General features: G+C 39.6%; 4 protein-coding genes and 1 long non-coding RNA gene across 12 annotated transcripts in view; 1 reads left to right on the top strand and 4 right to left on the bottom strand.

Moving 5' to 3' along the window:
- Window positions 1-12,690: 12,690 nt before the first annotated feature.
- On the bottom strand, window positions 12,691-54,201 carry MGAT4D (MGAT4 family member D). The gene is made up of 10 exons (XM_086346614.1): window positions 53,826-54,201; window positions 43,062-43,220; window positions 39,264-39,401; window positions 32,735-32,868; window positions 30,100-30,146; window positions 21,224-21,337; window positions 19,353-19,428; window positions 17,930-18,044; window positions 15,021-15,151; window positions 12,691-12,891 (listed from the first exon to the last, which is right to left on the bottom strand). Exons 1-10 carry the CDS (start codon window positions 53,917-53,919, stop codon window positions 12,739-12,741), a joined length of 1,161 nt encoding a protein of 386 aa, XP_086202740.1. The 5' UTR covers window positions 53,920-54,201; the 3' UTR covers window positions 12,691-12,738.
- A 2,942-nt stretch (window positions 54,202-57,143) lies between these two features.
- On the bottom strand, window positions 57,144-65,055 carry LOC147355070 (uncharacterized). Its single transcript, XR_015144188.1, has 2 exons — window positions 64,799-65,055; window positions 57,144-57,421 (listed from the first exon to the last, which is right to left on the bottom strand). It is a non-coding gene; the product is annotated as an uncharacterized LOC147355070 (long non-coding RNA).
- ELMOD2 (ELMO domain containing 2) lies at window positions 64,994-94,417 on the top strand. Of its 4 annotated transcripts, XM_086346613.1 has the most exons (10): window positions 65,044-65,178; window positions 66,300-66,450; window positions 67,723-67,751; window positions 74,019-74,116; window positions 75,945-76,074; window positions 77,688-77,762; window positions 78,483-78,616; window positions 80,697-80,765; window positions 81,602-81,735; window positions 90,855-94,417. In XM_086346613.1, exons 7-10 carry the CDS (start codon window positions 78,498-78,500, stop codon window positions 90,998-91,000), a joined length of 468 nt encoding a protein of 155 aa, XP_086202739.1. In that variant the 5' UTR covers window positions 65,044-65,178; window positions 66,300-66,450; window positions 67,723-67,751; window positions 74,019-74,116; window positions 75,945-76,074; window positions 77,688-77,762; window positions 78,483-78,497; the 3' UTR covers window positions 91,001-94,417. The 4 variants fall into 4 exon arrangements, 3 of the variants coding, with proteins under 3 accessions (XP_086202735.1, XP_086202739.1, XP_086202738.1); XR_015144187.1 differs by lacking the exon at window positions 77,688-77,762 and having other exon boundaries at window positions 64,994-65,178; window positions 81,619-81,735; XM_086346609.1 differs by lacking the exon at window positions 77,688-77,762 and having other exon boundaries at window positions 65,008-65,178.
- Window positions 94,418-96,704: 2,287 nt separating this feature from the next.
- On the bottom strand, window positions 96,705-103,373 carry UCP1 (uncoupling protein 1). Of its 2 annotated transcripts, XM_086345910.1 has the most exons (6): window positions 103,002-103,373; window positions 102,060-102,258; window positions 99,930-100,124; window positions 99,728-99,829; window positions 98,622-98,802; window positions 96,705-97,277 (listed from the first exon to the last, which is right to left on the bottom strand). In XM_086345910.1, the coding sequence occupies exons 1-6, from the start codon at window positions 103,125-103,127 to the stop codon at window positions 97,163-97,165; spliced, it is 918 nt and encodes a 305-aa protein (XP_086202036.1). In that variant the 5' UTR covers window positions 103,128-103,373; the 3' UTR covers window positions 96,705-97,162. The 2 variants fall into 2 exon arrangements, with proteins under 2 accessions (XP_086202036.1, XP_086202037.1); XM_086345911.1 differs by lacking the exon at window positions 96,705-97,277 and having other exon boundaries at window positions 98,618-98,802; window positions 103,002-103,269.
- A 22,646-nt stretch (window positions 103,374-126,019) lies between these two features.
- The window catches only part of TBC1D9 (TBC1 domain family member 9), a 129,650-nt gene continuing 122,001 nt past the window's right edge, over window positions 126,020-133,668 (bottom strand). For 2 of the 4 annotated variants that reach the window (XR_015144185.1, XM_086346607.1), the window contains 5 exons: window positions 132,764-132,829; window positions 131,882-131,968; window positions 130,362-130,436; window positions 130,164-130,267; window positions 126,020-128,126 (listed from right to left, as the gene is read on the bottom strand). Coding sequence is in view for 2 of the 4 variants with exons in the window: in XM_086346607.1 (XP_086202733.1) it covers window positions 127,401-128,126; window positions 130,164-130,267; window positions 130,362-130,436; window positions 131,882-131,968; window positions 132,764-132,829 (1,058 nt within the window). In the remaining 2 variants the exon portion in view is untranslated. The remainder of the gene's footprint in view (window positions 128,127-130,163; window positions 130,268-130,361; window positions 130,437-131,881; window positions 131,969-132,763; window positions 132,830-133,668) is intronic. The other 2 variants (XR_015144186.1, XM_086346608.1) reach the window with 1 other exon arrangement.

Below are 133,668 nucleotides of genomic sequence, written 5' to 3'. Positions count from 1 at the left end.
ATACAAAAATAAACTCAAAATGGATTAAAGATCTCAACGTAAGACCAGAAACTATAAAACTCCTAGAGGAGAACATAGGCAAAACACTCTCTGACATACATCACAGCAGGATCCTCTAAGACCCACCTCCCAGAATATTGGAAATAAAAGCAAAAATAAACAAATGGGACCTAATTAAACTTAAAAGCTTCTGCACATCAAAGGAAACTATTAGCAAGGTGAAAAGTCAGCCTTCAGAATGGGAGAAAATAATAGCAAATGAAGCAACCGACAAACAACTAATCTCAAAAATATACAAGCAACTCCTCCAGCTCAACTCCAGAAAAATAAATGACCCAATCAAAAAATGGGCCAAAGATCTAAATAGACATTTCTCCAAAGAAGACATACAGGTGGCTAACAAACACATGAAAAGATGCTCAACATCACTCATTATCAGAGAAATGCAAATCAAAACCACTATGAGATACCATTTCACACCAGTCAGAATGGCTGCGATCCAAAAGTCTACAAGCAATAAATGCTGGAGAGGGTGTGGAGAAAAGGGAACCCTCTTACACTGTTGGTGGGAATGCAAACTAGTACAGCCACTATGGAGAACAGTGTGGAGATTCCTTAAAAAACTGGAAATAGAACTGCCTTATGATCCAGCAATCCCACTGCTGGGCATACACACTGAGGAAACCAGAAGGGAAAGAGACACGTGTACCCCAATGTTCATCGCAGCACTGTTTATAATAGCCAGGACATGGAAGCAACCTAGATGTCCATCAGCAGACAAATGGATAAGAAAGCTGTGGTACATATACACAATGGAGTATTACTCAGCCATTAAAAAGAATACATTTGAATCAGTTCTAATGAGGTGGATGAAACTGGAGCCTATTATACAGAGTGAAGTAAGCCAGAAGGACAAACACCAATACAGTATACTAACGCATATATATGGAATTTAGAAAGATGGTAACGATAACCCTGTATACGAGACAGCAAAAGAGACACTGATGTATAGAACAGGCTTATGGACTCTGTGGGAGAGGGAGAGGGAGAGGGTGGCAAGATTTGGGAGAATGGCATTGAAACATGTGAAATGTCATGTATGAAACGAGATGCCAGTCCAGGTTCAATGCACGATGTTGGACGCTTGGGACTGGTGCACTGGGACGACCCAGAGGGATGGTATGGGGAGGGAGGAGGGAGGAGGGTTCAGGATGGATTTTTTTTTTTTTAATTTAGAAAAAAATAAAAATAAAAAATAAAAAAAAAAAGAAAAAGGAAAAAAAAGAAAAAAAAAATACTGTTCCAGTTTATTGTATCAACCCTTCAGGTATTTTGTGCCAATCTTGGATGGTGAACTGAGAAGTCCTAGTGGGTACCTTTACAAGGAATTGTGCCTTCTTTTTGAGAAATGCTCTACCTGGAATTAGTTGTAATTTTTCATATTAACCTGGAATATGATCTGGTAGATTTAATTTTAAAAGCTCAAAACTGAAGTCAAATTTTAAAAATGCATGTCTTTTATTCTTATTTTTCTTCCCAACTTTATTGAGATAATAGTTGACATATAGCTCCTTTCTTTAAAAAAGAAAGTGAAATGGTGCATATGAACAGTTCATCATTCATATTCACTTTGGTATGTGACACGGTTCATATTGATGTAAATGTGTGAAGTTTTTTAGTCAAGGATAATACAGCAGTTTGAATTAAGATTTTCACATTTTATGAAGCATAAGAAAGAAGTAATATCTCATTATTTCTCAAAATAAAGTAAAACTCAATAGAATAACAAGAGGAAAAATAGATTTTAATAGATTCCTATAAGAAACTGATGAATTAATAAAGATTTAAAAGCATTTAACAAATAAATTAAAAAGCCTGATATAAGAGAAACCAGCACCCATTGAATAGGAATATTTAAAGAAGACATTTATAAAGCACAAAACTAACATTTATAAAAACAAATGAAAAAAGGAAATCAACTATACCTCAATAAAAATGCAAATGAGTAATGCATATTTTAAAGGGAGTATGTAAAGACTATACATTCTTCCGTAATTCATATGAAATATAAGAATTCATAACTCTCAAAGTTTATCACACAAAGTTCTCTAACAACAAGGTAATTAAATTTATAAATCAACAATAAGAGATGGCAAAACCAAGATATTAAAAAAACACTCCCAAATAACCCAAGAGTTAAGAATGCAATAAGAAGAGAAAATATGAAATCTTTAGAAACTGAATGACTGTCAGAATACATATACATCAAGATGTTTGTTAATCAGCTCAAATGGCACTTGGAAGTTTTAGTTTTAAACGCATGTGTTAAAAAGACAGGAAGATACTGTGGCGCCGCCAGCCTCAGAGTTGCTCGGCCTTGTGCTTTCTATTTTTGGTGTCTTAACACAATAGATAACAGCATGTACTGGTTCACACAGGATGATAGCAAGTTTCTGAAATGTTAGCTACTTAGCTAAAATGTTTAGCTACTTAGATAGCTACTTAACTATCTAATTCAACAAAAGATATTTCTTTATTTTTAAAAACTTCCCTGTCTTATTTTTATAAAAATTTGTAATAAATAGCAAGGATACAAGTTTCATAAACAAATATGCAAATTTTTCTTGACATAGAGGCAGTTAAATATTTCCAAATCTACTAGCTTGTTCATTATTCCTTCCTCTTGTATATAATCATTTGTTTTGAATATTACAATTTCTGAAAGATGCCATTAGAAATCATGGTGATCGAAGATTAAAGTATTACAGAGCTGCTTCTTGTTGGGCTTCATTTTTCATATTTCCTGTAATAAAAATAAGAAATCTGTTAACATCTAGAAATAGTATATTATTCATTCATAAGGATGTAATTATTTTCATGACAGTTTCTTGACAGTACTCTTTCCTTATTCTGTTCTTTTGCTACCACCTCCGTCTGCTCTATCTTTACATAAAAGAGACACATAAAACTTTACATAACAATTTTGAAGAAAATACAAACATGCTGCATGTCATTATTCAACAGTTAATGTATTTTGATGGGAACTATTCTTCTATGCCTTCTTCCATCACCTCCAACCAGGACTAACACAAAACAAATGGGTCATACACACACAAAAAGCCATTGTTTAACTGACATTCAAAGTTATTTGGGCATCCTGTATTTAATCTGGCAACCCTGCCTGCAACACATGGAAACACTCTGCCCTGAGCCCAGTGCACTGCAGTAAAAGGAAGATGACCTTTCGTGTAGGACGAAGCACTAGCAAATTATCAAACACGCTGTTCTCTGGCTTATCAAATAACAGAGACTCGAAGTACTTTGAGTTTTCAGAAGTTATTAGTACTGAGACATTTTGGTTGAAATTCTTTATGTTTATTATAGATGTAGAACATGAAATGACAAAGGACATTTAAATTGAAGACATAGGTAAAATTTTAAAATTTGTCAAACTAAAATTCATCACGAAGGTGAATTTTTATCTTACTAATTATTTTTGAACTATAAGCTAGATGAATAGAGATAACCTAAATTATTTTTCTGCTTAATAAACTATATATAATTTATCTTATAAAAACAATTATATGAGAAGTACAACAAATAACTGGTTAAGGAAAAAATTTTACAATAAGGTTTTTAAAGGATGTAAAAGGAGTAAATATTAAGGAAAACACAGCAATGAAAGTGTTGCTATGGTGGTCTTGATTAAAGAAAAGACAGAGACTTTTACTTCTCTGCGGACACGTATGTAAATCTTATTTTACTTAACAAAACCAAAAGTTGAAAAAAATTGAAATGAAATATCCCACGTCTCTGTTTAAGGTATGGAGAGCTAGACTCCCCTGGAATGAGCGAGCATAAATGAACAGAAAAGGCATTCATACACTCTACAACATTGTTTGCAAACCAACAGATTCTTCCAAATGTACCAAAAACTTCCAGGAAGCCTCATCCTTTTCAGTTTTATAAAGGAATATGAAGATAAATGCAGGGTCAGCCTGAGGGTGAGGGAAAGGAAATAAAATTTATCTATATTGCCACCAGGCAACCAAGAATCACCAAATACTTGAGAAAGTGTGCAACAAGACAGAAAAAGATCAAAATAAACAGGCAGATAGTTTGATTTTATTATAGAAAAAAACCCAGCTCATTCAGAATGCAGAAGAGAACTTCAAAATTGTTTACTGAAAAGATCTAATACTCAGAAATTTGAGGAAAACTGTATCCTCAAAACAAGAAGATGCTAGGAAAAAACAGAAGAACATTTTTAAAAACTTCAATAGAAAAGTTAGTCAAGGAACCCCCCAAGTACATAGGAAAACAAGTACAGGAAATAGTAGATAAAAGCTATGACATATAGAGGATTGGCTAACTAAGTTTAATGTCTGATTATTAAGACTTTCAGAAATGAAAATTAGGAAAAAAAGAGGCAAAATAATCAAAGTAATAATATGCCTTGGACTAAATATCTGTGTCATCCTTTCTTAAATTCGTATGTTTGAAGTGTAAATCCCCAGTGTATTTGAAAGTGAGCTCTTTGGGAGATAATTAGGTCATGAGGGTGGAATACTCATGAATGAAATCAGTGCCTTTATAGTAATAGTGAAGTTGCTCAGTCGTGTCTGACGCTTTGCGACCCCATGGACTGTAGCCTATCAGACTTCTCCGTCCATGGGATTTTTCAGGCAAGAGTACTGGAGTGGGTTGCCCTTTCCTTCTCCAGGGGATCTTCCCAACCCAGGGATAGAACCCAGGTCTCCTGCATTGTAGGCAGATGCTTTACCCTCTGAGCCAGGAAATCAGAGCTTTCTCTGCTCTTGGCCATGTGATGATATAACCAGAAGACAGCTATCTGCAAACCAGAAAGAGGACCCTGACCATAACGTGCCATGTTGCCACCCTGGTCCTGGACTTACCAGCCTCCAAAACTGTCAGAAATAAATTGCTGCTATTTAAGCCACTCCATCAGTGGTACTTTTGGGCATAGCAGCCCAAACTAAGGTGTAATAAAAATGAATAAGAATCTGAGTTAATATTAATCTATCCTGCAGGAAAAATAATTGTGTGGAAAAATAAAAATTAGCAGCACAGGTATATTATTTAGCTGTAGAAAGATAACTACGAGGATTCAAAGTAGTAATGATTAAATGTTGCCTCTGGAAGGCAATGGCACCCCACTCCAGTATTCTTGCCTGGAGAATCCCATGGATGGAGGAGCCTGGTAGGCTACAGTCCATGGGGTCGCTAAGAGTCGGACACGACTGAGCGTCTTCACTTTCACTTTTCACTTTCATGCATTGGAGAAGGAAATGGCAACCCACTCCAGTGTTCTTGCCTGGAGAATCCCAGGGACGGCGGAGCCTGGTGAGCTGCCGTCTATGTGGTCGCACAGAGCTGGACACGACTGAAGTGACTTAGCAGCAGCAGCAGCTGGTGAGTCAGATAGAGCAGGGGAAGTGGAGACAGGGGACTGATGCCTTTTATTATGTTCTTGTTATTAACTTTTAACTATATGTGTGTATATTACTTGATAAATAGAAACAAAGCTATGAATCTTAAATATAATTGAATTTTATTCCATTTTGAAATGCCGTGTTTGGAAAATGGAAGGGATAATCCATTCTGCAACCTTTCTTCAGTTTGGAAACATCTATTCTTAGGTATTTAAACGTCCTAGGAAATTAACAGTCCATCATTTCCCTGAAGTTGATTTAAAGGATGCTGAAAGCACTTCAGATTCCTAAACTGGGAGGGAAAAAGGAGTGGTGGTGGTCTGCTTGTTGTTCTTGTATGAAAGAAGGGAAACATTCAGAAAGGAGCTGTGAAAGGAGACAGACCTTGACTGATGTGATAATGGATAAAGGTGCCCGGGAAATTCAATACCTGAGCTATTGATACTTTATTTCCACAAAGCAGCTGGGGATCTACCATATTTAGAGCCATAGTATGTTTGGGTATCTTTGAACATTACAATGTTGAAAACTCCACATATGCTTTACCATATCTCATCTTTGCTTCAAGCTTTTCCTGATCTCAGTCCCACTTAAAAGTGAAAAAAAAAAAAACACCTTTCATCATGATGCAAGTCTAACTGAAAGTCATCAGTGCAGAGTTATACTCATGGAAATGTACCCACATTAAAGTGGTGGTCTGTAGATAAATAAAGCATACTTTTGGTTGTATAATATATAAAGCAAGGAACAGAAAGCCACTTTGAGGAGCTCTGGAAGTGCACGAGTCACGAGGAAGCCATGGAGGATGATCAGAGCAGTAGCAGGCCACGTGGGGAGGAACCCTGGAGGCCAAAGGCCCCAGTGATCTCACTGCCTGGCACCAAGCATGACCTCAATTCCTGATCCTCCACAGGTGACCGCCACCTTCTCAGCTGTCTTCCTTGTCTATGGGAGTATCTCTGCTCTCAGAATCTAACGTGGAACTTTCTGGATGAAGACCTTCTGTGAGCTGTACTTCTCGGTTTTTCCCGAGAACAGAAGAGAATGGAGAGAGGGTGGTGATGATGCAGGATTAATGACAGATGTGAAGTAAAGGAAGCAGGTGAAATAATGAATTACATTTATACTAAGGTACTAATTTGAAGTGTAATTAATTTTCTCGGAGAGATAGGATACTTGTATACATAAAAAGGGAAGCCTGGTGTGCTGCAGTTCACGGCGTTGCCGAGTCTGACACAACTGAGCGACTGAACAACAAACAACAATACATAAAAAGAATGAACTGGAAGTCCTGGAAATTAAAATTTAGTTTTCTGAAGCTTAAAAACAAATGAAGAGACAGAAAAGTAAAAGCTGCAAGAATGAACTAGGAGTCTGCCTAATAAAATGGTGAATCAGACACAGGTACTTTCATTCTTTCTTGAACTCACACTTAAAACGACATTGAAGGCCATTTAGAAAATGCATGATCTTACAGAATGAGAGAGAAGACAAAGGTAACAAAATGAACGATGTCTAAGAAAGCTGTATCTCAAACCTCTGGCAGGAAATGGACAAGCATTCTGCAGGGCAGAACCCGCCATGTACTGCTAGAATAGGAGGTGAAAGTGGGGCAAAACCATGGGGGTGGCTGGCAAGTCTGTCTGAGAGGTGGTTAAAGCTCTAGAGACCATCTCTGGCCACTTGATTTCAGATGACTATCTTTTCTCCACTCTTGAAGGATAATTCTCTAAAAAGGAAAACAGGGTACCTAGACTCAAACCAGCGTAGGGGCAATAATGAAAAACAGGGTAAATAAATGAATTCTGACAAAGTGAACACTGAAAACTCCATCTGTCTTTGCCCACATGGCTCTCATATTCTCTAGCAATTTAAGCAAGACCTAAAGATACTAACATAGGGAGACTTCCCAAAAGAAGGACCTATCCACTCCTTTCAAAGTGAAAGGGACAAATCCAGCCATGTGCTACATCCTCCAATCAGCGCTCTCTGCATTTGAACACACAACCTACCTACTATCACTGGATATATGAGAAAACCCTTTAACGTGAAAACAGGGACTTACTTTAAAAAAAACTGGAGGAAAGAGAAACTATACAGGAAGTACAAAAAAGATTTTATACAAAAAAAAAGATATTATAAAAATTTTTTTAAAAGAAATCTTTTTAAAACTATTAAAATTCTCAGATAGTTGATAGTCACTCAGTGGGGTCCAACTCTTTGCGGCCCATGGACCTTTCCAGGAAAAAATACTAGAGTGGGTTGCCATTCCCTTCTCCACGGGATCTTTATGACCCAGGGATCAAACCTGGGTCTTCTGCATTGCAGGAAGGTTCTTTACTGTCTGAACCACCAGGGAAGCCTCAAGGCTGCCAGGCTCCTCTGTCTGTGGAATTCTTCAGGCAAGAATACTGGAGTTAGTTGCCATTCCCTTCTCCAGGTGGATCTTTCGGACACAGGGATTGAATCCCAGTCTCCTGCATTGCAGGCAGATTCTTTACCACCTGGGTCACCAGGGAAGCCCTCAGAGGATTAGGTTGAACTACTAAAATTTCAATCACAAAATAACAACCAAATGTTATAAAAAGAGGCAGTGACATTAGGAGAATAAAAGGGGTTCTTAGAGATTAAAAGTGTATTAGCAAAACAAACAAAAAAACCAACCAAATCAACCAGCCAATTAAAACTGCCCTCCCCTGCAAAAAAATAAAAGACGCTCTAATACAAAGAATGAAAAATAAAATTTAGAAACATTCCCAGAAATAAATGCAAATAGAGAGAAAATAGGAAACACGTTCCTTAAAAAGATCATGGAAAGGGGAAAATTCATAAACAGAGTAATCTGTGAATATTTTCCAAGAATCAAAGCCTGAGTTTTCAGATTAAAAAGCCCAACCAGATTTAAATACAAGAACATTTTTAAAGGTTTAGAGATGGGGAAATTGACCTTATATAAAGAAACAGAAATTAAAATGGCTTTAATCACTTTTCAATAGCTATACCCTTGAACACCTTCAAAAATGGGGGGAATCATTTCCAACTCAGAATTTGTTTGCCCAGCTAATTTAACATCTAAGTTTAACAGACTGAAGTCATTTAAAGATATTTTATTTCTCCAAGACTTTACATCTCACACAATCTTTTTCAAGAAATTACTGGTGGGTATGCTTCAATGGCACCCCACTCCAGTACTGTTGCCTGGAAAATCCCATGGATGGAGAAGCCTGGTGGGCTGCAGTCCATGGAGTCTCTAAGAGTCAGATACGACTGAGCGACTTCCCTTTCACTTTTCACTTTCATGCACTGGAGAAGGAAATGGCAACCCACTCCAGTGTTCTTGCCTGGAGAATCCCAGGGACGGGGGAGCCTGATGGGCTGCGGTCTGTGGGGTCACACAGAGTCAGACACGACTGAAGCCGCTTAGCAGCAGCCACAGCATGCTTCACAAAAGCAAATAAGTAAATGAAGAATGATGTAGATCAGAATCCAGAAAATAGGGGAATCAACTCAAGAGACAAAGAGGAGGATCCTGAGATAACTTCCAGAGCCGGTCAGAAGGCCCCAGGAGAGAAAATCTGTCAAGTGAAAGTGACATAAATGCAGAAAAGCATTTGGCAATATTCAACACTCATTCATGATTTTTTGAAATGTTCAAATATATCAAGAAAAGATTTAGATAATTCACAGAGAATCTGAGGTTTATAAGTACACTGAAATAAAGCAAACTTAAAACCCCAAAGAAAAAAAGTTGTGTATAAAGGATGAGTAGAAAGATTACACAATGTAGTTTTAGTGTAAATAACATACATATCTTCATAATTATAAAATCATTGAATACTGAGCTAACGAATGATACAACTATACTGAGAGAGTAAAGGTTTGAATGGAGAGAATTCTATCAAAATTAAAATTATTCCTTGAGAGCTACTGTATACATGGAGCACAGGGAACTCAATGTTGTGTCCAGCCTGGATGGGAGAGGAGTCAGGGGGAGAGTGGATACATGTATACTTATGGCTGTGTCCCTTCACTGTTCACCTGAAACTATCACATCACTGTGAACTGGCTATACCATAATATAAATAAAGAGTTAACAAAAATTGTTCCTTGAAATTTTGTTCACTGAAAGACGCTGTTAAGAAAATGAGAGAACAAAGCAAAGCTGAGACTTGTGGTCAGACTATAAAGAGAATTATTACAATTCACAACTAGAAAGACAAACAACCAAATTTTTTAAATGGGCAAATATTTGAATAGATTTTTTATAAAATACATATAATGAAATATACTTAGGATATATCCTAAGTATATTTCATTATACATAATTATATGTATCTAAATATATACAATTACATAAAGCACATGAAAAGATGCTCAACATCACTGGTCATTAAAGATATATAAATTAAAATCATAATGAGATAGCTGGGTTTGCTTGCTTTAGAATTTTATATAAATAGAATCCTACAATATGTAGTCTTCTGCACCTGGCTTTTTTCAGTTAGTATAGTATTTTAGTGATTTATCCATATTGGTGCATCTACTGAAAAGAATGTGGTTTCAAACTCAGATCTATTTTCTCAAAATTCATTGTACATCCACAGTACATGATAAAAAGGGAAGAGGAAATTCCTCTTTTACAGTACATGATATTATATTCCCTTTTACAGTACATGATAAAAAGGGAAAGGAAATTGATCCTTCTGAAACAAAGTATTAGTGAATGTTAGAAAATTACATGCATAAAATTTAAAAACATTCCAAACATAAGGATATAAAATAACACATTGATGACTGACAATTTTCTATATATTTATATCAATTTTTATACTTACCCTTATTATTGATGGTTTAACTTTCTGTAATATGATGTAATCTCTTACCCACTATGAAGAAAGTTGAGAAATAGTCTAATCCTTGTTATGCCATTTTTTCCAAACAATGATTCTGATCATTTTTAAAGAAGGTGTTAAATTTTGAAATTCCTAATAATAGATATCCTGTTGGAAATTTTTTAAATAATTTAATACAATCGTATTTTACACATCATTAAATTGCTATTTCTTTCTGTTTTATGCAGTATGAAGAATAAAAAAAAAGCTAAGATTATAACATCAAACTATGAGTGATTAGATGTACATTCTCCTTAATCTGTCACGAATTTATAAAGATAGGGTAAAATATCTTATCTTGTAAAATAGATATACAAAGGAAAAAAAGAATCCCTTTATAATAGCATCAACAAGTAAAAAGGCATAGACTAATTTCTGTCTGCATCACCTGTGACTATGTTTTATGTATTTTGATGATATTACTTTCTGTATAAAGATTCATAAAAGTTTTCACTATTCCAGACACTTGTTTACCAAACCCTTTAAATCTTGAATTCCACCTTGCCTGATGGCTAACAGCTAATGTATACTGAGTTCACACTCTAAGGTACTGTTTCAAAGGGTACAGTACAATAAATACACGGACCACAGCCTTGTCTAACTCAGTGAAACTAAGCCACGCTGTGTGGGGCCACCCAAGACAGACGGGTCATGGTGGAGAGGTCTGACGGAATGTGGTCCACTGGAGAAGGGAATGGCAAACCACTTCAGTATTCCTGCCTTGAGAACCCCATGAACAGTATGAACAGGCAAAATGATAGAAAAGGTGGAAAGAGGGCAGACGAATAATGAATGAAATGATGAGAGGGTGTACATGTGCATTTGTCTCATTTCAACTGAGAGTATTAAAGCAATCATTAGCTTTGTTGTGTGAGGAAGCTAAGAAGGATAGCAATGTCAACAGCATTGCAGAGGTGAAAGAAATCTTAAGGCTCATTCATGTCAACCTCATTCTCTAGACAAAGAAAGCTCAGAAGAGTGGTAGGGCTTGCCCAGTCTCAGGTACACAGGTCAGTTAAGTTCAGTTCAGTCGCTCAGTCGTGTCCGACTCTTTGAGACCCCATGAATCGCAGCACGCCAGGCCTCCCTGTCCATCACCAACTCCTGGAGTTCACTCAGACTCACGTCCATCGAGTCAGTGATGCCATCCAGCCATCTCATCCTCTGTCATCCCCTTCTCCTCCTGCCCCCAATCCCTCCCAGCATCAGAGGCTTTTCCAATGAGTCAACTCTTCGCATGAGGTGGCCAAAGTACTGGAGTTTCAGCTTTAGCATCATTCCTTCCAAAGAAATCCCAGGGCTGGTCTCCTTCAGAATGGACTGGTTGGATCTCCTTGCAGTCCAAGGGACTCTCAAGAGTCTTCTCCAACACCACAGTTCAAAAGCATCAATTCTTCAGCGCTCAGCCTTCTTCACAGTCCAACTCTCACATCCATACATGACCACAGGAAAAACCATAGCCTTGACTAGACGGACCTTTGTTGGCAAAGTAATGTCTCTGCTTTTGAATATGCTATCTAGGTTGGTCATAACTTTCCTTCCAAGGAGTAAGCGTCTTTTAATTTCATGGCTGCAGTCACCATCTGCAGTGATTTTGGAGCCCAGAAAAATAAAGTCTGACACTGTTTCCACTGTTTCCCCATCTATTTCCCATGAAGTGATGGGACTAGATGCCATGATCTTCGTTTTCTGAATGTTGAGCTTTAAGCCAACTTTTTCACTCTCGACTTTCACTTTCATCAAGAGGCTTTTTAGATCCTCTTCACTTTCTGCCATAAGGGTGATGTCATCTGCACATCTGAGGTTATTGATATTTCTCCCAGCAATCTTGATTCCAGCTTGTGCTTCTTCCAGTCCAGCGTTTCTCATGATGTACTCTGCATATAAGTTAAGTCATCACAACTAAAAATTGATTGTTTTGACTCTGAAGTCTTTGCTCTTTCTACCCCACCAAGATGCGAAGTCAATTATAAATAACATTGTTTTTGAAAATGATGAAAAACTTAGGAATGATTAAAAATCAAATGATGCTAAAGATTTGTTCATTTGGTAAACAGTGATCTGAAAAAGAATGCTGCTACATTTAAATTCAATAATAGAGGCATTTTATTTTTGAAATATTCTTTTATAATTCTGAATATTAAACTAAAATACTGAATTTTACTATAATTTTCAAAACACCTTTTTAAGTTTCATTATTTAAATTATACAGCTGAGCAGAGTAAGGCATAGGAGTTTACATAGGCTGGATTTTTCTAACCATGATAGATAACCTGGATCTTGTAAAGTTGATTGCTGTTCATAACAAATACTTCTGTCATAAGATGAATTGTGTTTAGACAATTTTGATAGCCTCTCATGTTCTCATCATTCCTTTTCTAAATAATATAAGCTCATGAAGCCTTGTGTATTACACAACTACATTTCAAAACACTTACTTTGGAATATTGTTCTCTTCCAGGGTATGATGACTGTATACCCACATGCTGGAAAAGAGAAGGTTTATATCGAATACGAATATGCTTATTTCGTTCTATACATTTTTCCTGTAAGAGAAACAACAATCTTGTGTAAAAATCCAAATACTCATTTTTATTGCATTTACTGGTGGCAGAACCTTTTATTAGTTTTTGCCTGGATTCTATATTACTATTTTAAAATTTAAACAAAACATTTAAATTCTTAGCTTTTTCTTTGTAAGAATAATGGAACAAAGAAATCGAGATACAAAAGCATGTATTTTCTTTCATGAACTCTATTAGTTCACTAGAAAATCAGGCTTGCTTGCTCATTCTTGTCCAACTCTTTGTGATCCCGCAGACTATAGCCTGCCAGGCTCCTCTGTCCATGAAATTTTCCAGGCAAGAATAGTGGAGTGGATTGCCATTTCCTACTCCAGGGGATCTCCCCAACCCAGGAATGGAACCAAAGTCTCCTGTGCGTCGCCTACGTTATAGGCAGATTCTTTACCACTGAGTCATCTGGAAAGCTCAGAAAATCAGGGTTCTATTGTGCGAACTATAATTTTCCTCTCCTCTCTATTCCAGTAATATAAACTTTCCAATATTTTCCCATTTATCCATTTCTCTTGGTCTACATTATTCTCTCCCCGTTTTTTAATTTCAAAACTAAATTACTCCCTTTTCAATTTCTCCTTAAAATGTATATGATTAAAAAAAACAGTATTACACTTCATGGAAAAAGATTTGGATAATCTTCTCAAAAATAAAAATAAGAAAGATGGCCTGTGACATTATCACCCCTATTAAAAACAAGCATTTGAGAAGATGTGGTACATATATACGATGGAATATGACTCAGGCATAAAAAATGAAATAAAGCCATTTGCAACAACATGGATGGACCTAGAGATTATCACACCAAGGAAGAAAGTCAGACAGAGAAAGAAGAACGTCATATGCGATTACTTATATCTGGAATCTAAAATATGCCACAAATGAACGTATCTACAAACAGAAACAAACTCAGTAGACATGGATAACAGACCTGTGGTTGCCAAGAGGGAGACGGGGTGGGGAAGGGATGCGCTGGGAGTTTGGGGTTAGCAGATGCAAACTATTATATATTTAATGGATAAGCAACAAGGTCCCACTGTATATAGTACATGGAACTATATTCAACATCCTTTAAGAAACCATAATGAAAAAAGAATATGAAAAAGAATGTATATATATATATATGTATAACTGAATCATTCTGCTGTACAGTAGAAATTAACACAGCATTGTAAATCAACTATACATCAATAAAATAGTTTAAAAATTATTATGATTGCTATCATTATTTATGTAATGTATACATATAAAATTCATTAAAATACATCTCAAATTTATGTGCATAATAATGTTAAACAGCAGGCTTAAATTCATTTCTACTGATGTTAACATGTAGGAAAATACTGTATTAAAATTGTTTTTAAAACTGTAAAGTCATTAAATAATGTACAGTTAATTTGAAACTAAAGTTCAGATAAAGTTAGTTGAGGGCTTAAAATATAGGAAATATAGTAATACCTTTAATCTATTAATAAAAGTTTCAGTAGGATGGTATTATCAAATTCTTGCTTGCCCAAAATAACCACTCAAATAACTTGTTGATGAAGCAAAGCTGAGTTCATTGCTTACTGCAGTAAGGGAGAAAATACCTTGATAAGAGTCCGTTCAAGTCTTGTGCCTATTTTTCAACTGGATTATTTTCCTGTTGTTGAGTTTTGAAAATTCTCTATATAGTCTGAATACAAGTCTTTGTTAGATATGGAATTTACAAATATCTTTTCCTATCCTGTGGTGCCTTCTCTTAACAGTAAATTTTGCAACACAAAAGGTTTTAATTTTAACGAAGTCCAATTTATCAACTTTTAAAAATGGATCAAGCATTCTATGTCATGTCTAAGAATTCTTCACCTAATCCTGGGTCCTAAAGATTTTTTTCCCATGTTTTCTTCTAAAAATTTTGTAGTCTTATCTTTTATACTTAGGTGATATACTTTGACATAATATTTGTAACAGGTATATGTTTACGTCAATTCTTTTTTAAAATATATATAAATATCCAGTTAAAAAAAATCGATGCACTAAAATTTGTAAACAAAATTTAGGTAATTACATCAGGGAGATAGTATTTTCCTAAAAATACAAAGTAAAGAAATACTCACAAGAGCTTCTCCTGGGGTACACATCTTTACCAGAAAAATGTCCCCCAAGAGCAAATCTATGGGTTTATCTTTGTAGAACATTAAAAAAAAACGTACAAAGTCAGTTAAATCTTCAGATTTAAATAGCTTTCCTATGGAGAAAAAATAAACAAAGCCCAATAACTCTTCAGTGTTTATACCACATATCAAAACATAACCCTTATATATAGTTATTCATTCCATTAACATGGGAAAGAGTACAAAAATATTAAAAATTAAATACATCTATTCCTTGCAAAGCTTAAAGCATTAATGAAGTTGGAGGATGATGAAGCAAAATCATACATCTGCTTCAGTATTAAGAATTACCACTTTTGGTGGGACAAGTAAGAAGCAAGTTTAGAATCGTGAATACTCTCAGGAAATTAACTTTGATAACTAAGGAGGCTCAACTGTTTAAACCACTTGCAAGATATATAAATAAAATGGAAAGTTTAGGACCTGTAACATTTCACTTAGTTTTTCAGATATATAGAACTTTATCAACATACTACATTTTTTACTTTTGGTGCTTAATTTTGAATAAAATAGAGTATTATTTCAATATTTGAACATTATTTTATAAGACTGTTATTTTTTTTTGTATTTATGATTTTTAAAGATTTACTGTATTTTAAAGTATGATTTCACTACATCTAATTATATATTTCTAACATATTGCATCTTTAACTTGAAAATAAAGCTGAAGGTATAAGATTCAGGTAAATTTTGACCTTAAACAGTATAAAACACATCTAGCCACCTAATAAATATGATAGTAGGATGTAGGCATTTCACTTTTCACTAGGACTTGAGTCTATATGGGTCATTTGATCAAGTATATGGTTGTATTTGAATTTTAGGCACCTATGTATATAGTAATCAAAACAAGTGATTTAATGATAGAAATAGTTGATTTAATATGTTTTCTTTATCTGCTGCCAGATTCTGAAAATTCTATTTAGCAAGCTCATATTTTTAGAAAATACTGAAAAACAGAATTGTTATTATGATAAAGAAAATGAAGCCTTTATAGATTTAAGCTTAAATAAGAATTCAGTACCATATATACAGTGTTTCTTGCTCAATGTGTTCTTGTGAATACTCTCTATCCTTCTACTACCTGACTTTTCTGAGAAAAGCAAAAAGAATTTAAAATCCTCAAAGTAATAACCAACAAAATTCTCTCTTCAAGCTTTCAGTGGGTATTACTGTCACCTACAATTTTTCTTTTTATTGTAACCAAAGCTGAGGAAAAAAACAAACTTTCAGAGTTTTAAAACTGGATTCCACACCACTTTACAGAAAGTTTGGGTCAGTATATGAAGTGGTATATAAGGAAGGATAGATGGATTTTACTAGCAATCAGAGAAATGCTTTATTCTCCTCCCGATGGCAAACACAAATTTTGATGGATAAAATCAAATGTTATCAAGTATATGGGGAAGCAGGAACTCAGATGCACTGCATATGAGAGTATATTCTACACAGTCAACCTGCAGAGCAATCTGGCAGTACTTGTGAGACCTGGCTATGTTTACCCCAGTGATCCCATCCCAGGGTGCATATGTATCACTCCATTTCTTTGTGGCAGCAGACAGCTGGGGCAGTCAAGGTCCACCACTCTGGGAATGGACAAGTCAAATAGATTATTATGCAACAGTAAAGAAAATGAACATAAAGCAACATACTGCTGCTGCTGCTGCTAAGTCGCTTCAGTCGTGTCCGACTTTGTGCGACCCCATAGACGGCAGCCCACCAGGCTCCCTCGTCCCTGGGATTCTCCAGGCAAGAACACTGGAGTGGGTTGCCATTTCCTTCTCCAATGCATGAAAGTGAAACGTGAAAGTGAAGTCGCTCAGTCGTGTCCAACTCTTAGCAACCCCATGGACTGCAGCCCACCAGGCTCCTCCATCCATGGGATTTTCCAGGCAAGAGTACTGGAGTGGGGTGCCATTGAAGCATACCCACCAGTAATTGCCTTCTCCAAAAGCAACATATAGACAGCTATAAAATCTAGTTTTGTCGACAAAAACATAAGGAACAGAAATATGTTTATCAAATCACCATTTATGTAAATTTTAAACAAGTACGAACACAATGAACACCAAATCTTGCATGGTATCTGGTATTTATATGCATAATCTGACTGAAATATATTGAGTGCAAACCTATCATGAGAGTGGGTAGAAGTAGGGGGGTGGGTTTTAAACAAAAGAATAAAAAAGGGCTCCTGCTTGTAAACAAAGATGATATGCAATATGAAGCGAGTTAGGTAACTTGGCCTTCTGCAGTGAAGGTTAAATAAAAGAAAACAGGATAGAAGGATGGAAGGAAAAAATGGAAGGAAGCAAAAGGAAGGTCTATAAAAGAATTATAAAAACGATACATCATGGGCACAATTTTAGGAACTTTTCTGTGCTAGGTATAATTCATATGTTTTTACATTTTTTAAGCATGTTAGCTTCAGCATACTAGAAATTGAAAGGACTTCAGAGTACAATAGTCCTGTTAAAATTCCTTCCTCTATAACTTTAATTTTTTGAGTTTCAATATTTTTCTATGTAAAACAGAAGTACATCTTAGTCACTGTGCTAATATGTGTCAGACTCAGAGCTAGCATTAATAAGTAGTAGCTGCCTTATGTTTTTATAACATGTGAATATATGTCAATCTGCTTATTTATACTGTTTATCTACAAAAAATTTGGCTTAAAAACACATTTTCTGAAATTCGGATCTTTGATCTAATTTTTCTGCTAAACTAATAGTATCTTTACAGAAATTATTCCATTCCTTTTCATTGAGTAACAATCTCTTTGATAAGTTCTTAAAAACTTTTAAGATTATTATGTACTAAATTGACCCCACAAAAATAGATCCACTGCTTACCTATAAATCCAAGAACTGAAAACTCAATATAAAGCCAATTATTTGAAGTGATGTTATGTACAAAATCTGTGATTTTTGTAAGGTACATCTTGTTAGCTAAGATATCATCTTCCAGCTTAAAAAAAAAAACAGGCGTTAGTAACCTTTGATGCTTCCCTGGAACAAATTAGCTTGAAAATTGAAAATACAATAGAATACACTGAAAAAAATTTTTTTATGATGTAGTAGATTGATTTTTAGCTCAATTCATGTTGAGGTTATTTCCTGTTAGTCAATTTTCATTTTCTAATTCTGAGACCAGAGATAATCAGTTTCTTTCCTAAATACTAGTAAGTAACATTCGATCTAAATCCTCTTCAGAAGAGGCTATTCATCTGGGTTCATTTTCACTCTCACAACTAATTAGTTTCTTGGTTAAGACTAACTGGTTTTATGCTTAGTTGATAAGTGCCCTGTTCTAGTGCCAAATACTGTGTTTGGCAAAGCAGTGACAAAAGGGAGGGGGCACTCTTGGCCCCACTAGCTGGTTAGAAGTATGGTGCCAATAAGCATAGATCTCCATGAGGGGGTGGGGCGGAAAGGAACTTAGAATTTCCTTTTTAAGTTTAATGTGTATTATGTGGAATCTATAGATGAAGAGGGGTTCCTAAATGATTTGGGAAGATGCGCAAGTCCTCAGGCACAACACCAGGACACACAATAGAATCGTGCTCTTCCAAAAGGGGATGAGTACATTGGCTGCATCTCATGTCTCTATTACATTGCCTCTAACTAGGAATCGAAAGGGATTTTGGTTTTTTACAGTAAAAAGAGAAGATCTGGCTTCAGGCCTTTTTCAAATTCCCTCTCCATTCTCCAGTGATAGTCTGCAAACTCCTGTCGCAACTGTGCACCCTCTCATGTGTGGTATATGCTTACTGTTGGGAAATGTGATATTATTATTTAACACCATGCAGGAATTTAGGAGGTACAGATTATATATAGTTGATTTATTTCACAAACACATAAGGCACTGTAGAGCTGTGTTACTCATAAAATGGGGCAACAAAGAATAGCAATGATAAGTGTGTGTATATATATATATATATATAATGTCTAACATAAGTGCCCAAAATATGTGTGCTTAATCTTATATACTTGTGAGTAGAAAAAATGTAAGTCATATAATTTATTTTTTTGCTAATTTGAGATTTTTTTCAGTTTGTTTCATGTAATTATAATTTCCTCTGTTAACAGTGACCCAGAAAGAAGACTGACACAGAATCAATGTTAAGCTTCCTTCTGGCATTTTAATATAATGGATATTTTCCACTTTTAAAGTACAGAGTCAAGTGGAAGGCTACAATGAGGAAGGAAGTAACTGAAGGAGAGAAGCAGGATATAATACTTCCACTTTCAATTATGTATCTAAATAAGGTCTTACCTGTAAATAATACATAGCTTTGGGCTGGGCATACAGCATCAAAAAACAAAAATCTAATACTTGTTTGATTCTCCAACTAGAGATAAATAATAAAATTTGTTAACATTTTTCAATTTAATTTTTATTTATAAGCATATCTCAGTAATTAAAAACAAACTTTTTTTTACACTTTACTCACAGAAAATACTATCTACGTTAAGTAAAACTGAATATCTTGTACTAAAGTTATACTAAAAGGTTTCCCAACTTTATTCAGGGGACAGTGTCTGCCATTGCTAAGCCAGGATAAGCATAATCTACTTATTTTATGTTTTGGTTAGTCAAATTACCATCTCTATAATAAAGTTAATATTCTTCCTGATCTTAGGTCTTGTTTAAATAGAAGTATGAAGAACCATTATACTAATTTAATACTAAACCACATACTAGCTGGGCTTCCCTAGTCGCTCAGCAGTAAAGAATCTGCCTGCGAGTGCAGGAGATGCAGGTTCAATCCTTGGGCTGAGAAGATCCCCTTGGAGGAGGAAATGACAAAACACTCTGATATTCCTGCCAGAAAAATCCCAGGAACAGAGGACCCTCATGGGCTACAGTCCATGGGGTCGCAGAGTCGGACATGACTTAGCGACTAAACAACAGATACTAGGCCAGGTCCTGAAGCTCCGGAGAGCAATACACAGCGTGGTTCTTGCCCTTCTGGGTCTCATAATCTAGCATGAAAGATAGAAAAATCATAAACCGAGAGCCATTAGACAAGTACTACATAAAGATATTGACAATGATGACTTATAATAAGATGGGTGGGCAGAGCAGCAGGAAGTAGAACATTCACTGTGGAGGAGCAGTCCTGCAAAGGCATGGATTGTGAAGGAGCATGCCGCCTCTGAGAACACTGTGAGCTGATGGAAAGGAAGTGGAGGATAGTGAGATCAGCGAGGACCTGCTCATGAAGGGTCTTTCATGACATGCAGGAAACTTTATATATCTTGTATGAAAAAGGATTCTTCTGGCTACAATATGGAGAATGAACTGGAGGCAAGGCTAGGCTAGGATTAGTGAAGTGAAGTTGCTCAGTCGTGTCCGACTTTTTGCCACCCAATGGACTGTAGCCTAACAGGCTCCTCTGTCCATGGGATTTTCCAGGCTAGGATTAAGGGAAGCCAATAGATCTCCAGTGGTCTGAACTAAGCCCAAGGCAGAGGACTGGGGATGAGAGGGATAATGTAGAGAGAGAATCTAAAAATGAAATGATGATGGAGTCACAAAGGGCAGAAGGAAAACAAGGATCTAGAATGTCTCCCAGTTTTAAGACTCTAAGAACTGAGTAAAATGTGGGTCATTAAAAGCAAAACAAAATCCTTAAAAGATACCTAGATTTGGACATACCATTTATTACTTAAAAAAAGAACCCAGTGACAATAAGCTTCCTGGATAAGACCTTTTTCTGAATCTTAATGTCTTTTGCTCTACTGAGTTTTGAGGAACCAAATTATTATACTTCTTGTAAAACATACCACATTTATAATTGAACAGTAGCAAACCTTTGTATGTGTATAGAGCTTTTTATTTTTTTAGAATTCTTTCATAAACACGACTATTTTATTTTCACAATGACTTTCCCATATACATAATGTGGATTTTATTATACATACTAGAAAGTTGAGGAAGTTAAGGAAAAAAGGCTAAATTACCTGCCTTGGATAATCAGCAAATAGAAAAGCTGGGGGTATTAATAGAATCTAGGTGCCAGCCAACAGAAGCTGGCTCCAGCATACCGCTGGAGCATCAAATACTAACTACTATATGCTAAGTCTAACATTTTATCAGATGAAGCCAGTTATTTAAGGATACTACTTTTCAATATATCATACCTCTCTAATTTTTCTGAGTCGTCAGTTGATCGGGCAGCATGTGATATGTTTGGATAAAAATAAGCAGGTATTGAAATGACTTCTAAGGATCCAGATGTCACCTGCCTTTTGAATCTATAAACAGAAGTGGAGGAGTATAATTGAATTTGATTTACCAAAATCACACAATTAAAAATAAGTTCCTTATGTATATCCATATAGTATTTTGATCTTAATTACTTCATGATATACCTTATAGTGACATCATAAAATGAATACTTTTTTAAGCCAAAATATTTCTTTTCTAAGTCAATGACACATGTAAAAAATTACAATGTACAATGTAAAATTAATTTCCTCTTATAAAAATTATAAGTATGTTGAATTTTTCAAGTTTTCAATCAGATATGCACTCTAACAGATGCAAGTTAATTGACTAGTTAGCACAGTATAGTAACTGAAAAATAGCAAAAACGTTAGAAGATTTAAATTCATAATTTTAGTTTAATAAGGGTCCTACCAAATAGCAATGTGGCTCCTGAAATCAGACTGTCATAGAAAGGATTCAGTGTGACTCTTGTCCACAATTCTTTGGAGGAGTATTTTTTAGACTCTTTATTTTTAAAAGTTAATATTTATAGACCAACAAGGACATCATTAAAATGCATAAAATACTGCTCCAAAAGCTGTACTATAAATCTTGTACCATCAAGGTAAATAATGAGAGACCAGGTAGAGCATTTTAAATGGTTTTCCATAAGAGAAAAATTATGTGACTTTAAATGAGATTTAAATCTAGGCATGACATTATTTATTAAAATGGAAGCAGGACAGAGTTTATATGCATGATTTGAATTCAGTGCAAAATAGGCAGTCCTTGCTTTGAATTTCAGTTACTACATTTTAATTAAATAATGTACATTTTCCCCAACACTTTTCAAATGTGAGTCTTCATGGAATATTAGCTGAATATAGTATAAAGTAGAAACTTCACTTCCCGACTCCTCAGTTCATAAATCACTACATAAATAAGAGATGCACGTCATCTCGTCACTTCTTTCCAAGTCTGCCGGTGACTGGTCACCATGCATCTGTTTTTCAGGTAACTGATAGCCAGCAAAACATGCGATTGTGTTGCTTCCTTGTCTCCCAGTAATAAACAAACCCACGTGACACTGAAGAAAATAACCAAAAGAGGGGACTGGCTAATAGATGAAAGTGCAGACAGTGATAACGCTGGAACTTTCTCTGGATGCAACTAAAAGACCACAGACACTGGGAATGTTGACACCTTCGCTCTCCAGAGACACCTGGGATGTGTTCCCACAACTGCTTAGTGAAGGTGAACTTGCCTGACATAAATAAGGAAAATGCTTGTAGCAGAAAGGATATCCTGTAGGATATGATGCTGGCAAAAAACTTCACATTAAAGGAACCCTCAGAGATGGTTCATGACATTGAAAATGTAAGTGATAAAATGTAGGTGCCTGATCCAAACTCAGAAGTATGACAATTTGTCAGGGCATAAAAAAATGTTCACTCTGAATTTTAAGTTATAGGACAGGAAAAAGGCAAACAATGCTTAAACTACTTTTAATAAATTTTCTAAATGAAATACTTTATTCTCAATGATTGCCATGTTTTATTTATTTTTTAATTGAAGTACAGTTGGTTTACAATATTATATTAGTTTCTGGTGTACAACACAGTGATTCAACATTTTTATAGATTATAGTCCATTTAAAATTATTACAAAATAATGGCTATATTTCCCTGTGCTGTACAGCATTTCCTTGTTGCTTATTTATTTTATACACAGCTGTTTGTGGCTCCATCTCCCTCCTCCCCTGTCTTTCCCCCAGTGTATCTGTGCATCTGTTTTGTTATGTGTGTGTTTATTTTTTAGATTCCACATGTAAGTGGTGGTAACAGGATATTGTCTTTCTCTGACTTATTTCATTAAGTGTAATACTCTCTAATCCATCCATATTGTTGCAAATGGCAGAATTTCATTCTTTTTTATGGCTGAGTAATATTCCATTTGTTGTGTTGTGTGCTCAGCCTTGTCCAACTCTTTGTGACCCCACGGACTGTAGCTCAACCAGCCTCCTCTGTCTATGGGATTTTCCAGGCAAGAATACTGGAGTGGGTTGCCATTTCCCACTCCAGAGAGATCTTCTCGACCCAGGGATCAAACCTGCATCTCCTGCATTGGCAGGCAGATTCTTTATCCCTGAGCCACCTGGGAAGCCCGGTATTCCATTATATACATGTATCTCCCATCTTCTTCATCCATTCATCTCTTGATGGGCACATAGGCTGCTTTCATATCTTGGCTTTTACAAACAAAGCTATGAACACTGGGATGCATGTTTCTCTTCGAATTAGTGTTACCATTTTCTTCAGATATATACCCAGCAGTGGAACTGCTGGATCATACAGCAGTTCTACTTTTAGTTTTGGGGGGACTTTCCATAGTTAGTGGCTGCATGAATTTACATTCCCACCAACAGTGCACAAGCATTCCCTTTTCTCTACATCCTTCAAAAATATTATCTGTAGACTTTTTGATGATAGCCATTTTGACAGTCATGAGGTGATATTTCATTGTGATTTTGATTTGCATTTCTCTGATATTAGTGATGTTTAGCATTTTTCATGTCTCCACGTTTTAAATTACAGTGTACTAGATGAATATTAGCTTTACTATATTTTTCATTTTTCTATACATTTATAGCTATCAGAAAGTATTAAACATTTTGACCAATGTTTAAAGGTCATGAAACAATTGCTTGCGACTATGTAGTCATATCCACAGGAAATGTTTGTAAACCTGTGTATTCTTTCTAGCTGATTCTGTTAAGAATCGCTTATGAGGATATCAAACTAGCATGGATTAACGTCATTTTAGGATAACGTGTTTTCTCCGAACAGTGGTTTATTATTCAGAATAAAGCAACTGAGAGGATAGCATGGGATATGAGGACATTTTACGGATTTGAGTATAACTCAACATTCTCCTGGGAAATCTTCTTTGGGGAAAACTAGACATCCATGGTGTTTTATTTAATCTTGCTCAACTCTGTCTCCTTTTACACACATCAGCTCTTTCAAGCCTTCCATACTGTTCTCAAGTTTATATGCTGCCAGTTAACTCCTCATTCTCAACGTATGATCTTTACCTCTCTCATAGAGAAATGACAGACCTACCTTTAAGGAGGGGACTGTTTCACTTCACCTTCCCTGTCCAAACTAGTTTTGTCTTACTCTTTCACCCATTCTGACCTTTTTTTACTTAGTCCTGCCTATATCTCCATGTGTGCCTTGCACGAATCCCCTGCAGTGCTTGCTCTATCAGCTTCCTCCCTCTTCACCTGAGCACACAGAAAAACACTCAAGTTGCTCCCGTCTCAAAACTCCCCAAACATGTCTCCCTCGAGCTAGTTTTAACTTTTCTCCCCATCAGTTAAGCTCATTTAGAAGAAACTAATTTTTGACAATTTTATTATGAAAATTACCCAAAATATGCAAATCCCAAATCACCTAATTTCAACAACCATTAATTTTTTAACTTGTTCATCTATGCAGTCCACATTCTTTGCTTAAGAATTTTAAAACAAATCATAGATATCATATTTTACCCTTAAATTCTTCAGTGTAAAATTGTAAAAGGACATTTATTTATTTATTTTTTTAAGCGTAAGTCTTTCTATTTTAATCAAATACCTTTATAGTGCAAATATAATATATTCACATGCATTTGTAGTTTTACATACTCGTAACAAGATAATGACATAGACTAAAGCTGCACCAGTTTTTCAAGTGAATCTTTAGTTTAACCAAACATACAAAGCGTTTATTGAAATTAACATTTCTAGCAAAGCCACAGGCTTGAATCAAGCAGCGTCAATGCTGTAGTATAAAAAATAAAAAGGAAATTAAAAAAAAGGACATTTATTTATGTAATGACATGACAGTATCACATCTCACAAAACTAAGAGTAATTACTTAACATCACATAATACTCGGTGGATATTCACAAATCCCTAGCAGTTTAAGTACAGGGTCTAAAGGTGGGGGGTGGGGATGAGATCCTCTCATTATAATTGGTTATCTGATTATATTCTTTGCAGCCAAAGATGGAGAAGCTCTATACAGTCAACAAAAACAAGACCAGGAGCTGACTGTGGCTCAGATCATGAACTCCTCATTGCCAAATTCAGACTTAAATTGAAGAAAGTAGGGAAAACCACTAGACCATTCAGGTATGACCTAAATCAAATCCCTTACGATTATACAGTGGAAGTGACAAATAGATTTAAGGGCCTAGATCTGATAGATAGAGTGCCTGATGAACTATGGAATGAGGTTGGTCACATTGTACAGGAGACAGGGATCAAGACCATCCCCATGGAAAAGAAATTCAAAAAAGCAAAACGGCTGTCTGGGGAGGCCTTACAAATAGCTGTGAAAAGAAGAGAAGTGAAAACCAAAGGAGAAAAGGAAAGATATAAGCATCTGAATGCAGAGTTCCAAAGAATAGCAAGAAGAGATAAGAAAGCCTTCGTCAGCGATCAATGCAAAGAAATAGAGGAAAACAACAGAGTGGGAAAGACTAGAGATCTCTTCAAGAAAATTAGAGATACCAAAGCAACATTTCATGCAAAGATGGGCTCGATAAAGGACAGAAATGGTATGGACCTAACAGAAGCAGAAGATATTAAGAAGAGGTGGCAAGAATACACAGAAGAACTGTACAAAAAAGAGCTTCACGACCCAGATAATCATGATGGTGTGATCACTCACCTAGAGCCAGACATCCTGGAATGTGAAGTCAAGTGGGCCTTAGAAAGCATCACTATGAAGAAAGCTAGTGGAGATGATGGAATTCCAGTTGAGCTATTTCAAATCCTGAAAGACGATACTGTGAAAGTGCTGCACACAGTATGCCAGCAAATTTGGAAAACTCAGCAGTGGCCACAGAACTGGAAAAGGTCCATTTTCATTCCAATCCCAAAGAAAGGCAATGCCAAAGAATGCTCAAACTACCACACAATTGCACTCATCTCACACACTAGTAAAGTAATGCTCAAAATTCTCCAAGCCAGGCTTCAGCAATATGTGAACCGTGAACTTCCTGATGTTCAAGCTGGTTTCAGAAAAGGCAGAGGAACCAGAGATCAAATTGCCAACATCCGCTGGATCATGGAAAAAGCAAGAGAGTTCCAGAAAAACATCTATTTCTGCTTTATTGACTATGCCAAAGCCTTTGACTGTGTGGCTCACAATAAACTGTGGAAAATTCTGAAAGAGATGGGAATACCAGACCACCTGACCTGCCTCGTGAGAAATCTGTATGCAGGTCAAGAAGCAACAGTTAGAACTGGACATGGAACAATAGACTGGTTCCAAATAGGAAAAGGAGCATGTCAAGGCTGTATATTGTCACCCTGCTTATTTAACTTATATTCAGAGTACATCATGAGAAACACTGGGCTGGAAGAAACACAAGCTGGAGTCAAGGTTGCTGGGAGAAATATCAATCACCTCAGATATGCAGATGACACCACGCTTATGGCAGAAAGTGAAGAGGAACTAAAAAGCCTCTTGATGAAAGTGAAAGTGGAGAGTGAAAAAGTTGGCTTAAAGCTCAACATTCAGAAATGAAGATCATGGTATCTGGTCCCACCACTTCATGGGAAATAGATGGGGAAACAGTGGAAACAGTGTCACACTTTATTTTTTTGGGCTCCAAAATCACTGCAGATGGTGACTGCAGCCATGAAATTAAAAGATGCTTACTCCTTGGAAGGAAAGTTATGACCAACCTAGATAGCATATTCAAAAGCAGAGACATTACTTTGCCAACAAAGGTCCGTCTAGTCAAGGCTATGGTTTTTCCTGTGGTCGTGTATGGATGTTAGAGTTGAACTGTGAAGAAGGCTGAGCGCTGAAGAATTGATGCTTTTGAACTGTGGTGTTGGAGAAGCTCTTGAGAGTCCCTTGGACTGCAAGGAGATCCAACCAGTCCATTCTGAAGGAGATCAGCCCTGGGATTTCTTTGGAAGGAATGATGTTGAAGCTGAAACTCCAGTACTTTGGCCACCTCATGCGAAGAGTTGACTCATTGGAAAAGACTCTGATGCTGGGAGGATTGGGGGCAGGAGGAGAAGGGGATGACAGAGGATGATATGGCTGGATGGCATCACCGACTCAATGGACATGAGTTTGAGTTGGTGATGGACAGGGAGGCCTGGCATGCTGCGATTCATGGGGTCGCAAAGAGTCGGACACGAATGAGCAACTGAACTGAACTGAACTATTTCTTTTTTAAGCTTATTACCTAGACCAGTCACTTTAGTTTTTCTTTCTTTCTTTTCCCCCAGGCAACTGTCATTTTGAAGGAAATGGGTCAGCTGTCCTAAAGAAGGTCCCACATCCTGAGGGTTTGCTCCAGATTACTTTCACCTCTCACTGTGTATACTCTAAACTGGAGCTTAGCTCCATAGGCTTGATTAAATTTGATGAGATAAAATTTATATTTTAAGGCAGGACAAGAAAATTTAAGCATAAAATTCTTTGTCCCAACCCTCTCCCCGAGTGCACCACGTGCCTCTGCATTCCGTACACATTAACCAGACTGCCTCAAAGATGGGAGTGCCAGCTAATCCATAAAGATCCATTTTTCCTCCCTTTCTTCTGGCGTAAATTTCTTAGAAGATTAGTATCCTTTCTCAACTCTGTAAGGGTTTGTAGTGACTTACTGCTCACTTTGTATGTGCTTACCTGGACTACGTATCTTTGGGGAACTTTAGGTAGATCATCACTCTGTCATTTTGATGTATGATCCTCTGTCTCAAAAATGTAACTGACTGTGCTTTTGACTTCTACCAGGGGGAAGAAACAGTCCTCAGAGCTTCTGAGAGTCTGTCTCCAGGGTTTTAATCCTAATTTGGCTCTACTAAAATTATCTTTTTCCTTAACTTGTTAATTGAATTTTCATTGACAGATTCAAGGTCATTTTGTTTTGTTTTGAGGTTGGTGACCAAGTACACCCTACAGTTATTTCTTGGCGCATTTCCTTTGCATCATAACAGAAGGCAAAATTGTCTGACTCTGTACCTTGCAGTGACACTGCCGCCAATTAGAGGGTCAGGGAGGGGAACTTGAGCCCTTCCTGCTATTGATAATTATTCCTCTGTTCTCAGCCCCCATTTCCCCACTCCCACTGTGCCAGATATTGTAGGGTGGGGGTCTGCAAGCCACCATTCCAACACCCCTTGCCTGCTCTTTCCAGGTAGTCCTACGGGAGGCAGTAAGGAAAGAGATTCTCCATATGACTGGTTTCTGGAGAAGTCTCCAGCAGCAGCCTGGAGCGCAGGGCCATGGCAGCGCTGGCAGGAGCAACAGAGCTGCGTCCCAGCGTTGAGCACAGCACAGCAGCCCGCGCACACAACTGCAGACCTCGGGGTGCAACCCCATCTTCCTTTACGTTTCTCCTGCCTCCTTCCTTCTTCTTTTTCTTCTCTCAGCTCTTGTAAACCTTTTTGGCTAATTTTATGATTTTATTTTTTATATTTATTAATTTGGCTGCACTGGGTCTTAGTCCCATCAGGGCATGTAGGATCTATTAACAGTTCCCTGAACAGGGATTGAACCTGGACCCCCTGCATTGGGAGCAAGGAGTCTTAGCCACTGGACCACCAGGGGAGTCCCTTGGCCAATTTTTTTGTATTAAATTGTCTCTATTTCCTCTCTCTGAACCACCAAGAGTTTCCCATTTGGCTGCTGACTGATACATCTTCCTTGAAAGCTTCCCCTCCACCTGTCACTTCATGATATGCCTGAATTGCTTACGTTTCAAAATGGTGAGCTGCTAATTCTATTCATTCCCCAGTCACTGGCTGGAATTCTTTTAACTAGAATAAGTTGGCTTCATCCGCTAGAGCTATTTGGTGAGGGAAAAACAAAACAGAGCAAAGCGCTGCTGGCTGAAACAAACATGTCTGTTAGCCAGATTCAGCCTGAAGGCAACCCTAGCTTGTCACGCAAACAGCACACAGCCATAGCACCGATCATAAGGCTTTTCATGATCTCATTACGACCTGCCTCATCTCCATCAATCTTTCCTCCTTAATTCCAAACATCTACTACATTCAGGAGATATCGGTACTTACAGTCCTTCCCCCACATGTATCATGCTCCCTCTTTGGCCCTTCTGCCTTCCCAAGCAATTCTATTTGCCAGGCATTCTCTTCTCCTTCTGTCTGCCCAAAACATGTCTGATTACACTTGGACTCAGTCCAGTTATTAAGTTCTCCAGGAAGTCCTTCTTGGTACCTGAACTTAGAGTTAAATCCTTCCTACCTGGTGTGCTCTCACATTGCCCTTCCCATTCCACTAGCTTCCTTGCTGGGACTTGCTTTTTTTTTTCCTCACCAGTTGTACGGCCCACTTAAGCATAAGGATTTGGAAGGCTGGGTCCATTCCACAGCACCTTGCTTGATAACAAATTTCATATTGGTTCATAGCATGTGCTTGCATCTCCTGGGGTGCACGCAGCAGGAGATTCTAAGCAGAAGCTGTGAAAGTAACCTCATACAGTAAGGAACACAAGAACGCTTTAAAAATAATCCAGCAGGCTTCTCTCAGAGGCCATGGATTTCATGACGAATAGATACTATAAAAATAATATCATGACAAATATGGACTTTAATGGGTAGATGATGTACAGAATTGGGGGGAAATTATAAGCTACATTTCATCACAGCATTGATAGAACTACACGTTTTTTCTGCACAGTTACACTCACTGAATAGAATAAGACACTAATAAAAACATGTAATTGGACAGAAAAACGAAAGAAGTTATTTTTAAATTTATCACATAGTACTTACTTTTTTGTAATCATGTCAACCACAGATTTTACATAATTTTCGTTACTCTAAAAATGAGAGAAATATTTTACTGAAATGAAGAAGCATGCCTCATAGTTCTACTAATGCATGTAAATCTAGTTTATGTGTGGAATGTTACTATGTCTTAATATTTCTAGTGTTTTTACTTTCTATGAAAGAATTAAAATATTCATGCATCTAAAAGATCGGACTGGAATACTGAAGACACTTTATTCTCCCTTTGTCATAATATGAAATATCACTATACACCAATCACAATTAGAAATTAGTACACAAAAACTTATGTATCTAAAACAGCTTTGTCCTAAAAATGGGATGGCTTATTTCAAAGAACTGCCTTTTTTTGAAAGTGTCTTCATTTTATCAGTATTGCACTACAAGAAGCTTACTTCAAAATCACACCACATTTTTCTAGATGGTATTTGTTGGCTTGATTCCCAAATTTTCTTCCATCAGCAAACTGTATCTACTCTGCTATGTTAGGTGACAGATTCATTTGTAAGTAGCTTTTGATGGCTTATACTTTCAGGTAATTTTTTTAAACATAACCTATGGCATTTATAAGATGTAGCCTCAGGGCCCACAAGCATTCCCAACACAAAATTGTGAGAATATTTGAATACTTATAGTTCTACTACTGTCAAATCTGAGTAGTCTGAAAGGCAACTTTGTATACAGTTAAACTGCTTGTTTAAAAATATCAGCCGTGATACAGACCACTCTATTATAGTACTTCGGTTTCTTAAGATAGCCAAAAATATAATCACCAGCTATTTCTTACCCACTGAAACATATGTTAAATGTACTACTAAAGTTATACCTCTTAAGCATTCTATAGTCCATTTTAAAATTTGTTCCCTGATATTTTATTATTGGTCTAAACATTTTAGGCAGATGTGCCAACAGTAAAGAAATAAAGATTGTAATATGTAACACATGGTAATGTGATAAAACATTTTGAAGATTATATAAATGCTTCCAATATTAAAAAATTAATCTTTTATTTCTATGTTCCTATTAATTCTTCTGCTTGTTTTGCGTTTTTCTGCACCACAATGAGAGAGTAGCCCCTATCTCTGAAACTAGAGAAAAGCCCGAGCAGCAATGACTAAGACATGTTTTTCATAGAAAATTCAAACAACAGAAAAAAAAACTTAAAGGACAGCAGAGATCCTTTTAACTCCCAATATCCAGAGATAACCATTATTAATATTTTGAAGATCATCATTCCGAGGTTTGTTCATTGTCTTTTTTTATGTATTCTATCATTTTATGTATTCTATCTATTTTTCCTTTCTTTCCTTGATTCCTCTATCACAGTTTCCATAGATAATATAATGTTAAACGCAATACTTTACAACTTTTTTCAGTCAACAATATGATATGGACATCTTCTATATCACTGAATATGGATATTCATTCTTTCAATGGTTACAAATTATTGCAATGTAGACAAAAGTACTTACCCTCTCACTGATACCTATTTTGGCTGTATCTAATATGCTATCATAAAACAACAGTGCACTGAAAATCTTTGAAATTGCCACTTACTGAACACTTGCTACGTGACATACATCACTGTAAGTACTCCCCATATATTAGCTAATTTAATGGCCAAAACATCCATATACTACAGGCAATATCATCACTGTTTCACAAAGAAAGAAAGTGAAGCATGGAGAAGTTAAGTAACTTGTTCAAGTTCACGAGGCAGGAAGTGGAGGAGCTGGCATTGGAACCTTGGCAATCTAGATCCAGAGTCTGTTCTCAATCACATTGGCACATTTTGCACTATATTATGTACTACAAACATATCATCACTGTCTACTGTCACATTTTGATTATTTTGAAATTCTTGCTTGATTATCTCTTTAGGATAACTCCAAAGACTTGAGATTTCTGATTCAAAGGATAGACACATTTAAAATCTGATATCTTCTGCCAAATTCTTCTCTGAAACACCTTTTATGGTGTTAATATTTATACCACACTTTACAATTTTACATGGCATCAGAGGCAAGACAGAAAACTTTGGGCTGCTAGACAGATGCAGATTTGAATCTGCTCTATTAAGTGCTGGGAAAACTATTTACTTTCTTTAAGACCCAGGTTTTTCATCTGGATACCTACTTTACAGGGTTATATGCAGGTTATAAATAATGTATATAAAAATTGTCCACAATCCTTCAGACATAGAAAGGAGTCCCTCAATTAATAATAGTTACTGTGACTTAATATAAATTATCTCTTGATTCATATACTAACCTTTTCTTGGTCTGGGCAGGTTTTGTTACTATAGCATCCATTTACATGTCCTGTTTTTAAATATAATTTCTGTACCATATAGTATACAGGGTTCCTGATAGCATATTTAACAATATAATCATATTTCTCCACACAGAACTGTTTCATTTCCCTTAAACTGATGGTGGCATCAAACAAGTATTAAATACATTGTTATTCAAAAAAGGCATCTAGGAGATGCTTTTTAAAATTTAAGATAAAATTCAAAATGATGCAGTGATAACCACAGAGGAAATTACCACTGTGATTACCACAGTGTTTAGAGACTACGGGTCAGGAGTGAGGCGACCTGTTTATTTTTCATACATACATCTGCGATAGAGACGATCACCACAGAGTCCTTCTCTTCTGGAAGAGTCATCCTGGAGAGGATAGAGGTCAGTGTTTGCTTCAGGTAACTATAATTTCCTCTGTTGACAGTGGAAATACCCAGTGCAAAGGTAACTGCAGGCACAGGAATATGGTATCATTTCAAAGCACAGAGAAAAACGTAATTTAGCACGAATATGTATGCTCATTACTATGTTTGGGTTAGTTGTGCCGTCATCAAAAAAGTATTTGCAACTCTATTGCAAAAATAATCCAAACTGCTGTTAAGTTTTATCACATATTTTCTTTTTGAGGAAATTCCGATTTGCAGGGAATTGTTAGCAAACGCATTAAATAGACTCTATGATGCTCTCATGTGAAGAGTTTCAATGTACTGAAAAATAAAACTAGCCATTCTCCATTTATTACAGCTGTCATCTAACTGGGTACAAAACATCATACACTGGCTGATTTTCTATTCTTCTTCCCAAGGAGATGCTGGAACCTAAAATAGGAAAAATACTTTGAAATATTTTCACCTGTGAAAAAATTGTATGAAGTAATTTCTAAATGACTGATGGAATCTATCAGGCATGGATCCATGACTTTAAGTGACTTTTATTGCATGTTAATGACTGAAGCACTAGGAGAAGAGACCCCATTTCCAATAGATGTTAAGATACTATCAGCGAAGTCTACCCAAACTCAATCTTTGCTGTACCAGTGCTCAGCTATTTGAGTTGGGTCAAGATATACAGTCAGTCAGTTCAGTCGCTCAGTTATGTCTGACTCTTTGTGACCCCATGGACTGCAGCATGCCAGGCCTCCCTGTCCATCACCAACTTCCGGAGCCTATTCAAACTCATGTCCATCGTGTTGGTGATGCCATCCAATCACCTCATCCTCTGTTGTCCCCTTCTCCTCCCACCTTCAATCTTTCCCAGCATCAGGGTCTTTCCCAATGAGTCAGTTCTTTGCATCAGGTGGCCAAAGCACTGGAGTTTCAGCTTCAGCATCAATCCTTCCAATGAATATTCAGGACTGATTTCCTTTAGGATGGACTTGTTGAATTTCCTTGCAGTACACCACAGTTAAAAAGCATCAATTCATCCACGCTTAGCTTTCTTTATAGTCCAACTCTCACACCCATACATGACTACTGGAAAAACCATAGCTTTGACTAGATGAACCTTTGTTGGCAAGGTAATGTCTCTGCTTTTTAATATGCTGTCTAGGTTGGTTATAGCTTTTCTTCCAAGGAGAAAGTGTCTTCTAATTTCATGGCTGCGGTTACCATCTGTAGTGATTTTGGAGTCCAAAAAAATAAAGTCAGCCACTGTTGCCCCATCTATTTGACATGAAGTGATGGGACCGGATGCCATGATCTTAGTTTTCTGAATGTTGAGTTTTAAGCCAACTTTTCCATTCTCCTCTTTCACTTTCATCAAGAGGCTCTTTAGTTCTTCTTTACTTTCTGCCATAAGCGTGGTGTCACCTGCATATCTGAGGTTATTGATATTTCTCCCGGCAATCTTGATTCCAGCTTGTGCTTCAGCCAGCCCACCGTTTCTCATGATGTACTCTGCATATAAGTTAAATAAGCAGGGTGACAATATACAGCTTTGACATACTCCTTTCCCAATTTGGAACCAGTCTGTTGTTCCATGTCCAGTTCTAACTGTTGCTTCTTGACCTGCATACAGATTTCTCAGGAAGCAGGTCAGGTGGTTTGGTATTCCCATCTCTTGAAGAATTTTCCACAGTTTATTGTGATCCACACAGTCAAAGGCTTTGGCATAGTCAATAAAGCAAAAGTAGATGTTTTTCTGTCCTGTCCTGCCTTAATTTCCACACCTTTATAATGGAGATAAGTACTTCGAGAATGGCTCAGTGAGGAACTCAGAAAAATCCTCTCCCTAAAAAGCAATAATCAAGCTGTAAAACAAAGTTGTCAAAACCATCAGAGCCCTGGTATACAAAACACTGAGAGGTGTTTACTTAAGAAAAATTATTGAACTTCAGTGACAGCAGTAAGAATCAGTATTTCCCTGATTACTATTGTGTTTGAGCATATTTTCATATGTTTGTTGACCTTTGGATATTCTTTTGTGAAGTCCCTGTTCAAGATTTGTCCATTTCTCTATTAAGCTGTCTGTATTTTCCTTACTGATTTACTGATGCTCTTCATAGATTCTGAATATGAACCCTTTGTCAGTTATGTGTATTATAAATATCATCTTCCATCACGGGTTTCCTTTTCAATGTTTTACCTCTTAAAATTAAGAAAAGATGCTCTTAACTTTAGCACTGTGCAATTTATCAATCATTTCCTTTATGGCCAGTGCTTTGTGATTCCTGCTGAGAAATGTTTGCTTATCTTCAAGTCCATAAAGATGTTTTCCAGATCATCTTCTAGCTGATTTATTATCTGCCTGTTATATTTAGATCTACAATCCACCTGGAATTGATTTTTATGAATGGTGTGAAGCAGGAGTCAAGTTTCAAATTTTGGGATCTACTCTCGAAAGGAATTTCTTGAACAGCTTCCCATGTCTTAGGATATGGAATACATTTACAAAAATCTGCAAGACCCTTAGTGACCCAGTCCCAACCTACATCTTCTGTTTCAAATACCCTCTCTCAAAACCAGTCTTCCTTGGTGTCTTTCAGCTTCCCAGACTGATCATTCAGTCCTTGTTCCTCTCCAGGCATCTGCATGCACCATTCCTTGGTGCCCAGAACACTCTTTTTCGGGCGCCTGTGCTAGTTCTACTCACTCTTTCTAAATGGATTCTGACCTCGTCTCTCATACAACTTGTCCTTTTTGTTGCTACCCATTTGTCTTCCTACCTAGACTGCACACTGAGTGAGGGTTGACTCTGCTTCTCTTGTTCACTGTTATTATGAATCCAGCATTACCATAATGACTGCCACATAACAATGTCCAAAAATCTGGGATGGATAAACACATGGCCAAACTCCTCTATTATTTGGCCTCTGCCTCATATTTTACTGCCGACAGACACCAGCCCCAGTTGTGCACACAAACCACATCTTTTTTTCCAAGTCCTCTTGCTGTTAGACCTTTCACATTCTTTCTTCTCCTTTTCTGCTATCCACCATCTGTCTTTTCTCTACTTGCATGCATGCATGTGTGCTGAATTGTTTCAGTTGTGTCCAACTCTTTGCGACTCTATGGACTATAGCCCACCAGGCTCCTCTGTCCATGGGATTCTCCAGGCAAGAATATTAGAGTGGGTTGCCATGCCCTCCTCCAGGGGTTCTTCCTACCCCATGAATCAAACCCATGCAGGAGAACCTGCATCTCCTGCATTGGCAGGCAGGTTCTTTATCACTAGCACCACCTGGGAAGCCCTTTTCCTTACTCATCCCATTGCAATTCTTTTTATTCTTTATGTCTCACTTTAGATGTCACCTCCTCCAGGAAGCCTTCCCTAATTCCCCAAGTACAGATTCAGTTCAGTTCAGTTCAGTCGCTCAATCATGTGGGACTCTTTGCGACCCCATGAATCGCAGCACGCCAGGCCTCCCTGTCCATCACCAACTCCCGGAGTTCACCCAAACTCATGTGCATCGAGTCGGTGATGCCATCCAGCCATCTCATCCTCTGTCATCCCCTTCTCCTCCTGTCCCTAATCCCTCCCAGCATCAGGGTGTTTTCAAATGAGTCAGCTCTTCCCATGAGGTGGCCAAAGTACTGGAGTTTCAGCTTTAGCATCAGTCCTTCCAATGAACACCCAGGACTGGTCTCCTTTAGGATGGACTGGTTGGATCTCCTTTCAGTCCAAGGGACTCTCAAGAGTCTTCTCCAACACCACAGTTCAAAAGCATCAATTCTTCGGCGCTCAGATTTCTTCATAGTCCAACTCTCACATCCATACATGACCACTGGAAAAACCATAGCCTTGACTAGATGGACCTTTGTTGGCAAAGTAATGTCTCTGCTTTTTAATATGCTATCTGGGTTGGTCACAAAGATTGGCCTTCCCTAAATCCCCAAGTAGATTTGGCTCTACCCTTGCATATCCTTGTCAGAGCACTGATTAATTTCTATTGTAATTGTTTCCTCATTTGTCTCTAAGAGGATAAGTTCCGAGTCTGTTCATCACTATCTCACTAGAGCCTAGTAAGTGTTTGGTGCTGGGCAGAAGCTTGTTAAAGCAGGAAACGTGGAAGACTTCACAAAGAAGTTGTCAGTTAAGCTGAAAAGTCATATTGGATAAGAGATATGACAAGTTAGTTGTGTGTTGACAGGAGGTGATATGTTCCTTATAGGCAATTATCAACTGATAATTATCAACTTGTAGGAAATGTCTAGGGTTGCTGCAAAAAAAGGAAGTGGCAGAAAATGAGATTTGAAAGATATAGCCTTTAAAAGACTTTGAAAGATACAGACTACTGTGCACATACCCAGGACTTCCCTTGTGGCTCAGACGGTAAAGTGTCTGCCTACAATGCAGGAGACCCGGGTTCGATCCCTGGGTCAGGAAGATCCTCTGAAGAAGGAAATGGCAACCCACTCCAGTACTCTTGCCTGGAAAATCCCATGGATGGAGGAGCATGGTAGGCTACAGTCCATGGGGTCGCAAAGAGTTGGACACGACTGAGCGACTTCACTTGGTCTTGGTGCATATACCATATCAGGGAGTTAATGTCATTCTATACGCACTGAGCATCTACTGAAGGATTTTAAGGAACAGTTGTGCATGATGAGTTATGCACTTAAGTATGTCTCTCTGAGGAAAGTATTAGGAATGAATTGACTTTGACAATACTAAAGCCAAGAGAAAAATGACAAGTCTATTTCAATAGACCAGGCAAGAAAAGAAGGCTGAATGAAAAATAGTTACAGAGGGGCTATAGAGAGTAGAAATTATCTGAGATATATCAGAATAGAGAGGATACAAGCCTGATGACAGGTTCCCCAGGAGGCCATGCTACAGACTTCAGTACTCTTGCAAATGTTTTATGTCATCTTTAAGGTAGCTAAAATCTCCCTTTAAATTACTTCTGAGGATGAAGGTTTATATGCAAGCCTCTCCTTCCAAGGAAGGAGGAAATCCACAAAAGGAGTCTCAAAAGAAGGATGAATATATTCAGCAATGGTTGTAAAGAAGGAAACAGTTGGGGGATTAGACAATTATTCAGGATTTAATGCAGCACTGATAACCGGTTTATTTCAACACCCCGAGCTCCCACGCAAGGAATTCCATTGCTCTTCCCAGTTACCAACCTCTCTCTCTCTCCTTCCTTTCACTCTATATCATGGGCTTTAGTTTATCTTTTCTGATGCTTATCAAGGCTGGGCTTCTCCTTGGTATCCAGTATCTTAGAGTTACTGGGTACTGATTTTACCTTCGCTGTGTCTTTCAACTCCTCCTCTTTCTGTAAGATGTAGTTTTGTCTGGTGTGTACTCTCTCATACATTCACGCATGTGTATGTGCATATTTATAGGCCACGATTAAAATACTTCTAGGAAGGAATATGATGCAAGTGAAGACCTTTACAAGTGTGATCTCAGACAGTTCCATCATCTCTCTAGGCCTCAGGTAAGAAATAAAGATAATCACAGGCCCTCCTGCATTGGATTGTGAGAATGAAATGAGATAATGAAAGAAAACATCTAACTTGGTATATGGGACACAGAATTCGGGAGATGGAAAACAATGTCACCTGGCTCCTCCATCCCAACACAACAGGTTTCTTAGAGGCATGTGACACAGACCAACGCTGTTTATTCCCAAGGAACTGCCAAGAGCAGAGGTCAGCTCACTTTTTCTATTGAAGGGCCAGACAGTACAATTTTCAGCTCTTGGGCCATATCATCTCTGCTGACGCTACTTATCTCTGCTGCTGAAGCACAAAAGCAGTCGTAGACAATAAGTGAACAACGAGCATGACTATGGTCCAATAAAGCTTCTTAAAGACAGGCAAATCTGGCCTGCAGGCGCTGGTTTGCTGACCTCTGACCTGGAATGACTCGCTCATTGGAATGAACAAGGTTGGTGGCAATGGCAGGTGTTCTGAGATTTAACCTAATATCCTTGCTTCCAATGCAAATACTTTTTCTCTTCTCCTATACGTGGTGAAATTGAACTTATTCTTCAAGGCTTAACTCAAGCATTATCTCTTCTGTAAGGCTTTTATTGACTTTGCTCCCCAGAAAGATGAGGAAATAGGAAGACAACCAGATAAGAAATAGATTTATCAAAACCAAAGGAGAAAAGAGTTGCCAAGCATGTAACAGATGCTTAATGATGTCTGGCTTATATTGACTTATTTTCAAAGCATGTTCATTAAACTTGGATTTAAATTCAAGTCTCCAAATATTTATTGAACAATTTTTTTCTGAAAGACAATACACTGATTTCCAGTAATACAAATGAATGCCAGATAGGCTTGGGGTCTGTCTGAATATCATATGAGTTGATTACATTTTAAAATTTAAAAGGATGTTTCCAAACATCAAAATGTCTGTATTTGATCTTCCAATGCTAAGTTTTCTTACCGCCTGTTTTCTCTCTGCCCATGATTACATCAGGGTAAAGTCTATCTACTTTCCTTAGATGAGGGAAAAAGAACTTTAAGACTTCAAATGCATCAGATACTGTTTCATTTGTATCCGAGGCATTCACTTTCTTCTCAACTGAAAAAGAGAAAAGATAGGGTTTTTGAGTTCACAACTATAGGGATTCTTCTCTTTCCAGTACAATTTTTTAACATAGTAGTTAATAAGTTAATTCACGATTAATTAAGTATTCAATATATAGGATACACACTATTAACTGTGAATTAACAACATCGTAAGGCTATAAAATACAGCTCAAAGATTATTGATTCATGTTTATTTTAAAGTGAAAGTGTTAGTCACTCAGTCATGTCTGACTCTTTGTGACCCCATGGACTGTAGCTCACCAGGCTCCTCTATCCATGGAATTCTCCAGGCAAGAATACTGGAGTGGGTTGCCATCCCCTTCTCCAGGGGATCTTCCCAACCCAGAAATCAAACCCAGTCTCCTGCATTACAGGAGGATTCTTTACCATCTGAGCCACCAGGGAAGCCCATTTATTTTCAAGGTATTTAATGAAAATCTAACACTATGAGTGACACAACCAGAGGCTAACAGAACAGACGGTTCCAAACGAAGGAAGTAGAACTGAAACATGCTCTAACTGGCCTGCTCTACCACTTTAACATCACATCATCAAAGCCTGTATTTTTATAACTTTATTTTCAAGCCTCTCAACATTTAATGACTCCACTCATTCAAATTTGCCCCATCATTCTGAAAAAGAAGAACAAAGTTGAAGGACGTACAGTACCCAATTTAATTCATAATACATACTACAGTAATCAAGGCAGTGGAGTACTACAGAACAAACAGATACACAGACCTATGGAACAACAGAGATACAGACATAGATCCACACAAATATGGCCAACTGATTTTTGAAGAAGATGTACAGGTAATTGCAGAAAGAAAAACCTTTTTGATATATGATTCTAAAACACTTAGACATTCACATGAAAAAGACTGAACCTTGCATTTCTCTAATAATTAGTGATGTTGAGCATCTTTTCATGTGCTTCTTGGACATGTACATCTCCTTTGGAGAGATGTCTATTTGGTCTTCCACCCATGTGTAAAATAGATACCTAGGGGGAGGCTGCGGTATAGCACAGGAAGCTCAGCTCGGTGCTCCGTGATGACCTCAGTGGGTGGGAGGAGGGGAGGGAGAGAGGTCCAAGGGGAAGGGGATACATGTATACATATAGCTGATACATTTCATTATACAACTGAAACGAACACAACTTTGTAAAGCAATTATACTCTAATAATAAAAACTGTGGTGTTTGAATGTGGTGTTGGAGAAGACTCTTAAGAGTCCCTTGGGCTGCAAGGAGATCCAACCAGTCTATCCGAAAAGAAATCAGTCCTGAATATTTATTGGAAGGACTGACGTTGAAGCTGGAACTCCAATACTTTGGCCACCTGATGCGAAGAGCTGACTCATTTGAAAAGACCCTGATGCTGGGAAAGATTGAAGGCAGGAGGAGAAGGGGACAACAGAGGATGAGATGGTTGGATGGCATCACCAACTCAAGGGACATGAATTTGAATAAACTCCAGGAGTTGGTGATGGACAGGGAGGCCTGGTGTGTTGCATTCCGTGGAGTCGCAAAGAGTCGGAAACGACTGAGCGAATGAACTGAACTGACTAAAAACTGAAACTTTACCTATACTTCATGCCATTTATAGAAATAAACTCAAAACTTTCATAGACCTAAATGTAAAATCTAAAATGATAAATTAAAAAAAAAAGAAAATCTTTATGACCCTGAGTTAGATAAAGAGTTCTTAGATACAACATCAAAGGCATAATACATAAAAAGGAAAACTCAACTTTATCAAAATTAAAAATGTTTGCTTTCTGAAGGACACCACAAAGAAAATAAGACAAATCACAGCCTGGGAGAAAATATTTCCAAATCACACATTCATGAGATATGTATCCAGGATATCTACAACTCTCAGAACTCAACAGTTCAGTTCAGTCACTCAGTTGTGTCCTATTCTTTGTGACCCCATGAACTGCAGCACGCCAGGCTTCCCTGTCCATCACCAACTCCCAGAGCTTGCTCAAACTCATGTTCATCAAGTGGGTGATGCCATCCAACCACCTCATTCTCTGTCATCCCCTTCTCCTCCTGACTTCAATCTCTCCCAGCATCAGGGTCTTTTCCAACGAGTCAGTTCTTTGCATCAGGTGGCCAAAGTTTCGGAGCTTCAGCTTCAACATCAGTCCTTACAATGAATATTCAGGACTGATTTCCTCTAGGATTGACTGTTTTGATCTTCTTGCTGTCCAAGGGACTCTCAAGAGTCTTCTCCAACACCACACAGTTCAAAATATCAACTTTCTTGATGCTTTCTTTGTAGTCCAACTCTCACATCCATACATAACTACTGGAAAAACCATAGCTTTGACTATATGGACCTTTATTGGCAAAGTAACGTTTCTGCTTTTTAATATGCTTTTTAATATTCAAAACTCAACAACAAGAAAAAACTACTCAATTAGAAATGTGTAAAAATCTGAATAGGAATCTCATCAAAGAAGATACATGGAGGGCCAAGGAGCACATAAAAAAGTTCAACATCATTAGTCACCAGAGAAATACACCTTAAAACTATGAGAGGCCATGACACCAGAAAGGCTATAATTAACTGGAGTGACTGTGACTCTCATACATTGATCCAAAATGACACAACCACTCTGATAAACATCTTGGCAGTTTCTTATAATGTTAAACATCCACCTATCATATGCCCATCAATCCTAGATATTTATCTTAAAGAAAGGAAAATTATCTTCATACAAAAAAATCTGTACACAAATGCTTATGACAACAGGTAGTTGCAATCACCAAAAAACAAAGAAACGTGAAAAACAATCCAAATGTCTCTTAATTGGTGAAACAAACTCTCCACTGCACATCCATACAGTGGAATATTACTAAGTAACTAAAAGGCAACAAACAATCGGTCGCATAACAACTTGGATGAATCTATGCTAAGTCAAAGAGTCCATAAAGGTTATACACTGTGTGATTCCATTTGTATGGCATTCTGGAAAATGGAAAACTATGAAGAATTGATCAGCGGCTGCCAGGGGCTGAGTTCAGGGGAGGTACTGGATTACAGAAGGGGAAGCAGGAGGCAGAACTTTTCATCCTGAAGAAATGGAGAGCCAAGGAAAGTTGATTTGCAGGACAGTGTAGCCTTCACTTTGGCTAACGTGAGCATAAACAGGTGGGGACAAGAATGGAGAGAGAAAAGGGGAAAAAAGATGTTAGCAGTCATTCAGATGAAGCATGAAAGGAGCCTGATTCGGGTAGTAGAGATGGTGACAGAAAAATGTGGATAGATTTGTGAGATATACAGGATTATGAATCAATAGGACTGCTCACTGACAGTCATGGGAGAAGTATGCTAGAGGAAGAGGAAGGATTCAGAGAGGATGTGCAGGTTTCTGGCTGCTTCTGCAGATGGATCACGGATGGCGGCACCGTTCACAGAGACAGAAACTAGAAGAGGACCATTTTCGAGGTACAGGTGAGAGGAAATTTATCAGTGATGTCTCTTACCGTACTTTTGCATATTTCATAGTAAAAGAATGAGTACTGATTTAGTTATATCTACTGGAAACATATGCCCTAAAATCAGAAAGCATAAAATCTAAATTTCCAAACACAAAACATTACACAACAAACCACCATACACAAAACAAAAACAATGCAAACCTGCATTTTGTGCATCACGTTCTTTCTCTGAAATGTCAAGTTTCATTTCCTTGAAGGCATTAAGCAACTCTTGGCGATTTCTTTCTGTTTTGTTTTTTAAGCGTAGTATACTTTCCTTAAACTCCGAAATATGGTTTCTACAATTAGTTAATTGATTACCTACAAAGAAAACATGTAGATATTTATACATGTAGCAATATCATATAATTTTCTATAATATATGGGCTTCCTAGGAGGTGCCAGTGGTAAAGAACCCACCTGCCAACGCAGGAGACATAAGAGACGCAGTTTCGATCCTAGGCAATATCATACAATTTTCTATAACAAAATGTAAAGTATATACTTCGATACAGTTATATATAACACTACATTTATATGTATGTGTGTATGTATATAGTCCCTGGAGAAAGAAATGACAACCCACCCCAGTGTTCTTGTCTGGAGAACTCATGGACAGAGGAGCCTGGCAGGCTTCATGGAATCACAAAAGAGCCAAACACGACTTAACTACTGAACAGTAACAACATATATAGTGCTGTGCTGTGCTTAGTCGCTCAATCGTGTCTGACTCTTGTGACCCCATGAACTGTAGCCCGCCAGGCTCCTCTGTCCATGGGGTTCTCCAGACAAGAATACTAAAGTGGCTTGCCATGCCCTCCTGCAGGGGATCTTCCCAACCCAGGGATCAAACCCAGGTCTCCTGCAATGCAGGCGGATTCTTTACCAGCTGAGTTACCAGAGAAGCTCATATAGTGCTATATACATATAATATGTATGTACATGTATACATAAAAAGAATGAAGTGTTAAAAATGGTAATATCTAGAAGGGGAGATTATCAATAGTTTTTGCTTTATTATTTTGTGCTTTTCTGTATTTTCCAAATTTTCCATTTTGTGCATGTAATAGATTTGAACTTAGAGGGAAAAGCAAGTAAAGGCAAAAAATTCACTTCTAGGAATTTTTCTGAAGAAAATGACCAGAAATATGTACACAGATTTGGCTCTAAGGATATTCAACATAAGCAGCATTATTTATCACCGTGAGAAAACTGAAAACAACCATAATGCCCAGGGATGGAAGTATCCTAAATAAATTACAGAATACCTTTTAAGAGTTCTGGTGGCTCTCATGGCCCAATATTTGTGTGACACTGGGCAAGCTACTTAATTTCTGTTAGCCTTTGTTCCTTCAGGTGCAAATGATTATTTCCGTTTAGCAAAGAAAGTACATTAATATAGTAAAAAAAAGTGTACAAGTTTATATTTTGTTAATATACAACCTTTGGTTTGTTGAATCACTTTTTATTTCTTATTTTTACAAAATTTTTTGTTCCTAAAATCATTTTCATTATGTCTATAACCACACAAAAAAATTAAGAAATAAAAAATTAAGCACCTTTTATTTGTCAAGTACTCCTTGTCCATGGAAATATAAAATAGAGATGGTCAGTTCTGGCTTTCAGGAAGTTTATAGGCTGATTGATAGAACTAAATTAGTGAGTGAAATTTCTGATATTATAGACTCTCTTCTCCTTAGGTTTTAACTAACTAAGCACACACGTTGATAATATCAGTTCCAAACAGGGACTGTGAGCTTTATTCGCGGCTCTGACAATGGGATACTGCACAATGCGCTGGGATGTCCTATTTGCCCACCCAAGTTACCCCTGCTCTCGCCTCACTCCTGAAACAGGAGGTGGACAACAGTCAGGCCACATCCACAGAGCGGATGACTTGCCACGTGTGCCTACTACTCAGGAGCAAAGAGTAGACAGGAAGCCCATTCCTTCTTTCAGACAGTTACTATAAGAGGACAAGCCAGAGATGGCCCAAGTTGGCTTTTTAAGGAAGCAATTCTGCCACGTTGTTAATCTGGCCCACTGATGCTAGGTCTGAACAATCTCACTATTCAGGAGAATCCTCAGTATTCTGAGAAATGTAATGAGCTGCTGGGTGAAGTTCCAAGGGTTCCCTTTCAAATGCCCTCTCTAGGAGGGTGAAATGAAAGATACCCCCTTAAGGAAATATGGGCGGAGAACAAGTCCAACCCCTGGCATGCAATGCCAATAGTATGCACAGAGAGCAGTGAGACGGTTAGGGATGGGAGGGGAGAGCAGGCTGGGGAAGGATTCTGAAGGATGAGATCGCTCACTGACTCTTGAAGGAGCTCGAGTTATTAGACAGTCAAGGAAATAGGGAAAGGTACTCTGTTGGAAAGCAGTGTGAAAAGGCAACGAGGCATTCAAAAATACAGTCTCTACAAACCCAGAAGCTGTTCATTATTTCAGGACAACACAGGGAAAATTCATAGTGAAGGTAAAAAAGGATCTCATTATACTGGTCTTTTTGACAAGCTATGATAAGGAGCTTGAACTTTTTCATATGAACCAGTGTTTCTCAAACCTTTCTTCTATAAAACCTCTAGAGGACTTCCCTGGTGGTCCAGTGGTTAAGACTCCAAACTTCTAATACAAGGGGCATGGGTTTGATCCCCAGTAGAGAACTAAGATCCCACATGCCATGCAACTTAGCCAAAAAATATATATTAAAAAAAAATAAAACACCTCTAATGGCAGTGAATTTGAAGAAAAGGGACACAGGGGGAGGTATAACTTGAAATGCCCACAACGTTCATGGAATTTCTGTAACATTTCTTTAAAATGTGGGCAAATTTTGTAGCCCATTCCACAGCATATATTTATTTTAATATAAAGATAATGGAATCACTCGTTTTTCTTTGGGTAACTTTATACATCTTAGAACACCACTACAGACTATCATGGGAACAACTATCTCAATTGTGAAGCATCACTGAAGACTATTAGGTAATCACTACCTAATAGTTTTAGAAAGATCATTCTGATGACCCCATTGAAGATTGTTTCAGGAAAGCAAAACTAATGCCAGAGAAACTATCAGTTAGGAACCTATAGTGATATTAGTTTCAAGTGAGAGATGATAAAGAATAAACCAGGGCACAAAGGGAGAAGGCGATGGTAACCCACTCCAGTACTCTTGCCTGGAAAATCCCATGGACAGAGGAGCCTGGTAGGCTGCAGTCCATGGGGTCGCTAAGAGTCGGGCACGACTGAGCGACTTCACTTTCACTTTTCACTTTCATGCATTGGAGAAGGAAATGGCAACCCACTCCAGTGTTCTTGCCTGGAGAATCCCAGGGACGGGGGAGCTTGGTGGGCTGCCGTCTATGGGGTCGCACAGAGTCGGACACGACTGAAGTGACTTAGCAGCAGCAGCAGCAAAGCACAAAGGATTAGGAAGTAGGAGATGGATATGATAAATATCTGAGAACTTTTATTGCAAAGACTTAACTGATAGAGGGGCTTCCCTGATAGCTCAGTTGGTAAAGAATCCGCCTGCAATACAGGAGACCCTGGTTCAATTTCTGGATCAGGAAGATCCATTGGAAAAGGGAAAGGCTATCCATTCCAGTATTCTTGGGCTTCCCTTGTGGCTCAGCTGGTAAAGAATCTGCCCGCAATTTGGAAGACCTGGGTTTGATCCCTGAGTTGGGAAGATCCCCTGGAGAAGGGAAAGGCTACTCACTCCAGTTTTCTGGCCTAGAGAATTCCATGGACTGTACAGTCCATGGGGTTGCCATGAGTGGGACATGACTGAGCACCTTTCACTTTCACTTTCAACTGATAGAGAAGAGAATGCTACTGTTGCTAAGTCGCTTAAGTCGTGTCCGACTCTGTGCGACCCCATAGATGGCAGCCCACCAGGCTCCCCCATCCCTGGGATTCTCCAGGCAAGAACACTGGAGTGGGTTGCCATTTCCTTCTCCAGTGCATGAAAGTGAAAAGTCAAAGTGAAGTTGCTCAGTCGTGTCCGACTCCTAGCGACCCCATGGACTGCAGCCTACCAGGCTCCTCCATCCATGGGATTTTCCAGGCAAGAGTACTGGAGTGGGGGGCCATTGCCTGCTCCGAGAGAAGAGAACAGAATCCCTCTCAGGATTCCAACCTGACCCTAGATTTCTAACCTGGTATTCAATCTGCATTGGGAAATGGGAAAAGTAGTGGGGCAGAAGTAGTCGTGATGCTCCTGAGGCATCCAAATGTGTGGCAAACACACGGCACAGAGAGCATGAGGGCACCAAGTGGTCTCCAGTCTTGGCCACTTTGCTGAAATATGGAAACACCTTCGCAGAGAAGCAATACATAGGTTTGCATTTTAGAAAAAGGCACAGAAAAGGAAAAAATCCATTGTAATTTCACTGCTTAAAGAGAACCACCCTACGTGTTTAGCTTTACATAGCTCTAGACTTGTGCTTACTTTTTTTTCCCTTTGCTTCAGTATAAAATGTCAAAAACAATCACACAGGGGAAAATGCAGTAAGTTAAAGTGGCTCGTTTTACACTGAAAAAGGCTTATGTGTTCACCATAATCTATGATACAAACAAATTCTTTATGTTACATAGTCAAATATCAAAATACATAAGAAAACTATTAGAAACACAAGAATATGGGAAAATTTTATATTTTAATTAGCAAGGAAAGCATAGAAATTGGCTGTCAGTTGAGGTGGAATAAAAGAGAATTCACCCCATGGAAGACAATAAATTCCAGAGGAATTTTTTTTTAAATTAAGGTAAAATACAAAGGTATAAAAGTAATGGTGATATATCTGGACAGAAACATTTAATATTTTTTCACTTGTCTGCCTTTTATAAACAAGAATATACATATATGTAGCCTGTGGCAAAGGTTGGGTAATGCCATTTGCCTGCTCCAAACCCGTCAGAGATTTCTCATCACACTCAGACAAAGAGCCAAATCTTCACCAGGTCGGAGCCCTACATGTCAGCCTTGGCTCCCTCTCTGGCCTCATCCCCGTCCCTCCCACCTGATTCTGGGGAGCAGCTCCAGACACACTGGCCTCCATGCTGTTCCTCATGCAAACCACTCTCCCCACCTTACACTTTGACTCCTGCAAATTTTCTCAGCTCATCTGCAGATACTGAGTGGCCAGAGCTCCCTAATTTCATTCAGTTTTCTGCTAAAATGCTGCCTCCTCTGAGCAGCTTACCCTAACATCCTTCATGAAATAGCACATCCCTTTCTCCCCTTGTCCTTTTTTTCCCTCCTCAAATCACTTATCATTGACTTCCTACTCCTGTTTATTATTCCTATTAACTGTTATTATTCACTGTTTTTATGTCTCTCTCTAGAGCTCCATAGAATGAAAGCTTGAGAAGTGCAAGAACTTTGGATTTTTTAAGTATTAAATTCTCTATGCCTGAAACAGTGACTGCCACATAGCACTTCCACAAATACATGCTGAATGAATGAATGAACAAATTAATGTATAAATGGACTGGCCAGCATAGGAACTAATTTGAGTGACTCTAAAAGTGAATTATGCTTTGATCAAAAGAACTGCCACTATCCAGATAAATCTTGAATATTCAGACAGTGGATACTATTTGAGGATGCTTAAACTGTTTACAATGGATGTGGGTTTAACCAAGATAATCCTGTCATTGGGATTCCCAGGGTAATATACTCTTTGCAAAATGGATACTGTGTTTGGAGTCATGGATGATGCAACATATCTATACTTCCACAATGTAAGTCAGTCCTTGAGGGATTAATTTGGTAAATGAAAGAGTTTTCTCCAGAGGAAAGAGTAGTTTTAGAAACAACCATACAGAAATATTAAAGGATATAATATCTACTCTTGGATCTGCTCCTTGTATATTCTTACCTGATAATTCAATTCATCAATGTTCTATTTAAAACATTTATGTTACTGCATATTCAGTTACATATTTAGAGGAAGAGCCATTACAAAATTACTTTGCAAAAGTTTGAATAATTTGATGTTTTGAGTTAACTGAGGTGAAATTGTGAAAACAAATATCACTCCCTGCGTACACTAGGCAAAAGTGACTTCACCCATAAGAAGAGTCCAGGTAAAATCCTTAGTACCACTGACTTTGCTCCTCACAGCAGAGGTACAGCAGAGGTCCAAGGCACTGCTCCCCAGGAACAGTAAGATGCAAGTCACATTTGTAATTTAAAACTTTCTAGTAGCCACATTGAAAAAAATTAAAAAGAAAAAAGTTTTATAAATAGCATAGAAAATTTAATCCAATATATCTAAAATATTTCTCAACATGTAATCAACACAAAAGTATTGACAATTAATGGAATAGTTTGCATTCTTTTGTGCTCAGTATTCTAAATCCTGTGCATATTTTATACTTTTACAATACACCTTAAAGAAAGTGAAAGAAAGTGAAGTCTCTCAGTTGTGTCCCCATGGACACCAGGCTCCTCCATCCATGGGATTTTCTAGGCAAGAGTACTAGAGTGGGTTGCCATTTCCTTCTCCAGGGAACTTCCAGACCCAGGGATCAAACCCAGGTCTCCCACATTGTAGACAGACACTTTACTGTCTGAGCCACCAGGGAAGCCATTCAGATGCTAAATTTTGATAGTTACAGTAAATGCAGTCTTAACAACAAAATTTGCTTAACTGAGAAAGAATTTGCACTGTTTCTGTTACTAAATTTAAATTGTTGTTGTTCAGTCACTAAGTCGTGTCTGACTCTTTGCCACCCCATGAACTGCAGCATGCCAGGCTCCTCTGCCCTCCACTGTCTCCTGAAATTTTTGCTCAAACTCATGTCCCTTGAGTCAGTGATGCTATCTAACCTTCTCATCTTCTGCCACTCCCTTCTCTTTTCACCTTCAATCTTTCCCAACATCAGAGGCTCTTCACATTAGGTGGCCAAAGTGTTGGAGCTTCAGCTTCAGCATCAGTCCTTCCAATGGATATTCAGCGTTGATTTCCTATAGGATTGACTGGTTTGATCTCGTTGCAGTCCAAGGGACTCTCAAGAGTATTCTTCAGCACAATTCAAAAGCATCAATTCTTTGGTGCTATACAGTCCAAGGAATTCTCCAGGCCAAAATACTGGAGTGGGTAGCCTTTCCATTCTCCAGGGGATTTTCTCAACCCAGGGATCAAACTGGGGTCTCCTGCATTGCAGGCAGATTCTTTATCAGCTGAGCCACCAGGGAGCCCTATCTTAATATAGGAAGTCTGATACGATATAGCCACAATCTGACTTTTCCATCTTATTTCACTCACCAAACATTTCCAGTAATGAGAAGCAAGCTGATATAGTCATACTTTCTTCCATTTAATACTTACCATGTACCATTCACTGTGCTATGTGATAGGTAAATAAACACAAATAAAGCCAGGTTCCTGCCCTAAATAACGGACAATCAGGGTGCTCTGGTTGGGGAAAAGAGCATATATTTAAACAACTAATTATAAATTAATTGTTAAAATGGAATTATCATTGAGTGCTACAGGGAAAGGAAGGCAAGAATGATTCTTTTTTTTTTTTTTAATGACTAATTCTTAAGGAGGACTGAAGAGTCGGGGAGGGAAGTGGAAAAAGTTTCAGAGAAGAGGGAATATTAGAAAATTTGAAGAATGTGTTTAATTTTGCATATAGCAAAGAGAGGGAAGGGTATTCTAGACTAAGAAAACAACATAAATACATAAGTATAAAATAGTATGAATAGTGAGGGAAAAGCAAGTGATTCAGTCAGTAAGGAAAAGAAGGAGAAACAGCATTAAGTTTAAGTATTGGTCCATTTTAAACTTATTATTCACTTATTTGTATATCCATTGTGGTTTCAAAGAAAGAATATTTGAGGTAGTTAAAATGGTAAATACATTTCAGATTACACCCCTCCATGTATGCTTTGCAATAATCAAATTATACTATGTACCATGCTCTTTAAACTCCCTATGAGTGGTTCCTCTATGCCCTAGTTTTATGGGGAAATATTTTAACATTACAAAGAGTATTGATGACCTAAAACAAATAGATCACTGGTTATTTCTCCAGAAAAAAAAAAATGAGTTTATTCGGTATCAGCAGAGAATTGCAATTCAGAGTCCACAACCATGGTGAGCCATATGCTAAGTCCCTGCACAGCAAAGGAAGAAGCACTCTTTAATAGAGAGGAAAAGGAAGTAGGGAGGGCCACGGTAAACAAAGAGTCTGTGGCTTTTCACTGGCTGAGTCCTTGATGTTAAAGAAGAGGAGTCTTGGGGACTTCCCTGGTGGCTCAATGGTGAAGAATCCACCTACCAGTGCAGGAGACATGGGTTCAGGCCCAAGTAAGGCAAATAAGCAATTCCAGATTCTCTTTCATGAAAGTGTTTATTGGGTGATGCAGCCTCCGCAGGGGCCCCTGGCCATCTGCTAGCTACCTCCCATGCCTGTCATCCCTGACAATACTGGATCTGCTGCTGCTGCCTGAACCCCTACACTTCAGTGAGGGCTAGTAGTTTGGCAGAGGAACCACGAAAAGCAAAGTGACTACCACCTTCATGCACCCTCTGGCACAAATGCCTCCCACCGGCAAGATGGAATGAGAACACAGCTGGCCAGGGCATCTAACAGACTACTGGTTTTGATCATGACAAAGAATGTAGAAGGGCCTATAAAGACTGTCAGCAGATTTGAGTTTTAGAAAGCTCAGGAACAAAGCAAACTAAACAGCATAGTATAGGGGACATGTATAAATTGATGAAAACTATATTCTAAAAAGCAAAGAAAAAATAAGCACATAATTCAGGAGAGTAGTTAACATCAATGAGATGAAAGCCCCTATATCTATTATATGCAGACATTTTTCAAGATTTTGAGGATATAGCAGTGAAGCAAACAGGCAAAAACAGGGAAAAAATTCCTCTCCTCATGGAACTTACATATTTATTGAACAAACCAATGAATTAGTAATACTAGGAGTTTTCAAAAAGAAACTAAAAGGTTATCTACACATAAAAATTAATTTTAAGAAGGGAAGAATAAAGCACTAGGTAGTCACTATTTTTCTAATAAGTATTCCCAAAGTTTCATTGATAAGAATTATAACCATAAATCATGGTTTAAAGACAGAGGGACCATTTTTGGTGTTCTATAAAAACCACTATTTCAAATACTAAGTGAAGTCTGTGTTTTCTTCTGTTGATGTAAGAACATCTTATTATAGTGCTACAATTGACTTCCTAATTATTTTAGAGCTAGGTTCCATAGAGACACATACTTAGAAAATGAAAAACCTGTTTCATCTGCTCTTAAGAGTAGTGCATTCTCAAGAACAATATCTCATTTTCTGAACTTGAACATACAAATGATGGGAATATTTATTAATAGACGTTTTGAGGAATCAAACTTCATTTTCCTGGACAAAACTGGAAAAAAAAAACATCCAAATGATTGTATGTACGTCAAAGTCTACCATTTCATTATAAGAATACTAAATGTATTAAAATGCTTTCTGAGGTTACTAATTTAAATTATCTTCCAAAATTACTACAAAACAAAGTTTCTATTTTGCTTTCTAATTACCAGTAACTATTTTTTTGTTATGAAAGTGCTCATTGTTAACTGTTCTAAAATAAATAAAAACACATTTGGATAATGTTCTTTACAGGCAATGAAGAAGAAAAAAATGCATAAAATGACTGAAGATCAGTATAAATCAAATTAATATACATTTCTGATTTTTCAAACAAATGGGGTAAAATGTTGATATTGCATGTACATGACAAAATTTACCGTTAGGAAACAAACAAAATTTTAACTTTAGTGAGATTACATCAACATTAATTATAGGACTAAAGCCACTTCCAAACTTGAACCAGCATCTTACTACCAAGATTACTTAGTGTGCACCCTGAGTCATACATAAATGTGTTTAATAAGAAGAATTAAAATTTAACCAAAAATAACCTTGGAAGGTGGAGTTAATATATAAGAATAATCTTGGAAGGCTGAGTTAATATATTTGCAGTTTTCCTGAGTCTTAAATTCAAAATTCAACTATATATATATATATATATATATGCTCACTATGGATTAAAGTTGAAAGAAAAAATACTGGAAACCTAGTTAACTTTTAATTTCAGACAAATGATAATATTTTCTGTATAAATATATCCCATGCAGTTTTTGTACTTCAAATTAATGCATTCATTGTTCATCTGAGATTCAACTTTAACAGGACAACCTCCATTTTCACTTGCTAAATCGGCAACCCTACAGACAACCGTAAACTAAAAACCTTGGTGCATTTCAAAACGGTAACACACATGGTTCATTTGAGAAAGATCAGGTGCTAAACCAGTACTCTAAATTCATAGTGTCTCTCTCCCCGTCACCTCATCCCTAAGCAAAACAAAACCAAAAACGCTTGGGAGCCCTGAAGTGTGACTCAAAACTGACATTTTGATAGAATACGAAAGAGGAAAGAGGCTGGCTGTGTAAAAGGAGTTCCTAAAGTCAGATATTCACATTAAAAAAAAAACAAAACAAAACAAAAAAAAACGATGGGGAAAAGAACGACGAACTGTGTGGAATGCAGGGCACTTCGGAAGGGGCCCTTGAACCTCTGTGGGGAAAACAGCCCGCAGAGGCGAGGGGACCAGGGAACCCCGCTGACCTGCCATTAGCGCGCGCGCCCCGCAGGGGTCACGACCACCCGGTGAGCCAGGGGCGCTCTTTACAGTTTAACCGCTGGCCGTTTAAGGGCGTGGTGGTGGCGGGGTGTGGGGGTCACATCTGAAAGACCCTAATATGAGAGCGAGAGACAGCCATCATGTTCCCACATCTTCCCACTTTTCTCCAACACGGCTGCTCCAGTCATCTTGGAGCCCTGAAGCCCCAGAACCGAAAAAAAGGCGGGAGAAGCCAGGCGCCGCTTACTGGTTTGAGTCATCCTGGAAATGCAGAAGCAGGAGAAGCTGAAGAGCACGACAGCGATGAGCGTGATGAGCAAGTTCACGTGCCTGGTCCTCATGGTGCTGATTCGACGGCGGCGGCCACCCACACCTTGGCTAGAACAGCAGTGCACACAGCAACCACCCCGCCACCGGCTAAGGATGGGCACGCACTGTGCCTGCCCCCCGGGGCGCGCGCCGCTGCGCCCCTCCCCGGCGTCGCAAGGAACCTAGCTCCCCCAACCCCCACCCACCCACCACACACGCACCCAGCTCCCTTCCCCCAGCAGCAGTTTTGGCCTTCTATCCTGAACCGCTTGCCAGGGCTGCTGATTTTTAAATGAAATAAGCTATGCGAAAGCTCCCACTCCAGGTCAGTGCTTAATAACTTTATTGTCCTGTAAGATGTCGCTTTAGCCAGACTCTGGGCTAAACAGTTTGCATACATGACCTCATTAAGTCCTCACAAAATCTCAGTCTTTTTTTAAAAGTATAAAATGAAAATAACATCATCTTCCTAATATGCTGAGCAACTTGCTTCAAGTTGCAATGCTGGAAGCGGTTCCTTTTTTCTCATACAAAGTACAAACTTTGTACGTGGACAAGAATTTCCTAAAGATGTGTCTTTACTTGGAATTTGCTAGCCTTAAATGGACTTTCCTGGTGACTCAGGTGGTACAGAATCTGCCTGCAATGTGGGAGGCAAGGGTTAGGTCCTGGGTTGGGAAGATCACCTGCAGAAGGGCACACCAACCCCCTCCAGTATTCTTGCCTGGAGAATCCCATGGACAGAGGACTGAGCAGCTTAGCACATACACAGCACAGCCTTAAATAGTAACTGTCAAGTGCCCAAGTGACTTGGGAGGCTTAGATTTTTGTGTGCGGAGTGACCAAGACTAGACATTCAGTTTAATCCCCTTACCTTTATTTTAAAATATTTTGGTACCCCGTCCCCCAAAGAAAGGAGCAGGGAGTCAAGTTTTGTGGGGAAAAAACAAAACAAAACAAAAAAGTTGTAAATACAATGAGCAACAGCCCAAGAGAGATTTGCTGGGCTCAGCCAAGTTTAAGGTATCAGCTTCTCAGATTTTTACCCCAAACTGGGAAACACTAGGAGAACATCAGTAGGGTTATACTCTCTGGGCAGGTTAAATGTGGTTTGTTTTTTGGGTTCTCTGCTCTGATCTCTCTTCTTATTTGGGATTCCCTGGCAGTGTCTGGTAGCAATCATTCTACTACTACTTCAAATCAGCACTGCACCACTGATTGGGCTAATTTCTGGCCCCATGACAGGAGAAAGATTAGAACACAAGCCAGCGTGAGGATGCTATTTAAGGTGCGTTTACTCATGAGTGAAAGGCTAGAAGTTGTGGCCTTCAGTTAAGCAGTGATCTACCCAGGTGCCAAAAGAGGAAGCTCAGAGGAATAAATACCTCTACTTTCTTCTCCTCCATCCCTTCAGTCTCTTGCCAGTGCTTCCTACTGGCTAAGTTCTACTGGGAACCAAAAGAAAAGGAACTTCAGCTTGATGTACTATATGCTATATTATACGACCCTTCCTCCCGACATACGAAGCAGGGTGGGAAAAGATATAGAGTAGATTGAAGTGGGAGAACCCACCTATCCAGCACAAAGGAATTTCCAAATCAGTGTTTCATTGTTCTCTTACCTGAGCTCCAGTGTCTCATTAACTGTCTTCTCAGCACTTCTTGGATGTCCCGAAAGATGATGTTCAAACTTCTTCCCCAAGCTAGCTATCTTCCCACAGTCATTTGACTTTTGTCAAGGTCACCATAGTTTTCCTGATCAATTTACTCTTTTTCATTATGCCCCATAATTTATAAATCTTTACAGTCCTCCTTTGAAATGTCTCATCTTCCAGACCTGCACTTCTGTTGCTCTAACACTACCCCAATAGCCATATTCTTACGATGATACTCAGGCTGGCCACGCTGTAGTATCTACACTCTGCAGTCCACTTTTTACTCCAGTAGATTTCCAGTTCTCTAGTGTCAATTGTCTCATTTAAGTAGCTCCATTCTTCCGTAGTGATAAAGTTCAACCCATCAGGCTGTTCTCTGCTTTCTCAAGAGTATTTCCTGATATTCCCTTACATGCCTTAAGGACCTGCCAGACTCAATTCTATCCTGAACATGTCATGTTCACGCTTCTGTTTCTGTGCCTTTTCTCTTGATATTTACCCACAGTCCAGGATGCCCAGTCTCCTCCCTGACCGTTCAACTGCTTTCCACCTCTCAAGGTCTCAAGTTTGCTGTGTTTCATGAATCAAAATGTGACTACAGCAGACCACTTCTCTGAATGCTTTTAGTGTATCAGGTATCTGCCTTTCATTTTGCTATAGGGGCAGAGATCCCCAAGATGAGCCTGAGTTATATCCACGGTTAAGGGAGAAATTTATTTAAAGCAGATTGAATAATTGATGATTTTCCTAAGAAATGTACTTCCAGACATTCATGTCAGTGGTTAAGAAGGTTAATGGTATAGAGAATACTTGTGCATGGACGCCTGGGAAAAGAGGGCTTCCTGCTTCTTTACCATACCATGTAGATGAGCTCTGGGAGAAAAAGAGCTGGCTGTGGGAAGAAGCTGGAGGCCTGTTTCTAAGGAGACCATGGGACTCACAGGAGGAAAAACTGCTTCAGAGCCTAATTTCCCCAAATAAACAATAAATATACTGAAAAAACCCTGTACACATAAACCTCATGGGTAAGGGTACAACGAGAGCCCAACAAAATTTTGGTAGGCATAGTTACGTTGATAACTTACAAGGCCTTATATATAAAGAAAAACCTCACTGTAAACAGGCCTAATTGAACAAGTCCATTTGCCCAGAAAAAAGTCCTAGGATTATTTTCCATCCTGCTAAACTGAAGGAAAGCGATTTAATAGCCAAGAGTTTCTAATTGTTGAATCTTTCTAAATTTGGCTCTTAACTGCTTCTGAATGTCACTAGATTTTTGTTGGTATTGAAAGGAGCAAATCAGGATATCCAATGGAAAAAGAGCTGGTGCTTTAATTTATCCACATAGTTCATCTCTGTTGGAAAACCCAAGGAGGCCATGATGCTAGGCTCAAAAGGATGATGGATTTATTCAAAACACCCAGGCTCTGTGTGATACAATTGACGTTTGTAGAAACACTTTGTATTTGCATCAAGACTCTTAGATCCAAATGGTGAAAAGGCAAGCTTACTGCTTATTTCTGTACATTTTACTATAAACTGTATGCTATTATAATTCAAATATGTATATACAGTCTAAGTCATAAATCCAAACACATTATCTTCATATTCACTATTTATTTACTTCATAGTGATGATTTAAACATATTAACAACCAATTAAAGTACAACCAGCTCCAGGAACACATGAACTTCGAAACCTCTATGGATTAATACAGTAGATGTTTTGTTCTTGTTCAAGTAATGACCAATTGACCAGCAATTTTCTATGTGATTGCTTGGGATTCCAGGCCCTTCCATGGTGTGGCTCCCTTTTCCTCTCAGGTTTTGGAATTCTTTCCATTTCACTGGGGGATTGGGGGCAACTGTGTGGAGAAGAAACTGGGACCAGAATAAACACTTTTATTTTCATTGATACAAAGTTGATGTACAGTATTATATAACTTACAGGTAGTAACCAATGGGTGCATCACCCAGATTTGCTTACTGGTTACTGCCTATAACTCTTTTTAACATGTCCAAACATTGCCTGAGGCAAAGAACTAAGTTCTCCCTCCACCATCTTCTATGCTCTCAATTGGCCCATTGCTTGAACTTACCTTGACATCATCTGACTGTTTTTACTGTCTATAGAACAAATGGTAGCTGTTTTTTATATTCTGGTTTGTACTATGCAGGGTCTCTTATGGATAAACCAAGAAAGTTGTCTCATTTTAGTGCAAAGAGTCACGAGGTTTAGACAGTTTGGCCACAGAAGTGAACTTCGAATAGTCCAAAAGCAGAGATTCTGCCTGCTGTGTGTTATAACCCCACAGAGGCAGTTCTCAGGGTAGGAATTTCATTTTATTGGAGAATTTTGTTGTGCAGCTTCTTGCTGATATCACCCATATTATATCACAGGTAGGTCAGACCTTAATATAATTCGCCACTCTTAAGTTATGGGGACTGTTTATGTGTGCTAAGCTGCTTCGGTAATGTCTAACTCTCAATCCTATGGACTATAGCCCACCAGACTCCTCTGTCCATGGGATTCTCCAGGCAAGAATACTGGAGTGGGTTGCTATGCCCTTCTCCAGGGGATCTTCTCAACACAAGGATCAAACCCATGTCTCTTCCATCTCCTGCATTGGCAAGCAGGTTCTTTACCACCAGCACCATGGGGACTGTTTATACCAGACCACAAACAGCATGCTGGCAAACTGGCTCTCTTAGTGCCATCATCAGGAACTTTTTGAGCCCCAAATCCCAGTGGTCACCACAAGGTGGCAGTATTATATTTAATTCAAAGTTTCCAATTTGAATATATTGTAGCATCAGAAACTTATGTATGAATTATGTAAAATTATGTATGAGTGTGTTAGAACTGAGGGTTGCAGCAGCAGCCTTGGGCCAGTACCTATTATATATTTTTCATAGTTTGTCAAATATTCCTTTAAGGCGTGGTGCCTCCTTTTTATTGATAGAGTCCTCGAGGGGGAGTAATGTATTGTTTATTTATATAACACCTCTAGAGGCCCTAAGTTACCTTTAGAAATTTCACTGATTTAGCTAAGCTCTTAATCTAAACTGGATTGATTCTGTGCATCATATGTACCAGTAACAGCTCTCATATCTCCTGAGTGTCTCCTTCCAGGGTGGGGAATGATCATGATGTAATCAGTATAATGAATTAATTTCATTTTGATAGTGATCATCTCTAAATACAGTCTCACCAAATTTTAGCAGTGAGTTGGAGTCCCTAAGGTCAGATGTCGTTGAAGAAGAACCATAAACATATTATACATTTCTTTTCCTGTACAAGGAAACTGATCTTACTCTGAGAGTGAGATCAAGAAGATACCATAGCTGTGAAGGGAACCCTCCTATACTGTTGATGGGAATGTCAGTTGGTGCACCCACTATGCAAAACAGTCTGGAGGTTCCTAAAAAGACTACCACTCCTGGGCATACATTTGGAAGAATGGAAAACAAAAAGTTACATACACACCAATGTTCATAGCAGCACTATTTATAGCAGCCAACACATGGAAGCAGCCTAATGTCCACTGACAGATGAATGGGTAAAGAAGATGTGGTACATATACACAATGGAATATTACTCAGCCATAAAAAATAACAAACTAATGTCATCCACAAAAACATGGATGGGCCTGGAGATTATCACACTATGTAAAGTGAGTCAGACAAAGACAAATATCACATGATATCACTTATATGTGGAATCTTAAAAAAAAGTACAAATCAACTCACTTGCAAAACAAAAACAGACTCAGATATAGAAAACAAATTTATGGTTACCAAAGGGAAAAGGAGAGTGGTAATAAATTAGGAGTATGTGATTAATAGATACACACCACTAAATATAATAAACAACAAGGATTTACCATCTAGCACATGAAACCATATTCAGTATCTTGTAATAACCTATATGGAAAACAATCTGAAGCTGTATACCTGAAACTAACACAATATTGTAAATCAACTGTAGTCAAATAAATGTTAAAAAAAAGAAGACAGCATAGATGTCACAAAAAATATTGCAGTCAAAGTTTGTTGAACCTCTTATATAGTTTTTTAAAATACTTGGTACAACGGACACTTAATTTAAATCATGGTAACTACCTTGGTTATTTTGATTTTTTAAGATTTTTTAAATGTGGGCCATTTTTAAAGTCTTTATTGAATTTGTTAAAATATTGCTTCTGTTGTTTATGTTCTGGTTTTTTGACCCTGAAAGCTTACGGGATCTTAGCTCCTCGACCAGGAATCAAACCCACGCCCCCTGAATTGGAAAGTGAAGTCTTAACCAATGGATCATCAGGGAAGTCCCAGCTGCTGCTGCTGCTGCTGCTGCTAAGTCGCTTCAGTCGTGTCCGACTCTGTGCGACCCCATAGAGGGCAGCCTATCAGGCTCCCCCGTCCCTGGGATTCTCCAGCTCCCTTGTTTAAATCATGATCACTAACAGTTATTTCCAAGGGTCTTTTCTTATGGACCACAGAGGATTAATAAAAAGCATTGGTGGAGATTAGCACTGCTGCTTGCATTATTTTCTAACGAGAGATGAGATTTCCTATGTCTTTCCTGAACCTGACACTGCCTGGTATTAACTACAAACGGAGGTCTGAGCAGTCCTCGGGGCTTTCCTTTTGTATGTTTAATTGAAAACACATAAAAGGGCAAATTTCTGTCTCTTAAAAGACAGAAATGGCTTTAAGCTAGTAGTGACAAGGCACTTCATCACACCTACTCTAATTAGAGATTCGGGCAATGGCAAGCACTGGATAGTTCCTACTTTATTTCTCCAGCTTCAGCCTCACTGTGATTCTGGTGCTGCCTACCGTAACACTTGGGCTTCCCAGGTGGGGCTAGTGGTAAAGAACCTGCCAATGCAGAAGACATAAGAGACATGGGTTCAATCCCTGGGTCAGGAAGATCCCCTGGAGGAGGGCATGGCAACCCACTCCAGTATTCTTGCCTGGAGAATCCCATGGACAGAGGAGCCCGGCGGGCTACAGTCCATGGGGTTGCAAAGAGTCAGACACAACTGATGTGACTGAGCATGTGCGCACACACCATAACATTTTCATTTGTCCCAAATTTCGATTTCGTACCTTAATATTGTCCTTCCATTCTCCTGATGATAATACAATACATTTTGCACCACAGTTAGATGATCCCCCAAAGATTTTCCACTATCCTCTGCCACTCAACATCAACTGTATCATACAATCTTGGACCTCCTACCAGGGGTCAACTGAAGACTTCCTGACCCTCAAGTTAGTTGTGCTTTCCCCCCACAATCCTAATAGATGAAATAAAATAACTTCTCTGTGCTAAACACACCTTATTTCCCTCTTATCTTCAGCATCCTTAGCCCTAAACTCATCTAGGCTGGGATAACTGGAACAGACTTAGGTTAACTTAGGTGAGGTGGACACAGGAGCTAGAGTAGGTTTCCCTGCTCCCAATCATTGTTAATGTGCCACCAAACTCTCTGTAGGGTCCCTGTCAAAATTCTTGCTTCTTTACTCCCCTTCATTCTCACCCTCTGTTTGTTTGGTTTTTGTTTTGTTTTATTTTTGGGTTTTTTTGGATCAAATAAATAGTTCTACCCAATTCAGTGTTTATTTGCTTTGTTCTGGTTACTATCTTTACCCCAGCCCACTACCTTAATTCTGCATAGCTTACATTTTCTTTTCATTGGTAAAGCCCATTACTAGAAGCTGTACACATTTACCTTGTAATTCTGTGTATTGCCTTGGGCTTCCATTAAAAGAATTATATGGGGAATTCACACACAGGGGGTCCCCTAAGCACAGTGTCTAACATAGTTTCAGGGAAGTGCAACACAAATCAGCATAAAACCAATCAAGGTTGTCACTGAACATAACATTTTAAAAAAAATTTTTATTGGAGGATATGGCAACCCACTCCAGTATTCTTGCCTGGAGAATCCCATGAACGGAGGAGCCTGGTGGGCTACAGTCCATGGGGTCGCAAAGAGTCGGACACGACTGAGCGACTTCACTTTCACTTTCACTTTCAGCTGCTTTACAGTGTTGTGCTAGTTTCTGCTGTACAACATCACATATGAGTCATAACTATGTGTGTGTATATATATGTATCCCTTCCCTCTTGAGCCCCCATCCCACCCCTCTAGGTCATCACAGAGCACCAGGCTGGGCCCCCTGTGTTATACAGTGCCTTCCCTCTAGCTGTCTATTTTATACATGGTAGTGTATATATGTCAATGCTACTTTCTCAGTTCGTCCCACCCTCTCCTTTCCCTGCTGTGTCCCGAGTCTATTTTTTGTGTCTGTGTCTCCATTCCTTCCCTGTAAATAGGTTCATCAGTACTGTTTTTCTAGATTCTATATATAGGCTTTAATATACAAAATTTGTTTTTCTGACTTACTTCACCCTGAATAACAGGCTCTAGGTTCATCCACCTCATTACAATTAACTCAAATTCATTCCTTTTTATGGCTGAGTAACATTCCATTGTGTATATGTACCACAACTTCTTTATCCATTCATCTGTCGATTGTCCTTAACATTTTTAATGCGTCTAAGGAAGTAATCCATTTCACTGTTAGTGGAAGGAGAATATAGTTTTCCTTCTCAGTATAAACTTGCTGCATTCCAGAGTTCACACACTTCAAAAGACTTGATGTTTTATTTGTGTCATCTATGGATCGGGGGCTTCCCCGGTGGCGCTAGTGGTAAAGAACCCACCTGCCAATGCAGGAAACATAAGAGACGTGTGTTCAATCCCTGAGTCAGGAAGATTCCCTGGAGGAGGGCATGGCAACCCACTCCAGTGTTCTTGCCTGGAGAATCCCATGGACAGAGGAGGCTGGAGGGTTGCAGTCCATAGGGTTGCAAAGAGTGGGACACGACTGAAGTGACTTAGCACACACGGATGCACATGAATCAAACTGAAAACCATAACAAATTGTTGATTAACAGTCATACCAAATAACTCTTCCCATTAAGCAGCTTCTAAATCAACAGTGCCTTGGCTGTTTAGTCTGAGAATCCAAGAAAGCAGAGATTCCTCAGTACTACTCAGAAATACAACCAAACTCCATTACACTATAGCCTTTGTTTTCCATGTAGGCATATCTAGTAAGACCTGGTCGAAATTTAGAAGTTAGTTCAGAGACCTAAGTAGGTCCTATCTTTTTGAAGACAGAATTCTAATCTTAGGATTTAACCATCATTTACCAGCCACATAGAAAAAGAAAGCCAAATAGAATAGGAGAGAGAGAAAGCCAGTCTTCCTTGAGGCACAGGACTGGTTTAATGTATCTGCTGCTGCTGCTAAGTCACTTCAGTCGTGTCTGACTCTGTGCGACCCCACAGACGGCAGCCCACCAGGCTCTGCCGTCCCTGGGATTCTCCAGGCAAGAACACTGGAGTGGGTTGCTATTTCCTTCTCCAATGCATGAAAGTGAAAAGTGAAAATGAAGTCACTCAGTCGTGTCCGACTCTTCAAGACCCCATGGACTGCAGCCTACCAGGCTCCTCTGTCCATGGGATTTTCCAGGCAAGAGTACTGGAGTGGGGTGCCATTGCCTTCTCCAATGTATCTGCTGCTGCTGCTGCTGCTAAGTCACTTCAGTCGTGTCCGGCTCTGTGCGACCCCATAGACGGCAGCCCACCAGGCTCCTCCATCCATGGGATTTTCCAGGCAAGAGTACTGGAGTGGGTTGCCATTGCCTTCTTACAAGCAAATGAATTTGTGGCAGACAAGGAAATCATATGCACAAGGCGTTATAATGGACAGTGATCCTACTTCCAATAAATCAGTTCAATCAACTTCCTGAGTTCTGACCAAACGGGTGAGCATTCTCCTCTCCCGGAGAAAAACCTGGATAGACATGGGCTAACAGGCAGCATGGAGACAATAAGAACAGTTCCTTTCTTGCCCCTCCCCCACTCAGTGTAGCACCTTGAAAAGGTAAAAGAATTACATAATTGTACTACAGAATTATCTCACTCTCTATTATATGAAGGTATTATGTAATACTAGACCCCTAAAATAGAGTTTGTTTCTAGATCTTAAATTTGCCAGACTAGCTGTGTAACTTTGCCTTTTGAATATTTTTTATGTACAATAAAAAAATATTCATTGAGATGATCTTTAAGTTCCTTTCAAGATCTGAGTCTATTTTTTATCATTATAGTATACGTCCAGATTTCATTGCCAAGTTGGTTGCTTCTATGGGTCAGGGATGAGGACTTACGCACCCTTCACATGTCTACTGTTTTACAATTAGTGCCTTTTTGAAAAATGTGGTTGAGGTGTGGAAGAGTGTGTACCGCTGCTTCAATCTGTGTTAACAATGAGATGGAGGGAGGGAATATTATATATACCTGTCTCTCTCTCTCTCTCTCTCTCTCTCTCTCTTTATATATATATGTATACACACACACACACATTTTCATAGAATACCCCTGAAAGTATAAACTGGTTGCTTTTGAGCAAGGGGTTGAGGGGCCAGGAGTTGTGCATGGGTGGGTAAAAGTCATTTTTCAATATAGGTTGTCCTTTGTACTTATATTTTACTCTCCCCCTGGTCTTTCTTCTCCAACCATACTGTCCTTTTGCTAGTCCTCCAACTTACAAAGTATGCTCCTGATTCAAGCCCTTCGCATTTGCTATTCTAGTGTCTAGAATACTCTTCCTCCAGATTCTCTCCCTTACTTCACTCAGATCACTACTCAAGTGGCACTGTAACACGGAGACTGCCCTGACTATACTGTATGTAAATACACTCCTTCCTTTCCCTAATACCCTTTTACTTTAGTACCACCTGACATACTAAATATTTGCATTTATTTGGTGTATGACTCCCTTTTGGAACACTGCCTGGTGCATAACAGCCAATCAACAGATTACTTGACTTAATGAATACATTGTCTGAGGTTGGGTTTAAAAAAAAATAATCATGTACATAAATTACTTTTTCAAGAAAAAACAAACACCAGTTACGGGATAAATGTCCTATTAATTGACGATTAGATATATATTATGAAAGGACAAGGTCTAAACTTCTTTACTCAGCATACAGGGCTCTCCTTATCTTCCTGCTAGTGGCCATGGGCAAGTCATTCAACATAAATTCCGTTTCCTCATCCATAAAGTGCTAATTACTTCACAGAGTTAAGACTAATGTAGGTGAAAGTGCTTTTGTAACCTTGGCGCTATGAAAGTCACACAAAGCACATCGCTTCTCCAGTGCGCAACTGACCTGAAGTTGAAGGAGAGCGAAATCTTCAGAGCCCCTCCGACAGAGACCTATCTTTGACGCGGGACACGCCCCGAGGTAGCCGTTGTCAGGGCAACTGTCGGGCGTCTCCAGCCTCCGAGCACGCGCGACGGGGCCCCTCGGCGCGTCATTCTTTCAGAGGTCGCGATTGGTGGATTTCGGGCCAATCGGAGAAGCCGGTGGGGCGGGGCGGGGACGAGCAGTGTCCCGGGGAAGGCGTTCCCACAGTCTCGCTCCCCGACTTCCGGGTCGCGGTGCTTGCAGGGAGCGCACGGCTAGTAGCGTCGTTTCCGTTGCCGGCAGTTTGCAGTTGGGGAAACCGAGGCAGCTCCAGCTCCTCCTAGTTCTTCCGCTCCCTTGAGGTGGCTGCTGTTTGTTTTCCTCTCGCCCGGTGCTGCTTGGGTGCGGCTTCGCTGGAGGCGCGCGAGCCCCGTGGCGCCCTGCGGAAAGTCCACTGGGCGTCCGGGCCGGCGGGGCTTTGTGCGAGCCGTTCCCTCCCACTCGCGGGAAGGGCGCGAGCTGGATTCGGCCAGACTCCGGGAGGGGGGCTCGGCGGCGCAGCGACACCCCAAGGGCTGGGGAGCTCTGGCGCCTCGAGGCTGGCGTTCCCTCTGCTTGGCAGTTCGACTTCTTTTGTTCTGATGAGCGCGGACCAGATGGATTCTTTTTAAAGTCACAGTTCAGCCCGTCTCTGATTGCACAGATTCTGCGCTGACTTGAGGGGATTTCGAATTTGACAATCCCTCGGGAGACTATGTATCGGTGGGAATATTTAAGCCAGGACGGAGATGAGCTTTTTCTTTAGTTTTTAAGTAACTCCTCCTGACTTGCATTTCCCCCACCCCGCTCCATGTTAAGAACCGAAGATTTTTTTTCTTAGGGCATAAAGATTAAGTTTTATCGAGGGTGTAGTTTATCACTCTTTTTAGTATTTCTGCCCTTCACCTGTTGAATGGAAAATCAGCAATTAGCCAGGGTGTGATCTACTCCGTGTTCAACTTTGTGCTTCAATTTGTAAGCTATATGTAGTGTTTTTGTTTGCTGGGATCACCTGACTGGGACACATGTAACTGGGTTATCCACGGGGTTAAGAAGAGTTGTTCCTTATACAAACAATTCTCATGTATACTGTATTTGATTTAATAGTTGCTTAGCTGGGATTCTTTCGTTCTTGGCCTGTTGATCCCTATTCTCAAAGAATAAGAAATTAAATAGTGAACCGAGAGCTTGAATCTAGGTAAATAGTTTGATTTTTACAGTTGTTTAGAAGAGGTAAATAGACCTTTTGACCAGCATCATTTAATTAATATAAATGGCGTATATTACACCTGCCATTGTTTTCTTAGATGCCTAACACTACTATAAAACAGACATGATGGATTAACAATGTAATTTGGGATTCAATGAGTTGGATAAACTAATTTTTCCCTTTAAAAAAATCCAATTTAGGGTCATTAAACCTGTCATATATTTCCTTCTGCAGGGAAAAAAAATGTTTATTGCTTTGTGGGAGTTCTTCTATGGGCACTTTTTTCGATTTTGGATGAAATGGCTCTTACGACAGATGACTGGAAAATGTGAATTGCAGCGAATTTTTGATACCTATGTAGGGGCACAAAGGACGCACAGGATAGGTAATGTTTTTCAAAAAAGAATGATTAAAAATGAACAAGATTCTGTTTTTCTCAGTACTGATCGTGACAGATGCTCTTGCATATCGTGATCAAATCACTTAATCTGTTTCATGATCTTTGAATCCTTCTCACTCTAAAACTGATTTTATGGAAAAAGAAACAATTATTTAATTCATCAGTGTATTTTAGATTATACTTGCAACCTACTTTCTAGAAAAAAAAAATCTCTACTGCTATCACCCCTTTGAAATTTTCACTTAAGTAAAGGGGATCCATTTTTACATTCAGCATCCTTCAGTCTTAATTTCTCAATGCAGTTCATGAAAGAACAATCTGGTAATCCCTGAGAAAGATCATTAGACTGGAAATCTGCTCTGTCACACTGTGTAGCCAATAGCCACATGTGGTTGTTGAACACTTGAAATGTGATTGGTTTGAATTGAGATGTGCAGAGGTATGAAATATATGCTGGATTTCAAAGACTGTGTGAACAAAGAATGTGAAGGTGTCTCACTAATAATTGTTTATATTCATTGTATGTTGAAGTGATAATATTTTGGATCTTTGGGTTAAAATATATTAATGTTACTTTTATCAGTGTCTGTTACTCTTATATGGCTACTAGAAAATGTTAAGATGTAAATGTTAAATGTGAACATACATGGTTCACATTTGGACTTGCATTATATTTCTGTTGAACAGTGCTGCTCTTTAACCTTCTAAAATTGATCAGCTTTCCATGCTAAATTGAAAATATTACTTTAAATTAGAACACAGATGAGTGAGAAGTGTGACTGAGGTCATTTCTCCTTGACCAGAGTAAGGCAGACCAGGGATGAACTGCACTTCATGCTCATGGTGTTAAATGGGAAAATCATGACTTAACCAAAACCTCTTTTGTGTTGAACAAGTGCGCTTCAACTAAGAAATCCACCCCTGTTAGATGTGAGCAGTGGGTGTTGGTAGCCAAGACAACAGGCAAAGAATGGCAGACGGTCAGGGAGGGAACCTCAGGGCATCTGGATAACTGAAGTTTAATTACTTCCTAAGATTTTTCACAAATTTCTGACTGACTTAAATTCTTGCTTGATCTTAAGAGTTGCCCTTTTGACTACTCTGAAGAGAGCAAAGTACCTCTTGATAAGAAAAAAATGTAAAAATTATTGTATCATCTAGAGCTATTAAAATAATTTGTTATTTTCTCAGTATTTATATTTGTTTATAGAGTAATTCACAAACAGTAAGTAATAATATTCTTTTGCTTCTTTTCAGAAAATTCCTTGACATACTCCAAGAATAAGGTAGGATCATATCAAGGTAATAATTCTAGAAAATTAACTTGGAGATACTTTTTCTTTAAAAGAATGTCTTAGTTTTAGAGTTAATTATTTTTAGTGTGCTACTAGAAGAGTCTTTGCTGTAAAGAGTATTGTGTGAAGTTTTCCCACTTAAGAAGTAGTATTCTATTTTTTAAAACACTTTTTTCTCTTTGTGTGTGTGAGGAGGGGGGGAGCGTACAATACTTGTCACAAAGAAGTATTTGAATAATTTGTTCTGTTTTGAGGTTTTGCTTGTTTATTTTACCTCAAAACTTGATAACTTGTGGGAAAGCAAAGTGTTTAGGGGGAAAGCCTTCTCATAGATTGTGTCCTTAGGATAGGTTTGGATAGTTATTTGGGTTTTCAATAGAAAACCTTTTGATCCAAAATAAGCCACTTTTTATTACTCATGCTATTGATTAGTCAGCTACTGCTGTATTGCTGTGGTTTAGTCTCTAAGTTGTGTCCAGCTCTTTGTGACCTCATGGACTGTAGCACACCAGGCTCCTCAGTCTTCCACTATCTCCACAGTTTGCTCAAATTCATGTCCATCAAGTCAGTGATGCTATCCAACCATCATCCTCTGCCACCCACTTCTCATTTTGTCTTCACTCTTTCCCAGCATCAGAGTATTTTCCAGTGAGTTGGCTCTTCGCATCAGGTGGCCAAAGTATTTGAACTTCAGCATCAGTCCTTCCAATGAGTATTCAGGGTTGATTTCCTTTAGGATTAACTGCCTTGATCTCCTTGCATTCCAAGGGACTCTTGTAAGAGTCTTCTGTGTAACAGACTTATAAAATCTCAGTGACATATACCAAAGTTAGTTATTTCTTATTCATATATCTGTGGGCCGACTGGACAGGCTCTTCCTCAAGCTGGTGCCAAGTTCAGGTCTGTTCCAGTTATCTCATTCTGGGATCCAGATTGAAAAGAATCCACATTGATTCATAGTAAATCATTGGAGCTCCAACCACACAAATATATTTTAAGTTTTCTTGTGTCATGTGTCATTAACATGCCTAGAATAAGTTACATGGCCAAGCCCAAGTCAAGGGATGGAGAAATACATTCTGCTCACCATAAACCCATGTTAGACATGTGGGTATATAATTCAGTTACATGGGAATGAAAAATAGGGGCCGATTATTCAGTCTAACACATGCTATACTTCCCTAGGGTAGTTCACAGTTTTTTTCCTCTGTATATAGATTAGTTGGTGTGGCAGAGGTAGAGTGTGGGTCATCTAGATTCTTGTTTGAGTAACATCAGATCAGATCAGATCAGATCAGTTGCTCAGTCGTGTCCGACTCTTTGCAACCCCATGAATCGCAGCACGCCAGGCCTCCCTGTCCATCACCAACTCCCGGAGTTCACTGAGACTCACGTCCATCGAGTCAGTGATGCCATCCAGCCATCTCATCCTTTGTCGTCCCCTTCTCCTCCTGCCCTCAATCCCTCCCAGCATCAGAGTCTTTTCCAATGAGTCAACTCTTCGCATGAGGTGGCCAAAGTACTGGAGTTTCAGCTTCAACATCATTCCTTCCAAAGAAATCCCAGGGCTGATCTCCTTCAGAATGGACCGGTTGGATCTCCTTGCAGTCCAAGGGACTCTCAAGAGTCTTCTCCAACACCACACAGTTCAAAAGCATCAATTCTTCGGCGCTCAGCCTTCTTCACAGTCCAACTCTCACATCCATACATGACCACAGGAAGAACCATAGCCTTGACTAGACGGACCTTAGTTGGCAAAATAATGTCTCTGCTTTTGAATATGCCATCTAGGTTGGTCATAACTTTCCTTCCAAGGAGTAAGCATCTTTTAATTTCATGGCTGCAGTCACCATCTGCAGTGATTTTGGAGCCCAGAAAAATAAAGTCTGGCACTGTTTCCACTGTTTCCCCATCTGTTTCCCATGAAGTGGTGGGACTGGATGCCATGATCTTCGTTTTCTGAATGTTGAGCTTTAAGCCAACTTTTTCACTCTCCACTTTCACTTTCATCAAGAGGCTTTTGAGTTCCTCCTCACTTTCTGCCATAAGGGTGGTGTCATCTGCATACCTGAGGTTATTGATATTTCTCCCAGCAATCTTGATTCCAGTTTGTGTTTCTTCCAGTCCAGCGTTTCTCATGATGTACTCTGCATATAAGTTAAATAAACAGGATGACAATATACAGCCTTGACGAACTCCTTTTCCTATTTGGAACGAGTCTGTTGTTCCATGTCCAGTTCTAACTGTTGCTTCCTGACCTGCATACAAATTTCTCAAGAGGCAGATCAGGTGGTCTGGTATTCCCATCTCTTGAAGAATTTTCCACAGTTTATTATGATCCACACAGTCAAAGGCTTTGGCATAGTCAATAAAGCAGAAATAGATGTTTTTCTGGAACTCTCTTGCTTTTTCCATGATCCAGCAGATGTTGGCAATTTGTAAGTGGATCACAACAAACTGTGGAAAATTCTGAAAGAGATGGGAATACGAGACCACCTGACCTGCCTCCTAAGAAATCTATATGCAGGTCAAGAAGCAACAGTTAGAACTGGACATGGAACAATAGATTGGTTCCATATCGGGAAAGGAGTATGTCAAGGCTGTATATTGTCACTCTGCTTATTTAACTTATGTGCAGAGTATATCATGCGAAATGCAGGGCTGGAGGAAGCACAAGCTGGAATCAAGATTGCCTGGAGAAATACCAATAACCTCAGATATGCAGATGATATCACCCTTATGGCTGAAAGCGAAGAAGAATTAAATAGCCTCTTGATGAAAGTGAAAGAGGAGAGTGAAAAGTTGGCTTAAAACTCAACATTCAGAAAACTAAGATCATGGCATCTGGTTCTATCACTTCATGGCAAATAGATGGGGAAACAGTGGAAACAGTGGGAGACTATTTTTTGGGGCTCCAAAATCACTGCAGATGGTGACCACAGCCATGAAATTAAAAGATGCTTGCTCCTTGGAAGAAAAGCTGTGATGAACCTAGACAGCATATTAGAAAGCAGAGACATTATTTTGCCAACAAAGGTTCTTCTAGTCAAAGCTATGGTTTTTCCAGTAGTCATGTATGGATGTTAGAGTTGGACTATAAAGAAAGCTGAGCACCGAAGAATTGATGCTTTTGAATTGTGGTGTTGGAGAAGACTCTTGAGAGTCCCTTGGACTGCAAGGAGATCCAACCAGTCAATCCTGAAGGAAATCAGTCCTGGGTGTTCATTGGAAGGACTGATACTGAAGCTGAAGCTCCAGTACTTTGGCCACCTGATGTGAAGAACTGACTCATTTGAAAAGATCCTGATGCTGCGAAAGTTTGAAGGTGGGAGGACAAGAGGATGACAGAGGATGAGATGGTTGGATGCCATCACCGATTCAATGGACATGAGTTTGAGTAAGCTTCAGGAGTTGGTGATGGACAGGGAAGCCTGGTGTGTTACAGTCCATGGGGTCGCAGAGTCAGACACGACTGAGCAACTTCACTGTCACTATACGTCTCTAACTTTTTTAGATATTCATATATGTTTGTATTTGGTCGTGATGTACAGTGTGGATCTAGAGTTTAGGGTCAAACAATGTTGACTTTCTACTAGTGTCTAATGATACTGATATGAGTACCTGATTCATGCCAGAAAGAAAATGGACACTGTTGAATGTTGCAAACTTATCAGTTAAGTTCTGGAGAGTGACCTGTAAAATAGGTGCTTTACTGATATAGTCTTTTATTTATAAATGGTCAGTATAACTCATACATGAATGAATATTGTGGGGAGCAGTGCAGAGTCCTACCTTTTTGTTCAGAATCTTACAGAATCTTATTTTGTTCAGAATCTTTTTCTCTCCTTCTTTAATAAGACTGTAGGGATCTAGAGTGTTACCAAATTGCTGATTCTAAAAATTTGTTTATACCTATCTACCCATATAGTTCCTTTAATAACTTGGAACACAATTTTATGAAGTAATAACATCATAAATTGTAGATGAACATCTGGAGAGATTCTGGAACTGGGAACTCTATTTCACAGATCTGTCTCTGTAACTATTATTACTAAAATTGATTTTAACATTTTCAGTCATGGAATTTGCTAGTGGGATTTCATGTGTTGTAAAATTATGCCCGAATTAAGTGAGACTGTATATAAGATGTTACTTTTTAAGAACTCTAGAGCCTTAGTCAAGTCCTTGAGCAAAGATTTGAGTGATTGCTATATGTTCAACATTCCATCAGGGTCTTTGGGGTACGAAACAGTAAGTAAAAAACAAAATCTAATGTAATTATAAACAGGCATCTGGAGATGTAAGAGGTAAGGTGGGCTGAGGTGAAGTGTCTGGAGGCTTTAAGGTAGTAGTTGCAAGTTTAAAGAAAATAAGATGTTCATTATCTTTTATCTCCTTTACTGGCTACTAAAGTTCACTAGAGAACTACACATTAAAATTGTATTCTTATGATTTTATTATTTGAAAATTGCTAATTGTGTTTTCAAGAGCATACTAAAAAGAAATGGTCAACAAGTGGGTGCTTAAATTAAATCACAGGAGCTTTGTTTTCTTGAAGTTTTAAATCCAGCGTAACTTGTCAATAAGCTAATGGGCGAAGTCTCATCAGTTTAGACATACAATTTATGGTGTGTGTTGTATCTCATTTGTTTACTTCATTTACCCATACTTTGTAGAGTAAAATTGACTTCTGATTTTGTGATATTTCCATTAACTTGCTCTACTTTTTTATTTCTATGAAAAAAGTCTAAGTTCAGATTCTGTCACTTCCTTTGACTTTGTGCAAGTTACTCATTGTAAAAGGAAGGTATTAATATCCACATGGTTGTTTTAAGACTAGAGATGTTAATATGGAAGCAGTAATATCTAAAAATAATAATGTTTTCAAAGTCAGTGAATGTAACTTGCCACATTAACAAAGTAAATCAGAAAAATATGGTCATTTCAGTAGATATTAAAAAAACTGTTTTGACAGAACTTAATACCCATTCATGATCAAAAACAGTCAACTAACTAGGAATAAAAGGAACTTTATCGTCATATTAAAGGCTGGCATGGTATGCAACACTGAAATATTGAATGCTCTGCACGTTCAGTTGGGAAAAAATGAGGATGTTTACTCTCCTTTTATCCAGCATTTGCTGGAAGACCTAAGCAGTGCAGTAAGGCAAAGAAAATAAATCTAAGACATAATGAGTGAAAAGAAATAAACTGTCTTTATTAACAGATGGCATAGTTTATGAGTATAGAAAATCCTAAGAAATCTAAAAATTACTGGCATTATTAGTAAATGAATTTAGCAATGTCCTAGGACATAGTATGTTTCTGTATGTTAACATAAACTTCTTAGAAACAAAAAAGAGAATAATTCCATTTACAGTAGCATATACTCAGGGATAAATTTAATGAAACCTGTGTAAGACTTCCACATTACAACTCCTTTTCCTGAGAAAACTTAAAATGGAAAGATATACTGTGTTCATCAATTAGAAGAGTCAATATTGTTATGATGCCAATCCCCAAACTGACCTGTGGATTCAATGCAATTCCAGTCAAAATCCCAGCAAGTTATTTTTGAAGGGAGTGACAAGCTCATTTAAAGTTGATACAGAGTTTTAAGGGACCTGGTATAGCCCAAATAGTCTTCTCAAAGAACAAAGTTAAAGGACATATACTATCTGACTTCCAAGACTTTCTAGGCAAAGAGATAAATATAACAGGTGAGACAACAGAAATAGGCCATATGTAACTTTTAAAAAGAATACTAAAGCAATTCAGTGAGATCAGGAAAGTATTAGAAAACCAGTAAAGTGCAGGAACAACTGGAACCAAATTGGGAGGGTCAGGGGTGGGGAGGCTCCTATCACTCTTTTCTTGTGAAAATTAATTTGATATGGACTTTAGACCTATATTTAAAATATTAAGCCTTCTCAAAGAAACCATAGGAGAATATACATCTTCTACCATGGGTTAAGCAGAAGTTTCTTTTAGAGAAGACATAGCATTACCATTTAAGAAAAAAATCAAAAAATTAGACTTCATCAGAATAAAAACTACTTATCAAAAACGCCTTTAAGAAATGAATTGGCAAGCCACACAGAAAACATTTACAGCACATATATCTGATTAAGGACTTATATCCAGTAAAGAACTTTTTAGAACTCAGTAATAAAAAGCACAATTGCCCTTTTGAAAATGCTCCTTGTTTTCCCCAGCTATAAGAGATTTTTCTCATACAGCTTTCTTTCACACAAATAGGTTTTACAGAAAGCTACACTTGTTGTTCAGAGTGAAGTGGACAGATGTGTAGAAGATATAATGAAGGAAAAGAATATTAACCCTGAGAAGGATGCCAGGTGTGTGTTTTTACAGTATTCTCATTTATCGTGTGCTTACATCCTGTGAGGTTAAAGATCACACAAAGTTGTGAAACATGAGAGGTGAAAGGTTTGTGAAAATCATCCAATTCAGTCCTTACACTTCACTCAATGAGGAAGTGAGGTCGGGAGAGGTGAGTAGTAGGAGATCTGAAACCTGTATCTCTGGGTCCCAGGACTTCCCTGGTGGCTTAGACAGTAAAGTGTCTGCCTTCAATGTGGGAGACCCGGGTTCCATCTCTGGGTCGGGAAGATCTCCTGGAGGAGGAAATGGCAGCCCACTCCAGTACTCTTGCCTGGAAAATCCCATGGACGGAGGAGTCTGGTAGGCTACAGTTCATGGGGTGGCAAAGAGTCAGGCGTGACTGAGCGACGTCACTCCCTCACTCACTGGGTCCCAGTGCAGCAGTATTGTCAATTTACGTCTGCCTTCCCTGAAATAGCTTACCATCACTTTCCCAAACTGAAATGTGACTTCAGCACCTGTGTCCTTCTTTGTCTTCCAAAATTCAGTTCCTCCACCCTCCTCCAGGAAGGTCGTCTGTTACACAATTAACCCATTGTCCTATAGTCACTGATCTGCTCTTGCTCCTCCCCAAATGAATTCTGAGTTCCGTAAGAGAAGGACTTGACTTATTCCAGTTTTGTGTTCTCAGCACTAGTTTATTGAGATAGTAAATATTTAGCAATTTTTTCTTCATTTGGTATTTTCTATGTGGATATTGAGGAAGGAGTCATTTGTTTAGGCTGAAACAGGGAAAGGTACAGGAGAGAACTGTGACGATAATTCCACAGAAGAGGAAATGTTTGAGCTGTACCTCATTGAGTGGGTTGGGGAGGACATTTCATGCAGAGAAGGAGGCTACAAGGCACAGAGCCCTTGAGGATCTGGAAATGGTAGGGAGTCCTTTGCGGCCTGAGCGTTGGATAGACACAGAGCAGAGGCTGGAGAAGTGGGTGGGGTGCGAGGTCAGAGACACACGCAAGAAGGCTCACACGTCACACTGAAAAACTTGGATTTGTCCTCTGTTTTTTGTTTTTGTTTTTTTTTTTAAGCGAACAAGCTGCATGATCAGATATGTATTTTAGGAAGATGGAGGGTAAATTTGAGGGTATAGGAGGCTGGTAGAAGGGATAAAGACAAAACAAGAAACTGAGTCATTTGGACAAGAGACGATGAAGCCATAAATATACCAGGTTAAACAGATATATGATGGGGGCTTTAAAGGACATTTCAGAGCCAGAAAGGATAAGGGCTCGGGGACCTTTTGATGTGTTTTTGATGGAGAGGAGGGTCAGAACTCGGAGCATTCTAGCTTGGAGAACTAGCTTAGTGATTCCATGAACAGATTGAGAGATTGAGTTGAGAAGGAGCATGCTTCTTCAGGGAAGATAAGCTGTTGTGTTCGGGAGAACTGGGAGAATCTGTCATGGCGATGTGTGTTGTTTCATCCTTGGAAAACCAGGTCTGCTGTTAATATTGGGCAATAAAAATAGGGAAATGTGTGAGATTGCACAAAGAAAATGTGAAAAGAAGTGAACAAATGAAGGATTTGCACACTTTACGGTTTGCAGAGTTTGCTTTTCCTATGCAGCTTGCTCTCTTTCTAGGCCTTGTTCTATCTTACCATACGTGATACTTTGTATAATGCTTTGTGTTTTCAGAGGCTCTTGATGCTTATTGTATGCAACTGAAAACTAGAAAGTGCTTTCTAAATAGACATATGAACCACAAGCTATGGGAGGTGTTACTTTATTGTGGTAGGAAGGTATGTTTTTAAAAAATGATAATTTTTATCATTTTCAGTTTTAAAATCTGCATGAAGGCATGCTTACTACAGATATCTGGTTACAAACAGCTCTATTTGGATGTAGAAAGTGTGAGAAAAAAGCCGTATGATTCTGATAACCTGCAACATGAAAAGCTGCTTATCAAGGTAAGTTTTTGGCATTTTGTATTTTGAGTGACACTGGAAAATAAATCAGGCTTAAGATAGTAAGGCCTGTGTGCAATGTCTAGAGGCTTACACAGCTATCTGATTTCTTTGCCTCTTAGAAAATGTAATCATCCTGGTGAAAGATTTTTCATTAACTATTTTTGTAATTTTCTGATAAGAATCAATAAGATATTCAAATTTAAATTTTTTTTTAATTCTGAAATATATCATAAACTTAAAAAGGGAGATCTTTTCAACTGAGAAGTGAGTCCACAAGCTTCAGACTTTTTTCCCCCTTAAGTTTTATAGAATTCCTTATAAAAATTAGGCATTTTTTCAGCTTCCTCTCAAACTGTGAACACGGAGGTCCCTTTTCAGATCATTATGTCAGATCTTTGGGGATTTATGAAACGTGCTGAATATTGCCACAATAGATTTCAAAATTAAGGGAGTAAAGAAATTTACTTCGAACCTTCCTATTATTTCTGGAGTAGAAGTATATAAGGCCAGTGTGGTGCCAAAATGAGAGATTAGACCTGGAGCAAGCTTTCCAAATCATCTGCTTTAGTACCTTTGTTTGAGGGATGAGTTTAATTCTGGGGCCTAGAGAAGATGAAGTCATTTGCTTTGGGAAGGTCTTAGAATGATGAGTTCTGAAACAGAAATGAGTCACCTGCCCGTCCACTTCACCTATTCTGATTGTATTTTTTAATGTTTAAAGTTAGGGAAGACAGCACAGAGCACCTGGTGTTTGGTTATAAACTAAAGTGCTGTGGAAAGAGACGTCATTCCAGTAAGCGGGTATCTAAGTAACAGTGAGAGGCAAGTCTAAAAACAACAACACTTTTCCCTTGTTTTCAGAAAGAGTATAAATATGCACTTCACCGAACTTTAAAAATAAAACTTGGTTTTGGCAGAGCATAATAAAACTACTCAAAGGACTTTTGCTGCGGGTTGAGTTTCTATATTTCAGGTGTTAGCATAGTTAGTGCCTGGTACTCACTGAGGCTGGACTGCTCTTTATAACCTTCTCATCATCATTATTCCCATAACCTCAGACCCTCTCTACACTGTATCTTCTCTTTAGAGGAGTAAGACCCAAGTCCTAGCATTTTAGTCAGGGGAATATTCATCTTGGTGATTCATCATGAAACTTACCGAAAGGTGAAGAGCCAGTGGCTGGCAGTGTATCACCCGGCCTCACACAAACTCAGCAGGGTCAGGGGCTGAGGAGATCCATGCCTCTAAGTGCAATCTAAGGGCCACCTTCACTAAAGGTAACCAGTGTTTTAACGTTTGGAATCCAGAGTTCCACGTTGGCCTATGAAATCACAATCTCCAGGGGTGAAACCCAGAAATTTGATATTTACACAGAGTAAGTGTTGAGTATTAGCGGTCTTACCTTGTCTCTCACCGCATCGTTGTGGGCCTCACTCTTGGCATAATCAAATGCTTGCTGAGCTCACGGAGAGACGCTAAGGTGAGCAGATGCATGTGTTAGTGATGAGAGGAGGGACCAGAGAAAACCCAGTCTGATGACTGTATTAGCTTCAGGGCCAGAGTCCTGACCCTGTCTTACAGTAAGGTCACAAAGTCTTCACATTTCATTCTAGGTAACAGGATACTCCTTTCATTAGGAGTCCTTTACTCAACAATGCCTGAAATGATAGTGAAATGGAAAAAAAAATGCAAGTATTTCTGTTTTGCAAGTTTTCACAAACTTTCTTATCAACTTTTGTAAGTCTGTTTTGTTTGATGACTTGTGGTGTTGAATTTGGAAAATGACTGATTTTTTTTTTTTTAACTTTAGTTTGCATTGATTAGTTTGTTGCTATCCAATAGTTGATAGCTGTTCTTAAATCCTCAGTCTTGAGGAATATATTTACTTACAAACAAGTCATACTTTTTTCTTTTAAAATTATGAAAATTTGTAAAAATAATGTTATTGGTATTGTTTCTCCATGATCCCCTCCCTATCTCAGACTTGTATTCCTTCTGACTAGGGACTAATCACCCGCCATTAGAATAAAGCTTACTTAAGAATATAGTGTTTGAGGGAAGGGCCAAGTGCCTAGGACTGTGTTCTTCTCAAGGAAGCAGTTTACCAAGTCTAGTGTATATGTATTACTTAGTAAGTAAAGCCATCTTATTGTTTCAGATTTCTGTGTATTTGTTACCTTTTCAAAATCTGTCGTTCTTTATATCAGTCTTTTACATTGGAATAAATGTGCTACATTTTTTAGGATAACTGAAATGTTCTCTAAAGTCTTTGTTGAGCCTGTAATTTGTCTACAAAAGTAGTTTAATTGAAAGCATTCAGTTTACCAGTATGTCAGCTGCGAGAAGGAAAATGTCTTGGTAATTAAGAGCATCACTATTGTTTGTAATATGGAAGCATGTTTATACAGCTTTGGAATCTACTAATGCCCACGAAAAAGTTGAAGGCTAGAATCTCCAAGCAGTGGGCTGACATTGGTTTCCAGGGTGACGATCCCAAAACAGACTTCAGAGGCATGGGCATACTTGGATTAATCAATCTTGTGTAAGTGAAAATAAACTTTCTTTTCTTCTCTAAATGAAATTCCATGTAATCTCCAATCTTGTTAAGATTTAGTAAGAATTAATCTGGTTGTTTCATACTATCTCTGAATTTTAGTAGCTGCTGTGCTATTAGTATTTACTAATATGCTGGCAAAAATTTGAATATGTTGGCCATATGCTTTGTCTGTGTGTGTGTGTGTGTGTGTGTGTGTGTGTGTATGATTTCTTTACTTACCAACTTTTCCTCTTTCTCTTCCTACCTTTCTGATACCGTTTAAGGAATTGTATGTACTCTTTTCCTACTCTTTTTATCCTTTTGCCTCTTCCTTCTTGGCTCTCTGATTCCATTTTAGGAAATATAAGCACACAAGATGAAAATAAAGTCTCTTCACACTTACTCTTCACCATCTGTGACAAGTGATCTAAATCCCTGACCTTTCAGAGCCTATATGAATTCTCTCTTGTTTTTCTTTTTTAATATTTATGCTTGGGCATATATGTGAAATCTCAAAATATGTAACTAAAGTCAGAATTGATAACCAACTCTACTTTAGAAATTAACCTGGAAGATTAATATGTATATGAATGTGCAGATGGAGATATTTTAGTGTTTGGGCCTGTCCTTGAGTAGTGATTTATAGGCTTATAAAATGCCTAGGGTGAGAACCCTAACCATAACAAAGTTCATATAATTGTTACTGTGAAAGAATTATTCCCCAAACTGGGCTAATTTATGTTAATATTGAGAAAAAATATCTAGATCAATATGGATAAGGCTATTTGGGAGGAAAATAGAAGATATAGTAGGGCTTTGATATTTACAGGTTTTTTTCCAGTAACAAAAGTATTTAATTTTCTGTAATACCTAAATTTATGAGTAGGAAAGTTACCTATATGTCTACTTTTCAAAAATAAAGCACAAAAGTCTGAAAAATAATGATAATAATTACAAAAAATGAGATTGCCAATTTTTCACTTTGATAAACAGAAACTTGAATTTAAGTAGAATAAATGCAGTTTGTTTTCACTTGGGAAAATTCTAAAATATTTTAAAATTTATTATTGTTCAGAACATGTAGATCTTTTGTTTTTAGCCTTTAAAGTCCATCTTTTTTTCTTGGTACTTGTAAACTACACAGATAATTGGAGTTCAGTTAGATACACATTCTTCTGATGTTTCCTTTCTTAACTTTTGCTGAATAACCTTGCTTTTGGCTCATTTCCTCAGAAATCAAGATTTTCAACGCTTTTCAGAAGATAATTTAGCTTAAAACTTAAATAATTTAATAGGATTTGATTCAGTTCTGTGGTAAGGGATTCTGATAGATCTTTAAATAATTTGCAGATATTTTTACTCTATTTAGAGCTAATAGCTACTAATTTGAAAAATGACCAAGATCCAGATATATTGTTTGATGGCCATTGATGTACTAGAAATGGTTGAAAATATAAAATTAGCTCTGACTTCTCTATAAGGTTTGGTCTATAAGAACTCAAAAGAGGTTGCATTGGTACTCACCAACAGGATGTATGAGCCTTTATATATTTCTCTTCTGTATCTGCTAATACTTCTGTTTTATGGCCGGTATTTTAGTTATACCACTCATCAAGGAGGGTTTTGTTTTTGTTTGGTTTTTAAGCAAAAAGAAGGCTATTGACTTTCTTCTGATTGCATTGACAATGGCATTAAGCAGTACAGACTTAAGTCACAAGAGAAGGAATGAACTCAGGTGAAAGGAAGTGTCCCAAGAGGTAGACAGTGACTATTTTGTAAGAAATGTGGAACAGACAGAACTCTAGATTTTCCTTAAGGTAGATTTAAAAAATCTCTTGTTGGATCATTTTTTTGTCAAATACTTCAAAATCTAGCAAAGGACCCATATCCTATACTAGATAGGCCTGATGGCTCAGAATTAAGTTTTGATTGAGAAGCATCTCAGAGTCACTAAAGGATTTGAGATGGAGATTGGGATACTTTTGGCAATAGGACTGTCATTTTGACAGTAGCTTTTAAAATTGCTTCTGGGTATCTTCAGTTTGAATGGCATGTTAATTTTGTTATTTTTCTTAAACCTTTTCAGGTATTTCAGTGAAAATTACACCAGTGAAGCTCATCAGATTCTTTCCCGTTCAAATCATCCAAAATTAGGGTAAGCTGGATATATTAAAGAAACTGTAAACTCTTGAATTCAAGTTAATTAGAAGATCTGAATTTGAAAGTATTTCAGGGTATTTTTCTAAATTATTTTAGTTAATAAGAACTTTATAAATAATACTGCATGACATTATTTTAATATATGTGATCATAAACTGATTTTGTATGTATTTCAGTTATTTTTATCACAAGATATAGTTTATCTATAAAATGAAAATAAGGACCTTTTAAAATTTTTCTGAGGAAGAATTGAAAATGGGAATGGGAAATGGCTTTGAAATAGAAATAGGAAAATGAGAAATAACTTTGAAACTTGTGAAGTGAAATGTAAATTGACATTATTAGCTTTGTTGTTGTTCGGTTGCTAAGTTGTGTCTGATTCTTTGCAGTTATTAGCTTTATCATTATTTATTTTTATATTTCAATGATACCTATCTTTGAAAAAGCATTATATTGATAACAGTATTACATCATAAAAATAAATACCCTGATAATGGAGAAACTGTCAGATTACCCAGTGTATTTTAGAAATCAATGAGAGTGTATGTAGTACTCTCTTCGATTTTTTAAAAAGGATTTTGGTTTTAGATATTCATGTGACCAGAGCTTTATTTTCATGTTTTAGATTAGATCCAGAAAATCAATAGGCTCTGAAGAACAAAAATGTTTAATCAATTCTGGTTTACTTTCTTAATATGTAGAACTTATTTTAAAATCAATACTGTGTTAGAAATTAATCAGAGTAACATTTTACTAATTCCTTGCATAGTTTAAAATTTACTGTATGAACTATTTGGCTAGCTGGGATAACTGGTAATGTTTCTGACATAGGTATTCTTATGCAATAGTTGGAATCAATCTTACAGAGATGGCTTACAGCTTACTGAAGAGTGAAGCTTTGAAGTTTCACCTCTACAACTTTGTTCCTGGTATACCAACAATGGAACACTTTCACCAGTTTTATTGTGAGTATTGAAATGACTTAAAAGTAGATATTTCTAAGAAAAATTTTAAATCCTTAGTAAAGTGTGTATATATATACATATATGTACACACTTAGTACATAATATGAAATATGTAATATATACTACCTTGATCAAATATATAATGTGTATTTGTCATTTTACTATTTAATATCTCTGAAAAACAAGATAATGGAATATGGGTTTCTAAGAGTATTTTGTACTTCAGTTTATATATTTGCTGATGTAAAAAGTTCACTGAGGCAGTTTTTTGACATGTATGCAAATTTAGTATTTATGCAGTTTCTCTGTAGACATTCATTTTCCAGTCAACTATAGATGAATTTTTCTTCTTATGTAGTGGTTAATGAATGCTGTTGCATCAAGGACAGATATCATTTGGTTACTCTTGTAAGGAAGTTTAAAGGAATGTTTCACATGCACACACTCCTTATTTCAAGACCAGGTTTTTTTGTGTGTTAGGTTGGGGCTATCTAGTAACTCTTCCTAAAGCAGTTATGTAACAGTCATGTAACAGTTGTAACTGTTCCTTTAACTTTTATTTTAATGATATTTGAATCTTGAAGGTTTAATGTGAATAAACGCATCTTCTGAAGATACTGCTCAGAAGCAAAGAATTCAGATTTAGCCTGGCTTCATACTCTCCTTTTTCTTGACCTTTTTGTATCTTTAGATAGGATATAGGTTATAGGAAACTACTTAGATACTAAGGGCTCAGATCGTAACATCTTCATCCATTCTCAAAGGAGTCATCCAGGTCTCCATTGCCATACCCTCCCCTGCCTTTACTAATCCCTAATTTCCAGGTTTGTCTCCTTCCTGAATTTCTCTTGAATTTGTCCACCTATTTCTGTCCCATTGGAACTGTAATGTTACTTTGTTACTAGGTTACTGTCATAGCCTTTTCCCTAGTCTTTCAGTCATGACCCTCTTCTAGATGTCCACATTTGAAAATACAGTTATTTAAAATGAAAATATAGTTGTTTTCTTTCATCTTGTTACTGAAAAACTGTTTTTCCCTCCTCTAGTGTTGTTTAGTTTCTTCTCCTAAATCTCTCATTGACTTTATGCAAAGGGCTGGAACTCCTGGGACTTGGCCATCTGTTTCCAGATTACTTGTCTTCTCTATGAATATATGCTTGTGTAATGCTGCTTGTTGAACACAAAAACAAGTAGCAAAATAAACAACCGAAAAACTACCCCCCTCAGCATTTTACCATATTTAAATAAATGTGTTAGAGTGACAAGTGGGAATGCAGTACAAAATGAACTCTGTCCAGTATTCCCCCACAGAGGGGTAACTGGAGCATCTTCAGATAGCGTTGCTTACAGTGCTTTCAGTACCAGCATCTTCTTTGGCTCCTGACTAGGAAGATCATCAAAGTAATACGTGAGGTGGCAAAGTTGTTACAGGACCTTCTCAGTTGTTTTGTTTCTATCAGTCAGATCCATAAGACCTGTGGATCATCCAGGAAGCAGAGAAGCTAATGTTTTTCAAATTTCTTGAAACATTTAAAGCAAACACACACACATAAAGACACACATATACTCATCTTTTACACAGAAGTTTCCCCCTCAGAATTAACTGTAATGTCTTAGTTAAGGTTCTGCTCTTATTCAGTTCAGTTCAGTCGCTCAGTCGTGACCCCATGAACCGCAGCACGCCAGGCTTCCCTGTTCATCACCAACTCCCGGAGTTTACTCAAACTCATGTCCATTGAGTTGGTGATGCCATCCAGCCATCTCATCCTCTGTCATCCCCTTCTCTTCCTGCCTTCAATCTGTCCCAGCATCAGGGTCTTTTCTAATGAGTCAGCTCTTCACATCAGGTGGGAAAGTATTGGAGTTTCAGCTTCAACATCAGTCCTTCTAGTGAACTCCCAGGACTGATTTACTTTAGAATGAACTGGTTGGATCTCCTTGCAGTCCAAGGGACTCTCAAAGAGTCTTCTCCAACACCACAGTTCAAAAGCATCAGTTCTTCGGAACTCAACTTTCTTTATAGTCCAGCTCTCATCCATACATGACTACTAAAAAAACCATAGCTTTGACTAGAAGGACCTTTGTTGGCAAAGTAATGTCTCTGCTTTTTAATATGCTGTCTAGGGTGGTCATAGCTTTTCTTCCAAGGAGCAAGCATCTTCTAATTTCATGGCTGCAGTCACCATCTGCAGTGATTTTGGAGCCCAAAAATAAAAAGTCTGTCACTGTTTCCACTGTTTCCCCATCTATTTGCCATGAAGTGATGGGACCAGATGCCAGGATCTTAGTTTTCTGAATGTTGAGTTTTAAGCCAACTTTTTCACTTTCGCTTTCATCAAGAGGCTCTTTAGTTCTTCTTCACTTTCTGCCATAAGGGTGGTGTCATTTTCCTATCTGAGGTTATTGATATTTCTCCAGGAAATCTTGATTCCAGCTTGTGCTTAATCCAGTCCAGAATTTCTCATGATGTACTCTGCATATAAGTTAAATAAGCAGGGTGACAATATACAGCCTTGATGTACTCCTTTCCTGATCTGGAACGAGTCTGTTGTTCCATGTCCAGTTCTAACTATTGCTTCCTGACCTGCATACAGATTTCTCAAGAGGCAGGTCAGGTGGTCTGATATTCCCATCTCTTTAAGAATTTTCCACAGTTTGTTTTGATCCACAGAGTCAAAGGCTTTGGCATACTCAATAAAGCAGAAATAGATGTTTTTCTGGAACTCTCTTGCTTTTTCAGTGACCCGGCAGATGTTGGCAATTTGATCTCTGGCTCCTCTGCCTTTTCTAAATCCAGCCTGAACATTTGGAAGTTCACAGTTCACATACTGTTAAAGTCTGGCTTGGAGAATTTTGAGCATTACTTTGCTAGCGTGTGAGATGAGTGTAATTGTGCAGTAGTTTCAGCATTCTTTGGCATTGCCTTTCTTTGGGATTGGAATGAAAACTGACCTTGTCCATTCCTATGGGCACTGCTGAGTTTTCCACATTTGCTGGCATACTGAATGCAGCGCTTTCACAGCATCATCTTTTAGGATTTGAAATAGCTCAACTGGAATTCCATCACTTCCACTAGCTTTGTTCGTAGTGATGCTTCCTAAGGCCCACTTGACTTCACATTCCACAGTGTCTGGCTCTAGGTAAGTGATCACATGGGTTATCTGGTCATGAAGATCTTTTTTGTATAGTTCTGTGTATTCTTGCCACCTCTTCTTAATATCTTCTGCTAGGTCCATACCATTTCTGTCCTTTATTGTGCCCATCTCTGCATGAAATGTTCTCTTGATATCTCTAATTTTCTTAAGCAATCTCTAGTCTTTCCCATTCTAGTGGGAAAGATCTCTAGGCTTTGTATTTCTTTCCACTGTTCACTGAGGAAGGCTTTCTTATCTCTTCTTGCTATTCTTTGGAACTCTGCATTCAAATGGTTATATCTTTCCTTTTCTCCTTTACCTTTCTCTTCTCTTCTTTTCATAGCTATTTGTAAGGCCTCCTAACACAACCATTTTGCATTTTTGCATTTGTTTTTCTTGGGGATGGTCTTGATCCCTGCCTCCTGTACAATGTCACAAACCTCCGTCCATAGTTCTTCAGGCACTCTATCAGATCTAATCCCTTGACTCTATTTTTCACTTTCACTGTATAAGCATAAGGGATTTGATTTAGGTCATACCTGAATGGTCTAGTGGTTTTCCATACTTTCTTCAATTTAAGTATGAATTTGGCAATAAGGAGTTCATGATCTGAGCCACAGTCAGCTTCCGGTCTTGTTTTTGCCGACTGTATAGAGCTTCTCTATCTTTGGCTGCAAAGAATATAATCAGTCTGATTTCAGTACTGGCCATCTGGTGATGTCCATGTGTAGAGTCTTCTCTTGTGTTGTTGGAAGAGGGTGTTTGCTATGCCCAGTGTGTTCTCTTGGCAAAACACTGTTAGCCTTTGCTCTGCTTCATTCTGTACTCCAAGGCCAAATTTGCCTGTTACTCCAGGTATCTCTTGACATCCTACTTTTGCATTCCAGTCCCCTATAATGCAAAAGAACATCTTTTTGGGGTGTTAGTTCTAGAAGGTCTTATAGGTCTTCATAGAACCATTCAACTTCAGCTTCTTCTGCATTAGTGGTTGGTGCATAGACTTCGACTAATGTGATATTGAATGGTTTGCCTTGGAAACAAACAGAGATGATTCTGTTGTTTTTTAGATTGCATCCAAGTACTGCATTTCGGACTATGCATGGCTACTCCATTTCTTCTAAGGGATTCTTGCCCACAATAGTAGATATAATGGTCATCTGAATTAAATTCACCCATTTGAGTCCATTTTAGTTCACTGATTCCTAGAATGTCTATGTTCACTCTTGCCAACGCCTGTTTCCCACTTCCAATTTGCCTTGATTCATTCCAGCAACATGCAGTATTGCTGATTACACATTAGACTTTACTTCCATCACCAGTCACATCCACAACTCGTGTTGTTTTTGCTTTGGCTCTGTCTCTTCATTCTTTCTGGAGTTTTTTCTCCACTGATCTCCAGTAGCATTTTGGGCACCTACCAACCTGGGGAGTTCATCTTTCAGTGTCCTATATTTTTGCCTTTTCATACTGTTCATGGGGTTAAAGGGAACATTTCATGCAAAGATGGGCACAATAAAGGACAGAGATGGTATGGACCTAAGAGAAGCAGAAGATATTAAGAAGTGGCAAGAATACACAGAAGAACTGTACAAGAAAGATCTTCACAACCTAGATATTCACGATGGTGTGATCACTCACCGAGAGGCAGATATCCTGGAATGTGAAGTCAAGTGGGCCTTAGGAAGCATCACTACGAACAAAGCTAGTGGAGGTGATGGAATTCCAGTTGAGCTATTTCAAATCCTAAAAGATGATGCTGTGGAAGCGCTACATTCAATATGTCAGCAAATTTGGAAAACTCAGCAGTGCCCACAGGACTGGACAAGGTCAGTTTTCATTCCAATCCCAAAGAAAGGCAATGCCAAAGAATGCTCAAACTACCACACAATTGCACTCATCTCACATGCTAGCAAAGTAATGCTCAAAATTCTCCAAGCCAGGCTTCAGCAATACGTGAACTGTGAACTTCCAGATGTTCAGGCTGGATTTAGAAAAGGCAGAGGAGCCAGAGATCAAATTGCCAACATCTGCTGGGTCATTAAAAAGCAAGAGAGTTCCAGAAAAACATCTATTTCTGCTTTATTGAGTATGCCAAAGCCTTTGACTCTGTGGATCAAAACAAACTGTGGAAAATTCTTAAAGAGATGGGAATATCAGACCACCTGACCTGCCTCTTGAGAAATCTGTATGCAGGTCAGGAAGCAATAGTTAGAACTGGACATGGAACAACAGACTCGTTCCAGATCGGGAAAGGAGTACATCAAGGCTGTATATTGTCACCCTGCTTATTTAACTTATATGCAGAGTACATCATGAGAAATTCTGGACTGGATTAAGCACAAGCTGGAATCAAGATTTCCTGGAGAAATATCAATAACCTCAGATAGGAAAATGACACCACCCTTATGGCAGAAAGTGAAGAAGAACTAAAGAGCCTCGTGATGAAAGTGAAACTTAAAACTCAACATTTAAAAAACTAAGATCCTGGCATCTGGTCCCATCACTTCATGGCAAATAGCTGGGGAAACAGTGGCTGACTTTATTTTTTTGGGCTCCAGAATCCCTGCAGATGGTGACTGCAGCCATGAAATTAAAAGATGCTTGGAAAGAAAGCTATGACCACCCTAGACAGCATATTAAAAAGCAGAGACATTACTTTGCCAACAAAGGTCCTTCTAGCCAAGGGTATTGTTTTTCCAGTAGTCATGTATAGATGTCAGATTTGGACTATAAAGAAAACTGAGTATCAAAGAATTGATGCTTTTGAACTGTGGTATTGGAGAAGACTCTTGAGAGTCCCTTGGACTGTAGGGAGATCCAGCCAGTCCATCCTAAAGGAGATCAGTCCTGGTGTCATTGGAAGTACTGATGCTTAAGCTGAAACTCCAATACTTTGGCCACCTGATGCGAAGAGCTGACTCATTTGAAAAGACCCTGATGCTGGGAAAGATTTAAGGCGGGAGGAGAAGGGGACGACAGAGGATGAGATGGCTGGATGGCATCACCAATTCGATGGATATGAGTTTGAGTAAACTCTGGGAGTTGGTGATGGACAGGGAGGCCTGGCGTGGTGTGGTCCATGGGGTCACAAAGAGTCAGACACGACTGAGTGACTGAACTGAACTGATGGGGTTCTCAAGGCAAGAACACTGAAGTGGTTTACCTTTCTGCTTTCCAGTGAACCACATTTTGTCAGAACTCTCCCACCATGACCCGTCTGTCTTGGGTGAACCTACAGGACATGGGTCATAGTTTCATTGAGCTAGACAAGGCTGTGGTCCATGTGATCAGTGTGGTTAGTTTTCTGTGATTGTGGTTTTCATTCTATCTGCCATCTGATGGAAAAGGATAAGAGGCTTATGGAAGCTTCCTGATGGGAGAGACTGACTGAGGGGGAAGCTGGGTCTTGTTCTGGTGGGTGGGGCCATGCTCAGTAAATCTTTAATCCAATTTTTCTGCTCTTATTAGAAGAAGCATATTCTAACTGGAAGATAGTTTGAAACCTTATCTTTTGAACATACATACTTTTCTTTGTTGGGAGATTGAGCCCAATTCATTTGCACAAGTCAGTTCCAGGGTCATAGTTTCTATCTAAAAGAAAGAACTATATAAAAAGATGAGCTTTCACATTGTTTATTTCCCTGTGATCTGTGTCTGTCTCTGCAGTCCTCCTTGTCCCTCCTCCCATTTTATTGTTATCATCTTTCATGGACAAGACTAGAAGCAGCAAGTGGTGATTAGCTTCTTAGTTCTGTTGTTGCTGTTTGTATATCTAACATGTAAGCACATAGTCACTGTCATCCTGGGAAGTCACCAACCAATGGTTTGGAGGTTCCAAAAAGTTAACTCTTAAATTTGTATAATAAAAAGGTTATGACTTTTAATGGCTGTATTGAGGTGTAATTTATATACCATAAAATTCACCTGTTTTAAGTGTACAGTTCAGTGAGTTTTAGTAAATTTACTCAGTTGTACAACTGTCCCCATAATCCAGTTTTAGAACATTTGTATCACCCCAGTGAAAGGAAAAGGAAAGTGAAGTCGCTCAGTCGTGGCCGACTCTTTGCGACCCCATGGACTGTAGCCTATCAGGCTCCTCCATCCATGGGATTTTCCAGGCAAGAGTGCTGGAGTGGATTTCCATTTTTTTCTCCAGGGGATCTTCCCGACCCAGGAATCGAACCCGGGTCTCCCGCATTGCAGGCAGACGCTTTACCGTCTGAAAGGGAAGCCTCTGTAACATCCTTCACCCCAGTAACATCCTTCGTACCAGTTAATTCCTGTTTCTGTGGTTCTATTTTTAATCCCTGTGGGAAAACCTCAAGTGCCCCTGCAGCTTTGGTTAGGGACAGTAGAAGCATACAGGGAATTTTAAGTTTAGAAATTTTGTATGGTATTTCCATCAAGTCTGGTGTTTTAAACTCCTGGAGTCAAAGGACAATAGACTGGGTATGTTGCTTTATAGAAACAACTCTTTTCTATCACTTTAAAGTCGTTTGAATAGGTAATGAAAAGCAATTTAAAGGTATGGTAAATAGCTAAAACCCAATAGCCAGAAATACTAAAACAAGCTGTGTTCTATAAAATTTAGTTGGATGCTTGACTTACAATACTACGAAGAGCATTAAATCTCCAAAGTTTCTGATTGCACATCCCCTTTATGATATTGGGGGTAGGGTGCGGGAGAACAGAGACTCAATTTATATATGGATGAGTAGATGTACTATTGTGCTCATGTATACACAGAATAAATTTTGAATGAAAGATGTAAAATATTAGTTACAAGATCACCTGTCTCAGCTTGTCTCTTGGGAACAGGAAGCAGATGGTGTCTCTCTGCTCAAAGAGGCCTTATTCTTTGGTAGTGTCACATAACCCCGGTTGACAAAGATCTGTTATTAAGGGATTAGTCTGAAATCTTTCTTCAGTTGACCTTCTTATGACATGATATTTCACTGTTGAAGTGTCGTGGTTCTTATCTGTTATTGTTTGCTTTATGACTAATGGTTTAAAGTGGAATTTACAGTCATTTCATACTATGCAATTTGTGATCGTGTAGCCACTCTTTTATGTAAAGTCACTGGCTGTATTCCCCCACCTATCTGAAATAGGTCCCTTCTTGAACAGCCTTTCAGAAGGGGGAGTTAGATGCTGGTGGAAACCAAGTCTGGTTTATAAAATACTAGAGGCCACTTGCACACTGTGGTTCGGGCGAGTCGTTTAACTTCCCTGCACCTCTGTTTCCTCTGCAGAAAAATGAGAATAGACAACACTGGCTTGTAGCATTGCTATGAGAGTGAATGAGCACATGGCCACGGCTGCAGTAGCATTTGCTAAGTAATTGAATAAATGGCATCTGGTTGAATCCAAATAGGGTTTAGGAGCAGTTTTAAATTCACATATTTTGCTGTTGTAAATATGTCTATTTACACGTTCATCTTCATTAAGTGTTTTTAACATTTTGAGTGTTAATTTGGCTATTGTAATGAGGATATTGAAAAACAAAAATATTAAGCCTATTTAGCGCTCATGTATTCTTTTCAAAAAGAGAAGGTGCTGGATAGTTCTTTGAAAAAAGCAAAAGTAACTCATTTTAAAATCTAGTAGAAAACAGCTTTTTTTGTACTTTATCCATGCCTGACATTTTCTTGTACTTTCATTTTTCTGTTTCACGGGTCTCTGGAGATAATTTCTCCCCCTATTCTCAGAGTATCTTTTGATAATTTCTAAATTTGAAGACTTTTGTTGATTTTTTTTTGAGACAAAGAATAAATGTACTCTAAATATCTTGAAGTTGATATTTATTTTGAACATACAAAAATATTTCTTATAAAGTTCCTCAGGTTTCTCTTAAAGATGGTTTCTGATCATTGAATCCTAATATGGAATTTAAGGAATGGTTATACACTTTTAAAATGAGATGGTTGGGTGTGATTTCATTATTGAGCACTATATTTATGTGTGTTTTTTTTTTTTTAACTGCAGGTTATCTCGTATATGAATTTGACAAGTTTTGGTTTGAGGAAAAGCCAGAAAGCATTATGTATTTCAACGTGTACAGAGAGAAGTTTCATGAAAAGATTAAAGGACTCTTACTGGATTGTAATGTATCACTTACTTTAAAAATATGACTCATCCGTAGTATCTTCTATTTTTACCACATTTTGCACACACGACAGAATTTATATGTTGTAACAGAAATTATCTGATCAATTACACACCTTATATATAATTTCCTACAAAAATATTTCAGAAATTCTATTTAAGAAAGCTAGTGGACAATCAGTGTATGTTTACACTTGGTAATACACTGTCCTCCAAAGGTACCTTATCTTCCAAAGATCCCCTCTGTAGAGTCGCATGAACTGCTACAGTTTGGAGCTTGGGACTTAACCCATTCAGTGTAAAAGTACAAATCAGGTACAAATCAATTTTTGTTAAATTGATTGATTAAAATGTGTAAAAGTCAGTTTTCATTTTTATGTGTTGTAACTATCAAGTTGGTATCTTTTCAAAGCTCTGTTAAGAGTTTTTGGTTTTTAGTCTGGAAATGGTCTTTTTTTCCTTTGCCTTATTTTATTTGTAGGTTAATTAACAGAATAGTTCGTCATGGTTCTCTTTGTTTGCATCTCAATCACACGTCACAATGTTGTCTCATAGGAGCAACAGGAGCGTATAGAGAGACACTCTTTGTCAGAGAAGACAGAACTATGGGCTTCTTTTTGGTGTTTCTGATTATTTCATGTAATAGGTAATGAGAAAATGAAGTATTGGTGATTAGCTCTTTTGTTTTTAAATAACACACTTTGAAATATCACAGTGTAATTCTAAAGCTTTAAAGACTTTCTCATCTTCAGTATTTGCTTTTTTATCAGCTACGGAGAAGAAATTTTAGTGCTTGATGTGAGGGCTTTTATGAGGCCTCTCTGTCAGTGTACGTTTATGAAAAGAGATGCTCTGCTAGGAAAATCTTGATTATACTCAAAGAACAGGTGCTATTTTAATAAAGCTGTCTTCAAATTTTAGCAAGAGAAAAACCAAGCTTTTTAAAGATCTCAGTTAAGCGATGTTGGTTGATTTTACTCACTGTTGAGTCTCGCTTCCCTTTGCTTCGACACCACCACGTTTCTAGATAATTGTGTGTGACCTTGTGGGTTTTCTGTAACAGTCTGGGACTCTAAAGTAGCCTGAGGATGACGGCTGTGCATTTTGTATAGCTTTATTCTCTGAAAATCTCAGGAGAGCAGCAGCTGCTGTCAAGGATTATAAAGTGATGAGATTCTAACAGGAACAGTTTCTTCTTTGTGTGTTTGACATTTGTACTCATAGCAAAACTAAAAGAGTGTAAAGATAGGTCCATCTGATTACCAAATCCTCCTTAAATCCTACAGAAAGCAGCCTGTTAAAGACATAATTTAAAATGTGATGATAGTTAATACATCTTTAAAGTGGTACATATCAAGCATTTAAGGACTGGCTTTTATATGATATATCAAGACCTGAAACTTTCAAATATTTGTTTATGTCTACTGACAGACTTCTCTCTTTAAACTTGCCACAGAGAAGAGTGGTATAAAGTATTCAGCTGGAAAATAACAGGTGCAGTGTTGTAGAGCACACACATTAACAGTGCGTGCCAAAAGAAAGTACATGCGTTGAAGTTCTTCTTTTCTCAACAAGATAAAATGTTATAATTGGCTCAGTTTTACTATAATGGTGGTTTAGATTTTCCGTATTATTGGACTTTTAAAACAGGTTTCTTGTGGGAGACTTCTCAATCCTAGGAGTACCTTGACTTCATCTCTTTAAATGCTTTCCATACTTTATCATCCATCCAGAGTTCTGTGAGATAAAAATCAGGTATTAGCCATTAAAGTTCATTTTATCAGGATGTTTACCATTACATGGAAAGCGATTGTTAGGCTTTTAGTTTTTGCTTAGAAAATACTTACCTTTGTATTTAATCTTTTAACAGATGAGGTCTTGAACTGATATAAACCTTTGTCAGTATGCTTTTAAAGAATGATTGAAGTATAGAATGGGAAACTTTTCAAGTATTAAGTTTCTCCTAGGGGGAAGAAAAACCCTTTTAATAATTCTTTAATAATAATGTTTTTTAAATGTCATTTGAAATTTTGTTCAATAATATATTATTTAAGTCCACCTTTGTTTGTATAATATATTGCTCTGTTTTTAAGATGATCCATAACCATTTCAGACAATTCTGTGGTAAGTTGGTTGAAAGCCACCAGTAGATTCTAAGATTTGATAGTTTGAAAGCCAAGCTAAATATCACCATTTGTAAATTAGAATGTAACATGAGCCTTCTGATTTTTATGTGATAGTGACATACATGAAAAGAGAAATATGATAATTGTGTCTGCCATCCTGCTTTTCCTTGCTTTCAACATATGTATGTTAGAATTTTAGGTAGTCTAAAAATCCATAGTTAGAATCTTACCTGTTTCTATAGTAATACAATACCAAAGTAGTGATAGAATTGAAGTAGAAGGAAAATTGTTTGCTTTAGCATCAAAAAAGTTAATCAGTGTTGAAATGAATTTTTGTGTGTGCCAGACTGAAGAGTGAATCAGTGACAAAAGTAGTCTAAAAATATAATTACAAGTTGCAGTTTAAATACATTCTGAAAGACAATCTTTAAAGAATTGAGAGAAATCAGGGGATATCAGTGAACTTAGACCCACCCCTCTTTATATATATAAATATGGTGATATAGTTAGATATAAAAATCAGTGTCTTACTGGTACCATTTATAATTGAGAAAGGAAAATCTTTTTCTTAAAAATGCCTGTCCTGATTTTTTTTCCTAAAATGAGCTACTTGGATTTGTATGTATTTTTCTATGTGAAATATATGTGCTCTTCACTTTTATTCCAGTGTCCGTAGTTGTTATGTGCTCTCTCTCCCCTTTGCATTCAGTGAAATAGAACTTGGTCAAAGATTTGCTAAAAGGAGAAACAGTAGAGGAATGTGAAGGAGGAGTGTTCATTGCCAGAGCAGGAAAGATTACATGTTATCTTAGCACAAAGAGAAGACATTTGGCTTGAAGGGCAATAATGTTTATTATCCTTTTGAATTAGTGATTGGGGACCAGCAGCTATTTTCTCAGGATAAATGGTCCACCCAACTTCTGGGGAGGCTTAATTTCGATTTCATATTTATGAACCTCTCCGATATTTTTAAATGAGGATTCCTGGAGTTGATAAAAATCTGAGAAAAATCATGAGTGAGCCTTTTTTCCCCTAGCTTCAGCTTTGAATAAGAAAAATGTTAAAATGTAGTGCAGGTAAGACCCAACTACTACCTTACTATTATAGGGCAAGGCTATGTTTCTGTTAAACAATGTATTCAAAAAATATTTAAGCAGTAGCTTTCCCTAGGGGAAAGAGTGCTGGTTGGCAACGTAAAGAAATAGATTTCTGTCTACTTTGGATAAAGCAATTAACTTCCTATGTAAAAGCAATAGTTGAAATGTAATGTTGTTTTGTTTGGAATGTTGTGAGCGAATAAAAACATGTTGAAATTGTCATAAGCCTCTCTATTAATATTTCTGCTCCCTTCCCATCTTCCTCATCCCTTATTTATACCATTTATGTTCATGAAATAATACTTTTTTCATTTAATCCTTTAATCATGTTCCTGTAGGGTAAAATCAGAATATACAGAAAATTTTCTTATTTTTATGACTTTAACTCATCTACTGATTACCTATTTAAAAGGTTATTGGAAAAGAACAATTGGTTATGACGCCAGAAAAGAAACTACCATCACTCCCCGTTCTTAGAAAGGCTAGGAATAAATCATACTATCCTGCAACGTGTTTTCACAGTTGCTCACGGATCTATTTGTATGTTAATGCATAGCTTCCATACTTTTTTTAAAGCTGCAAAGCATTCCTCTGTGTGTGTGCGTGTGTGTGTGTGTGTGTGTGTGTGTGTGTGTGTATAGCTTATCTTGAACTAAATATGGAACTGGTTTGATACAGCAAATGCAGTCCTTATTAAAGTTAGTACTAATTATAGCTTTAAATGTATATGTTAGGGAAAAAGTGCTTTAAAGACAAAGCAATCGTCTCAAGGAGTTTGATGAAGTAGTACCAAATAAACCTGAAGAAAATAGAGAAGAAAATATCAAAGACAAGAGCTTGGATGCATAGAAAAGAAAAAATGCATATAATAGGATCAACAAAGTGTTTGAGAAGACTGACAGTATTGGTAAACTTTAGTGAGACAAATTAACAATAAAAAAGCAAGTAATAAATACTGTCAAGAATGAAATATGAAAAATCACTAGAGATACTGTAGATATTAAAAATAATATATTGAGTAATATCAAAATTAGGAAAATTAGATGAAATAATTTCTAGAAAAATACATTTTTTCAAACCTATCCGAGAAGAAATAGAGAAGCAAAAAAGTCCTGGAGCTATTAAATGGATTCAGCAATTAAAAACCTTTCCACTAAAAAACCTGCAGTTTCATATGGGTTTCACCAGTGAGTTAGCACATTTAAAAATAAAATAATGTTAGTTTTCACAAAACTTTCCAAATAACTTAATGTGTACATTCTGCAATTCATAAGACTGTTATGATCTACTTTTTAAATTGGGGTATAGTTGCTCTACAATGTTTGTGAGCTTCTGCTGTACAATGAAGTGAATCAGCTCTATGTATACATATATACCTTCCCTCTTGGACTGTTGGTGGGAATATAAATTGGTACAGCCACTATAGAGAACAGTACAGAGGTTCCTTAAACAAATAAAAATAGAACTACCATATGACCCAGCAAACCTACCACTGGGCATATGATGATCTTTAATAGATACAGAAAAAGCATTCAATAAAAATTCAATATCCATTCGTGTTAAAAACTTGGCAAATGAGAAATATAAAGGGATTACCTTAATTTTACAAAATATATCTTTATAAAATGAACTATAGCAAATATACTTAATTATAAAATATTGGGATCAGAATTAAGAAAGGATGTCTTTTCTCATCTCTTGTATCAGTCAGTCATTGCCACAACACAATGTACAATAACCAACCACAAAAATATCTTAGTGACCTACAAAACAGTTTTACTCCTCACACATGGGTAGGCTAGCCAGACAGTTTGGGTAGTCTCAGCTGGATTCAGCTAGCCTTAAATTGAAGTCATGATTTCAGTTCCAGTCATCTCCATGTGACTAGTTCATCTGAGGTCAGTGGGTTACCTGAGCCATGTTCTTCATGGTGTGGCAGAAACACAAGAATAAACTCAGTTGCTCAAACACATTCAAGCCCTTGCTCACATCATGCCTACTAATGTGATCTCTTGGTCATGGCAAATCACATGGCTAAGCCCAGCATCAATAAAGTAGGGAAACGTACTCTAAGAAGGGATGAGGAGTGAATCATTCAAATTGTTACCGAAAATAAATTCAAAATTGTACTAGAGATCCCACCAACTGGAATGAAACAAGTGGATGGAAAGAAAAGTTACTGCTTACGAATGATAGGCACGTGTACACAGAACATCTGAAAGAAGTGATCAGGTATCCAGGACAAGGATGAGGAATTTGATATCAATAGTGATCATGTTGAAGGTGAGAGATTCTGGCTAAGCCAATTAAAGCAGGATTCTTGCTAAAACGGCTCTCGAGGACACCCAAAGACAGAACCAGGTGGGAAAAGGCAGCTTGGAAGAGCCTGACTAAAGTTTGGTCAAGGATGCCCATTGATTCTAAAGACCTTTCCTTGTTATTTGGGAAGTTTTGTAACCCAGTGAACCTCAACTCTTACATTAGATACAGATCCAAAAAAGGCAAACTTTAAGAGATATTAGCAATATTTTATTGAATATATTAACTGATAACAGGGTTAATAAATAAAAAGGAAACTTAGTTTTTAAGTATTGATAAAGTGTATTTCACTCAGTTTTCCTTTTCCATCAATTAATAATTGAATTAATAATTAAAACATGTTAAAGGTCTTCATATTCAATCATAAAATCCCTCCCCCCATTAAATAGTCAATTAGGTACAGTAGCTTATCTGGATATTACATTTGCCAGGGTATACACTGAATGTTTTGCTTTCCCTTCCTTAAAATACTGAGAATAAAAGTCATAGGAAATAGTAGTTTTCCCTTGGAAAAAAAATAGTCCAGAACTCTCTATCAGAATTTCCTTATCTGGGTGAAATAAAGTGAATAGTTTCGCTTGCTTTTTAAAATTATCTGGTTAGCAAAGATCCCCACTGGTCTGTTCCATCTTCTTCCCGAGGATGACTAGGTCGCACAGTCCATGGTGTGCCTCGACTTCATCAATTCTCGCTTCAGCTGTTCGAAGCACACAAACATGATGATGTTCCAGGATCCCAGTCGCAAGAAGGAAGGTACAAATCTAGAAAAGTGATGTCACCATTCTATTAGTTTGCTTAAAATTCTGATAGCTATTACAGTGTGTGCCTTCATCGACTCAATGGACATGAGTTGGAGCAAACTCCGGGAGATGGTGAAGGACAGGGAAGCCTGGCGTGCTGTAGTCCATGGGTTCCAAAGAGTTGGACACAACTGAGCGACTGAACAACAGCAAATCATAGTCTAGGCAGTGCATGCTTCTCCTGTGCCACGCATCTCCAGCGCAGGCGCTTGAGAGTGCCTACTCTCCATGTTTCCTTCCTCGGCCTCAAGTTTCATCCAGGTGCCCTACCCTGCTTCTGAACAACGAAATCCAGAGGATCACAGCTACACAACGGTCCCACCAAACTAAACCAAAGCTGGTCTCCTGCTTCTCCATCATCTTCTCCTTTTTGAGGGGATAGGAAATCTTGTTTCCCTTTGCTTTCTGAATGGAGTGTAGGAAACTTTAATCGTTTAAAAGAGGAAGTAAGTGGAGAAAGCCAAGTGATGAGTAATTAGACCATTTTCCAGGGTCAAGAAATCAGTGCTGTCTAGGTCTTGGTAATTCTGGCCCTAAGGGGGTGGTCAGAGACTAAATTGCGTTTTGTTGTTTCTGTTGCTCTTGCTCTTTTGAAGAATTCTGCCACGCTGTACACACCAGATGATTTATTTTGAAAATCCTGTCTACAGCAATGAAATATTCCCAGAGAAAATGATGTAAAACCTGTTAAATTTGCCTTGGATAGGTATGTTAGAGATCTTGCCTATAAAGATCACCCCCCAATATTTTGGGGGATCTCTTAACATATATCTTCTGACTCCTGAATGTGTGTGTGTTTTATGGTAAAATATACATAACATCAATTTATAATTTTAGCCAGCCATTTATACACATACATATGTGTATGTGTGTGTATATATATATATATATTTCATATATATATATTCAATAGTATAATTCAGTAGCATTAAATATGTTCTCATTGTGAGCAATCATTACCACTCCCCATCTCCATCCCAAGCTGAATCTCTGTACCCATTAAAAAATAACTCCCCACTCCCCTCTCCCCTCAGCCAATAGATTGAGACCAAGGGACAAGCTGCCAGTTTCGAATGAGCCACTGATCAAGCTTGAGAAGATTTTACTATCACAACTTTAAATTTCCTGACACAGTGGAATTGGTGTATTGGAGAGATTTATGGCAAAGAAAAGTAGACATTAAGTACACTGCACATTCTAAGGCTGCTCAGCTGTCAATTGTTCAGATGAGATGCCCCCCGCCCCACACCGTAGCACACAGAATCCCTGAATACAACATTGTAGATACCGAAGAACACATCCTACCCTTTGAAAAAAGCTGACGGTCCTTCCCTAGTGAGCATCATCATTGCGCAGTTGGGCACACTTGTGTACTGTCCTGGTGAAGAATTAACAAATCGGGTTTTCACCACATCCACGGGAGAGGATAGAACCGTTGTGCAGAATCCAGCAACAACAGCGGACACGAAGTGGCAGGGCACATCGTCTGAAACGGATCGATGAGGCAGGTCAACACTGGATTCTTGGGAGGGGCTTCTAGTTTTTAGTTATCTATCAGATCTTCAAAAGCCTGTTGACAACAGGTCAACGTAGTTGTCTTATAAATAAATAACATACAGTAAGTGAGTGTTAGTCACTCAGTCGTGCCCGACTCTTTGCGACCCCATGGACTACAGCCCACCAGGCTCCTCTTTCCGGGGATTTTCCAGGCAAGGATACTGGAGTGGGTTGCCATTTCCTTCTCCAGGGGATCTTCCCGACCCAGGGATCGAACCTGGGGGTCTCCTGCACCGCAGGCAGATTCTTTACCAACTGATCTACAAGGGAAGCTTGTACATACAGTAAGGAATGTTATAATTTTAGAAAAAGTTGGCAAATGGTACATGGCATAGTGGATTATAAGTGCTTTAGGAAAATAACCAGTTACTTACCTCTGTCCTTAGGGCATGACGTAATACTCAACACATAGGCATCTATACTTTTTTTAAAAAAATTAAAGTCATTGTCCAAGGAGAATTTCAATGTTTCCAGAACCTATTAGAATAAAATTTTTAGGAACCTATCCAATGGTTCTACTTTTGGGATGAAACCACCAAGAAGCTCCTTATTTAACTAGCTCATCTGGATATAGTGCAGGATGACTCATTTCCTGAATTCTGCTTTATAAAGAATAAGAGAGATGCTAACAAAAATCTGATATATTAGTATTAAATGAGAATGATGCTGATATAAAAATACAGGTACATCTTAGTTTTGTTGCAAAAGAAAAAAACTTGCAACAGAACTTCTTTATATCTATTATTCAAGAGTATTACTTTTTTAAAAGATAAAATTATTACAATTAAGGGATTCAGTATAATAAAAGATGAAATTATAAATGTGCAGACCTGCCATGTGAGAAAGAAAGTTACCTGCTAATAGTTTGTTTTTCACAAGGGCCTCCTTCATTAGGTCATATGTTACTAGCTCTGTACAGTTGATGATGACATTCCTTGTCAGATTGGGAGTAGTCCCTGGAGGGAAAGAAAGTGTTGAATAGCTCCATCATACGATAAGATGCTAATTGGATATGTGTGTTTTAACGATTATAGAATCCATGTTGAAGACAGTCACCTTTCCAAAGCCCCGTCAAGCCTTCTGTTGTTGCTATAATTCTGTAAGCATTGTAAGTCCCAGTGTATCGAGGTTTGGGACCGTGGAGATGGCTCTGAGCTTGCAGTCTGACCTTGACCACCTCTGTGGGTTGCCCAATGAACACGGCCACGCCTCCAGTCGTTAGGCCCGCTGAGATCTTGCTTCCTAAACTAGCTGTTGTTATCCAGAGAGAAAAAAATGATGTGTCAAGCAAAAGAGAAAAAAGTCAAGACCCAGAATGCATGGATATGTCTTTTTAATTTTTAGTGGTTAATACTACTGTGTCATTCTATCTTTAGTACTTCCCTAATGCTTGTGCACGTGTTAATCATGTACTGTGCTGTGCTGTGCTTAGTCGCTGAGTTGCGTCCAACTCCTTGTCACCCCATGGACTGTACTAAGAATGTATAAGTCATAGGAGGGCTAGAAGACTTCAAAGTTGACTGAATTTTTTTTTTTAATAAAGACTTTCAAGGAGAAAGAAAAACCCAATGCTTGTTTAAACAATGGCTTAGTTCTTTCCTATATTTGGCTTAGTTCTTTCTTTATATTTGCTCTATTTTTCAGTATTTCCCAATTGGGGGGAGGCACCAGTCACCAGTGAAGCTTAGTCTTCTAACCATCAATGAGACTGTTAATTATTGGACTTAGGGATCTTAGGAAAAGTCCTAAAGGACAAACTGCCCGAGTTTGGGACGTCAAGTGGTCTCAGGCTTCAACAGGCTCCTAAAGGGACAAAAATAAGAAGAAAGAAGTGATCACATGATTTTTAATTGCAAATTTTGAAAAATTAACATGGGTTACTCAAGATGGATATCATTTAATAAAATGACAAATAGTCTTGGAGCCTCATTGTTGTTATTTAGTCGCTAAGATATGTCCTACTCTTTTGTGACCCCATGAAGCCTCATACCTATTCCCATAATTAAAGTATAGATCAATCACATTTACTCATCAAGGACTTTCTCAGTCTCTAATTCTATTTCCTGAGCTGTATAAAATGGAGGTAATAATATCTACCTCACAGAGTCACTGTGTGAGTTAATAACAACATAGCACTTAGCATAGTGTCCTGCGTATGGGAAATTCAGCAAGTCTTTTCATGACTGTGTGGTTGCTTTCCTTTCTCAATACACTTGGCCAGGAGCTGAGCACTGAATAATACCCATCTTTTAAGTGGCAAGATGCTACTTAAATAATTCCCTTCATTTTGGCCCCTATTTACAGTCTTATTTGGTTGCACTCATCCTGTGTTCCAATCCCCTTTTCATTTCCCAAGCTCCTTGGGAGCAGGGCCATATTCTTTGTCTTCCCTTCTCACGGCCCATCTTCTCCTCAGTCCTCTGCAATATAGCTGCCACTTCTACTACTCGGCTCAACATGCTTTTGCCAAGGAAACCCATGAGTTGCTGCTGTTAGGTACATTGTTCCTCTTTTCCTCACTAGATATCTCTGCTGTTTGGCCCTAATGATAATTCCTCCCATGATTGGGAAATCTATCCCAGGTGTTTCTCCTAAGTTCTTATGCAGACCAGACATTACCTATCCTCGACACATTCTATGAATGGGATAGAGTGAATGGGATATTTAACCGGAAACTTGTAAGTCATCTTAACATTCCTACCTTTTCTTTACACCTCACTTCCAACTCTCCACCAAGTTTAGTCAATTACATTTCCAAAGTCTTTACTGCCATTGCTTTAGCTTATCCTGATGATTTCTTCCTTTCTAAATTACCCTTTTCTTCCCCTTTTTCTGTATAGCTTTTACAGTGCTGCCAAAGGGACCTTCTGAAAATATAAATTATTTATGTTATTCCTTTGTTTATTATTTTTCAATGACTTCCCATCATTTTAAGGATAAAACCTGAACTCCTTAGCATGGCCTGCAAGCTCTCCTGTGATCTGATGCATTTCTGCCTTTCTGGTGTCACTTCTTCCTACTCACCAGCATGTCTTCCCTCCATGCTCTGTGTGTTCAAATATTGATGTTGGCTTGCCAGTTTGTTATGAAGACCACTACCCTGTGTGTAACTGTTTCCTGGGTCACAGCTGAGCCTAGGACATGTCTCTCTGACTTCTCCCCCTCCCAGGAACACTGCCTGCTTACCTTCTTTCCCTGTGGTGAAGAACTCCTGGACAGTATCATAGAGGCCGATCCTAAGAGAGGCGAAGCTTATTTGTCTCTGGAGACCAGCAGGCAGCCCGCTGTAGAGTTTCACTGGCCCTTCTGTTTTTGCCAGAGTGATGATTGTTCCCAGGACACCTTTATACCTAATGGCACTGGAGGTCAGGCATTCGCCCTGGATCTGGAAGTGAAAATTGAGAAAGGGAGTCCTACCTAGTGAGGAAAAAACAAAGGTTGGCATCAAGCTGTCCTCAATGGAGAAAGCTTGAGCCAAGATATTTTTTCCATTGTGTTCCTATTTTCAGTCCTTTTCGCCTTCTCAGCAACATCTCCCCTTATCTATCTATCTAAATCCCTGGGTCAGGAAGATCCCCTAGAAAAGGAAATGGCAACCCACTCCAGTATTCTTGCCTGGAGAATCCCATGGACAGAGGAGCCTGGGGGGCTGCAGTCCATAGCATCGCAAAGAGTTGCATAGGACTGAAGCGACTTAGCACACATCTAGAGCTAGATATCTAGGTATCTATCTATTGAAAGGGGGAAGGGAGAGAATTTGGCTACTAGGCATACTTTGAAGGTCCTCCCCATCTCGCACCTCACTGTCCCACCCCCAGGAACTCTCCAGAACCCTTAGGCAGTAGGATAGGAAGATGTGCCTGTCTGATCAAGTACAGGAGAGGTTGGCAACAGTCACAGTCAACCCCTCCTCCTTGACCCTCCCACTTCTTTAGTTAATTCCTCCAATGTTCCAGTTTCCCACCCTAAGGCATCCATCCAGTGACAGGCAAACTTTTTTTAACGTGGCCACCTGCTCTACCTAAGGTGAGAAAGGATGGTAAAACCGAAGCCAGAGTCAAAGGGGCGCACACAGTAGAGGTCCCCTTTCTGTCCGAGGCACCTCCCCTTGCCCACAGCGCTCCCTACCTGTAGCCGGACTTTGGCGGTGTCCAGCGGGAAGGTGATTATGTCAGCCACGCAGGCCGCCACCCCAGCCGAGAAGATCTTGACCGCCATGGTAGGGGGCACGTCTGACGCTGTGTGTCCCACCATCCTGACTCAACGCGGACTCCGGCGCAAGGGGATCAGGGCTTCAGTCCCAAAGGTGGATGTTCTGCCTGGCTTCTCACTCCTGCGCGGCCGGGCAGCAGACCCGTCCTCTCCGACTTCTGCCCAGTGGGGGCGGCAGGCAGGGGGCTGCAGCGGCCCAGGTGGCAGGTGGCGGGGTCGATGCAGCGGCGCCTGCCTGCCCTCCCTCGAGTCCGGGCTGGCCACGCCGTGCCCTCTGCCTCCGCGGATGACTTATATCGCCGGAGATCGCGATCGGGGCTGAGCCGATCCAGGTCTCTGGGGAATGGCAGGGCGTGTCCTGGGGCGCAGGTCCCTCCCACCTCCCCATCCTGGTTCGGCACCTGGGGAGCCGCCGTCTACGCTCTACCCTCGATGCGCAGGGAAGGGCGCACAGCAACGCGCATCCCGAGCCTGGCAAGCTGGGCATCTCTTCAGGCTTCTAGAGTCTTCAGCTGCGCACCCTTGGAGGGCGGGGAGGGGGAGTCTCTGAAACAAGAGCGAGCTCAGTGATCCTGGCAGAAGTCCCTGCCCAGCCGGAGAGCTCCAAGGCAAGAGTGGACTCCTCTTATTCCTCTGACTCCCCAGGAGCCTTGCAGACACCTTCTCTGCTTGGCTTCCCTTTGCTCTCTTTCTGATTTCTTATCCTCTCACCCTCCCAGCCACATGCAGCCAAATGCGATTCCAAAAACTACCAAGCCGAATCCGAGAACATTCTGAACTTTCAAAGGTTTTCATTTGAACACTTTTTGTAGGAGGGTGTCAAATGAAATGATGAACATTCTAGAAAGCACACCCAGAGTAAATTGCTAGAGCAATAAAGTGCTCCTTTTAATTTCATTCTGGGTGCAGGGGCCATGTGGTGAAAAGGACAAAGACAAGGGCAGGTCACCAGGCTCCAGATGCAGCTCTTACCTTTGCAAGTCATTTATGACCCTTGACCCTTGACCCCTTTCCTAGTCCCATTATACTCACCCCCATGTAAAGTGTGGATATTTGAGAGTCAGCAATATGAATGCAAGAAAAGAAGGTCCACACTTTACATGGGAATGAGTATAATGGGACTAGGAAAAGGGGTCAAGGGTCAAGCTATAGGGATCCCCAAAGTTATAGTCTAGGAAAAATGACCTTATCAAAGGTCAAATTAGGAAAGAAACAGTGTCCTCAGCCATAGAACTATGGCATTTGAGAATATAATTAATGAAGGGTTGGGTCTGTCAAGTAGTCATACTGTAATGTTCAGAAAAAACGTCAAGAGAATAAAAACAAAGGAAAGTATTGGATTTGGCTCTAACATAATTGATCACCTTAGGGAGTACAGCTGTGGTAGAGTTATTAGGTTGTGAGGATGATGGCTAAGCAGATTGGGAATGTTTGTTATAATGCATAAAAGGTGAACCGCTGTCAACTGGATAATCCCCAACCCACAACCCAACCCACCGACCCTATGCATTGTCTTTCACAGTGGTTCCATCTGACGTGGTTTTAAAGCATAATCGCAAATTGCTCTCATCAAAAGACAAAGGTGCATATCTCTTCCCCTTGCATCTAGGAAGGCTGGTACATGCCTTACTAACAGAATAAGACAGCACTGCTGGTTTCTGATGCTGGACTATAACGTCCTTTCCTAAGGAAACATTAGGAACCCTGGGTTATTATGTAAGAAATCCAACCTCCCCGAGGCTGTCATGCTGGAGAGGCCCACCCTAGGTAGGCAATTCCAGCCTTGCCTATCAAGGCAGGAGACATGAGAGTGCAGCTGCCTTGGACTCTTCAGATAAACCCGCCTGCCAGCTGAAAACACCACGTGATCTCCATCGCTGGAGTAGGACAGAAGGGTCATCCAGCTGTTGTTCAGTCACTCAGTCGAGTCTGACTCTCTGCGCCCTCATGGACAGCAGCACACCTGGCTTCCCTGTCCTCCACTATCTCCCAGTGCGCAAATTCATGTCCATTGAGTTGGTAATGTTATCTAACCATCTCATCCTCTGCGTCCCCCTTCTCCTTTTGCCTTCAGTCTTTCGCAGCATCAAAGGCTCTTTGCACCAGGTAGCCAAAGTATTGGCGCTTCAACTTCAGCATCAGTCCTCCCAATGAATATTCATGGTTTATTTCCTTTAGGATTGACTAGTTTGATCTCCTTGCAGTCCAAGGGACTCTCAAAAGTCTTCTTCAGCACCACAATTCGAAAGCATGAATTCTTCAGAGCTCAGTCTTCTTTATGGTCCAGCTCTCACATCCATATATGACTACTGGAAAAACCATAGCTTTAACTGTATGGACCTTTGTTGGCAAAGTGATGTTTCTGCTTTATGATACACTGTCTAGGTTTGTCATAGCTTTCCTTCCCTTGTGGCTCAGCTGGTAAAGAATCCATCTGCAATGCAGGAGACCTGGCTTCGATCCCTGGGTTGGGAAGATCCCCTGGAGAAGGGAATGGCTACCCACTCCAGTATTCTGGCCTGGAGAATTCCACGGACTATATAGTCCATGGGGTCGCAAAGAGTCGGACTCGACTGAGCGACTTTCACTTTCACTTTTCCTTCCAAGGAGCAAGTGTCTTTTAATTTCATGGTTACAATCACTGTCCACAGTGATTTTTTAGCCCAAGAAAATAAAATCTGTCACTGTTTCCACTTTTTCCCCATCTGTCTGCCATGAAGTGATGGAACCATACCATACCATATCAGTTGAGTTCTGCCCAAATTCCTGACCCATGAAATTGTGAGACATAACGCAGTGGTTGTGGTTTTAAGCTGGAACCACCTTTTCTTTTCTGAGAAGTTAGGACTGGCATCCACTCTCTTTACACTTTCCTCCAACACTACCTTCATAATGAGTTGGATGCAGTGCATGGTGTGGAATTTTGGAATTATAATTATAAAGGGAAGTCACGGTACATTTCTGAAGAAGCAGGGTAAACGGAAAGTCATTTTGTTTCCTTTAGGCTCTTGTTTTTAAAAGGCAGGGTATGACAGGCTAGAGGAGAGGGTGAAATGAAAGCTATTAGAAAAGAAGGGAATGTGAGAAAGGGTCTGTTAGAAATGAGGAAAGGTTGTGGTCCCAACCAGCTAAGGACAGATAGGGAGAGGAGATTTGTGACCGGAGAACTGCGATTGCTCTGAGACTATGAGAGGGACAGCTCGAGCTCTGGAATGTTAATGTCTGGCTGGGTGAGTGTGGTCAGTTAAGAGACTTCTTCAGGAGGTAGATTTGGTTTATTCAGTGACGAGTGAGCATCTGAGGTGTGCTGGCCAGAAAGCCAATACTAAGGGTCCAGAAGAAGCAGAAGTCACAGCCTCCATGGCCTTCCCTGGCAGTCCAGTGGTTAAGACTCTGCAGTTCCAATGCAGGGGGTGTGGGTTCGGTCCCTGGTCAGGGAACTAAGCTCCTCTGTGCCACGTAGTATGGTTAAAAAGAGAAAAAAAGTTAAAGCCTCCTGTGGGGCACCCATCAGAGGTCACAGGAGTTCCAGATTCGGAAATGGTTCTGGATTCCAAGGACCAGGCTCCTTTACCCCTTCGGGAGGCTCTGGGAAGTAGGGGAAAGTTTGCCTCAGGTTGGAGAGAACAGTAGGGGAGAGGGCGGTATCCCCAGAGGCTCAGCCGTCTGCTCCTCTGGCACAAAGAAGTAGAGAGGTAAAGAACAGGGCAGTGTGAGCAAGGGCAGCAGAGCTTTCGTGACGTAGCTACGGGATGGTGGTGAGTTCCCACTGTGCTAAACGCCTACTTCCCTCTTAAAATTTAGAACAACACTGAGGGGGAAGGGGGCTGGGATGAATTGGGAGCTTGGGACTGACATATATACACTATCGATACTGTGAAGAAAATAGGTAACCAGTGAGAACCTACTGTGTAGCCCAGGGGACTCTCCTTGGTGCTCTGTGGGGACCTGAATGGGAAGGAAATCCAACAAGAGGGGCTATATATAAACATACAGCTAATCCACTTTGCCGTATAGCAGAAACTAGCACATTGTAAAGCAACTATATGCCAACAAAAATTAATAAAAAATAAAATTTAGAACAACAAACTGTGGTCGACCAGGAACCTCTGAACAAAATGTCTTTTTGTACTGATATTAAATAAGCATAACAATGCTGTACATTTGAAAAATGTTCTGCACTTTCCCATAATTCTCTCATTAACCACCAGTAGGAAATATCATATTGTAGTTATAGGTAATAACTATAGAGATAAATGTGCAAATGACAGAAGAGACAATTTATAAAAGAAGAAATACAACCTTTAAAATAGACTGATATATTTACCATCACTAATAAAAAAATGTACTTCACCTAATAAATTAATACAGTGTCTTTACAAAAAGCATAATTATTTTAACATTTACATGTACATTTTAAATTTACTATCATAAATATAAATTGTGAGTGGTGTAAATTATGCACATTTAAAATGTGGTAATTATCTTGTCAGCATTATATCAGTGATGGCAGTATAAATTTACATGATTCTTTTAGAAAACAGTTTGGTGGCATGTCCTGAGCCAAGAAATGTCCATATCCTTTCCTCTAACGATTCTGTTTCTGGATAGCTATCTTAAAATCATTAGCCAATATATGAAAAAGTCAATATGTAGGAAGATTATGACAGTTAAATATTTAAAGCAGCAAACTAGAGGTCGTGCCAGCCTCAGGTGAGATCTAGCTCTGCACGTCTGCGTGTGTCTGCAGGGCTGGGCATGTTCTGTCCACAGGTGTCTGCTCTGCGCACTGATGCGTGAAGAGGGACAGAGCCTGCCCTTAGGAACAGGGCAACGGTACGGAGAGGACAGGATGGGGTCCAGTCCAGCCCAAAGAGAAGGAGTGTATCGAGGTCCACATTAAGGAGAAAATATTCCATTTTCATCCCGATTAACATGGTATAGCCTAGTGATTAAGAGAACGACAAGTAGCCCATGTTCAATTCTAAGATGCTTTCAACTGGGTGAGTGTGGACAGATTACCTAACTTCTCTGAGCCTCGAATGCTTCACTTTTGTGATAGGTATGAATCACTAGGTTATTCTTACTAATCGATCACTCCTTATGCTTAGCACTGAATGAACATAATCCTTATAACCCTACGAAAGATCATCCACTTCATGCACTTAATGAAAAGTTGACAGAAGCTTCTCTAAGCACTTGACAAAATTTAACACAACTAGTCCTCATGGCTCTCTCAGAGGGAGCAGTGGTAAAGAATCTGCCTGCCAATGCAGGAGACGCAAGAGACACAGGTTCAATCCCTGAGTGGAGAGGATCCCCTGGAGGAGGCAATGGCAACCCACTCCAGTATTCTTGCCTGGGAAAAATCCCATGGACAGAGGAGCCTTGTGGGCTACAGTCAACGGAGTCACAAAGAGTTGGACACGACTAAGCACATCTCACGCTACCCATTGCTGCCCCCTGAGGTATGGATTGACGTACTACCATTACCCACTTCACGGGAGGCGGAAACGCGGAGGTTCAGAGGAGTTAAGTAACATCTAGGTCACATAACCACTTCATGGTACACTTGGAATCTGTCTGACCCCCAGACTCTCAATCTCTAAATGATGCCCAAAATGCTTTCCCAATGTATTTATTTATTGTTTTAAAATTTTTATTGAAATATAGTTGATGTAATGTTGTGTTAGTTTCAGGTGTGCAGTATATATATTCTAAATGTATATATAGAATATATATTCTTTTTAGTTTCTTTTACATTATAGGTTATTATAAGATATTGAATATAGTTCCCTGTGCTGTACAGTAGGTCCTTGTTGGTTATATTATATATAGTAGTGTGTATATTTTAATCCCAAATGTATTTGTGACACGATACTTTGCTAAGTTTTGAAGGTGTGTAATGGCTAGATATATCATATTTTTTCTATAAGTCACATCAAATATTACCCCCAAATCACATGAAACAAACATTCTTTTACTCAGTTTATATACATTATTGAAAGTTTTACAAATACAGAAATAAACAACACTTTTGCTTTAAAAATCGCTTGATTTCATGTCATTTTCAGTTGAACCTGGTGGAAGAGTTGGGAAGGTAATATATGAGATTTAGAAAAATTAGATTTATAGGGTTTGAGGCCTAGGAAAGGGAGCAGGGATTTCCCTGGTGGCTCAGATGATAAAGAATCTGCTTGCAATTCAGGAGACCTGGGTTCAATTCTTGGGTCTGGAAGACGCCCCGGGAGAAGGAAATGGCTACCCATTCCAGTATTCTTGCCTGGGAAATCCTATGGACAGAGGAGCCAAGCTACAGTCCGTGGAGTTTCAGAGTCGGAGGGAGCAGAGAACACGGAGGTGACTCAGAGAGCAGGACCTTCTTGTCCTCAGATACTTGAAGGCAGTGGACAGGTAGAGTTGTTCTGTATATGATTAAGGAAAAGAATTAATGCTGAGGAGTGGAAAGTACAGGTAGTCAGATTTGGGGTTAAATGTAAAAAATGTTCTACTTGGGGCGATCAGAGATGGACTGTGATATTATTTTGGGTAATAAGTTCTCTGTCACTACACGTATTAAATTTCAGGTAATTTGGTATAAGATTAATTCAGAGCATCACATTTATTCTCAGAAGGACCTGGATTTGAATCTACCATTTGCAATCCGTGTGACCTCAGGCATCTTTTTTCTTAATTTACTTTTTATTTTTTGGCTGCACTGGGTCTTCATTACTGCTCACAGGCTTTCTCAAGTTGGGGTGCTCAGGCTTCTCATCACGGAGGCTTCTCTCTTTGCAGAACGCAGGCTCTAGGCATGCAGACTTCATTGCTTGTGGTGCACAGGTTTAGCTGCTCCATGGCACGTGGGATCTTCCCAGACCAGAGATCAAACCTGTGACCCCTGCATTGGCAGGTGTATTCTCAACCACTGGACCACCAGGGAAGTCCCATATGCATCGTATTTAATCTCTTCATACTTCTGTTTTCCTGTCTATAAAATGGGGACCATAATCATAATTATAGTGATATTGAGAGGTCACAAGTAAATAATGCCACAAGTAATGATCTTAGTAACTGCAACGTGGCACCTCGAAAGGGCATAAGAAGTGATCAGAACAATTACATTTTTTATGAATGCAGTTTGATGCCCGCTGTGCAGGTCGTCAGGAGCCAAAGCATTGAACTAAAGGTTTTAGTGAAGGATGTGAAAGGTGGCTTCACACTCTGAGTTCCTGAGTCCATGACTCTGTCACCCACCCTAGGATGCAGTTATTACCGAGGAGAAGCAGAGCTGGATCCCAGATCTCTATACTGAGATCAGCCAAGAGTGGCATGAGGGTGAAATGGGGACATTCCGGCTGGGAAAAAGCCTCAATGTTCCTGGTACATGGGGTGGAAGTGCTGGGTCAGTGCTCTGATGGGGACATGGTGGCCTGGTCAGAGGTCACAGCCCAGTTCCAGGATCCTCTCCTTCCCTCATCCCTCCTCTTCCTAATCTCCTGGACAAGGGGAAACTTCAGACTGGTGTGTCCTGCCTGGCAGAGACAACTTGGCCAAAGGTTAGGGATTGCAGCCTCATGTGACACAGACACTGGGGACAGGAACAAAAACCAACTGAGGTTATGTTGAAAGCATTCTTTAAAAAAAAAAAAGTATTTGTTGTTGAAATCAAATTGAATTACAATGTTGTATCAATTACTGCTATACAGCAAAGTAACTCAGTTATACGTATACATATATATGTTTATATACATATAGATATACACACATACATACATTCTTTTTCATATTCTTTTCCATTATGGTTTATCACTGGATATTGAATATAATTTCTTGTGTTATAAAGTAGGACCTTGTGGTTTGTTAGTTGCTTAGTCGCGTCTGACTCTTTGGATCCCATGGGTGGTAGCCCGCCAGATTCCTATGTCTATGGAATTTTCCAGGCAAGAATACTGGAACGGATTGCCGTTTCCTCACCCAGAGATGGAACCCAGGTCTCCTGCGTTGCAGGTGGATCCGTTATTGTCTGAGACACCAGGGAAGCCCAGTCCATTCTACATATACCAGTTTGCATCTGCTAGCCCCAAGCTCCCACTCCTGTCCTCTGCCTCCATCTCCCCCTTGGCAGCCGCAAGTCTGTTCTCTGTGTCTGTGAGTCTGCTTCTGTTTTGTAGCTATGTTCGTTTGTGTCGTATTCTAGATTCCACGTCTAAGTGATAGCATACGATATTTATCTTTTTCTGTCTGACTTACTTCACTTAGTAAGATGATCTCTAGTTTCATCCATGTTGGAAACTTTCTTTATAATGTCTGAATCTGTTGCTTCAAACATGGTTTGCCTATTTCCAACGACGAGGAAATCACAGACAGGCCAGGAGGCCGCTCAGCCGTGTGCTGCCTGAGAAAGAACCACTGTCGGCCTGTGCAGCGAGCCCCTAATCCCGAGTGTCTGGGACGGGAAACCCTGACACTAGGGAAGCAGTGGATTTTATTTCATCCACAGCATGATACAACAGGGTGAAATAAAGCACTGCCTCTACGTATTCTCCCCTTGCTGTGTCAGTGTGGAGTGTGAAAGGCTAAGGGGGCAGGGAATGGGAACTCCCCAGGGAAACGCGTCATCTCGCGCCTCTGAAGCTGCCGTGTCTGAAGGGAGAGTTCAGGGTATACGCAGACTTTGTCACGTGCACGCGCATTTGTGTGCTTAAAATTCCGTAAAAGTGTTCTCTTTTATATTTTATTTGTGTGGGTACGGTGATTATTTGGAGACACGTGTGACCGATTTTAAGATGCCAGAATCTCACAGACAAGAGAATAAAGCTTCGTTTGCACCGTTTTCCAGGGATCTCTAGAATGACCTTTGGTTTTGTTTTTAAATTTACTTTTAATTGAAAGATAATTGCTTTACAATATTGTGTTGACTTCTGCCAAACATCAACATGGATCAGCTATAGAGATACATATGTCCCCTCCTTCTTGAACCTGCTTTCCATGTCCCACCCCATCCCACCCCTCTAGGTTGTTACAGAGACCCAGTTTGAGTTTCCTGGATCACACAGCAAATGCTTACTGGCTATCTGTTTCACATGTGACAGTGTATATGTTTCCATGTTACTCTCTCTGTATGTCCCACCCTCTCCTTCATCACCCCACCCATGGCCATAAGTCTGTTCTCCATGTCTGTGTCTCCATTGCTGCTAAGTACCTTCAGTCGTGTCCAACTCTGTGTGACCCCATAGACGGCAGCCCACCAGGCTCCCCCGTCCCTGGGATTCTCCAGGCAAGAACACTGGAGTGGGTTGCCATTTCCTTCTCCAATGCATGAAAGTGAAAAGTGAAAGTGAAGTCGCTCAGTCGTGTCCCACTCTTAGCGACCCCATGGACTGCATCGCTGTCCTGCAAATAGTTCCATCAGTACTGTCTTTCCAGATTCCATATATATGTGTTAGTATAAAACATTTGTTTTTCTCTTTCTGACTTACTTCACCCTGTACTATAGGCTCTAGGTTATCCACCTCATTAGACATGACTCAAACACATTCTTTTTTATGGCTAATATTCCATTGTATATATGTACCACAGCTTCTTTATCCATTCATCTGTCAATGGACATCTAGACTGCTCCTAAGTCTTAGCTATTGTAAATAGTGCTGCAGTGAATATTGGGGTACATGTGTCTTTTTTAATTTTGATTTCCTCAGTGTAATGCCCAGTAGTGGGATTGCTGGGTCATATGGTGGTTTTTTTCCTAGTTTTTTTTTTAAGGAGATTCTTTAGAATGACCTTTTGATGGCTCTCCAGGGGGGCTTTCTTTGCCCTGCTAGATTTCATAATGAAATAGCTTGCGTGGAGGTTTACTTAGAAACTGTCCCTTAACGCTCTGCTCCAGGTTTCTGGGCTATTGCCATTGTGACATGTGCCTTGTTTAGCTTCTTTGCTAAATTCTCTGGTTCAAAATTTCTTTTCTTTAAATTCAAGTATAATTGATTTACACTGTTTCAGGTATACAGCAAAGTGATTCACCTATATATATAAAAATCATTTTCAGATATTTTTCCATTATACATTGTTATTACAGGATTGAATACAGCTCTCTGTGCTATATATTAGTCCTTGTTTGTTAGCATCCGTCTCCCCGATTTTCCCATCGAGTAACCATAAGCTAGTTTTCTTCGTCTCAGAGTCTATTTCCGTTTTGTAAATAATTTCGTTTTTATCATTTAAAAGTTTTTAATATTTTAAATTTATTTTTTGGCTGTGCCACGTGGCATGCAGAATCCTAGTTCCTGGACCAGGGATTGAACCCATGCCCCCCTCTCCCCTCCCCACCTCACAGTGGGAGTACAGGTCACAACCACTGTACCATCGGCAAAGTCCCTTTATCATTTTTTATTAATAGATTCAACATGTGAGTGATACGATACTTGTCTTTCTCTGATTTACGTCACCCACATGCTGCTTGGGAATCAGAAGAAACCTCGAAGGCAAAGGAGTAACCAGCATAGAATTTACTTCTCATTGCTCACATCCTCTCCAGGGTCTGGGCTCCTCAAGGCCTTGCTGCCGCGTCATTCCTGCACTCCAGTTTTTGTCTCTGCAGCCTGAGAGAGACCACTGAAAACTCTGCTCAGCACTTTCGCCTCTTCGCCACCACTGTTTTTTGCTTGGCTTCTCAGCCTGTTTACCTTGCACCTCTTTACCTTATTCTAAGGAGAAAAGCTAAACATCTCCATGCACATTGGGATCACCTCCATGCACAGTCATTCTTTCCAGGACCTTAGTCCCTGAAGTCCTAGCTGCCTTGATCGTTCCCTCATGCCTTCATAGTTTCTTTGTTTTCAGCTTTGGTATTTTATCCAGCTTTTCTAGCTGTTCTTGAATAGAGTCAATCTGACACAGATCATCTATTGTCCCAGAAGTAGAATCATATAGTTAACAACATATCTTTTTAAAGATTAAGAAGGGTGAGCAGATGCTTGATCCTTATAGTATTAGAAGTTATTGTTTAACTATAAAAATTAAAATAGATTCATACCTTTAAACATAAATTAGTTTATCTGGATTGTAAAAATTGATTTGTACTAGAAATCTTTATGAATATCAAATGATCTGAAACAAGTAAAGCATCTTTTGCATACATTTTCTGAATTTTTGGTTTTCGTATATGAGGCATTCTAAATCAAAATCTCTGTGAAACTAATTAGGTTGTACCATATCCTCTAGCCATAAGCTTATATTTCAATATCATTGGTACAAATTGAGTCACGATTACTGCCAGTTAAAAACAAAATGGCTTCTTCTTATTGTAAATAGTGAGAAGAGGCAGAGAAGTTTAAATTTCCGTTTTTAAATGAACTCTAATGTTTCTTGAGAGAGAGGTGGCCTGTGGTCACAGTGAGGAGAGAGGGGGACACCTGCCCCCATCTGTCTAGTGTGTGATAAGGAGAAATACTCAGACACAAGCAGCCGGGGACGGAAGGCTGCCTGGGGAAATGCTCCCATCTAGGCTGTAGAGAAAAGCACTGTTCAGTTCAGTTCAGTTCAGTCCCTCAGTCGTGTCCGACTCTTTGCGACCCCATGAATTGCAGCACGCCAGGCCTCCCTCTCCATCACCAACTCCCGGAGTTCACTCAAACTCACGTCCATCGAGTCAGTGATGCCATCCAGCCATCTCATCCTCTGTCGTCCCCTTCTCCTCCTGCCCCCAATCCCTCCCAGCATCAGAGTCTTTTCCAGTGAGTCAACTCTTCACATGAGGTGGCCAAAGTACTGGAGTTTCAGCTTTAGCATCATTCCTTCCAAAGAACACCCAGGACTGATCTCCTTTAGAATGGACTGGTTGGATTTCCTTGCAGTCTAAGGGACTCTCAAGAGTCTTCTCCAACACCACTAGCAATTCTCAAATAGAAACCTTGATTCAGTATTTATGCCTAACACATGCCTCAACATACCGCAAAGTATCCAATGGTAAAGAATCTGCCTGAAACACAGGAGACCTGAGTTCAATCCCTGGGTGGGAAAGATCCCCTGGAGAAGGGAATGGCTACCCACTCCAGTATTCTTGCCTGAGAAATCCCATGGACAGAGGAGCCTGGTGGGCTACAGTCAATGGGACATGAATTGGAGATTGAGAACACAACTTATCACCCCCCATTTCTCACAGGAGAGGCGTTGTGCATACGGTGTGACACCTCAGCTTATACATCATAGCTCTGTAAACAGTCTTCCCAACAGCAACTCACAGGCACCTTGGTGCTCTAGGGTGCCCACATCTCAGCAGGATGGGGAAAAAGATTCAGCCGAGAATAACAGGGTCAGATCTGGGGTGTGATGGAGACGGTGAAGGTAATGCAATTCCACACACCAGTCTCCATGGTCCTCCTGGAGCGGTGGGTAGGGAGCTCTAGGACTCACATGGTGGACAAAGCATGGGGCCCAAGACAGGACACTAAATGCTCGTGTCTGGGGACAGGACTGAACCCAAGTGGCTCTCTGATTCGTGACATTTTTCAGGTAGTATTATATTAAATAATATATTTTTTTTAATACAGGCAGGGGGAAGGGACAGATGACTGGGGCCAAGTCTGTCCACAAGCTTAGCTTCATCGAGTGGTTTTACTGAATTTCTTAATTCATTCCTCTTAGGAACCTGAAGGGTCTCTAAACTCTCCAGGTTTGCTTTTATTCCCACAGAGTTTCCATGGCAGCTGCAATCAGAGGGGAGGAGAGAGGGAAGATAGAAAAGGGAGTCAGTAGGAAAGGGCAGAGGTTTGTGTGGCGGGGAGATGCTTCTTCCCATAAGAGGTGGTTCCACTGACCCACCCTCTGCTTCGTCGACTCCTTCTTCTTTTTTACCCCCAAGCGCTCAGGTTAGAGACTTTAAACTGGGAGTGGAGGATCTCCTCCGGTTTCCAAAGGCTCCGTCTGTAAGATGGGGGAGGGAGAGCAGTAGAGAATGTATGAGGGAAGGTAAGCCCGTGGTCATCCCACCTGCTGGTCCTGACTCAGTCAGCGCCACCCCTTCCCTGACCATCACAGCCAGAGGTGCCAATCGGAAATAGGACGTGGACATTTCCAAGGGGACTAGACTCACCGATTTTGAAACCTGGCCTAGCTATTTTACACAGTGAACTTATCCGTCTTTCTTTCCCGTTTCTCTCTTTTCTTTCTGTCCCCCACGCCCGCCCGCCCTTGCCAAACTGAGAAAGAGCATTACCCAGCTTTGTCTGCAGGTGTCGCTGTCTGTGAGCTTTCTTGGTAGAAGGGCCACTTGGCATTGAGCCCTCTGTCAAGGTTAAGGTTTTATTATTTTAGAAGTAGCACTGTTTACTTTTTGAATGACTGTCTCATTGCACGTGGATCGTTTTAACCTTTGTTTCTTCAATCAGACCTTTCATGTTTTTAACGGAGCTTTTACAAGCGTCTCTTTTTCAGAGAAAATACAAAGTGCGGTAGACTGAAGCGCCTTTGGAGAGGGGCAGGACCTTTTGGAGGATGACCGGGACTGCGCTTTGGGACATGATTTTTGTACATAATTTTCCTGAGCTTCTGACTGTCAGGGGAGGCCACCAGAAGTCATCTGTGATTCAGGCCAGCCCAATGGGAGGTGGCAGAGGTGTGCTAGCCAAGGGCACTGAGCCCCTGGGGACCTCCTGGCCCTGGCATGGCTGTGTAAGGGAATATTGCCAGTTTAAGGCCATGAACCCCAGAGGAAACCACATCCTAAGCAGAAAGAAAATCCTCTGGAGATATTTCATGTTAGGTAATGTTTGCCTCATGGAGGACATCATCTCTCCTGCACGTAATCTTTTCTTCCTTTGATCCTTTGGCTTCCTGACATTGTCTCTGCAGAGTGTGACCTGAGCATCTGCTTTCTATCAAGCTTTTCTTGATATGCTTTGAGTTATTACACTTGAATTCACAGCTCTGCCCTCCTTTTCTGCCCTAACTGTATTGAGCAGTTAAGGGCAATGTATCCTTTTAGTTTTTATTAGACATGTAAAACTTTAACCAGAATATGTTGAATGTGGGCCTCAAAGTTAGTCACAGGGATTGGTCTTTAGCCCAACATTACCCTCTAGTGGGATACAGTAGAATAGTTATTAATTAAGTGTGTGGGAAGCAACTAAGCAGAGATTTTGCATCAGGTTTGCTCTGTGGCAAATACAAGTGGCTATTAAGACTAAAGAAGAAGAAGAAGAAAGAAATTAAAAAATACTCCTCTTATTTCGAAGGTCATTGGTCTTCAGAGAGGGTGAAGCAATTCATTACACTTAATAACCTCCTCACTGTCTTTCACTGTATTCTCTCATCGTTGCCATAATGAGTGGCATTTACAACTAGACAAATAAAGAACAGAAGTCAGATAGAAAACGGGTAACAGAATTGGAGCCTAAGAAAATGACACACGATTATAGAATGCATGACACCAAAATGTAGAAGAGAAATACAAAAGAAATTGAGAGAACCAGTAAATACTTCAAAAAATATTCAACTTCCCTACTATGATAGAAATCCAAATTGAGATGAAATATCATCTTTTATCTATCAGATTAGTAAAAATTGGAAGATGGTTAACTTCCAATGTCAGTGAACGTGTGTGAGGAGAGAGCCCTGGTTGTTGATGGGAGTGTGAACAAGTGAATTATTTGGGAAGGAACTTGGCAGGGTTTGTTACAGTGTTCATGGGTATATGCTTCAATCCCATGCTTTTTCTCCTTCAATCCTGTCCAAAATAAATATTCCTACATATGATCCAAATCTCTTTGCAATGATATTCATTGACACAGTGTTTATAATAAAACGAATCTATCATAGTGGAAAGTCCATTAGCTGGGAGGGGGTCGGAGTATGTGGTTAAATAAAATATAGAACACTCTCTTTCTATGGAAACTATCCTGCCATTAAAATAAGTGAATTAAATTTAAACTGATATGGAACAATCTCTCTGACACTTAGAAAAAAATGAAATCAGGGAATACTTTTAGTTTGATCTACTTTTTAAAATGTGTGTATGTAATAAACAACCAACAAAGACCTAATGTATAGCCCAGGGAACTCTGCTTAGTATTCTGTCATAACCTAAATAGGAAAAGAATTTTTAAAAGAAAAAAAAAAAAAAGTGCGTGTATATACACTCTGCTGCTGCTGCTGCTGCTGCTAAGTCGCTTCAGTTGTGTCCGACTCTGTGCGACCCCATAGATGGCAGCCCACCAGGCTCCCCTGTCCCTGGGATTCTCCAGGCAAGAACACTGGAGTGGGTTGCCATTTCCTTCTCCAATGCAGGAAAGTGAAAAGTGAAAGTGAAGTCGCTCAGTCGTGTCCGACTCTTCGCGGCCCCATGGACTGCAGCCTACCAGGCTCCTCCATCCATGGGATTTTCCAAGCAAGAGTACTGGAGTGGGGTGCCATGGCCTTCTCTGGTGTATATACATAGATGTGTGTAAAACTTTGTAGGACAAATGAGCTTCAATCTCACAATAATATTACCATGAGGGAAATAGAAGTTTGTTAATAAAGGAAAGGGCTTCCCTGGTGGCTCAGTGGTAAAGACCCCGCCCGCCAGTGCAGGAGACCTGGGTTTTATCCCTGGGTTGAGAAGATCCCCTGGAGAAGGAAACGGCAACCCACTCCAGTATTCTTGCCTGGAAAATCCCATGGACAGAGGAACCTGGGGCGTTACAATCCATGGGGTTGCAAGAGTCGAACACTACTTAGTGACTAAACAACAGCAAATTAAACACTAAGACTTTCCCAGTTTTTAAAAAAATATTTAGGTATTTCTTTGGCCGCATTGGGTCTTAGTTGTGGCATGAAGGATCTTTCATTTGGCGTGCAGGCTTCTCTCCAGTTGTGGTGTACAAGTTTAGTTGCCCTGAGGCACCATGGGATCTTAGTTCCCCGACCAATCAGGGATCAAATCTATGTCCCCTGCACTGGAAGGTGGATTCTTAACCACCGACCACCAGGGAAGTCCCTAAAAATCATTCTTCTTGCTCTGCCCATTTGGAAAGAAAATGGAATTCCAAAGGAGATTCTGAAACCTCCATGTCAACTTGTGTGTATTTTTAAAGCGACTCCATCTTCTACTTCATTTTCAAAGGCATCTCATGTGTTGCTTAAAGAAGTCAGTATACCTGATTGTTAACTTCACTTAAGCAGGTATCACAAATTCCCTTATTGCATGCTGCATCTTCTTTATGTTACCAGCTCTTGAAGAAATAACCCAGGGTAATGCTGGGTTATTACCAGCATTAATATATTTAATTATTTACGTTAATTAATTATATACATTAATATATAGTGTAAAATATATTACGCTTTTTTTCTCATAGACTCTCTCAAAGGTCTTCTCAGCTTAAATGAACATCTCTTTGATTGATTTCTCCAAGAAGGATCCAGTGAATTCAAATGTCTCTCCCTTATTTTCCCCTTGTTCTGACATACAGGTCTTTCTCATATTGAGAAGAGATATTGTGTTGTATTACGCTGGAAATGGCTGATGTTTCAATACAAATTACAGAGGAAGAATGTCCCAATATGTGATGCTAAACCTTCTTTTTGTCTTTTGATGAAATTTCATAACATATATTGTTTCATATCAAGATGTGCAAAACTTCAAATGTCTATACTATCCTCTATTTCTCATTCTTAGGTCTAAATTTGGGGCAGGAGTTGTTGGAGGGACTGAAATATTGCACATGGTTCATAGATGTTGACAGTATGACAAAGGAAGCTGTAAATCATATACAAAAACCAGCAAATGGGAAAAATAAATTTTATCCCTCATATATTTTACGTTCCATGCCCCTTGGAATATCAATAAGTGCTGAGAAGTTAGTCTATAGAGAAACAAGCAGTAACTTAATTATAAACATTTTTATATACTTTTTTAAAATCAGACATCTCTAGCGGCTGAGTGCTAAAGAATCCATCGGCCAATGCAGGAGACAGGAATTTGATCTCTGGGTCGGGAAGATCCCCTGGAGAAGGAAATGGCAACCCACTCCAGTATTCTTGCCTGGGAAACTCCATGGACAGAGGAGCCTGGTGGGCTACAGCCCACGGGATTGCAAAGAGTCAGATGCAATATGAGCACATATTATGGTGTAGGAAGTTGAAGAGATTTGAAGTCGAAGAAAACGTGATTACACTGAAGGTTTAGAAAGACTGTGTAAGCATCAGCTTAGAAGAGTAACTAGAGGGTATGAAGGGTAGATAGACTGGCTACAATCCAGCAACCTGTACTGTAATCAAATCTTTATCCCACTCAGACTAACCGATAGCCAGAGGTCTACTCTGATGGCTGCCTTCCGACTGGTAAAAGAATATATACAAGCATGCTCAGTCGTGTCCGACTCTTTGCGACCCCATGGGCTGTAGCCCTGCCAGGCTCCTCTGTCCATGGGATTTTCCAGGCAAGAACACTGGAGTGGGTAGCCATTTCGTTCTCCAGGGGATCTTCCCAACCCAGGGATTGAATCCGTGTCTCTTGTGCCTTCTGCACTGCAGGTGGATTCTTTACTGCTAAGTCATTGGGGAAATAGACCCCAATTAAGGAGAGTCACCTTGGAGCTGCCAGAGTCAGGGACTATAAATCCACAGATAATCTTCCATCCGGGCTTCCCAGGTGGTGCTAGTGGTAAAGAATCCACCTGCCAATCAATGCAAGACACGCTCAGTCATGTCCAACTCTTTGCAACCCCATGGACTGTAGCCCACCAGGTTCCTCCGTCCATGGAATTCTCCAGCCAAGGATACTGGAGTGGGTAGCCATTCCCTTCTCCAGGGGCTCTTACCAACCCACAGATGGAACCTGGGTCTTCCACACTGCAGTGAGGAGGATAGATCAAATATTAATATGAGTCTAATAAAACCCTCTTGGACATTCAGATGAATACAGAGCTGAACTAAGAAAGTATAACTGAGAATAGATAGAGGAACACAGATTAAAAGGTGCTCAGAAAGAAACAATGGATTGACTTCAGTAACTGGAGGTGGGTCATAGGCAGGCAGGAGGAATCAAAGATGACTCGTCTCTGGCTTCAGGTACTGGATGGATATTGGTATTACCAATTAAACTAAGAAATAACAAAGGCGGACAGGTTATGAGGAGAAAGGAGTCTAGTTTCTGAAGTGTGACAGAATCTGATACACGGTATTCAGTCATAAAATAAGTGAATTCACTAAACAATAGATTATTGTCAACCCGGTCCTGGCATTAGTCTAGCCAATACTTTGCCCTTGAGGAATTCTAAGAACAGCTACAGGATTTTTGTTTACAGATCTTGGTCTCCCTGTGAAGTAGAGGAGGGGAAGCAGTTGTGAATCCAGGAAGTCCAAATAGTCCACAGCTTGGCCCTCAGCCATCTACTCCCAGAGACACTGAGCAGACCCAGATGTCTCCATCTGAGCCAGTCCTAAGCTCACAGGGACAGCTTCCCAGGCCCCACCTCCTCTCCTCACTTTGCGTCTCCTTATAAATTCCTTTGTCTGGCTGTGTAAGCATTTTTTTTTTTTTAAAGAATTGGACTGTCAAGAATATCTTAAACAAAAGACATAGGGCCTGAAACATTAGGTAAATGAGTCATTTTAAAGCAGAAAACAGCATGAAATGCTTTGTACTCACCACATCAACTGCTATTCTTTTCAGGTTAGAAGTTGATGCTGTAACAAAAGAGCCGTCTTGTAGGATGGGTCATGAAGAACACACAGAGGAGGTATAGAATGAGGCAGTGACCAGGACTCCCCACGAGGTTCACTGGTAGATTCTTGAACTGAGTGAGCTCTGAGTTGAAGTCCTCTTGACAAAGCTTCTGTCAGAAACCAGGACAAGCTGCTCCATGTCTGGGGACAGGGGAGTGAGGAGACGTCTAGCCACCCTCGCTACTGACTAGGACAGGAACGTACTGGGAGTTGCCCTCTGCGTGGCCGCCAGGGTTCCCGGTCTGCATCCTTTGGTGGGGATGAGGATGCTGTTGGCAGTGAACCTTCTCGTTGTCCGTGGCTCCCATGGTGGCATGTGCACACAGCTTACCCACCTCCCACCCAGACTTGAAGTAATGCACGATGGGAGGATATGGCTACATCTGTGGTTTCTCTGGGGGCACTCATTTCCCCAGCATTCAGGCTCCATATGGTCTCTTTCCCTTTCCCCCAGCAGTAAATTTCTCTTTTGAATTTTCATATATGAAAGCTCTGGGCTTCCCAGGTAGCGCCAGTGGTAAAGAACCCACACGCCAATGCAGGAGAGGCAAGAGACATGAGGTTCGATTCCTGGGTTGGGAAGATCCCTTGGAGGAGGAATTGGCAACCCACTCCAGTATTCTTTCCTGGAGAATCCCATGGATAGAGGAGCCTGGAGGGCTATAGTCCACAGGGCCTCAAAGAGTTGGACACAAATGTAATGACTTAGCACACATATGTGAATCTGAAAGCTTCACTAAGGCCGGTGCCCAGTGCTCTGGGGCTGGAAGCCCACTGGGATGGCAGATCAAGTCTATTACCATAGAGACATTGAGCCCATCGTTGGGGATGGTGTGATAGTTATTAGCATCACAGCGGAAGTGACCATTCAAAGAAGATGGTCACTCATAATACACTGAAATCAAAGAGAATAACCCATAGAAATACTAAAAAGACATAACACAACCATTAGAAACTTGAGAGGAAGTTTAATGCTGTTTGAAATGCCCTGTTTGCCTTCTGGAGGCCAGAGAAGGAAGACGCTAACAAGATGGACTCATAGGTTGAACTGGCAATAACCAACTCAAGGGCTCAGGGCTCCTCCACGTGTAGCCTTTAGAAGCAAACAGACTAGAAATTGCCATTGTAAAATATATTGACGCTGGGATAAAACCATTGTGAGCTGTTTGAACAAATAAGGACAGTATTACAACAGAGCATCAAGAGAAACATGTTTTCAGGGTGATGTATTGTTCATTTATAATTCTGTTCTCAATGATAATGGAAAAGTCTGGCTCCTCTCACTTAGTTCAGTTGCTCAGTTGTGTCCGAATCTTTACAACGCCATGGACTGCAGCATGCCAGGCCTCCCTGTCTGTCACCAACTCCCGGAGTTACTCAAACTCATGTCCATTGAGTCGGTGATGCCATCCAGCCATCTCATTCTCTGTCGTCCCCTTCTCCTCTTGCCTTCAATCTTTCCCAGCATCAGGGTCTTTGCAAATGAGTCAGTTCTTCACATCAGGTGGCCAAAGTATTGGAGTTTCAGCTTTAGCATCAGTCCTTCCAATGAATATTCAGGACTGATTTCCTTTAGGATGGGACTAGTTGGATCTCCTTGCAGTCCAAGGGGCCCTCAAGAGTCTTCTCCAACATGACAGTTCAAAAGCATCAATTCTTCGACACTCAGCTTTCTTCACAGTCCAACTCTCACATCCATACATGACTACTGGAAAAACCATAGCTTTGATTAGACGGACCTTTGTTGGCAAAATAATGTTTCTGGCTTTTGAATACGTTGTCTAGGTTGGTCATAACTTTTCTTTCAAGGAGCAAGCGTCTTTTAATTTCATGGCTGCAGTCACCATCTGCAGTGATTTTGGAGCCCAGAAAAATAAAGTCTGCCACTGTTTCCACTGTTTCCCCATCTATTAGCCATGAAGTGAGGGGACCAGATGCCATGATCTTAGTTTTCTGAATGTTGAGCCTCAAGCCAACTTTTTCACTCTCCTCTTTCACTTTCATCAAGAGGCTTTTTAGTTCCTCTTCACTGTCTGCCATAAGGGTGGTGTCATCTGCATATCTGAGGTTGTTGATATTTCTCCCAGCAATCTTGATTCCAGCTTGTGCTTCATCCAGCCCAGCATTTCTCATGATGTACTCTGCATATAAGTTAAATGGGCAGGGTGATAATATACAGCCTTGATGTACTCCTTTCCCGATTTGGAACCAGTCTGTTGTTCCATGTCCAGTTCTAACTGTTGCTTCTTGACCTGCATACAGATTTCTCAAGAGGCAAGTCAGGTGGTCTGGTATTCCCATCTCTTTAAGAATTTGTTGTGATTCACACAGTCAAAGGCTTTGGCATAGTCAATAAAGCAGAAATAGATGTTTTTCTGGAACTCTCTTGCTTTTTTGATGATCCAGCAGATGTTGGCAATTTGATCTTTGGTTCCTTTGCCTTTTCTAAAACCAGCTTGAACATCTGGAATTTCACAGTTCACATACTGTTGAAGCCTAGCTTGGAGAATTTTGAGTATTACTTTATTAGCATGTAAGATGAATACAATTGTGTGCTAGTTTGAGCAGTGTTTGGCATTGTCTTTATTGTAAAGTAAAATAAATAAATAAATTAATTAAAAAATAAAATAAAAATTGCCATTCAAACTAAAAAAAAAAAAGTGACCTTTTCCAGTCCTGTGGCCACTGCTGCGTTTTCCAAATTTGCTGGCATATTGAGTGCAGCACTTTCACAGAATTATCTTTTAGGATTTTAAATAATTCAACTGGAATTCCATCACCTCCACTAGCTTTGTTCATAGTGATGCTTCCTAAGGCCCACCTGACTTCGCATTCCAGGATATCTGGCTCTAGGTTGGTGATCACATCATTGTGATTATCTGGGTCATAAAGATCTTTTTTGTATAGTTTTTCTGTGTATTCCTGCCACCTCTTCTTAATATCTACTGCTTCTGTTAGGTCCATACCACTTCTGTCCTTTATTGTGCCCATCTTTGCATGAAATATTCCTTTAGTATCTCTAATTTTCTTGAAGAGATCTCTAGTCTTTCCCATTCTATTGTTTTCCTCTATTTCTTTGCATTGATCACTGAGGAAGGCTTTATCTCTCCTTGCTATTCTTTGGAACTTTGCATTCAAATGGGTATATCTTTCCTTTTCTCCTTTGCCTTTCTCTTCTCTTCTATTCACAGCTATTTGTAAGGCCTCCTGAGACAACTATTTTGCCTTTTTGCATTTCATTTCCTTGGGGATGGTCTTGATCCCTGCCTCCTGTACAGTGTTACGAACCTCTGCCCATAGTTCTTCAGGCACTCTATCAGACCTAATCCCTTGAATCTATTTGTCACTTCCACTGTATAATCGTAAGGGATTTGATTTAGGTCATACCTTGAATGGTCTAGTGGTTTTCCCTACTTTCTTCAATTTAAGTCTGAATTTGGCAATAAGGAGTTCACGGTCTGTGCCACAGTCAGCTCCCGGACTTTTTTTCCCCCGACTGTATAGAACTTCTCCATCTTGGCTGCAAAGAATATAATCGATTTGATTTCAGTATTGACCATCTAGTGAAATCCATGTGTAGAGTCTTCTCTTGTGTTGCTGGAAGAGGGTGTTTGCTATGACCAGTGCATTCTCTTGGCAAAACCCTAGTAAACTCACTTATCTAGGGTTTAAACACATGCTCATTTCCCTCTGATACTCATCTTTGATTTTTGGAGGTAAGAGTATCAGACTTTACAAACGTATTTCCCGAGGCATCTTTAGGTGATAGACAGAATAATGTATAACAACCTAAGAGTCAAATCAAATGACTACTCAGTGAAATACATACCAAATGGTGTTACAGAGGGATTTTCACCCTTTCGTCACTTATGTAGGATGAGTTAGAAAGTTAGATGACCAACAGTGATTCTCTTCCTTATTTTACATTCATGTGCACACCACTACACAGTGTATTTCTTTTCTTTCTTTTTTTGGCCATTCTGTGCAGCTTGCAGGATCTTAGTGCCCACACCAGGGATTGAACCTGTGCCCCCACAGGGGGCACCAAGGCTCAACCACTGGACCACCAGGGAATTCCCCAAACTGTATTTCTTATCTCAAAATATTTGCCTATAAAAATCTGTTTCCTTAGCCAAAATGGTTGTCGAACATAATTTCCCCTGCAAAGTGTTCAAAAGAATAATGTTATCACCATAGACAGGAACTGAAGTACTGAGATAAAAGCCACATTTGAGTATCCATGTATTTTATTTGTTCACATTTATCCTATTTGAGGTTAACACTACATCATTGGACAGTTTAAAAAAATCATTCTGTAAACAAAATTAAAAACAGCAGCAACAGCTAAAAATAAGGACACAATGGATTCTAAAATAAGGGAATGTATTGGAAGGAATATTCTGAATATGCAAAGAAAATGTGACCATGATTATGAATTCAACAATAAGAAGAAAAAAACTCCAACATCTGTAAAAGACAAAACCGTAACAGTAATAAAAAAAGAAGCGAAAATACAAAGTGCAGGTGCGACAGTTTTCATTTCCAAGTCCATTCAGTAAATAGAGCATACTATTCTCTTATATAAAGTGTCAAGTTCCGCTTTACACATTCAGTTACGTGATCTTGCAGAGTTTTTTTCATTTTACATTATCTCTACATTGACTTAACTGGAAAAGATGGTCATATGTGATACATGGTATGATTTCTTGAACCTATGGAGAGCACAGAAATAGTAAAGTTTATCGTTTTATTTTTTGCTGTATTTGCAATGAGTAACAAGAAGCTGAAAATTCAGTATAAGAAGCATCAGTACTTTCACTCTGCCCCCATCCCCACCCCACCCCCCCAATTCTGAGCCCTCTTATCATTTTTGTTGCCACTTTCAGATTCTCTGTCACAAAAGACTGTTCATTTCCCCCCGAATTCCGGCCAGCTGACTTAAATCATCAATTTTTCAATGCAATTTGGTCTGGTATTTGCCCAAACTGATCAAACAGAGGTGTTATTCTGGCATCACATAAAAATCACATATACTTTCCTAACTGCTTAGAACCTCAAATGGGAATGCCTGCAGAATATGCTTTTTGAATAGAGGACTTTTATGAAATATATTTCAAATCTTAAAAAATAGCTTTAATGCTCCCTTAAAGTGGTACAGAATTTACCCCAGCTGACAATGCCTATGCCATTTAAGAACATTCTCTCTCTCTGTGGCATTTCACTTTCCTTACAGCTCTAATTTTATTCAAAAAGCCCGAATACACAACAGCTGCTGCCTTATTTAGCGTTTAAACAGCACTATGTATACAGCTCAACAGCAAGATTAAGAAGTTATAAATACACACATATCACGGACAGATTCATCTTTTTTTTTTTTGGAATTCACTGCATTCTGGTAAATCCCCCTCCCCCCAACGAGAGCGGAACTGTACCTACACGGAGGTGTTTAAGTATTTCTCCAACAGCTTTTCATTGTATTTCATTATATTATGAAAACACTAGGCTTCAAGCCGGGTACTAATAAATATTTAATTTAAAAGGAAGACTGAAGCCCCAACACAGAACATAAAAAAAGACCCCGCTCCCCGCCCCCCAGAGAAGGTGCCGGATTCAGCCAGACAAGGCTGAGATCTCATAGTCACTGATGGAGGTGAGGGGCTTGCCCATCATCCGGATGTTTTTTGCACTGGTGATCCTGGCCATCATGCACACGGGCTTGTCGAAGTACTTCACCAGGGCCGGCTCGGTCAGGAGAGAGGCCAGGAACTGTTCGAAGGTGATGGCCCAGTCCCGGTCCAGGCTGGTGCTTCGGGGCAGCGCCGCGGTGCCTTGGCCGCTGCGCACCAGGACCGTGTCCTCGCCAATGTCTTCGCAGTGCAGCTTGTCCTCCTCGTGGGAGCCGGCACTCAGCACCGAGTAGGAGGACATGGAGCTGTCGTCCTTGGTATCGTCGTCGGAGATGAGCATGGAGGAGCAGGCCCCGTGGTCCCGGGGCGAGGAATCCTCCAGCTTGATGTCCTCCATCTGTCCGCCCAGGGAGTGCTCCTCACTGGCCCCGGCCAAGCTGGCCGGGAGGGGCTCCGTGGCTTCGGGCACGTAAGGCTGGCTCGGCCCCTTCTTGGGGAACAGCACGCTGCCGGGGAGGCTCTGGTGGCCGGCCGGCCCGCTGCCCCCACCCCCGCCCTCCTTGGCAGGCTGGGGAGCGAAGAGCTTGCCCACTTCCCCAATCTCCAGCAGGAGGCTGGTCACCGCGGCTGTGGCGTGGTACAGCTCCTGCTCGTTGGGGTCCTCGCTGAACATGTTGTACATCGTCTTACAAAGCTCGATAAATTGCCCCTGAAAAGTGATCAGGGAAAACACAAGACCATGACCATGTCATAGGGAGTATAGAGCCAGGACCCAAGTGGACTGCAAAGCCATTTAATATCAGGACTCCTGCAAAATCCCAGAAAAGTCCTATTGTGGGGTGGATGGATGTGCAGATTTAAAGAGATGGATGGTGGATTTAGTCTCTTTATTGTGTGTGTGCTAAGTCGCTTCAGTCATGTCTGACTCTTTGCAACCCTATGGACTGTAGCCTGCCAGGCTCCTCCGTCCCATGGGATTCTCCAGGCAAGAATTCTGGAGTGGGTTACCATTTCCTCCTCCAGGAGTTCTTCCTGACCCAGGGATTGAATCTGCAACTCCTGTGTCTCCTGCATTGGCGTGTGGGCTCTTTACCACTAGCTTTATGACTGTAGTCAAGCAGGATTTGAACCTGCAAATGGAGATGCAAATGGATTTCCTCTTGGTCAGGACTACAGGTCTCTTTATTAGTGGTTCCTTTGTTATACAAATGTTTAATTAACTCCTTTATCCTTTCTTGCTGACTTGTAAGTAAATCGTAGACCTCATCTTATTTCATGCCTATACGCTTCAGCATTCGGCCCAGGTTTTCCAAGTTCAGCTCAAATCCTCTCTCCCATGACACATCTGCTGGTTTCTCTGGCCAGAAGTCATGTTTTCTACCTCCACCCAGATAATTTCTCTCTTCTTCTGTTAATAAAAAGCATTCCCATCCTGTATTTTAAATTATTTACATGGTTTTATCTTCCTCATTATATTTCAGCTGTTTAAGGGAAAAAAGTCAGACACCTATTTATAGCTGAGTACAGTGGTTTGAAAACGGCATGAGCTTGTCTTTTGAATATCTAATGGTATTTTAAAATGTTTTTTGGCACACCATGAGGCTTATGGGTCTTAGTTCCCCTACCAGATATTCAATCTGTGTCCTCTGCATAGGAAGCACAGAGTCTTCCTATGTGGACTGTCTGGGAAGTCCCTCTGAGGGTTTTTTCCTTTTTCCTTTTTTTTTTTTTTTGGTTTTAGGGTATAGCTGATTAACAGCATTATGATAGTTTCAGGTGAACAGCAAAGGGACTCAACCATACATGTACATGAATCCATTCTCCCCTACCCTCCCACCCAAGCTGGCACAAAACACTGAGCAGAGTTCCATGTGCTATACAGTAGGTCCTTGTCGATAATCAATTTTAAATATAGCAGCGCGTACAAGACCATCCCAAACTCCCTAACTATCCCGCCCACCTCCTGCCCCCGCCACCCCGGCAACCGTAAGTTTGTTTTCTCAGTCTGTGAGTCTCTTTCTGTTCTGTAAGTAAGTACATTTGTGTCGTTTCTTTTTAGAAATGACATATAAGGCATGTCTTATGATATTTCTCCTTCTCTGTCTGACTTTCTTCACTCAGGATGACAACCTCCAGGTCCATCCATGTTGGTGCAAATGGCATTATTTCATTCTTTTTAATGGCTGGGCAATATTCCATCGTATAAAGGTATTACATCTTCTTTACCCATCCCTATGTTGATGGACATTGAGGTGGCTTCCATGTCTTGGCTACTGTAAACAGTGCTGCAATGAACACTGGTGTGGTGCATATATCCTTATGGATAATGTTTTCCTCTGGATATATGCCCAGGAATGGGATTGCAGGGTCGTATGGTAGTTCTATTTTTAATTTTTTTCAGGAACCTTCATACTGTTCTCCCTAGTGGCTGTACCAATTTACATTCTTGCCAACAGTGTAGGAGGGTTCCCTTTCCTCTGAGGGTATTTTTAATGATTGGGATGAGAATGCATGTACTCTCAAAATACCACAATATTTTGTGGTTCCCATTTTCTGAGGTGGTCATGTCCTCATAATAGAGCATACTTTAAATGCACAAAAGCATGGACAAAATACATTCAAACAGGTACTAAATAAGTGCTCCAAGTTACCATTATCTTTGAGGGATACTTATTCTACATTTATCTATGACTGAAAACAGAGCTTCAAGGTTTAAAATGAATGAATTGTGCTGTTGAGCACTCACCTGATTCAATTTTGGTAAATCCTTTGCATTCTTTGCTTTGGATTTATTTTCTGGAGTCCAGAGTCTCAGATAATTACGATTTTCTTGAGAATTCGCCCTCTTCCCTAAAATCCAAATGCCAAGAAATTAGTGTTCAAAGGTCACGAAGCAACTGTTGAACCAGCAGTAAGGCCAACACAAAGAAGAGGAAGTCTGTACCTCTGTCCGGCTTTAAACTCACTGTAACAAAGCCATCATCTGCGCTGTGTTTGTTTCTGCTCTCCAATCCAACCACTGCCAGAAGAGTTAGAAAGAAAAGAAGGAGGATGTTACATGATAAACCCACAAGTTTATTAGCACGTGTAAGAGAAAACAGAAACACCTCTAAGGTGGGGTTGATTGCTAGCAATGTGAAGAATACAGTCGGATAAAACACGATGCTGGAAGGCTTACTACATTATCTCACTAAATCCTTACTGTGCCCAAGGTGACAGCTCTCATCTCCCATGTTCCCACAAGGACCCTGAGGCTCCCAGATACACGAAGCTGCTAGACAGAGCTAGCATCCTGACCAGAGCTCCTGCCTGAAACACGTATGTCAATAAGAAGACTGCGTCTGCCTCTCACTCCTCTCCACTCAATCACTTAGGTGCTCACAGTTCAAAAGCAGGTCTGAGCTGTGCTCACTTAGGGACTGTAAGATTTAAGAGGCAAAAGGACCCAGGAACAACTCACACTGATTTTCGAACAGGTGAAGTCAGGAAGCTGCCATAATGATGAAGTAAATAATGCATGGCAGCAGCAAGTGGAAAGATGCTGCTGAGATTCACACATGGCAAAACAGAGCAAGTTCACATATTAATCTGGAGGTATTCCCAATGAGCCAGATCATGTCTGGGTTGACCTAACAACCACACAGAGCAGGGGTCGGCAAACTTTCTCTGTAAAGGGCCAAATGGCAAATATCTGAGGCAATTCTATCACTGCAGTGTGAGAACAGCCATAGGCAATATATAATTGAATGAGCTTGGCCGTGCTCCTGGCTGTGTTCCAATAAAACTTTATTTATAGGCAGTAACATTTACATTTTCTAGTATTTTAATTTTTTAATATACATTTTATATTATCACAGGCCATACAAAGAGGTGGTGGGCCAGATTTGGTCCAAAGTTTGCTTACATCTGTTACAGAGCAGCATATCTGACTACAGGTCATGCCTTTTCTTTTATTTGTTTATTTGGCTGCAATTGGGTCTTAGTTATAGCATGAAGGATCTTTAGTTGTGGCATATAGGATTGAGTTCCCTGACCGGGGATTGAACCCATGCCCTCTTCTTGGGAGCACAAAGTCTTAGCCACTGGACCACCAGGGGAAGTTCCGGTCATACATGGTCCTTTTGATGGGCTAAAGTACCCACTCTCCAGCAGCTGCATGCATGCTAAGTCACTTCAGTTGTATCTGACTCTTTGCAACGCTATGGATTGTAGCCCACCAGGCTCGTCTGTCCATGGGGATTCTCCAGGCAAGAATACTGGAGTGGGCTGCCATGCCCTTCTCCAGGGGATCTTCCTGACCCCAGTAGTTACTCAAGTTCAAAAATCTGAAAAGAAAATAGCATATTAGGCAACTGTATTCATATACTTCCTTGGCTGCCTAGCTTTAGGGGCAACTTGGTTTCCAACAACAGAGGGCTCTGTAGAACAAAAACAGAGCGGGCCTGATGAGAAAAAGTCACTTACCATGTGTGCATTCTGGGGTGATGTCTTCAAAGAAGTACTGAGTCGCTTCAAAAGCAGAATCCGGCTCGTCTTGATCAGAGGATGGCTCTGGAGAGAGAGGAGAGACACTTCTCACATTGTCAGGGCCATGACTCAGTGAAAGTGTGCTTTAATTATTAAAGAAGTGACACAGGGGAGTCACAGCATTGAGGGGCCTGGAAAACCGGCAGCCTCAAAAACCTTATGGGAGAGGGGCTCCCTCCATTTCTAACTCCATCTTCCTTTATAACAACCCCTAACCAAAGGGTCCCTTCACGTTTTCCTTTTTTGGAAACTTTCCTAAATCCTATGGAATGATGCTTTAAGGAACCGAATTTTAGATAATTCCCAAATCTATAGTTTTATTTTATCTCTATCCTTAGAGCTAATCCCCCTTCCTTCCTCCCTCCCTGTCTCTCTATTTTGTCTCTCCCTCTCTTCCTCTTTCTTTCTGTGTTCCTCCCTTTCTTTCTTTCTTTTTTAGTATTTGCTAGATATTTCCAACTGGTGGCCAACCTGGTTTAAATCTGAACTCAAAAACCTCACCATCTTTCGCACTGTCTCTGTCAGAGGTAAGACTGCTCTCCCTAGACTCAGAATTCCAGGAGTTACCAAGTGCTATTTATTCATTCTCTTGCAAAAGTCTGCTCTATTACTGCAGCTCACACTTTGGACAAATGAATGACCACTGAACCAAGCACCTGCTGATTCAGGAACTCCTGTGAATAATACTGTTCAGTTTGTTCTTAGTGATTAATGAGTAATTTCTGTATATCAAAGAAGAAGCAAACAGGTCACACCAAAAAAGACATCAAGCCAGGCCAGAGTCTCAGGTACACGCGCTACTCTGCATGGCTCACTTACCAGGTAGGACGTGCATTTTGTACAGGAGTTTGAGCTTCTCTGTGAGGTCCCCATGGCATGCAGCACCTAGAAGTCACATAAGTACCAATAAGAAATGTACTGTGCTCCCAACAGCCCCACCCCACCCCGAGGCTTAGTGTCCCCTTGAAGCATCAACCTTTTACAAGCTGAAACCCAGATATTGTGTGGGATTGGTGTTAAAAGCTCTGGAATGAGGATGTCTGGTTTCAAAGTCTTTGTATGGATACCACGTGCCCTTGGGAGAGTGAACCTCTCCGGATCTCACTTTCCCCTCTAGGAGGCAGGATGACAAATTAGAAGATTCACCAGTGGTCTTGACATCAGGACCCACGAAAGGTGAGAATTAAAGGTTCTTAGATTAGCAGCTCGGAGAAGGCAATGGCACCCCACTCCAGTACTCCTGCCTGGAAAATCCCATGGACGGAGGAGCCTGGAAGGCTGCAGTCCATGGGGTTGCTGAGGGTCAGACACGACTGAGCGACTTCACTTTCACTTTTCACTTTCATGCATTGGAGAAGGCAATGGCAACCCACTCCAGTGTTCTTGCCTGGAGAATCCCAGGGATGGGGGAGCCTAGTGGGCTGCCGTCTATGGGGTCCCACAGAGTCGGACACGACTGAAGTGACTTAGCAGTAGCAGCAGCAGATTAGCAGCTGGCACAAATTAAATGAGTGTTACTGATACAAAGGGCTTCCCTTGTGGCTCAGACAGTAAAGAATCTGCCTGCCAATGTAGGAGATGTGGGTTTGATCCCTGGGTCAAGAAGATCACCTGGAGAAGGGAATAGCAACCCACTCTGGTGTTTTTGCCTGGAAAATTCCATGGACAGAGGAGCTGGGGGGCTACAATGCATGGGGTCGCAGAGTCGGACATGACTGAGCGAC

The sequence above is a fragment of the Bos grunniens genome, chromosome 17 (assembly GCF_055505025.1).
Source record: "Bos grunniens cultivar Pamir isolate PY7600 chromosome 17, Bosgru_T2T1.0, whole genome shotgun sequence".
In the NCBI taxonomy this organism is placed as follows: Eukaryota; Metazoa; Chordata; class Mammalia; order Artiodactyla; family Bovidae; genus Bos; species Bos grunniens.
Note: the sequence above shows the minus strand (reverse complement) of the source record. Positions and strands in the feature narration are given on the sequence as shown.

Bases quoted from the DNA above. Each gene is read 5' to 3' on its own strand.
- MGAT4D (XM_086346614.1), bottom strand. From the start codon at position 53,919: ATGAGGACCAGGCACGTGAACTTGCTCATCACGCTCATCGCTGTCGTG. The intron at 39,402-43,061 runs GTTTGCATTGTT...TCTCTTTTTCAG, and splicing joins ACGTGATGCACAAAATGCAG to TTGAGAAGAAAGTGAATGCC. The intron at 12,892-15,020 runs GTGAGTATTTCT...TTTCTCTTACAG, and splicing joins GTACCCCAGGAGAAGCTCTT to GAAAAATGTATAGAACGAAA.
- ELMOD2 (XM_086346609.1), top strand. From the start codon at position 66,309: ATGTTTATTGCTTTGTGGGAGTTCTTCTATGGGCACTTTTTTCGATTT. The intron at 67,752-74,018 runs GTAGGATCATAT...TCACACAAATAG, and splicing joins TGACATACTCCAAGAATAAG to GTTTTACAGAAAGCTACACT. The intron at 74,117-75,944 runs GTGTGTGTTTTT...TATCATTTTCAG, and splicing joins AACCCTGAGAAGGATGCCAG to TTTTAAAATCTGCATGAAGG.
- UCP1 (XM_086345910.1), bottom strand. From the start codon at position 103,127: ATGGTGGGACACACAGCGTCAGACGTGCCCCCTACCATGGCGGTCAAG. The intron at 100,125-102,059 runs GTAAGCAGGCAG...GGATAACAACAG, and splicing joins CTTCACCACAGGGAAAGAAG to CTAGTTTAGGAAGCAAGATC. The intron at 98,803-99,727 runs GTAACTTTCTTT...GATCCGTTTCAG, and splicing joins GAAAAACAAACTATTAGCAG to ACGATGTGCCCTGCCACTTC.